Raw genomic sequence first — 136,414 nt, 5'->3', positions numbered from 1 at the left:
TTATATATCAAACTCTGATGTTAAAAGCACCAGGGTTGTTCCAGCGGACGACGACTTCTATCCTCTTCATGTTTGTTTTTGACTTTATTGCTCGCGTCGCCCCCTGGTGGTTCAAAAAATAGTGCAACAGCGAGCGCATCAACTATAAACGCCTCGTCCGTTTGGTGAGACGCGTGCGCGATCCGCGGAGGCTTGCGTTGCGGACCAAAGCGCGAGTATAAACAAAGCTTTAGATACATTAAATGTAAAAAAAATGTAAATGTTAACAAAAAGGTTAAATAATTTCTATTTTTTCAATAAACAGAGCCAGATGTGATCAAGGATCTCACAGTATCTGAAATCACATCATCATCTGTGTTACTGGAATGGAATAAACCTTTTGGATACAGATCTTTCTTTAAAGTTCAATGGATTGGTGATAAAACAGGGGAAGATGAAACCAATAACACATCCTATTACGTCATTGGACTAACTCCAGGAGTCAACTACACGTTTATCATCACAGCTGTTGCAGAATGTAACCTGACAAAAGGAGATCCAGTTTTTATCTCAAACTGTACCAGTACGTTTTGCAATGTTTTTTTAGATACATCAAATGTAAAAAAATTTTTTTAAATGTTTAAAAAAAGGTTATATAATTTCAATTTTTTCAATAAACAGAGCCAGATGTGATCAAGGATCTCACAGTATCTGAAATCACAACATCATCTGTGTTACTGGAATGGATTAAACCTTTTGGATACAGATCTTTCTTTAAAGTTCAATGGATTGGTGATAAAACAGGGGAAGATGAAACCAATAACACATCCTATAACGTCATTGGACTAACTCCTGGAGTCAACTACAAGTTTATCATCACAGCTGTTGCAGAATGTAACCTGACAAAAGGAGATCCAGTTGTTATCTCAAACTGTACCAGTACGTTTTGCAATGTTTTTTTAGATACATCAAATGTAAAAAAAAATTTAAAATGTTTAAAAAAGGTTATATAATTTCTATTTTTTCAATAAACAGAGCCAGATGTGATCATGGATCTCACAGTATCTGAAATCACAACATCATCTGTGTTACTGGAATGGATTAAACCTTTTGGATACAGATCTTTCTTTAAAGTTCAATGGATTGGTGATAAAACAGGGGAAGATGAAACCAATAACACATCCTATAACGTCATTGGACTAACTCCTGGAGTCAACTACAAGTTTATCATCACAGCTGTTGCAGAATGTAACCTGACAAAAGGAGATCCAGTTGTTATCTCAAACTGTACCAGTACGTTTTGCAATGTTTTTTTAGATACATCAAATGTAAAAAAAATTTAAAATGTTTAAAAAAGGTTATATAATTTCTATTTTTTCAATAAACAGAGCCAGATGTGATCAAGGATCTCACAGTATCTGAAATCACAACATCATCTGTGTTACTGGAATGGATTAAACCTTTTGGATACAGATCTTTCTTTAAAGTTCAATGGATTGGTGATAAAACAGGGGAAGATGAAACCAATAACACATCCTATAACGTCATTGGACTAACTCCTGGAGTCAACTACACGTTTATCATCACAGCTGTTGCAGAATGTAACCTGACAAAAGGAGATCCAGTTGTTATCTCAAACTGTACCAGTATGTTTTGTAATGTTTTTTTATATACATCAAATAGGGGTGTAACGGTACGTGTGCACCAATGGACAAATGCAATCTTTTGTGTGCGGAACATAGGTCAATTTTCGTGTTTCCACACGAACATATTAAGTGGCGGAAGTCTCCGCGTTCAGCAAAAGTCTTCTGTCAAATATTTAACATAATTCCGCCCGCAGAAAGTTTTTTATTTACTTAGTTGTATATTTGTTTGATTATTGAAGTAAACGTTTACGTGTCGCGTTTAAAAGCGCGTGTAAAACGCGTGTCAACGCCCTGTTTTGTTCTTTCAAAAGTGCGTGAGAGGTTGCCCGTCTTCCGTTGCTACGCAATCATGAGACGCGCTTTCTGTGACACGCGAGAATGACGGAATGCGTGATCAGATTTTTCATCTGCACCTCACGTCAATCATATCATTGTCACAATGCGATCAGCTGGTCGGGACAGAGAAAAGCTGTAACCCGGGCTTACTCAGCTGTTACTCGACTGTGGAGGGGTTCGTTAGTTTAAGTCAGAGCTTACATTGGCGACACAATAGCCTGACGTTGTCATACTCAATTCTAGTCAGAATTTGAGTCTAATACCGCTCCATTGAGCTATAATTATGAGGCGTGTCTCAACCGAAAAATGCCTCTGCACTCAATTGGATAGACCTACGACCAATCAGAGCAACGGGGTTTGAGACGTATGTTGAAATGACGTATTTGCAGCTTGACCGAACTGCTAGTTATTTCGTTACAATGACACACACTACAAGTCTGAGTTAGCGAACGTACATCAACACCTACTATGTTTACAACATTTCATTTATATCACATTAAGTCATACAGTAAGACTATCTCTTACCATTTGTACATTAGTTGAACTTCATCCACGACGATACCCATTACGTTTGCTTGAAAAATATCCGAGCCTAGCATGTCCCTCCACGATTCCGGGCTTCCGAAAAGAAGCTGGCAACGACCGCTAATTATATCCATCTCGTCGTGCACACCGAGTTGCATCGCCGTGATACCCATTACAGTTGCTTCTTTAACTTGATCCTTCATAAGTGCGACAACTTTTGCCGAATCCCGTAGGAAGGACGGCAAAAACATCAACAAATGCCTTGCTCGCGTTTCTCTGTTCTTCTTTTAAAATCAATGCTCTGTCGATATCTTTTAGAACAGACTCAATGTCAGAATCTACACATCTGATTTATACCGCGGCAGCCATTTCGTTGTAAACAGATTGAACACACGCGCTCTTTGGTGACGTGGTTGATACGTTACTGTTGATCATCTGTCCATCATAGTATAAAGCCCGCCCTCACAATTTGATTCGTCGGCCAGTTTTGGAACTCGCATAGTAGCTCCTCAACGGTGAAACCCCAGACCAATCTTCCCGTTTCTCAAAATGTTGTGGGCGGGGCTAAGATCGGCTGGCACCCAGGCTAGCGACACAAGCAAAGATTAGGAGAAACGCGCAAAAGATTAAAGAAGGCTATGTACTGTATGCAACTCACTAATTCTCAATATGAGTGTATAATAAGTATACCATCATGTTGCTTGCTATGCAGTTACACATAGAGCAGTAATATTATTTTTATACAGAGATGGTACATAGCCAGTTCAATACTGTGAGTTAAACAACCCAAAATAAATCAAAACAGAAAAAATTTTTGGTGGAAAAATGTAGGTTAATAGTTCATAAATGTATTCAGGAATTGAATTTGTTAGTTTAGTGCAAGGTTTTAGTAGAAGAAGTTTAAGAGAAGGTTAATAAAAGATTAACCTACTGTTATTAAAATAATGTAAAAAGTATTTTATTAAGTGGAGAACTTTGCAGCAGTATTTCATTTATTATTCTTTTTTATTTTATATATATTTTTTATTGATTATATTTTATGAAAAGAGTTTTAAAAAAGTGTAAACAAATTGTTAAAAAAAGTTTATAGTAATAAACAACCTGCAGTTTAATGTTTGCATTTTTCCTTTACTGAACCGAAAATGAACCGAACCGTGGTCTCAAAACCGAGGTACGCACCGAACCGTGATTTTTGCGTACCGTTACACCCCTAACATCAAATGTTTAAAAATGTTTAAATGTTAATTTTTTTATCATTTCCCTTTTTCCAATAACCAGAGCCAGATGTGATCATGGATCTCACAGTATCTGAAATCACAACATCATCTGTGTTTCTGGAATGGAATAAACCTTTTGGATACAGATCTTTCTTTAAAGTTCAATGGATTGGTGATAAAACAGGGGAAGATGAAACCAATAACACATCCTATAACGTCATTGGACTAACTCCTGGTGTCAACTACATGTTTATCATCACAGCTGTTGCAGAATGTAACCTGACAAAAGGAGATCCAGTTGTTATCTCAAACTGTACCAGTACGTTTTCTAATGTTTTTCTGATATAGATCAAATTTTAAACTAAATACTGATTCATGTCCTTTTGTTGTAGTTTCAAAAAACAAAGTTGTCTGCCATTAAAATTAACACATTTCAGAAATCTTAGATTTAAGGTTCACATTTATAATTTCTCTTTTTCCGATATACAGAGCCAGATGTGATCAATTATCTCACAGTATCTGAAATCACAACATCATCTGTGTTTCTGGAATGGAATAAACCTTTTGGATACAGATCTTTCTTTAAAGTTCAATGGATTGGTGATGAAACAGGGGAAGATGAAACCAATAACACATCCTATAACGTCATTGGACTAACTCCTGGTGTCAACTACACGTTTATCATCACAGCTGTTGCAGAATGTAACCTGACAAAAGGAGATCCAGTTGTTATCTCAAACTGTACCAGTGCGTTTTCTAATGTTTTTTTTATATACATCAAATGTTTAAATGTAAAAAAATTTTTTATAATTTCCCTTTTTCCAATAAACAGAGCCAGATGTGATCAAGGATCTCACAGTATCTGAAATCACAACATCATCTGTGTTTCTGGAATGGAATAAACCTTTAGGATACAGATCTTTCTTTAAAGTTCAATGGATTGGTGATAAAACTGGGGAAGATGAAACCAATAACACATCCTATAACGTCATTGGACTAACTCCTGGAGTCAACTACATGTTTATCATCACAGCTGTTGCAGAATGTAACCTGACAAAAGGAGATCCAGTTGTTATCTCAAACTGTACCAGTACGTTTTCTAATGTTTTTCTGATATAGATCAAATTTTAAACTAAATACTGATTCATGTCCTTTTCTTGTAGTTTCATAAAGCGTAGTTGTCTGCCATTAAAATTAACACATTTCAGAAATGTTAGATTTAAGGTTAACATTTATCATTTCTCTTTTTCCGATATACAGAGCCAGATGTGATCATGGATCTCACAGTATCTGAAATCACAACATCATCTGTGTTTCTGGAATGGAATAAACCTTTTGGATACAGATCTTTCTTTAAAGTTCAATGGATTGGTGATAAAACAGGGGAAGATGAAACCAATAACACATCCTATAACTTCATTGGATTAACTCCTGGAGTCAACTACACGTTTATCATCACAGCTGTTGCAGAATGTAACCTGACAAAAGGAGAACCAGTTGTTATCTCAAATTGTACCAGTACGTTTTCTAATGTTTTTCTGATATACATCAAATGTTTAAAGATTTTTAAATGTTAATTCTCTATAATTTCCCCTTTTCCGATAAACAGAGCCAGATGTGATCAAGGATCTCACAGTATCTGAAATCACAACATCATCTGTGTTACTGGAATGGAAAGAACCTTTTGGATACAGATCTTTCTTTAAAGTTCAATGGATTGGTGATGAAACAGGGGAAGATGAAACCAATAACACATCCTATAACGTCATTGGACTAACTCCTGGTGTCAACTACACGTTTATCATCACAGCTGTTGCAGAATGTAACCTGACAAAAGGAGATCCAGTTGTTATCTCAAACTGTACCAGTACGTTTTCTAATGTTTTTTTTTATATACATTAAATGTTTAAATATGTTTAAATGTTAATTTTTCTTTATAATTTCCCTTTTTCCAATAAACAGAGCCAGATGTGATCAAGGATCTCACAGTATCTGAAATCACAACATCATCTGTGTTTCTGGAATGGAATAAACCTTTTGGATACAGATCTTTCTTTAAAGTTCAATGGATTGGTGATACAACAGTGGAAGATGAAACCAATAACACATCCTATAACGTCATTGGACTAACTCCTGGTGTCAACTACACGTTTATCATCACAGCTGTTGCAGAATGTAACCTGACAAAAGGAGATCCAGTTTTTATCTCAAACTGTACCAGTACGTTTTGTAATGTTTTTTTTTATAAACATCAAATGTTTAAAAATGTTTAAATGTTAAAAAAATGTTTTATAATTTCTCTTTTTCAATAAACAGAGCCAGATGTGATCATGGATCTCACAGTATCTGAAATCACATCATCATCTGTGTTCCTGGAATGGAATAAACCTTTTGGATACAGATCTTTCTTTAAAGTTCAATGGATTGGTGATGAAACAGGGGAAGATGAAACCAATAACACATCCTATAATGTCATTGGACTAACTCCTGGAGTCAACTACACGTTTATCATCACAGCTGTTGCAGAATGTAACCTGACAAAAGGAGATCCAGTTGTTATCTCAAACTGTACCAGTACGTTTTCTAATGTTTTTCTGATATAGATCAAATTTTAAACCAAATACTGATTCATGTCCTGTTGTTGTAGTTTTTATAAAACGTAGTTGTCTGCTATTAAAATTAACACATTTCAGAAATGTTACACTGTAAAAAATACTTTGCTGCCTTAAAAAATTTTGTTGAATCAACTCAGATTTACAAGTCATTTCAACTTTCTATTATTTATCTTGACTAACAAATAAATACAGAGCACCGTTTACCTCGTCTCGTACAAATCTTATTAACATAAAATTAAAACACAATACATTAGCAGATGAAACTCAAATGTTAAAATTCAGCCTTCTTAACATTAGATCGCTTACCAATAAAGAACCTATTATCAATGAAATAATTACTGACCAAAACTTAGATGCACTCTGTTTAACAGAGACCTGGCTTAAAGCAGACGATTACATCAGTTTAAACGAATCCACCCCAGAAGACTATTATTATAAACACGTTCCTCGTCTAAAAGGGAGAGGGGGTGGTGTAGCTACAATATATAACAAAATGTTCAAAGTAAACCATAAATCAGAACTAAAATTTAATTCTTTTGAAATAATACTGTTAAACATGGAAATAACTGATTGTAACAACAAACAGCTTTCGTTCATTTTAGCTACCATATATAGGCCTCCGGGCCACCACACAGATTTTCTTAAAGAAATAGCAGACTTCCTATCTGAGCTTACAGTCACTGTAGATAAAGCTCTTATCGTTGGTGATTTTAATATCCATGTGGATAACTCAAAAGATGCTTTAGGACGTGCGTTTTTGGATGTTCTAAATTCTCTCGGTATTAAACAAAACGTGTCAGGGCCCACGCATACTCGTAAGCACACATTAGACTTAATTCTGTCACTCTGACTCAATATTAATGACATCGAAATATCACCCCAGAGCGATGCCGTTTCAGACCATTGCCTTGTGTCATACACAATACTTCTAGATAGGACCGCCCAGTCTACAACATGCTACAGATTAGCCAGAACAATAATTTCCACCACTAAAGATAGCTTTATTAGCACTCTTCCAGACCTGTCTCAAATGAAACATGTAGCAGATAACCGTGAAGATCTGGATATTATATTAGACAACCTGAACAACGTTTGCTCTAGCACGATGGATGCCGTTGCTCCCATTCGAAAAAAGATAATCAAAGAAAAAACGCCAGCTCCATGGTATGACCATCATACTGCAGCCCTTAAAAAAGTAGCTAGAAAAATGGAAAGAAACTACCGAAACACAAAGTTAGAGGTATGGCGTTCAGCATGGAAAGAGAGTGTTCAACACTACAGACAGGCTATTAAAACCGCCAGATCTACCTATCTCAGTACGCTTATTAAAGAAAATCATAACAACCCTCGTTTCCTCTTTAGCACAGTTGCGAAACTGACTAGAAACAAAGAACAAACAGAAACCAATAGTAAACTCCAACACAATAGTAAAGACTTCATGAACTTCTTTACTAACAAAATTATGTTTATTAGGGAAAACATAGAAACTACGCAAGCAGCCACCACTATACCCAATAGTACATTTACCACTAGTTTACCATACGAACATCTTGAGTCATTTAAACCTACTACAATAGAAGAGCTCTCTAAATTAGTAACATCATCTAAATCATCTTCCTGTATATTAGACCCCGTTCCCACAAAATTACTAAAAGAGGTATTTCATGTAGTGTCCGACACGGTACTTAATATCTTTAACTCATCGCTAGAATTAGGATACGTTCCAACAGCTTTCAAACTAGCAGTTATTAGACCGCTCATTAAAAACCAAACCTTGACCGGGGAGATCTTAATAACTTTAGACCAATCTCAAATCTACCATTTCTTTCTAAAATATTAGAAAAAGTAGTGGCAAGCCAGCTACGCACATTCATAGCGAATAATAATACGTATGAAAAGTTCCAATCAGGATTCAGGTCCCACCATAGCACAGAAACAGCGCTGCTTAGAGTTACAAATGACCTCCTATTAACATCCGATCGTGGTGAAATCTCAATCCTTATATTACTAGACCTTAGTGCAGCCTTCGACACAATAGATCACAGAATCCTACTCAATAGACTAGAAAACTATGTTGGCATCAGTGGTCAGGCGCTAGCCTGGTTTAGATCGTATCTAACCAATCGATATCACTTTGTTTATGTAAATGAGGAAGAGTCCTATCACTCCCCCGTTAAATGCGGCGTACCTCAGGGATCAGTTTTAGGTCCTATCCTGTTCTCGTTATACATGTTACCCCTAGGAGACATTATCAGGAAACATAACATAAGTTTTCACTGCTATGCGGATGATACCCAGCTTTACATCTCGTCACATCCGAGCGAAACACACCAGTTTGCTAAACTAACAGACTGCATTAGTGATATTAGGGACTGGATGGCACATAACTTTCTTATGCTAAACTCCAATAAGACAGAGATACTTATTATTGAACCAAATCGCTCCAAACATAATATGTCAGATTACAAGTTGCCCATAGATGGCTGCACGGTGGTGCCATCTTCCACGGTTAAGAATTTAGGCGTAATGTTTGACAGCAATCTATCTTTCGATAGTCATATCTCCAACGTCTGCCTCACAGCATTCTTCCATCTTAGAAATATCTCAAAAATACGCCATATGCTGTCTGCATCAGATGCAGAAAAGCTTATCCATGCTTTTATGACCTCTAGAATAGACTATTGTAACTCGTTACTCGGGGGATGCAATGCAAATCAGGTAAACAAGCTACAGCTGGTTCAAAACGCCGCCGCAAGAGTGCTTACTCGATCTAAAAAGTATGATCACATTAGTCCAATTCTGGCATCTTTACACTGGCTACCAGTTAAATATCGCATAAAATTTAAAATATTACTAATCACCTACAAAGCATTAAATGGCCGAGCGCCCTCGTATATTACAGAATTACTGTCAGAATACAATCCACCACGTAAACTGCGATCACAAAATTCTGGTTACTTAATTATCCCTAGAATATCAAAAGTGTCTAAAGGTGGTAGATCCTTTTCCTACTTGGCCCCTAAGCTCTGGAATGATTTACCAAAAAATGTTCGAGCATCAGACACAGTCGAGCAATTTAAATCTAAACTTAAGACATTCTTCTTTAACAAAGCATTCACATAGAATGTCCAATAAATGTACTTTTTCCCGCAGTAGTTATTTTGTCTAGAAAAAAGCACTCACATACCTCATATGGGTAATTTACTCTTGCCGCAATAGTTAGCCTGTCTGGAACCGAGCTGAATTAAACCACTATAATGTATGACACTTGCATTACATGCGAACGGCCCCTATGCTAATAGAATTCTGTTTTTGTCTCCCTGTCTCGTCCTCGACCCTGAGGACATTGAGACAAACAGACCCAGTTCCTGTTGCTGTGAAGGTCATCGCACCACTGATCTGTCCTTCAACGTGATGCCCAGCCGATGCGCGACCAACGACCACCGGCTGAACCAGTTTAATCCGCTTACCCGCTTCCTATCCCTACCGTGTCTATATATATATATATATATATATATATATATATATATATATATATATATATATATATATATATATATATATAAATATAAATCTCTCCCTAGGGTTTTTTGTCCTTCTAGGAGTTTTTCCCACCGGGTTTTCTCCTAAGGGGGTTTTTTAGTCCCAGGGAGAGTCAGCCAACTTTGGCTTAACTTAGCACTTTACTGTATACGTGACATCATTAATACGCTCGCTTACACGGTTTATCCATAGCCGCTTTATTCTACTTCTTACACTATGTATTGATTTTCAGTGTTCTCCTCTACATCTACTCATGTAAAGCTGCTTTGCAACAATTGACAATTGTGAAAAGCGCTATATAAATAAAATTGAATTGAATTGAACTAGAGATACGTTTTTATAACTGCAGGTAAGTTGTTATAACTTATAAAATTAAGTTGACTTTTCTCAACTATATTTTATAAGTTGTGACAACTCATCTCTGTTGACATGACTTGTAAATCTCAGTTGATTTAACAAAAAAATTTAAGGCAGCAAAGTATTTTTTACAGTCTAGATTTGAGGTTCACATTTATAATTTCTCTTTTTCCGTTATACAGAGCCAGATGTGATCAAGGATCTCACAGTATCTGAAATCACAACATCATCTGTGTTTCTGGAATGGAATAAACCTTTAGGATACAGATCTTTCTTTAAAGTTCAATGGATTGGTGATAAAACAGGGGAAGATGAAACCAATAACACATCCTATAATGTCATTGGACTAACTCCTGGTGTCAACTACACGTTTATCATCACAGCTGTTGCAGAATGTAACCTGACAAAAGGAGATCCAGTTGTTATCTCAAACTGTACCAGTACGTTTTCGAATGTTTTTCTGATATAGATCAAATTTTAAACTAAATACTGATTCATGTCCTTTTGTTGTAGTTTCATAAAGTGTAGTTGTCTGCCATTAAAATTAACACATTTCAGAAATGTTAGATTTAAGGTTAACATTTATAATTTCTCTTTTTCCGATATACAGAGCCAGATGTGATCAAGGATCTCACAGTATCTGAAATCACAACATCATCTGTGTTACTGGAATGGAATAAACCTTTTGGATACAGATCTTTCTTTAAAGTTCAATGGATTGGTGATGAAACAGGGGAAGATGAAACCAATAACACATCCTATAACGTCATTGGACTAACTCCTGGTGTCAACTACACGTTTATCATCACAGCTGTTGCAGAATGTAACCTGACAAAAGGAGATCCAGTTGTTATCTCAAACTGTACCAGTACGTTTTCTAATTTTTTTTATATACATCAAAAGTGTAAAAATGTTTAAATGTTAATTTTTTTTAATAATTTCTCTTTTTCAATAAACAGAGCCAGATGTGATCATGGATCTCACAGTATCTGAAATCACAACATCATCTGTGTTACTGGAATGGAATAAACCTTTTGGATACAGATCTTTCTTTAAAGTTCAATGGATTGGTGATGAAACAGGGGAAGATGAAACCAATAACACATCCTATAACGTCATTGGACTAACTCCTGGTGTCAACTACATGTTTATCATCACAGCTGTTGCAGAATGTAACCTGACAAAAGGAGATCCAGTTGTTATCTCAAACTGTACCAGTACGCTTTCTAATTTTTTTATATACATCAAAAGTGTAAAAATGTTTAAATGTTAATTTTTTTTAATAATTTCTCTTTTTCAATAAACAGAGCCAGATGTGATCATGGATCTCACAGTATCTGAAATCACAACATCATCTGTGTTACTGGAATGGAATAAACCTTTTGGATACAGATCTTTCTTTAAAGTTCAATGGATTGGTGATACAACAGGGGAAGATGAAACCAATAACACATCCTATAACGTCATTGGACTAACTCCTGGTGTCAACTACACGTTTATCATCACAGCTGTTGCAGAATGTAACTTGACAGAAGGAGATCCAGTTGTTATCTCAAACTGTACCAGTACGTTTTCTACTTTTAGGTTTCCTGATATAGGTCTGATTTTAAACAGATAATTAAATGATGACATTTTCTTTTAAAACCTTAATAAAGCATAATAGTCTAAACTCCTGAAATAACACATTTTAGAGATTTTGAGGTTTCTTATTTTTTTCCTGGTTGAAATTAGATACATTAACAACTTGTTAATAATCTCACTAAACTCTGATTTACCATATAATAAAATGAAACAATTATTATTGTATAATTTCCACACTTTTCTCCCATCTCACTTCGGATAATTCAACAATTGCTTTTCTTTTTCCAATATACAGAGCCAGATGTGATCAAGGACCTCATAATATCTGAAATCACAACATCATCTGTGTTTCTGGAATGGAAAGAACCTTCTGGAAACAGATCTTACTTTAAAGTTCAATGGATTGGTGATAAAACAGAGAGAAATATAACCACACATAACCTATCCCTAAACATCACTGAACTAACTCCTGGTGTCAACTACACGTTAATCATCACAGCTCTTGCAGGAGATAACTCAACAAAAGGCCATTCAGTTGTTATCTCAATCTATACCAGTATGTTTACTACATCTAGGTTTTCTGATAAAGATCTGGTTTTGAACACATTATTAAATGATGACATTTTGTTTTGTAATCTTAATAAGCATAGTACTCTGAACCCTATATTAACACACTTTAAAGATTTTAGTTTTGAGGTTCACTCAAAAAATGCCTCATCAGTTAAAAATATTATAATTACGAGGGAAATTACTAATGTAAAAAGAGTTTAGTTGCACCCAATACACCAATATCAATGTAATAATATTACGTGGAGCTGATGAGGCATTTTTTTCCTGGTTGAATTTAGATAAAGTTTCTTATCTAAAATATCAAACAGTTTCTCCAATATCACCACCGATCATTCAACAATTCCTTGTCTTTTTCCAATATACAGAGCCAGATGTGATCAAGGATCTCGCAGTATCTAACATCACAACATCATCTGTGTTTCTGCAATGGAAAGAACCTTCTGGATACAGATCTTTCTTTAAAGTTCAATGGATTGGTGATATAACAGGAGGAATCAAAACAAATTCCATATCCTATAACATCACTGGACTAACACCTGGTGTCATATACAAGTTTAACATCATAGCTGTTGCAGGAGATAACTCGACAGGATATCCAGTTGTTAACTCAACCTGTACAAGTATGTTTACTGCTTTTATATTTCCTGATATAGATCTGATATTTAACCAATTACTGATTGATGCCTTTTAGTCGTATGATGTTTTTAAATTTGTGGATTTACATTCAGCCTTCATCTAGATAGACGCAAATGGGCAAAACTCTCATTACAGTACAGTGTATCCAGCACTGTTTAAAATTTTTGTGGGGCAGAGTGCTAAAGCACCCTTGGAATCCCAGTTATATGCCAGCTAATTCAAAAGCCTGGTAAATGAAATTATAGAACGACTATACTGTAAAGACTAAATTAGGGCTGCACGATTCGGAGAAAAAATCTAATTGCGATTTTTCTGATCAAAATTGCGATTCGCGATTTAAAGTGCGATTCATTGGTATATAATAAAAAAGCTACATCCAGGTTTGTTGTGGTGGTTTTAATAGCACCAAAGAAAGATGCTGTGCTACTGTTTATTTAAGACCTCTTAAACATTGTACCAAGGTGTCTGCAGGACTTTGCTCTTCTGCAGACACACTTTTTTTTAATCTAAGAACATTAAGAAAATACAGTTTAACAAAAATTTATTGAAAGTTTTATTTCAAATAACATATAGGCCAATGTATTTTGGCTGTCACTACAACAATGCTTCTGACAAGCAAATGTTTAGTTTTTTCTTTTAATCATAAGACTATACTCATCTTGTTTAACTTTTCAGGCATCTGTAATAAATGTAAATATATTAGCTATTAGAATCTATGATTTAACATAAGCAAAAATACAAATAAAACACTGCACAGTCCTCACTGTACGATTTTAAATGTGGAGCTGCAGAAGCTTGTTCAGTTAAGAGTAAGGAGTGATTTTAATTTTTGGTGTGTAATAAACATTTCTGACACAGAAAGCACCAGGTTACTGTCTGTCACTTTAAGACACAAGGCAGCTTTAAAACTGCTTTGCTTTAATGTACTGATAAACATCCAGCTGTTTATGTTCAATTAGACAAGAAAGAAACTTAAGTTTAGTGATGACGCGTGTGCTGACTGCTCTCTGTGTGCGCGCTTCATGAACCCTCGTGCTTGTAAATATACTTTCAAAGCGGTGCGGATGTGCGCGTGCAAGAAAGTATACTGTACCTCTTTCGTCTGCTGTGTCCCGGGCTTTAATGAAACCTGCTTATAGTCTGATGAGGCGCTTGTCATTGATTGCGATGCATGACGAGAAACGGACGTATATACACCCAACATTACACAAAAGGGAAATGTTTTCTCGCATTTCTGTCCTTTCATTTGCCCGTTAATGAGTTATAATGGGTTTTAAAAATGACTGAATCCAAAATCTGCCAACTTCCATGACATTCCGCGTTGTGCAGTTAATTCCATTTGTATGCATTTCGTGATTCTGTCCGTGTTTTCCGCATCGCGGAAATCATATGGCCGTACACTTTGTTGGGGAGTTGAACTGCTGCTCGCACAATGGCGTTATCTGACGTTCAGTCAGCGCCTCAGTGTTAATGCCCTCTATTGGTTTAAACTGCATCAAACATAAAATGCGCATGAAGCGAACTGTCAAAAACTGCGTAATAGATGATTGTTATATTTGATAGTTCTGAATCGAAATAATCGCAGTTTTTGCGATTCGAAAATCGCACCCATCCGAATCGCGATTTCGGTTTAAAAACGATTAATCGTGCAGCCCTAGACTAAATGGACGTCGAACAAAACAACAAATATACCAGAATGCTCAAACAACAAGAAAGATGTTGGAATGGTGAAGTTTACAACCTCTGATATTAAAATGCATTCACATATTTTAGTTAAGCCGACCAGCCGTGTGCGGGCCCGACGTGTTGTTGTTTCAAAGAATGCAAAGTGGTATTACAATGACCAAGAACAGTATTACACGTCATACTACATATCATTACAAAGGTCAAAGGGTTTAGATTTATAAAATAAATGCTTAAGGAACATTAATACTATTTTTTTGTGGGATGAATGCATATCTCAACTTGTATATTTAAGCACTTTATATTTTTATTATGAAACTGCACATTAGGGATGCTCCGATCGATCGGCCGCCGATCGGTATCGGCCGATAATGGCATTAAATGACTCGATCGGTGCTCGCTAAATCTGCCGATCTCATAAACCGATCTTTCTGTTTACTTTTGTCATCAAAAGAATCCTGAATGCGGGTGCAATTAAAGACATTTTACTTAGCGCGAGCATTTTTACAACCCGTTGCTCACGTGCGACGTGGAGATTTGTATGTCTCTCTTTGCCTTTACAGAGATATGCGTATTTTCTATGAGGATCGCGCTCCGGTAAACAGCGCGAGGCGTCTTCACATCCCCATCAAACAGCGTATACAACACATATCTATCACGGACAATTGCATCCTCATGCCAAAAGTTTCTTATTTGCATGCGTCTTAAAGTTTTGAGCGTTTAAACTTTTATTTTCCTCACAGCTGCTTCTCTGTGTTCAGCCACCGCCCACACACACAGCAGCCTGTCATCAGTGCACGTGAACAGAGCGATCTCTCTCTCACGTCTTAAAGCTGCAGTAACATAATTCATCTCTCAATAAAATCACTCTCTGCTCTTGACTTAAGAATTTTTATACTTCATACGAATGCGTGTATATTTAATTAATACAGTAAAGTCTGTGAAGTGTTTTATTTTCAGTACTTTTAGGAGACATAAGCCTTTTTAAAGCCATATTACATTTCTCTTTGCAGAATAAATATTTGTTGTGCTTATTTATTTGAGTCTCTATTAAAACAATAATATACCTAATTACTGCAAGTAATATAACAAAGGCAACATCAGTGGTATTATTTTATTTAGAAAGATTGTAACAGTTTCAGTCAGCAAAGAGCTTGCATATCAGCTTTAAAAAAAAAATCGGTATCGGAATTGGTATCGGCCGATCACGAAGATTACAAATCGGTGATCGGTATCGGCTGCAAAAATCCTGATCGGAGCATCCCTACTGCACATCCATCATAACTCCAAACGAGCTGCTATGAAAATATCGACACTTTTTTGTATGAACTTGGATTTGAAACCCAACAATTAATCAGTTTTTTCTCGCTTTCCTATTTACAGAGCCGGAAGTGATCAGGAATCTTACAACATCTGATATCACAACATCATCTGTGTCTCTGCATTGGGAAGAACCTTCTGGATACAGATCTTTCTTTAAAGTTCAATTTCTTTCTGCAACCGATAATAAATACATTAATGAAACATCTTATATCATAAAAACTCTAAATGCTGGAGAAACATACAACGTTTGCATCACTGCTTTTGCAAGAGACAAATCGACAGAAGGCAATGCCATATGCCATTCAGTAACTACTAGTACGTCATCTAGGTTTTTGTGATATGATTAATATAATAGCTATAAACTGCTAAATTATTATTTTTTTAAGTTTTAGAGATGTTTTGGTAACACTTTACAATAAGGTTCATTAGCTAACATTAGTTTACTACATAAGTTAAAATAAACTAATAATGAACTGCATGTATACAGCATTTATTTATCTTTGTTAATGTTCATTTTTAACAATTACTTGTACTTTATTAAAATCTTGTTAACGTTAGTTAATGCACTGGGAACTAACATAAAACAATAAAAAGCTTTATTTCAAATATCTAACATTAACAAAGACTAATAAATACTGTAACAAATGTATTGCTAATGGTTAGTTCATGTTAGTTAATACATTAACTAATGTTAACTAATGAACCTCATTGTAAAGTGTTACCAATGTGTTTCCTTCAACCCAGCACTTGGTCAAATACTGTTGGGTTATAAATAAACCGCTGGGTAAATTCAACACCAATTTAGCATAGTCCACTTATAACCTAACAGTTGGGCTTGTACGTATTTGACCAAACATTTTTTTATGGATAATAATTGTACCATATTTTTATCACAAAGACAGTCTAATTCTGCTGATTGTTGGCATATCCCTGGGAGTGTTGTGTTTTATCATCTTCATTCTCATTTTATTCATCTTTTTAAGGAGGTGAGTTGTTAAACTAACTTCACAATTCTGATGCTTGTAGAAAACTTTAAGGGCCATCAAAGTTGATTTTGCCAAAATGTTTGTGTTGTTTTGCCCTTCAGACAAACAAAACACAGTCAAAAACCTGGAGACATCCCAATACATAAAATTAGGTAAGTTTACAATTTTGTTTTAATAAGTATAATTTGATTATATTTGGCATTGGCAATACTTAAAACTTATTTTCTTTTTCCTTCCAGAAGCAAAAAGTAAGTAACACTATACAACATAGTATATTGTTTCCAATCTTTTATATAAAACACATTACAAGACTGAAGGTTTTCACTGGTTTGTGACTAGTCTGCGACAAAAAGCTCCAGACAGTAGAACATTTTCAACGTGTGCCTGGCTGTTTCATAGTTTCTGAAGTTGTAACTAGTCGCATTTTAAGTCTATTAAGTCTTTTGCCAAGTTGCCATGTTGTCAGGGTGCATTTGCTGTATTTTTAGCATAGACGAGCAATTTTTAAAAGCTGACGATTCTAGTGGTGTAAATTAGGGAAGCACCGAATATTCGGCCACCGAAAGACTTTTATCACCGAAACAATACGGCCGAAATGTTGTGATGACGCAAACAGAAACCGCGACCTGCACGTGCTTGTCTGAAGCAACATGTACATGTATGCGGCGTGGATGTATTTAACCGCAAAAAGGCGCTAAAGTACGCACAGAGGCACATGCGGTTGTGTCCGGTCCAGACGTGATCATCACAGTGAGTACGCCCTTCAAAGATCAGAACTCTTGATGTGTAAACTTTAGAGAGAGTCGCGCAAATGTGTCTCATACTGTATAGTCCATTAACATACATGTGCCGAATAAAGCAATGAAAAACAACGTAACGTTTTTATGCTGCGCTGTTTGGGATTCGCCTTCGTTCTCTGTGTGCGCGCGCGTTTAAGTGCCCTCAATAGTGCACACACGAGTGAGACGCAAACAAGCGAACGTAAAATCTTTCTGTTATTGACAGGGCACATATAAACAAAATTATCTCCAAAGTATTCTTTTTCTAATAAAAACATTTGTTTATGTCTTAAGTGTATGTATAGATTACAGTCATAAACCAGTCTCTGCTTATTTGAAGAGACAGTAACCTCAATTAACCTACTTAAGTCTAACAAAGAGACAAATAGCTCTAAAAATAATAATATATTTAATTTATACAATAAAGACAGTGTTATAACTCATTTAATTCGATTTCTGTACCTAATGCTAATGTTAGCCCTTATTAATGAGCAGCTTTTTTCTTTTTTATAAATGTTTGTAATTTCTTTATTTGTTATTAGATTTTCCCCACCCCCTTTTTTCTGATCTGAAAAATAATCTGATCCGTGCCTCAAAAACTGTAATGTGATCTGAACTGTGAGTTTTGTGATCTGTCACACACCCCTAGTAAAGTTAGTACACAGTATTAGTCATAAATGGATTTGTACTAATAATTGGCATAATAATTTATTTCGGTGTTTCGGTTTCGGTTTTTCGGCCTTGGTTTCCTCATTTTCGGTTTTCGGTTTCGACCAAGAATTTTCATTTCGGTGCATCCCTAGTGTAAATCTTGTCACGATACAGTTTTGGCTATCAAAAAAATGTGGATACAATTTTAGTTTAGATTTTTTTTTATTAATATTTAGTCAGCAGACAGTTTTCTGCCTGTCTTTTCGCTACTAAACCCACTTTGTTGCACCGCAATCTGACGCATAGGTTGTTTTGGGTGGAAATGCCTAGATGGGCGTGCCGTGAACATGTGGATAGTGTAAAATAAAGTCCACAACGTATTGTTACACCATTATTTACGTCCTACCTTCCAAGATAGCTATGCTGTTGAGAGCTTAGAGCAAACTCTACAGCTTTTAGTGAATGTCTCTTTTTCGATCAAGCATTTTAGTGTACAAGTGCTCACCAAAATACCGAGATGGTCCTCACTGCGGAACACAACATCCAGGGGGCGGGGTTGGATCTAGATCCAACTCCTCCCACTTTATGTACTTTCCGCCAAATGAACCAGTATATTTGCGTTGTTGCAGCCCGCAATTAGTTGCAACCTGTGGTCGCCAACGTTTGCTCTTATCAATTTAAGTGTACGTTTGATTAATAATATAGTTGAGAAAGATTCATAATTTAGAAAGTATTACAGTTAGGTGTAAGGAGAGGTACGGACACGTTCCCGACAGTTTGATATCACTGAAGGGATTTATTTGTACATTATCCCACTTATAACACAGCTATTCCTATACGAGTAAATATAAAAACTAATTTATTTGATATCTTTTATTAGCAAATAAAAAAGTAAACCATCTACAAGGGAAACCTGTTTCCTGGCTGTAAGAAAAGACGCGTTAAAACAAGTTCAAAGTCCATACAAGATAAACATTTAATTTATTAATTTCTAAATAACATGCCATAGCCTATATATTTTTATAATTATGCATATTTAATTTATACTGTATCCATTAATAGGTCTTAAACTGCATGTGGTAAGATTACTCATAGTAGGCTTACCCGAAATGTTTTACTCCAAAACATTATAGCAAAAAACTTATATTTCACCCTAAAGGCACTACTTTTATTGTAGTCATAAGTAAAGTTAGTTTTTATGTCAAAATAATAACTTAATTTAATTACGACTTAATGCGGAACTGGTAACGCAGCAACACATGTATGACGTGTCTTGTGGTAAAACTGCCGACCAATGGGATCTCTGGATCGGGATCCAGCTCCGCCCCTGGATCTAAATCCAACCCCGCCCCCTGGATGTCGCGTTCTGCAGTGAGGCGCTACTGAAAATACCAGAAAACAAGTCTTTAAATTTGTTCAGAGCAAAACCTTCAATCTTGTAGTGTGCACTTAACTTCAGACTTATTTTTATTTTCTGTATTTTTCCGGCTAGAAGTAGCACTGCTCTGAAAATTGAAGCTTATGAAGAGTATTTTAAGAAGCAGCATGCAGACTCCAACTGTGGTTTCGCTGAAGAGTATGAGGTACGGTGTTCCAGTGGCTCAACTGGTATGGCATTATATGAGCATTGCAAAGGTCACAGAATCGATTCTGTTGAACAACACACATACTGGTCAAATGTATACTGTTCGTTACATTAGATAAAAGCGAGAAATTAATGTAAATGTACAGGTATTGTGAGAATCAGGGTTCCCACACCTTAGTTAACTTCAAATTTAAGGACCTTTCAAGGGCTTTCCAGGTCCAATGCCCTCAAATTCAAGGACTAAATGTGGGGACACATTTCAAGTAAGAGCAAGGTTACATCGTGTTATGTTTTAAGATACATTGTTACACCTCCCTTTCGAGGGAACTCGCGCTGTGTCACAGGGGTAAGTGCGTCTGAATGTGTATATCAAATTAAACCAATGGTGAGGCTTAACGACAAAGACAGGGTGACGCGGGAGTCAGCAAGTATCTCGCTATCTGAAATATTCCCAAAGACGGCGTTACAGGGACGCAGTAAGTATGGCAAGGGAGACGCAGCGTCTTGTTCCTTTCTCAGGGAACAACAGTTACATACGTAACCTGAGACGTTTTCATGTATTAAAGCATTTTGGTATGAATCAACATTTGCATAGAGAAGATATAAGCATTTAAAGCGAACAGTTTAGCACATGTGCTTAAAAAGTCTAGAATTTTTATGATATTATCCTACACTACACAGGAAATAATATGGATTTTTTTTTACAAAAACGTCTTGCATAAAATAAATTCTAGCACTTTCAATTTACCTGTATCTATGTATGTATATTTTCAAAAACTTCCCAGGCCTTAAATTTTTTCCCCAGATTCGCAAACTTTAAAGGATTTCAAGGACCCGTGGGAAACCTGTTGAATATTTTTATGCCATTTTTATCTGTAGTAAATAATGGTCAGCATACACCAAAAATACGAGTAGCAACTTTTTAATCATGCCGATATCTTTTTTTATTCAATCAATAAATTTAACTGGATTAAAACAATTTATCTAACGTAAGTTAAATTACAACCCAGCAGGTTTGGTTTGTCCCTTTCACACCGGGGAGTTTTTAAAGCGTATACTATTATGTGTTTGTCTTGTTGCAGGAGTTGAAAAATGTTGGAACTTCACAGTCCAAAGAAATTGCACTTTCTGCTGAAAACAAGCCAAAGAACCGTTACAGTAATGTGTTACCTTGTAAGTAGCCTCCCCCAGAATACTTGCCCAGAATAATCTACAACCTAGACCAGATTTTGTGCTGAATTAGATGTCATTATTACAGAATAAGTAACTAATTGCATTGTGTTAAATTTTAAGACGATGCTTCAAGAGTGAAATTATCAATATGTGGCAGCGCCTCTGATGACTACATCAATGCAAACTACATCCCAGTGAGTATAAAAACACCTAATTGGTGAAATTCTAACACGTCAGTACATTACCATTTTAAAGGTGAATTGTGCATAACTATTTATTCCTTTTCCACATTATTTTTTGCGACTAGGGCTACAATTCAAGAAAAGAGTTTATAGCCGCCCAGGGTCCGTTACCCATCACTGTGAATGATTTCTGGAGAATGATTTGGGAAAAGAACGTCTACACTGTAGTGATGCTGACCAAATGCAATGAGCAGGGACGAGTAAGTAAAAAAAATACAATTTTCGTCAGTCATACTGACTAGTGCTGGAAATTTAATTTAAAGGACAAGTTCGGTATTTTAGACTTAAAGCCCTGTTTTCAGATTGTTTATGGTGAAATAGAATGGTTTTGACTGAAATTTCGACATTTTCGACTGCCCTGAGAATTTTCGCGTGTTTGTGTTTCAGCTCAGACCTCTACAATGGGTTTAATGGTGCACTGGAACAATCCTTCCTAAAATGCATTAAACTTTCGTTTACAAAGACGTGAAACTCACCGAGTGGTCAGGGGTGTTCACTGGTATGCTCACACAAAAATCGCTCCAAAAGACGCATTCCAACAGGTTTTATCGTAGTTTTTACCAACTCCATTGACTTGTATTAGTTGTGCTGTGAGGTACGGTATTACTCCGCGCCGGGAACTTTGTTTCTATTCTTGCAATTGGCAAAGGCGGATTAGCGCCACCACCTGGGCTGGAGTGTTTATTATTCAAGCTCTAAGCGGAAGAATGTACGGGTGTGAGGCGTTTGGGAAAATAGGTCCCCAAGTTAACAACGAATGCTAAAACAGCTGTTGGAAAGCATCTTTTGCAGCGATTTTTGTGTGAGCATATCAGTGAACACCCCTGACCACTCGGTGAGTTTCACGTCTTTGTAAACGAAAGTTTAATGCATTTTAGGAAGGATTGTTCCAGTGCACCATTAAACCCATTGTAGAGGTCTGAGCTGAAACACAAACACGCGAAAATTCTCAGGACAGCCGCAAATGTCGAAATTTCAGTCAAAATCATTCTATTTCACCATAAACAATCTGAAAACAGGGCTTTAAGTCTAAAATACCGAACTTGTCCTTTAAGTGAAAATGTGTATAACATGAAAAGTAAAGCTAACTAGCAGTTTCTGTCATTTTCCGTATAGGTGAAGTGTGAGAAGTACTGGCCATCTGGGACAACTCACTACCATAACATCTCTGTGACAATCACTGCAGAAATAACAATGGAGAGCTGGACCATAAGAGACCTCAGCATCAAAAATGTAAGGCAGGATTTTTCTTGCACCTCATAAATAAATACATATATTGTACTTAATACGCATTACATTGAAGTTAATCGGGTCACACAGACCAGGTACTACTGGACTCCATCCTCTGGAGTTTGTACTCCTGAGTCTAGCTTGACATTTCCGAACTAAGTTTAAACTTTGTGTCGTTTGAAGGGCTTTGTATTTTATTGTTGATAATGTGATTAATAACAGGTGAAAACAGCGGAGACTCGCAATGTAAGGCAATTCCACTTCACGGCGTGGCCAGATCATGGAGTTCCAAAAAGCACTGAACTCCTCATTGACTTCAGACATCTAGTAAGAGAGCACATAGACCAATACTCACGCCACTCACCAAACGTGGTGCACTGCAGGTAGGCTCAACAGACATGTATTTGTGATTAATATTATACTAAAAACATTGTACAAGCTTTCTTAAATTTGGCCTTTTACCTTTAACAGTGCTGGCGTGGGCAGAACAGGGACCTTCATCGCCATCGATCGCCTGATCTTCCAGATTGAAAGAGAAAGTATGGTGGACGTCTATGGAATTGTTAATGATATGCGAATGCACAGGGCTTTAATGGTGCAGACTGAGGTAATGGACATTTACCTAACATACGAATCAAAAATGCAATGCAGCAAAGCTGAAATCACAGTACCAACATTGAATTTTAATGATGTTTTAATTTGTTTCAGGATCAATATGTTTATCTCCACCAGTGTGCCTATGATATTATTCGCTCAAGAACTGGAACCAACGTAGACTTAATTTACCAGAACACAGAAGCACTTCATACTTACATGAATTATCCAATTAAAAACTCGAAATAAGAATGGTTACAAGATCCTTACTATCTAATCTCATTGATTTAATATTTGATTTCAAAATCCTGCAGTGCACAATGCTTAAAACTTTTAAGGTAACATTTCTTATTTGGCACTGGCAATGCTGTTCTTTATTTTTTTATATTTAAACTTTAAAGATGCAACAGCAAAAATTTAAAAAGTATAATGTATAAATCAAGGGATTTTTATTTTTTTACCAAGACATTTTCAAAAGTATATTTGTATAATTTATTATGATTTTCAATAAAATGTGAAACCCCTGCAGATATATGTAATATATGTATAGTTTATTTAGAAAGAAATATCTGTTATAAACCTACCATCCTAGTGTAATTTTGCCATTTTCCTTCAACTGGCAATATCTGTATTTGTTTTGTTTTTGCCATATCAATGGAAATGAAAATTCATAAATACAGTGGACTAGTGTTGGGCAATATACCCCATTTTGAGATCGTCCTATCGTCAGCCTGTGAGATCGCCGATACACGATAGTATCAGGGGGCGGCACAATAAATTATTCATTTATTTATTTGTTCATTTTTTACAAACGTATGACAAGTCACTTGATTGCTGGACAAAAAAAAGCTGATTTACTCTAAGGGCAACACTGTCATGACCGCAACCTTCTTAAAACTGATGCCATTAATGCCGAACGCTTCATTAACTCTTTCTCCGCCATTGACGAGTTATATTTAAGAGTTTTCTAGCAGAAAAAAAATATAGATAGGATGAAATGTTTTTTCTCCGTTTTGTTTGTTTGTTTGAAAGCAGAGGGTCTGTTGTTTCATTTGTTATATTTGTACATTTATATATTTTTAGATGAAAATTTTTCTGTAATGCATTTTGTGAAACTTTTGTGAAAATTACAAAATGTCAGGATGTCAAGGAAATGTCAAAGTCGCGGCATTACGAGCTCATATGCGAGGAAGAGTCAGAGTTCAGGTGCTAGAAGGAGTCTAGGCTGTGCGCATTCAGGTCCGAGCAAGAGTTCAAGACATGCACATTAAGTCAAGGTGTGTGCGAGAAGGAATTTGCACGCGTTACAAGCTCTCTCGCGCAATGGAAGCCCACAAACGAGGAAAAGCACGCAATGTGCATGTTAATGTGAAACTATGATGATAATAATAGTAACTAGGGGTGGAACGGTACATGTATTCGTTTCGAACCGAATCGGTACGGGGGATACGGTTCGGTGCATGAATTTAAACTGAGAATACACGGTATGAAAATTAAAAAAAACTTGCGTGCAAAATAATTAATGTAATGCCGAACTACTGTTAGATACGCGGGTTCTTTATGGACAGCTAATCTGTAGCCCCGCTTTAGCTCTGAAGCTCTGATTGGCGCCGATGCAGCCGAGCTCCGCCTATGTATGCGCTCTATCAGAGCCTGTCTACACTCTCTGGCACTCTGCAGTTTTTTGTCAGGTCGACGCCAGTCCAGTTTTTTTTATTTGTGCTCAACTTTACGCAGTGCCATCAGCGACAGAGAACCGCGAGAAATCTTGCGGAGAAGGCTGATTTCAAATCGCTCTCGCGTTACTCTGATGTCATCCACTTGTCGTTTCTTGCAGCGCCTCGTGAAGTCGTACATACCTGTTAATTCATCCTACATGTTCTTTAGTACATTAATATGAAATAAGGCCAAAATGTAATTTTAAAATGTATTTAGGTAACACTTGTAATACATTTGAACCCATATTTGTATGAAAGATGAGTACAAGATTACTTAAAGTGGTATACATTTTTGTAATACGAGATAGTATGTTAAATGCATTTCAGTTCATATTCATGACATCTCAAAATAGCACCGATAAGGACACCTATGTTTTTAAGATTATCTTAAGTACTAAAAAATTTGCCTTCTGCATTTTTGTTTTGCTTTTCCCTCCATTGTACCGAAATTGAATCTAACGTGACGCCTGAACCGAGGTACGAACCGAACCGGGACTTCTGTGTACCGTTCCACCCCTAATAGTAACCATGGTCATGAAAGCCCGTTATCGGCAATATGTCTGACGATCGACGATACATGATACTATCGGCACAACCCTACAATGGACGTATAAAAATAGCCTCTTTGACACAGTAATTTCTGTAAACTACAATAAATTTACCAGACTGACTTTACCAGTAAATACAAAAATGTGCTATTCACATACGCAATGATTTATGTCGTAAACTCTCTCAGTGCGGAGGTTTCCTTAAAAGCGGCAATTATAAAGCTCAAAGTTTAATGCCAAGCAATATATTATCTTGAACAGAATTCGCTTTTCAAGAACTACAGAGAAAGACCAGTTTGGACATAAGAGTTTTTGCTTAACCTCCATCCACACGAATACTTCAGTCGCCAGCTAAGCTCAAACGGCTCTGGCTAAGCTAAGTAGCTAAGCGCTATAGAGATAAGATACTGCGTTTTTTTTACACAGGAAACATGAACATGTTATATTGTGCACCGTATCACAATCAAAGCTTCGAAAATACAGGAAACACCGGACCATTAAACCGCCACGCCGCGTGGTCAGTGTTGTGTTCTAAACGATGGTGGGTTATGACTGTATATCTGCGTTGTACGTATTTTGTTGTTTCTACTTCTGTGGCAAACGCTGACAGTCTTTCAAAGTTGTTCTTGACCAAACAAAGTTGTTTTATATGACTTCAAACTGAACTATAGAGGAAAAGAGTCGCAACCTGCGACTAAAATATTATACAGTTATGTTTAAACATAAAGTTTCACAGAGATTGTGCGAAGGACGTGGACAATTCAGCAAAGAGATAGTAAACTGTTTTAAACAATTTTGGTAAAGAGATACGGCCGATTTAGCACTTTACGTGTGTCTGCAGCATCTAGAGAGAAACTTCTGTAAACACCGTGGAAATACACGTCATCTGTGGCGGAGTGTTGTGATTGGCCTAAAGCTGTCCGCATGTTCTGGTGTCGTCCATACTCATACCGGTAAACCTATTTTCTGTTCACACATACCACATACCAGAAAGTTACTGCCAACTTCTCTCACACTGTAAAAATTCCATGTTGCACTTAAATTTTTAAGTTTAATCAACTTAAATTTACAATTAATTTTAACTTTATTGAGGAGTGAGGAGCTGCTATAAATTATAAAAATAAAGTTAGCTTAAGTTATTTATATATGTTGTAAATTCAAGTTAATTTAACTTAAAAAAAAAATTTTTACAGTAAAATTAATTTTTTCTGACAAATTGCCAGAACCGATTTAACAGGATAAAAAAAAGGTTTACACATGATCTCTTAACTGCAATTTACCAGTAATTATTTTATAGTGATTAATGCTCTGAAGTGATATCCAGACTACTGTATGACATTGCCATGTTCAAAGTGTATTTTAAGTGTTCTGTATATTTGTGTGTAAACATGGGAAATATAACTGTATGGTACATATGTGCACTTTGTTTCTTTAAAGGGTTTGTTATGTGCATTATTGCTAGTTTTATAATAGTTTATATAACTATGAACAGATTAAAGTAATTCTACTCTGCTCCTGTGTTTTTAAAACGTGTCTGTGTGTGTGTTGGTCTAAACAGATTAAAGTTAATAATTCTTTAACTTTTAACTTTTGTTTTATCTACAAAATGAGTTAGGGTGCGCTGGACTTGTTACATCCTTAATATGTGTGTCTATGTCTATCTATTGATGGTGGTGTTTACAGAAATTTTATTTGTGGGTTAAACTCAGGTATTATGAATGACACTGCCAAATTTCACAAGGGAACAACTGAAAACATTATATTCGGTAACACTTTATTACAATGTTCAGTTGTAAAACATTTATAAGTTATTAGTTAATAATTAACTAATAATTCACAAATCATTAATATACCTTCATAAATGATTAGTTAGTGATATGCTAACATTTTATTAATGTTTTGTTGAAGTTGTAAGTCATTTATAGATTAATAGCTAATAATGAACTAATCATTTACAAATCATAAGTACTTGTTCATAAATGGTTAATAAATTATATGCTAATATTTTATTTTGTTAATGCAGTTGAAAGTAACTTATAAGTTATTAGTTAATGATAAACTAATGACGTAAAATTTATAAATAATAATTAGTATAGTATAAATAGCATAATATATAATATATTAGTATAAATCAATTCATGGGTTTACACTTTAGATTAGGATATGCAGAAATCTTTGTTTATGATTTGTACATATACACATGATTAGTGACAAGTAACAGACATCATGTGTAACATTTATGAATGATGAATGGTTTGCAGTTGCACTTTATGTTAGCCAGGGTATGCAGAAAGCTTTGTTTATGATTTATTCATGCGTTTTTCCATTATCTATACACATCTATAAGAGGTGTTGAATACTTCATAGCATGTAAGGTTGTAATGCATCCAAGTCTGTTTTGGTGAGTCAAAGGACATAACATAACCCACTGGAATTATAATTTTTTTCACTCGAAATGAATGTTTTAATAACGTTGCAACACATGAATTGTTAGCACATCATTCATAAACGTTAGTCATTTTGCAAATTATTAGTTCATCATTAATTAATAACTTATGAATGACTTAAAACTGCATTAAAAAAACATTAATAAAATGTTAGCATATCATTTATTAACCATTTATGAACAAGTACTCATGATTTGTAAATTATTAATTTGTTTCTAGCTATTGATCTATAAATGACTTACAACTGCATTAACAAAGCATTAATAAAGTGTTAGCATATCATTTATTAACCATTTATGAACAAGTACTCATGATTTGTAAATGATTACTTCGTTATTAACTATTAAGGACTTACATTAACTTTATTAACAAAACATTAATAAAATAATTTAATATTTTAAGTAAAAACATACGTCTAAACTATATTTTGGGGGAAGCCTAGTGTTTAAGAGTCAGGCTTGTAACACAAAGGTTGTAGTTTTATTAAGAGTTGAACCTAAAAACGTTTCAATTGCCATTAAAAAATTATAGAATATTATATTAAATATAAACAAACTTTCAGAAATCTATTGTCATCCTTCAACAGCAATCATGAGTTGTGTTCATTGTGATGTGATGCAAGGTAACAATTTACAGGTACCCCTTATTACTGTGTGGATTATTACAGCTAGCTTACATCAAGAATAAAACATTCTGTAAAATATTCCCGTTCAAACATAATTAGCCAATTCAAACTACTGTATTTTACTTTAATGTAGCAATATGGTTTTGTACTGTAGGTTTTTACAACTAAACCTACATAAACATCCAACAGCGTAGTTGTATACTTTCTCAAATTATTACATCAACACAACAAAGAATGCTATAGGTTACGCGCCGCACAGAACACACTCATTTAAAGTTTTAGCATGCAAATTTTACAATCATAGCATTTAAACTGTCACTGTCTTCAGTGGCAACCTCAGCAAAAATATCACTTGCATATTAATATTTTGGTGGCAAATGCGACTATTTTAGGCGTAGGCTAAAAACCTGATTGTATAAATCTTTACACAGTTGATGGGAGGTTTAACGGTTGGTATGGTTGATGTGCTGGTTTAAAGGGATAGTTCCCCCAAAAATGAAAATCATGTCCTTATTTACTCACCCTCATGTTGTTTTAAACCTGTATGAGTTTCTATATTCTGTTGAACACAAAAGAAGATATTTTGATAAATGATGGTAAGCACACAGATGATGTGTACGTACTGAAGGTCTGGAAACCATGGTCGCTCTGAGACCGCCCAAGAGGCCATATGACCAATCATGTTTCCCTTAATGCTGTGTCATATTAAGGGCATAAAGATTTAATCACAATAGCAGACCAGTGAGCAACCATCATTTACAAATGTCTCTAAAGGATCTAACAACAATATAAGACACTTTAAAATATATTGCATACAAAAATGCAGTATTTATTAGATTTTGATTAAACATAGTCCCCAATGTTTAAGTAACTCCTCGTCTGCGAAACTTACTTCAAGTCAGAATTTTTTTCCATTTAAATGGACAATCTTCAAAACCTTTCAACCACCACTTATCATTGCTTCTCTCTCAATGCAGATGTGATCGAGAATCTTTTCGCATCTGACATCACAATATCAACTGTGCTTCTGAAATGGGATGAACCTTTGGGAAACAGATTTTTTTTTAAAGTTCAATGGATTGGTGACAAAGCTGGTGAAAAAGAAACCAATGACACATCCTATAACATCACTGGACTAACTCCTGGTGTCAAATACATATTTAACATCATACCGGTTGCAGCAGATTCCTTGACAGAAGGACATTCAGCTTCTATCCCAATTTATACCAGTATGTTTTATAATTTTAGGTTTCCTGATTATTGTTTGATGCCTTTTAAATAGATTTTCATAAAGTTTGTGGCATCACATTTCAGTCCCATAATGTCCCATATCTTTTACTCTTAGAACCTGATGTCACAACAAACCTCAGCACTAGTAATATTACATCATCATCGGTCTTACTACACTGGACTAAACCAAAAGGGCAAAACTCCCATTATCGTGTAGAATATGAAAATAACAGTATGACTATAAATGAAACTACGAAGAACACCTTCATCAAAATAAATCATCTGATGTCTGGATTACAGTACTTATTCAAAGTGTATGCAGTTGCAGCTGATAATGTGACAGAGGGGAGTTGCAATCAGATTTTTCTTTATATCGGTAAGAACCTTTTAACCAGGAAGCTATCTTACATTTGGTCTTATATAGCTTACACTTTGAAGCTATATTACATAAAGTCAGATTCACATTGATCCAACAAACGTCTTGCTTACTTGCGTAACATCAAGGACCGTCAAATTGACGAAATTCCCAAAATGTGAAGTCAAAGTGACCGACTGAATGGGAACGTCTCCGTTATTTGCGTAACCCTCGCTCCCTCAAGAATGGAACAGAGAAGTCACATCAAGGACCGACAAATTGACAAGATTCCCAAAAAGTGCTGTCAAAGTGACTGACTGAATGGGAACATCTCAGTTACCTGCATAACCCTCATTCCCTGAAAAAGGGAATGGAGACGTCACATCAAGCGCCGACAAATTGACAAGATTCCCAAAAAGTGCTGTCAAAGTGACCGACTAAAAGGGAATGTCTCAGTTACTTGCGTAACCATTCTTCCCTGAAGAAGGGAACAAAGATGTCACATAAAGGACAGGCGAATTGACAAGATTCCCAAAAAGTTTTTTGCCATCAAAATGACCGACTGAAAGGGAATGTCTCAGTTACTTGCATAACCCTTGTTCCCTGAAGAAGGGAACAGAGACATCACATAAAGGAAAGACGAATTGACAAGATTCCCAAAGAATGCAGTCAAAGTGACTGACTGAAAGGGAACATCTCAGTTACTTGCGTAACCCTTGTTCCCTGGAAAAGGGAACAAAGACATCACATAAAGGAAAGACTAATTGACAAGATTCCCAAAAAGTGCTGTCAAAGTGACTGACTGAAAGGTAACATCTCAGTTACTTGCATAACCTTTGTTCCCTGGAGAAGGGAACAGAGACGTCATGTCAAGGACTGACGAATTAGCGAGGTTTCCAAAAAGTGACGTCAAAGTGACTGACTGAATGGGAACATCTCAGTTACCTGCATAACCCTCATTCCCTGAAGAAGGGAATGGAGACGTCACATCAAGCGCCGACAAATTGACAAGATTCCCAAAAAGTGCTGTCAAAGTGACAGACTAAAAGGGAACATCTCAGTTATCTACATAACCCTCATTCCCTGAAGAAGGAAACAAAGATGTCACATAAAGGACAGACGAATTGACAAGATTCCCAAAAAGTGCCGTCAAAGTGACTGACTGATAGGGAACATCTCAGTTACTTGCGTAACCCTTGTTCCCTGGAAAAGGGAACAGAGATGTCATGTCAAGGACTGACGAATTGGCAAGGTTTTCAACAAGTGCCGTCAAACTGACCGACTAAGGGTAATGTCTCAGTTGCGTAACCCTTGTTCCCTGAAGAAGGGAACAGAGACGTTATGTCAAGGACTGACAAATAGACAAGATTCCCAAAAAGTGACGTCAAAGTAACCAACTGAAAGGGAATGTCTCAGTTACTTTCCTAACCCTTGTTCCCTGAAGAAGGGAATGGAGACGCAATTTCAAGGACCGATAAAATGACAAGATTCCCAAAACGTGACGTAAAAGAGAACAACTGAATGGGAACGTCTCAGCTACTTTTGTAACCCTTGTTCCCTGAAGAAGGTGTTGGTTAGAAATCTTTTTAAGGAATCTCGACAATTAATCAAAATTGGGAATTCCGACAATTTGTCGGTCCTCCACATGACATTAAAGTGAACGACTGAAAGAGAATTTTAACCAACACTCGAACGAGTTTGAAATTGAAAAGTGATATAATGACCAATGTATTGTAGCGAGCACCCGGTCGAACTGGCCCAGCTACCTTATCCAAGGGTTTTCAAACTTTTTCATCAGCCGGATCCCCTTGATCTAAATTATTTTCTTTTTAATTTACCCCTTGAGATTTAAGTAAATATTTCATCATTTTATGATTCAATAGTAATTGATTCTTTTTTTTTTCACCAATTTATGAACCCCCTGCTAGAAACCAAGTTTGGGAAACCCTACTTTAACCAGTAGGCCAAAACTGCGAATTTGTTGGATCATTGTGTATTAGCCTTTTGATGAACATTTTATGATCCCAGACACCAATTTTCATTTGTTCCTCTCTCCCCAACAAAGATCCAGATGTGATCAGGAATCTTGCAGTGACTGAGATCACAACATCATCTGCGTTTCTGACATGGAATGAACCAGTCGGAATAAGACATTTCTTTAGAGTTCACTGGATTGGTAATAAATTATCTAGAAATGCAACAACCAACCTCACATCCTACAACATCAATGATCTGAATGCTGGAGTCAGTTACAGGTTTTGTGTCACTGTTGTGGTTGTTGATAACTCAAGAGAAGGCCAAGCTGTCTGTATGTCAAAATATACACGCTCCTTTGTGGACAATATTGGGATGGCAGTCGGTATAGGCCTGGGAGTGTTCTGTTTTATCCTCACCATCACTGTCATCTATTGGAGAATGTGAGTTGTCAAGTATTCAAAAATATTCGAGAACATTTCAGACACACATCCCCAAAACAGTTTACTAACGTTGTTGTTTTTCAGATATAAAAAGAAAACAAATTCAGACACCCCCATGCATGCCATGAGGTGAGATTGTTATTTTATGTTCATAGTTATTACAAATTGTAATAGGGTTCATACTGTAGTTTAGATTCATATGTATTTGCCAAAGATGTATCTTGTGTCATACCATGCAGAAGCCTTCCTTTGACACAAAAGGTTTATGAAGAATATTTCAAGGAACATGCAGACTTCTTTCGATTTGAGGAAGAGTATGAGGTACAAATAAGACAGCAAATACCATATTATTATATAAAATAAATGAATGTTCATGACCTGAAACAATCTGTCATTCATTAATTCTACTGCTGCTATTATTGTGTTGGTGTCAAGAGGTTGTGTTGTTTGTATTATTGTTGCAGGTTTTGAAAGCTGTTGGAACTGCACAGTCAAGGATTGCTGCCCTCATTATTGAAAACGAAGCAAAGAACCGTTATGTTAATGTGTTACCTTGTGAGTTTAACACTATAAAACACTATACAACACAATTATTTTAGATATTTAAAGAAACAGCATGTCTCAAATTAATATCAAAATGTTTGCACTGAAATTTCTGTCTCTAAAGTTCTAAGAACGGCCCTTAGTGGCCAAAGCCAAAACTATTGTTTAACGCATTCCATTTTCTAAAAACAACAGAAGACTATCCACCTTATTTTCGAACACGGAAGTAAGAGGCGTGACATATTTCCCTTCTTTGTGCGACGTCCGTTTGAATAGCCAGCCGATAGAAAACATGATTTAAATGGTTATGGTAAAGATTTACTACACCTGCCATGTATTAACCAGTGTAATTAGGAAAAATTAGGAAAAAAATAGGAAGTGTGATATATCATATGAAGATACTGTATATTCAATAATTTCATGTTGTTACTATGGGGTGACGGGTCTTCAATGCGCAAATATAAAAGCACAGAGACATACTAGCATCTTTACAATGGGAAAGTCAGTCGAGTGTTTGTACATGGAAAAGACCAAAACTTCGTGTTTTGAACCTTTTTTGGCGATAGTTTAAAATGCCACAACTGTCCCTCTGATGTGTGTTTTTTAAACAGCAATTTTTAACTTAGTTTTTATGTTGACACATCAAGCTTCATGCGGTCCGACAGTCAGCAGCATCTTTATCATTCAACATATTGTAATAAACATATTAAACTATTATATTTATTCAGTATTGTTTTCATTTTATGAAAATATTATTACATCACTTCTTACACACTACATGGAGACATGAGCTTATGAAATTATTTGCTTATTTTAAAATTATTAGCTTTTTCATAAAAGTGCGCAAACACATTACGAACTATTATAAACATTAACTAATACGTTTATGGTGCATATATTCTGTACTGTAATCACATTTTTGTAATAATATATAGTAGCAGAATAAATAAACCAGCTTATTTTTATCAACATAATATTAGTTGTTTTTAAACAATTTATGTATTAATTGTTTACTGGCAGTTTCTATGAAAGGTTTTTCTGGATGGATGTGTGGATACAGATTATGGGTGCACGTGCGCCACATACATGTTCAGCTCTTGTGCGTGTATTATGGTTAAAGCGGAAGTCCACCCTAAAACTACATTATGCTCCAACACTATATTTCATGCCATATATGTAGTTGATTGTGCTGCCATCAAATGTACTAACTCCATATAAAAAATTAAAGCTTTTAACTGCTACAGTAACGGTGATTTGACGCGTCATCAAATCACCGGAAGAAAAATGCACGACTACATTAATTCTGAATGTTCTAAATGGAGGCGGGTCTTGAGGCGAGATGATTGACAGTAGATGATAACGTTTTTGATTGACAGCTGCACAGGAGCTAACGTTAGCTTGCTTTGCTCGTGTTTATAATAACAACAACATGATAATAACTTTCTACGTAGTATGTTTACCGTAGTTACACAAAACAAGCAACAACTAAGTCAAATGATGTTTTAGATATTTTAACAATTTTACATTACCTGAGTCCGCGGAAAAACTGGGCTGAAAACAGTACTCAAAATCTTCCTGACGAAAGTGCTGGCTGCATATTCAAAGTAGTGTAGTGGTGGGTCAGCTGAGGGTCGCGTTGATGTCAACAATAAAAACTCCCGGTGGCCTGAATTTGTTGTCCTTACATCCACATACTGCACAGGTTCTAGTCATCTTTTATCGAGGGCTTTGGTGATTTCCCCCTCAGAGACGGTTAAAGCGGAGTTACTCTTTGGATGGGTTCGTCTGCCGGCTAACTTCAAGTTGACTTGAGTTGATTTGAGAGCTAGTTGAGCGGTAAAAGAAGTTATTAGGCTTGTTCAACTTCATGTGGCGTTGCAAGAATCGACAGCGGGATGACGTCAAAGTACCGCGAGAGCGATTCGCGAAATCATACGGAGGAGTTTGCTTTTAAATCCCTTTCGCGGAACCTTGACGTCATCCAGCTGTCGGTTCCTGCGGCGCCGCATGAAGTCAAACAAACCTGACGACTGCATCGAACAGTGGTTAGTGGGTGGAGCTAATGAATCAGTTTCGCGCAGTGCATTCTGGTTAATTGTGTCCATTAAAGACCGTTACGAAAATTCCGCTTCAACACACTATCAATCTAATAATCGAAATCGTGCAAATTTATTTATTTTTCCTCATGTATAATGCAAAGTGGACATAAATTACCCGTGATAAACAGGCTAAAATGTCTAGATTGGACTTCCCCTTTAAAAAAAATGTTTTGTAGAGATTTATTGCATTTTAATTAGCTATTATGGCAACCCATAACTGCACGAATTATGCCGGTCTTCATAGATTTCATAATAAACACTAAAAAGCCAGTCAAAACTGCAAACTCATGTCCCTTACAATATGACTACTATTAGCTTTAGAGGCTCACCGGAAGTCTTACACAAAGTAGCTCAAACATGGCGGTGCCCACATTTACGTAAAATATAAGGTGTATAGTCATTACATTAATGACATTTATCATTAGAAATCATTAGAAACTTCCTATTATCTTTTAATGTACCATCAAGCTATAACTTTCAAACGTCAAGCATTTTAACCTGTCTATGTCTATATTTTTATGCTTATGTTTAATGTCTGCTGTTTAATACTAATTGTATTATGTTTCCGATTTAAAGATGATGCTTCAAGAGTGAAATTATCAATATGTTGCAGCCCCTTCGACGATTACATCAATGCCAACTACATCCCAGTGAGTATAAATGACTTTCCCAGCTGCAGCTAATTTTGCATATAGTAATATATAAAAGCAGGAAGGAGTGTTATGAGACAAGCAGAGTGTTAATGATTAGAGAAAAAATAATGTAATAATACATTATTATTCGTATAAATTGAGAACTTTCACATCAACACAGAATGTATATTGTTTAAAAATAGGATGTCATCTTTTTTTGATTTCTGACCAGGGTTACAATTTTAGAAAAGAGTTTATAGCTGCCCAGGGACCATTGCCTAATACGGTAAATGAATTCTGGAGAATGATCTGGGAGCAGGACGTCTACACCTTAGTGATGCTGACCAAATGCAATGAGCAGGGACAAGTGAGTTCAAGAAACATTAAAATGTACTTGCCATCGATAAGGGTTTTGAACAGTGGTAGTACTGTACAGTCATTTAAAAACAAAAGATCGCTTACAGAGATAGTAAAATTAACTAGCCATGTCTTATTTTTTGTAGGTGAAATGTGAGAAGTACTGGCCATGTGGGACTAATCATTATGACAACATCTCAGTTACAACCATAGTTGAAACCGTACAGGAAAACTGGACCACAAGAGACTTTACCATCAAAAATGTGAGCCAACACCACCTTGAATCTCTACCTTCTGATATTACCTCCACTTGCTATCGAACTGACTCAACAACACAAAACATTTACATGTAGTTTATGTGATTCTTAACAGGTTAAAACAGCAGAGACTCGCAATGTACGGCAATTCCAGTTAACAACCTGGCCACATCATAGAGTCCCACAGAGCACTGAACTTCTCATTGACTTCAGACACTTGGTGAGAGAGCACATCGACCAACAGTCAAGCTACTCGCCAACTGTGGTGCATTGCAGGTATGCTACGGGTATTTAAAATTGGTATTTAGATATTAATATGTATAAGTCTAATTTAAGTCTTTCATTTTAACAGTGCTGGTGTGGGCAGAACAGGGACATTCATTGCCATCGACTGCCTGATCTTGAAGATTGAAAAAGAAAGCATGGTGGACGTCTATGGAATCGTTCATGATATGCACTTGCACAGACCTTTCATGGTGCAGAGTAAGGTAAACCGACCAAGTTATCAAGTTAAATTTAATGAGACAGCAAAGTGTCCATCAAATCATACTTCGGGATCTTGCTGGAGGTCATCCGGGTACTTTCCGCCTTATGTTTTTGGAATACTATGAATTTGGACATACTACTCGCCTCGCATACTGCTTTTCACCTACTATATAGGCGTTTCGGACGCAGCCCCAGTTTTCACAAATGACCCAAGTTTAAATGTGATTCGTCATTCATCCATGCACTTAGACGACTGAAAAATCAACATGGCATTTAGCAGATTCTGTCAACAAACCGTTGACAGAGATTACATTTAGCGGCTTTTGGATCAACTCATATGGTACTCTACAAATCTCCTAATCTATAATTTTTTTCTGTTTTCGTCTACAGGACCAATATGTTTACCTCCACCAATGTGCCTATGATATTATCAGGTCAAGAGCTGGACCCTCTGAGGACATCACAATTTATCAGAATATGTACAGTAGGTTTTAAATCTGTACTCAAAAAAAAAAAATTCTTATTAAGTTTTATATTAAAAAGTAAATTTTATCATGTCCTTTTTTGGAATACTAAATTCAGATATTTTTCCTTTATTCTCGTCTCTAACTAGAAAAAACTTATTGTAATGTAAATGTAATTATGAAAATGTGAAAAAGTTTGATTATTTGTAAACCGCTTGTTATATGTAACTTGCACTGTACTATTTTAAATGTTTAATTATTAATGCCATTTTTTTTTTTAAATATATAGGGCACACACCTGCAGGATTTTATAGGCACTTTAGTATTAAAGTATTTTAATTCTGTTTATCTTTGAAATCAATGTAAATGCTTAAAAATAATTGTCTTTGAATTAGCAATAGTGTGAAATGAAACAATTATTCTATATTTCTGTATTTTGCTTTACACTATAAATGGCTTCTATTAATTTTATTAAATTTTTAACTTTATTTGATGTTGCTGTTTAAGCATAAAAAAATCTGCCAGGTTACAAAACTTAAAATCAATTCCAAATGCAGATACTGAAAAACAAAAAAATATTTAAAACCTATTCTAGCAGGTGTACAAAAACTTATAAAGGGGCATAATAGAACCCATTTAACTTTAATGTGTATCTTTATAGATAATTATATTGCCTTTCCTCTCTCTCTTTTTTTAGTGAAAAGTAAACTATAATGTCTACCATAAATAAATTTTCTAAGTAAAATACCCATGATTCTTTATTGATTACTATGGAAGACTGGACCATTATGATGTTTTGGATCAACATATGGGTGAATGTATAATGTCATGAGTTTTATTTTAGGGTTAATTATTCTGTTAAAGGATGTTTTAAAAAACTGCCATATTTAAACACTGAATGGTTTTAAGAAATGGAAACTATAAACACATTTTCTGGAATATTACTGAATTGTGGGCACTGGGCCATTAGGCAATGTGTGTCATTGGTGAGAAGAACAAAAAAAATATTCATGTTAGTCTTCATCATCTCTTACTTACTCTGACCAACCTCCTGTGACACTTTCTTCGCCTGTTTGCTTTCTCTGTCCTTCAGCATTTAAGAAAAGCGTTGTATATCCATCTACAGTATATAAAGCAAACATGTATTTAAATGTTGTTTGTGGTCTACCTGATTTAACGTACAAAATTTGTGTGAGCGACTGCCAGAAATGTAATTTGTGTGTGTATTTATATATATATAACTCATCATAGTCATATATTATTGCCCATCTTAAGTTTGTGAAGCCAAATTTCAAAATGGCATCCATCATATCATATTAGCCGCCAGTATCACTGTTAGCTAGATAACGTTACAGACAAAAAATTTGACTTTGTAACGTTATTCAAGGAATGTGTCATTTATGGCGGACAACTAAAACTTAATTACGTTACTTCAGTTGTTGCAGGTTAGTACACAAGTTAAAAAAACACAAAAATACCTCAAGCTTCGACGCGGGACGTCGAACTGATTTTGAGATTCCCGCCGCCTAATATGAAGGACTACTACGCATGCGCAAAATATCAAGAAAATCTTTTTTTCTCCTGTATTTTATATTTTATTTATAATAGATTTTTGTAGCCTGAGACGACAGACAAGGAATTATTTGGTATTTACTTAACAGTATTTAATTGTTTTTATAAATCTGTTGACTCATTTCACATTTTAGTAAACATAAAATTCACATTAAACTGATAATTCGTCGAGATAAAATGAAGTGATTTGTCAGCGTACTGACAGAGGAATTTTAGACATTTTTCAAAAGAGTGTGGACTGATAAATTAGTCGAGTCGGTGCACATATGGTTTGGAGCTAATTCCAAACTATTTGCCCTTATTTCCACTAGAGGGCAGCCCGAGCTCATAATGGACTCATAATGTTCTTTAATATTTACATTGTCACAGATTACCATTAATATTCACTTTCAGCATGTGCAATGTAAGGTTACAGCCAAAAAGTAAACATGCAAAGATTACTGGCATTCAGCAGTTATTGTTAGCGGTCTAGAGGTTTACTGCATTTGTCCAGACAGACAGACAACCAAACCATACACTACAGATACAAAAATAAATACGTTTAATAAAATTAATAATGACTTTAAAATGTACAAAACACGCAAAATATACACAATGATAAAATATTAGTATGTACAAATTTTATTTAAAAAAATGTACACTATAAATATTATTAAGTATTAAATGAATGGGCCTGAGCCAAAAAGTTCAATAGCCTAAACGTAAATGATGACATCATGTAGGCTTCATGACCGCAACACGAGGGTTAAATCCAGCTCCCGCGTTCTGCCCCGCTTAGTTAAGCGCCTCCTTTCAGCTCCAAAGGCATTTCCTGTCGTCCAGACTCCCATAATAAACAGCTGCACGGCAGCGGTTATGGCACGCTTTGGACCGCTATTTTCTCTCTCCACCACCTCTATCATCATCCACCATCTCTTAAAGATGAAAGTGTGCCCGGTCAACTTCAAACTTACAGCAGCATTGCGTTCGGAAAGCAGTGCTTCGTGCGCCCTTTACTAACATCAGTCCGAGAGACGTCATAAGGAGTGAACGGTACTTTGTTTCGGGACGTACGCGAGCTGCGGCGCGTTGCTTTCCGTTTTTTGATTGACGGTTGCCACGGTGATCATAACCCATCGTGCCCGAACAGATCTGTTATTATTTGTACTCGTGATTTGAGGATATGAAGTCGTAGGGATATATCCACAAAGCCTGCCACGTTTCTGTCTTCGAGGGGCGAAGTTGCGACTGCAACACAGAGGTGAGTCCAATCCGGATTATTGCGAGATGAGGGAACCGTTTATCGATGTAAACATCATTACTACATCATTTGGATGCGTGATTTTAAATTTCCTGTTTTGAATACGTCCATCATCCATTTCTACTATGAATCTTCCTTAGCTTTCGTCTTGACAGCATTAAAGGGCATCAATCGTTTGGCAGTTGATGTGAATCAGTAACACATGCAGTAGTTGTGGTCCGTGTTGCGCATATTGTCGTTTTTTTTTTGTCTTTAACATTGAATCCTGCTTGTAAAAGATTTATCAGCCTTTAAAATACAGAAAGCGAATATCTGATACCGATATGTTCTGTTTTGTTACTGTAATTTGATACATAAGGGATGCAACGCTGGGATTTTTCTGGACTATAGGTCGATTTTAACAACAACCATTTATTGTCCTATAATTTACTTGTCACTTGCTCACCTTTTAAAACTTTTATCATTAAAACAGATACCTGTTTTGATCATATTTTAAGCACAAAACCACTTGCATTTAGTTGCTAGTTTATTACTGCATCATCAACTCATTTTCATTGATTATTGATTGGATCCATTCAACAGGCCAACATTAATTGAAGATATGCACCGATATTAATTTTCCCACCGATAGCCAATTATTTAGACTGATATCTACCGATAGTTTTGTAGTTATATTAACTAACGTTAACTAATTTCTGAAGATTACATTTTATTAATGTTATTCATATATATATAATGACCATTAAAGGGGACATTTCACAAGAGTTTTTTTTTTAAGATTTCAAATAAATCTTTGGTGTCCCCAGAGTACAGTTTTAGCTCAAAATACCCCACATCTATTGTTGCATGTTAAAATTGCCACTTTCTAGGTGAGAGCAAAAATGTGCCATTCTGGGTGTGTCATTTTAAATGCAAACGAGCTGATTTCTGCACTAAATGGCAGTGCTGTGGTTGGATAGTGCAGATTAAGGGGCGTATTATCCCCTTCTGACATCACAAGGGGAGCCGAATTTCAATGAGCTATTTTTTCACATGCTTGCAGAGAATGGTTTACCAAAACTAAGTTAATGGGTTGATCTTTTTCACATTTTCTAGGTCGATAGAAGCATTTGGGACCCAATTAAAGTCAGATTTTCATGATGTGTCCCCTTTAAAGACAGGGTGCACGATCTTTGAAAGCCAATGTTGACATTTAAAAACACCTAAACAAACACATCCCTACCCTAATAGCATCTAGACCTTCTTTTGATAGACCCGCCCCACACATACGCAACCCAGGCTACGAAGTTGGTTAGTAGACATGCCCCTTACTGCTGATTGGCTACAAGTGTGTTTTGGTACTCTGCCCCGACACCCTTTTCAAAGCATTTTTCAGAAATCATGCACCCCACCTTTAAGATTGAACATTAACTTGTGATGTTTCTTTACATTAAACTATACACAGAGCTCAAATTCATTGCATTTTCCTGATCTCTTTTAATTGACATGATATATCGTCCATAAATCGGTTGTTGTTGTGTTTTTTTTTTAACGATACAGATTATTGGCTGATATATCGATGCCTCTCTAGTTAATTGACAAACATTTGTACACTTTTCATATTTTTTACCCAGAGATAAATGCTGGATTAAGTAACAGACATTATACAACTCAGTGTCTTCAACCAGAAAATTAATTAATTTGTTATATCAGTCTTTTCATGCTATAACCAATTATAATTTGATTAAAAATCAACATCAGTGCATAAATATTATTTTAAGATATGAATAATAAATATGAGAAGTAATTTTCATCAACTGAAATGTATTACAATGCATACAATACAACAAAAATATTCTAATTTTTTTTTTTTTTTTGTACTTCACGTGTATGTAAACCTGCACAGAATATTCAACCAAAGTTATTGCAATTGCATTCCAAGCAGCAGTAAAAATTAAGCAATATCCTAAACTGCATAGATACGTTTATCATGTGTTTTACTCTCTTTATGATAAAATGAATTTAACTAGAGATATGCAAGAATTTAACACATTATAGATAAACCACGTATTTGGCTACTGACAGCGGGTTATCTGTTTGTTAGAGAGATAATTCTTTAATGTAAACTAAACCCTTATCAACACAGGCTATTGGTGAAAATCACATTCAGATAACTTAAAGAGAACCGGCTGCTGGTGACATTTTGTTAGAGGCAAACCCAGTGTTTGTTGTTTAACTTATTCATACCCTCCTGTTACTGCTGACTCGGTTTTCTCTCTGATGGCTCTTTGTGAGATCTCCAGACAGCTGAATTCTTTTTTAAAGGGTCGCTGGCTGGTCAGTCTGCCCTTTCTGTACTCACAGCTACGCTCTTTTGGGGTTTTGATAACCAGCACTACCTAATATAGTACAGAAATGATAGAAGCTTGAGTCTGAACTGTTTTTTAATATAAAGGTTGAAGAACAGGAGGCTTTTTAAATAATACCTAGTAAATTATTATTTTTACCCCTAATTTAAAATGAAATAACTTCATAAAAAAAAACGTAAATGCTGCAGTTCAGTGGTACTATTGACATCGCTGACATGCCTATCTTGGGTCAACCAATGGTGTGAATTTGGGACGGAGCTTTCTGTTTGTATTGTGAAGAACAGCACACGTGTGTTTTTGATTTTGGTGACACAAAACCTACACACATCACCTTTAATTCTAGTAAACTTAATAAAATCAAGACTTTGATCCTGGGATACGTTTACACGACATCAATGTACGAAAAACATTTTAAAAGTTTGCATTTTTTATGTACGGATGACAGCATTATTAAATTGAACCCTGTTCACATGGATCCACAATGCTGTATTATTGTCTGGATGAGTAATATGTATGCAGATGACGTCAGTACTTTCACGAATTTTAGGGGTGGGACGGTTGTCATGACCACCGCACCACCGCGGTGGTGCAATGCCACCGCAGTGGTGAAGTGCCACCGGCGGTTGTGTGACGTCACATATCAGGTGAATGATTAAACAAAATAATAAGTAAAAATTGCAGTTTTTTTTACACGTGAAATAATAATAACAAAAGTTGTACAGTAATTTTAAGCCTAAGATACAAATTTATAACATTGTTTTATGTTAATACACAAATCTCCGCTACATTACCATGTATGGCGTTTCCACTAAACTGGTGGATTTTAGCATAACTCAGCAGGTTGGAGTTTAGCCATGTCACTGTGTTGTGCGTCTGCTTTAGTTTCTTTTGGTCTCCAGTGACAGTGATACATACACATCACGTTTGTCTTTTGTTGTGAAATAAAAATTTTACCAGGTTAAAGTCGCGCGCATCAGGAAGCGCATTTAGTGAAACTTTATTTTCTTTCACCATTTAAACCACCCTAACCCCCCCATGGACCCCACCACCGCAACACCGGCGGTTGTTGTTGATGGTTCCACCGCGGTGGTAAAAATTTGCCACCATCACAGCCCTAACGAATTTGCATATTTGTAGTTTACAATAATGGTGTAATCATGTGCGTTGAAATCTGTTTTGCATTTTCAGGCCCCCAAAATGTTGTGGTTAAAAATAAATGGCAAAAAAGAATAGTTTTCTGTAATTAGTTTAAAATGTTGTTGTGTAAACAGCCCCTTAGTAAGGTAGCATTGCGGTGGTGATGGTTTAAGTTGTGTTATGTTACGTTTTTTGGATTCTCTACTTTCCCATAGTCAAAGTGTCATATTTAACCTCTTAATAACCGCGGTCCAATAGCACATGCTGATTACCCATGGGCAATTCCATGCAAATGTCAACCTTATTATGTGAATTTTTTTTCACCCAAAGTTTTAACCATACTGATATCTTAGATGTCCAAAAGAGACATGAGTCTGGATAACTGAAAGAGTTGCAAATAGGTTGTAAATAAGGTTATGTAAATGCCTTAAACTACGTTCTTTATTGAGGACATAGGTCGTGAATGGGTTAAGCAAATCCAAACAACAAACTTAGTTTGTTGCCAGTTACCCTAATTTGCTTGCATGTAAATACATGTATTCTCTAAGCATATTTACTGTTCAAAAGCATAATGTGTGTTTAGATTCTAGGTCCTGTTTACAATGCCCTCAAGTTCTTGACAGGTCCTGAGCTGCTTCAGAGACGCTGTGGTATTCAATAAAGATTATTTAAATAAAAATAACCATTGATGATACATAATCCAGGATGGAAAGACCTTGCATAATGCATGGGAGTGGAGAATGATGAATGTTTTTGTTTAAATATAGAGAGTCTCTTTTAGTTTATGCCATAAATAATTATAAAGACTCACTCAATATTTACAGACCGCTGCCTGGCATCTAAGCACTGAGGAACCAAGGGCTGCACTTCAAATTTATATTTATATAATGAATTCATACATGTTTATAGTGTAACTGTAGATTAGGCTAACACGGATTTGAATTTCACTTCATTGATAGGTCACAATGACAAGCCATTATTTAAAATAGGAATATATACAAATCCTTGGGAACTTTTGGGATAACGTAAGTACACAGCACACTGTGCAAGTGGTTTTTGGATATTTTATTACAAAAATCTTACATAAGCATATCAGTACTATATCATGGTATATTCAAATAATATGAAAGTTATTTGTGAGCTTTTACTCTGAATCTGGATGAAAGTGAAATCACAACAATGCATATTGGCTGGCGATTCAAAACCATCATGTAATACAAGGGAAATACTGACACTGGCAAAATATATATGCTATAATATATTTACAAATTGAGTTTGGCATGCCATGTGCAATCATAACTTTATCAAAATATGCCTGGTTTTAAAACTGTTAAAGGGATAGTTCACCCAAAAGGAAAATTCGGTTACAATTATATAAACAACCCTCACCCGACTAACGTTTTCAATTAACCTGCCCGCAACTCGGACCGCAAAAAAATAATAGTGTACCCGACGTGCTTCCTGGCACGCATTTTTTAAAGTAGTAATTGTTTAAAATAGTTAACTGGCATCTTTATTTCAAAGACCCGACCGACTGCGACCCGAATATCATTAAAAATATTTATGGATGGCTTGTAACCGCGGGTGACCGCAGGCACCCGCTCATTTCGGATCAACCCGTGCATCACTGGTTGTTACAACAAACTTGCATACATTTTATTGTTTTGATGAACACATAGATATTTTGAGGAATGTTTGTAACTAAACCAATCATGAGCCACATTCACTCCCACAGTAGGACAAAATAATAATATTGAAGTAAATGGGGCTCATGAGCGGTTGTTTTGATGTCACTTTCATCCAGTTTCAGAGTGAATGCTCACAAATAACATTCTTATTATGGCATTTTTGGGTGAATTATCCCTTTAATGCAGATTTATTTAGTAAGCAGTAACCCTGACCTGTGCAGAGCATCTTGTTATGGTTACCATCTAATATTTTTGCCGTACCGCAGTATCCACCACATACTTTTTTTTTAAATATAAAAAAGGAAAGATTATAGTGAGAGGTTTCCAATAACTTGCCTATATAATTTTGTGATCACTTGATTTATCCTTATTCTGCGTCTTCTGATGTAGAAAGCCACATTTACTACAGTCTGCAATTTGCCATCTAGAATCTGTATTACTCTGTATTCATAGAGCTTTACTTAAAGGGAAAGTTCACCCAAAAATGAAAATTCTGCCATTTACTCCCCCTCATGTTGTTTTAAAGTTTCTTTATTCTGTTGAACACAAAATAAGATATTTTTATTATTGATGGTAAGCACACAGTTGACAGTACTTATTGACTAGTATTTATTTATCCGACCTACTATGGAAGTCAATGTGTATTGTCATCTCTCTGTTTACCATCATTCATCAAAATATCATCTTTCAAATAACTCAAGGGTGAGTAAACGTTAACAGAATTTACATTTTTGGATGAACTATCCCTTTAAGTCTATATGGCATCAGTTGCTTTACGACGTTGTTAAAGTTTTCCTGGACTTGACGTTCAGTGCATCACGCAGCAGAAAACGTCCTGCCCTAGTTTTTCTTTTCTAAGGCTGAAGTATGACTATGAGATGTTTGCACACAGTCACAGGAGACTTTCGGCACAGAATGACACAGAACAAGGGGAGAAATATATGGGACATTACCAAACTGTATAGTGGGACAACTAATCACTTTTTGTATCATAAAAAATTAGATTGGGTGAATGAGAAAATAAAATCAGAAAATGCTGCATTAAAGGGACATTCCACTTTTTTTTTAAATATGCTTATTTTCCAGTTAAATATTTGATTCTTACCATTTTGGAATCCATTCAGCTGATTATTGATTAACACAATCTATTGAATCTGATTAGACCATTAGCATTCGCTAAAAAATAACCAAAGACAATTGTAGTTACATTGCAGGGTTTCCCATGGCACTTTTCAGTTCAGGTGGCCCGCCTAAGCTGGGAAACCCTACCGCCTTGACTAGGTCATCCAAAAAAAAAATTGCAGCGCAAAAGGCCGTCAAGTGCATCTCTGCGAAAAGCACAGACGCGCTTTACACCGCGATCGTGGTCCAAACCGTCACTGTCTGGAGGATAACTAGCCAGTTGATAAAATATCTTGGAGAATAGCGCGGACGCGCTTCACACCACGAGCGTGCCGGCGCGCCACACGCCGAAATGAGATAAAGAAATGGGCCGTCATGTCTGGAGGATAGCCAGTTGATAAAACACGTGTCCATGAGAACTGTAAGTGGACTTGTGTTTTGGGTTCATTTAAGCCTTTTATTGGATTAGTCTATAGTTCTTGCAAATTTAAAGTAAGTTAGCGGGTGATTTTTGTTGTTTGAGCAACCTGCTAGCTAGGTTTCACTTGCTTGTTGAGAGCTCTTGCTATGTGCATTATTTACATGCTACAGTAGTTACACTCCTTTTAAGATAATGTAATTACTAGTGGGAAATAATCAGTTTTTACAATTTTTGCGCTATCTTGCAGTGTGAAGAGCGTTAGGCGGTAGGATTTCCCAGCTTAGGCGGGCCGCCCGAACTGAAAAGTGCTGCGGGGAACCCTGAATAGGCCACAGCATCAACACTTATATTTATGTGCAAAAATGTGTGTTTATTTCTCATCTGTGATGTGACATAATTCAGTTTACTTCAACTTAGGTGTTAAGTATTTTCTTCTGTGTTCTTCTCATTTTGACAAATTTGCACATACTAAATGTACTTATGGTGATAAGAGAGCTGTTACGAGAGAGCTGCGCTTCCACCTGTTGTTGTTGGCATTTTATATTTGAGGACAGTGTGTGAATGAGGAGCGTTTTATGCAAGACTAGCTAGTCCTATGTCTCTCTGTACAAACAAGTGGTAAAGATTTCCATGTAATTAACTGTAGCAGGTGAAATTGAGCATACACTGGATCTAAAATTAGCCACCGATTCGGAGAATCCAAAATGATCACACTGTTCCCTTCATGTTGTGCAATCTGGAAAAAGAGATCTTTCCTGCAAATGAAGGAGAAGGCTGGGTTGTCCCGGGCTGTAATTGGCCCCAATAGATGTCCAGAGGTACATAAACACTCCGATCTGTGCTGCTTAATGCCTGATTGTGTTTTATAAAAGGGTAAACAGATCTTTCTGTGTCTCTCAAATAAATAGATGTCTGCATAAGTGGGTAGAAAATATTGCATATAAGAAATGAATTGGGATGATGATGTAAAGGGTCAGATTCACACAAACTAATGGCTTCACTTCAGCTTTCTACAGCAATAATGCTAAAACTGTCAAATGGATCAGATTTTTCCTTTTTGTATTTAATGGAAACAAATAAGAGGTTTGGACCAACATGAGGGTGAATAAGTAAGGGATAATGTATAGGCAGCAGGTTGTTATCGCAGAAATAAACCCCAACAGTGTGATCAGGACCCAACAAGAAGCATATCACACTGAGTGTTATTTTTGTGTAATATTTTGCACTGTATCTGGCGAAATGATGTGCAGCATCTGGGTTTACCTTGTGTTAAGTTTTAAGCATTTTCATGGACGACTGCCGGCCACAAACAAAACATCAAACACATTAACAAAACACAGTAAAACAATGTCCAGGCCTGGTCCTCTCTCGTCCTCCACCGTCGTCGATCCTCTATTTATACTTCCGGATCTCCTCGCACCGCTCCCAGAGCTCTCACCCATCCTGCTTGCCATAATATTAAACATAGTTTTTGCCATATTTAACATCGGCACGATAAATTTTTTGCTAATCTACACAGAACTGCTAAATAAAAGATATATATTTTTACTTTTAAATAATAACATATGGTTACAAATAGTGATGCATTACATGCGAACGGCCCCTACGCTAATAGAATTCTGTTTTTGTCTCCCTGTCTCGTCCTCGACCCTGAGGACAAACAGACCCAGTTCCTGTTGCTGTGAAGGTCATCGCACCACTGATCTGTCCTTCAACGTGATGCCCAGCCGATGCGCGACCAACGACCACCGGCTGAACCAGTTTAATCCGCTTACCCGCTTCCTATCCCTACCGTGTCTATATACAGTATATATATATATATATATATATATTAATCTCTCCCTAGGGTTTTTTGTCCTTCTAGGAGTTTTTCCCACTGGGTTTTCTCCTAGGGGGGTTTTTTTAGTCCCAGGGAGAGTCAGCCAACTTTGGCTTAACTTAGCACTTTACTGTATACGTGACATTATTAATACGCTCGCTTACACGGTTTATCCATAGCCGCTTTATTCTACTTCTTATACTATGTATTGATTTTCAGTGTTCTCCTCTACATCTACTCATGTAAAGCTTCTTTGCAACAATTGACCATTGTGAAAAGCGCTATATAAATAAAATTGAATTGAATGGACCGATATATTGCAGATGCCGATATATCGGCCGATATTTTGATTTTTTTTTTTCTCCCAACATCGGCCGATAAATATTTTCAATCGGTCAGTAAATTTCTCTATTACTTAAATTTGGCTGTTTGTAATGAAAAGACACTCCGTGTCACTCAATGCAAAACCAGTAAAATGACTAATCATTATTATTCACGTTATGTTGTCTTCCATACAACAACACACTGGTTCAACACACTTCTTCGAACAGTGCCGTAAGATGTCAGATTCACATTAATTATGTCTTGTAAATATGTTTTAAGTAATTTAAAAGGGAATATTTATGTTATATCATGTTATGTTGCGGCCGGCCGCGGACCCTCCTGATGACGAAAATGACGTCATGCGGACAGCGCGCATACGCGGACGTCCCTAGTAAACTTTCGGCTTTACTCCTTCTTAAAGCGATTGGGTGCTCCAGAGCGTCTGCAGTTGCTAAGTAAGCACCCATTATGACAAGCACCAACGCAAATTTGCCATCACCAGGAAATGAACAAGCATGTTTGTTAAGAAACGTATATCTGATCCTCGTTTATCTTTTAATATTTCAAAATATATGTATGGATTATAAATAAGCCTATATGCATCTATGTGCGCGTGCACACACATTCTATAACCACCGCACCACCGCAGTGAATTGGTGCATTACCATCACAGTGGTAAAATACTACCTGTTCAAACCACTTTGAGGACATTGTGGGTTTTCCTCAAACATACAGTATCAGTTTGTTTGCTTGTTCATAGTATACTGTTTTAAAACATGTGTTTGAGATTTAGGTGTGTATATTGACAGACGGATACATTCTGTTGTGAAGTGAAGTTTCTTTCACTTAGCACTCGAAGATTAAATCATGTTTGACGTTCAAATGCCATGATTTAATATTATTAAGTCTTGACTATTGTAATGCATTTTATATATAAACTTACTAGCCAAACATTTATTTTTCATTTGCAAGTCCAAAACTCTAATGCAAGACTTTTAATGGCTATTAAAAAATGTGAACATCCTACCCTGGTTGCATTGGCTTTCAGTCTACTATAGGATACAAATCCTTGCATGGACTGGCACCGGCTTGTCTTTCGGATCTTTTAATTGATATTTTAATCAGACTGGACAAACGTTGACATCAGCGAATTAGAAGTTACTTAAAATTTCAAGGACACATTGGAGTCAAAAAGGTGTTTTAAATATAGTTGCCTTTGCATTTGCTTTCGGAGTTTGTATATTTAGACTGTCTTATCCAAATTGCAGTGTTGACAATAGATTTCCTGTTTTAATTTTAGTGTCACATCGATTACAGTCATCACCCAGAGCAGCAATGCTGTGTTGACACAATCACCCACAACAGGCACATAGTATTTAATCTGCAACAAATTACATTTGCAAATAACTATGTCTCTTTATTAAGAATTGTATTTGTTTTTGCATTAAACAACGTATAATAATTTAACTTTATACTCTTTCTCTGACCCTTAGAATTAAACAGGCTATTTTTCTAACCTGTACTGTCTGTACTGAGTGGGTTGAGATGCTGAATGGTCATGTTTATATAAAAGTCCAAATTGTTATTATACCAATAGGTATGACATCAGCACCATGACACAATAATGTTTTTGTCATTGGCTTTAAACGGCTTATAAAGATTTGTTTCCGAATGGACCAAAAAAGACATGGTACCATATTATTTTTAACACTAACACGAGGGTGGTATTCCTAGCTGTATGCATTAGAGGTAAGAGACAGATTTCACACACCCCTGTGCTGTCTATTTTTACATTGGAAACTGCAGCACTGTATAAACAAACACTGACAGTGTGTGTGTGTGGGGTTGAGCATCATTCATGATGTCCACAAAGAGATGATGAGAGGTCAGCTAACATTGAGCAGTCTGTGTCAAAATTGTCATTTCTGTGACTTTAGTTTTTCATCTATAGCGGATGTAGGAAGTGTTAGATTAGCTATACCTTATACAATACCTGTTTTGATAACTAAGAGGGTTCCCACGGGTCCTTAAAATTCTGGAAAGTTTGTGAATCTGGGAAGAAAAATTCAAGGCCCTGGGAAGTTGTTGAAATATATACATACATAAATACAGGTCATTGAAAGTGCTTGAATCTATTTTTTGCAGATTTTTTCTGGAAAAAAAAATGCGTGCTAAACTGTTCGCTTTAAATGCTTATATCTTCTGTATGCGAATGTTGATTCATACCAAAATGTTTTTTTGCATAGTTGTGTTTGACACACAAAAACGTCTCTGGTTACGTATGTAACTGTTGTTCCCTGAGAAGGGAACGAGACGCTGCGTCTCCCTTGCCATACTTCCTGCGTCCCTGTAACGCCGTCTTTGGCAGTATTTCAGATAGCGATATACTTCCTGACTCCCGCGTCACCCTGTCTAATCCTCACCATTGGTTGAATTTGATATACACATTCAGACGCACTTACCCCTGGAGGCGTCCCCAAAGTGTCACCGGAGTGACGCAGCGCGAGTTCCCTCGAAAGGGAACTGTAACAATGTATCTTAAAAGGTAGCACGATGTAACCTTGCTCTTACTTGAAATGTGTCCCACATTAATTCCTTGAATTTGAGGGTATTGGACCTGGAAAGTCCTTGAAAGGTCCTTGAATTTGAAGTTAACTAAGGTTTGGGTACCCTGAAATATCACTCTTACAAATGCAGGTTTCCCAATAGCAGCACTGTATGTTATTTTTAATGGTTCTGGCTGTAATAAAGGAGAACCAGCAGATCCCTATAGGTTTTTTCAAGCCCTCGCAGAAACTGAAAATACGAAGTACTTTGTCATAGTTCTCCTTTGACATCAGGCTGTAAAATCCTTTTTAAACCTTCATGATGAAATGAGTAGTAACAATTGCATTTATGCAAACTCATAACCAAGCAGGCAAGATAAAGCGCCAAAGGGAATGACAGTGAATTCTGTTCTTATTTAAGATGCATGCAGCTGGGAGCTATTTCTTTAAGGCGTGGAGTGACACGAGGTCAATTCTGCTGTTAAACTCACTGCATGAGAAAATATCACCAGACTTCAGTCAACCTATCAGAACAATAAGAGGGCGGCAGCTGCGTTAACATTCTAGTTTTTTGCATATTACTACTGTCAGGACTTGAGAAATGCTTTGGGTGCAGCTTCTTTTATAAGTTACAAATTAAACTTCTGTTCTTTGCCCTTTTAAGCATGTTTTTAAAAGATTTAGAAATACATTTCAGGATTTGGTCAATGTGTTACTTGCATGCAAGTTGGAAACTAGCACAGCCAGTCTAGGTTCCACTAGAGTCCATTACATGTTTTATAGGGACAGTTTGTTTTGGTTTGTTGTAGATGTGTGTAAATGGGCCATCTAATCATTGACTGGGAACACTTGTGTGAATAGTGTTATGTTTACAACGTTTTTATAGCACTCGGTCAAGGTTGCAGCAATCTGACCTTGCTAGGCCTGGATCAAGTGTGCCATAGGTTAGTGGACGGTGCTGTTGTCGGCTAGGGACATTTTAGGGTCTCGTTCACCAAACATGCGTACGCACGAATAAAATATATTTTCATCAATGTATATTATTTAACATCTTGGAAGCAGACATTTACTTGGGTAAAACACAACGAAAGAAACAATGCAATATTTTGCACAATTTGCTGTCAGTTTACAGGTAAACCAGAAAAGTTGGGAGCCATTTTTCATTGGAGCATGTCTGTTGTGTGTAAATATATATACAATTATATTTGACTTATATATGTGACACTGACATTTTCCCAATCAGGCCAGTATAAAACTTTTTTTGCGTAGAGCCCTGTTATATAATAATGTTCATTATTATATTTGATATTATATTTTTGTATTCTATATATTATTACACATATTATCTAAATTATTAATATTGTATACAGTATTGTATACATTATTATTATATAGGCTGTATTTTTAACACCTACAGTATAAAGAAAATGCATGTAATGACAAATCCTTTGCTTTCTCACATTTTAAAATCTCAGAGAAAATGTCTGCTTCATGCATAAAGTAAACGTAATGTAAATGTAGTAAGAAATCCAAAATTGATGTTTTATACACTTTTGATACGCATCTCTGATAAAGTCATATTAAAGGTCTTTGTTATTGTATCTCAAACGCCTTTTTTTACTATACCTATTACTCTGGTGGATGAGACCCACTGTCTCTGAGTTTGTAATGGGGGGGCCCTTAGTAACTCTATGGCAGGGGTCTACCACAACGGATAAAACAATCTGGAGGGCTACTTTTTGATATTTATCCACTCAAACCATTTTTGTTTTACTTGTTGATTCTATTTTATTTTACTTGTTTTGTCATTGTTTAAAAGTTTAACATACATAAAAGAAGCCAAGCTAATATAAAAATGTGCAATAAGTAAATATTACAATTAAGACTATTAATAGAATGTGCTTTGGCGGGCACCATGTTGGAGACCACTGCTCTATAGTATAGCTTTGGCAAAATAAGTTTGTCTCAAGTCAATGAACTAGCCAGATTAGTGAGTTGTTATATTTTAGTTAAATAAATAAAACTTTAAAGTTTTTTTAACAAATTATATTGGTTTTTGTTGTATTGTAAGAGTGTGAAACGGAATCATTTTAGCCAAAAGTAGTTTTCTAAAAATATTTTTCTTTTAAGGTGACTTGCTGGGTTAATGATAATATACTGGTGAGCTAGTAAAATATATAATTTTTGGAAACTGTTACTTTGGATCGCTTTAATAACAGCATGCGGGAGTTTTTTTTTTTTTAAATAGGAAATAAGGAAAACACCCATATCATTATCAAGTTCTTTCTAGATGTTCATTCAAAGAAAAGACGTATGATCTTTTATTTAGATCATTACACTGCTTTACACTGACTGTCTGTTTGACCTTCTCATTTAAAGGAATAGTTAAAAAAGTTTTAAAAAATCATTGCTGATTTTAAAGTCATTCCAGAGAATTGTTTCTAAACACATTATAAATGTTTTTCTGGAACATTGCAAAGACCGTAAACTACATAGTACTGAATTGTGGAGTTACACAGTTAAAGAGTTTTTCCACATTTCTGTGTTTAGGATTATTTGGGCGGGGCTAAAACGATGGCTCGATGACACACCGGAGTCATGGAACATGGCCCCACCCCTAACACAATCGCGAGCATTCATTCAGGTTGTAGCGGTATATGAAATTAAAGAGCGATAGCGTGTTTTCCGCGCAGACAGCGGATAAGCCCTCGGCGTTTAAGAGCAAAGATTTTGATAACTTATTCTATTTATATAATCATTCAAATTTGGCTGGGTGGTTAATATCATATTTTTCTATGGTGTAACAAACTGATAACACATTTAATATCAGACTTTATATGGACTCACAGTGGAGAATCGAATTTGAGTCAGACCACTAAGCAATGACTAAAGTAGGTTATCATGCATAGTTTTTAGTCACACTATGGGTGGTTTCCCAGACAGGGCTTATCCTAGTCCCAGACTAAAATGCATGTTTGAGCTACTTCAATTTCAAAACACCTTGCATTGTTTTACCTCAAGATGCACACCAGTAAAGTTTTTTGTAAGATTTGTTTGTAAAAACTACTTAAATGTCCTAAAATAACTAGGGCCTAGTCCTGGATTAATCTAAACCCTGTCCAAGAAACCGCCCCCATATGTGTTCTCTTATCTTAGCTTTAAGTGAGATTCGTAAGCATACTCCTAAACCAGGTTTTTCAAGTTTAATTTCTGCAGTGTTGAGCTGGTCTCTATTGATCATTATTCAGTCAATAACCCCAGAGGACATCAGGACAGAAATAGCCATGTGCAGCTCTGACAGTAAAGGTCAAAACCATAATAGTTTTCCCCTCACATTGAACATAGCAATCATCACTCCCATCCATTATCATTTTTCCTCTTTGAGATCAGATTATGAACCATTACATTTTACGTAATCCACCCATGCTTTGATGGCCTAACTGCTATATGCAGGATTGGCAGATTATATGTAAGACACTCCTATTAAACTAATGCTGTAAAATATTGTTCTTTTTCAAATATATATTTTAAAGTCAGTAGTATGTGTACATATTTACATTTATGCATTTGGCAGACACTTTTATCTAAAGTGCATTACATTTAGGTTTACATTTATATCAGTATCCTTGTTTTGTGGGCTTGAACCCATGACCTTTGCATTGCTGATGCAATACTCTACCACCGAGCTATACGGAAACAATACAGGAATGTGTCATTTAAAATGAAGTTTTGTGCCTTACAGAACTTCTTAGTATCACCAAAATGTTTAGAAACACGAAGCCTGCAAAGAATGTGTCAGGGTCACATTTCTTCGAAAACAAAATAAAGCAATAATAATTATATTTTACTTAAAAATGTTTAAGGATATGTTTAAAACCATTTAGGAAATTTTTTTTCAATTTAAGATGAATGAATTCTGCAAACAAACTGGTATTTCTAAATAGCCTGAGGATGGGATTTAGCACATTTTATACGAAAGTATTTGATGAATGTAATACGTGCTGAGAGTAGGGCTGGACGATATGACCACAATTTCTATTGCTGATATACATTTAAATTTAGGCCGATACGGTAAATCCAATAACGGATATGTTAAACAAAAGCTTTGGGATAAACTGCAAAGAATGCCCACAACAAATGTCTTGAACAAATTAATTTGCCAAGTCTATGAAACCCCCTCCTATAAAACTATCTAATATAAAAAATTGTATAAATAAATTGATGTTCACCTTTAGTCAGTCAGTTTAATAGTTTTTATAGTAATGTGGAAAATATTAATAAATAGCCTAAGTGAAAGTGACCCTAAAACTTTTAACCTCTCGACTCGCACTAGCTCGCGGAAGGAAAGATGTCAGTTTTTTTTTAATGCTGCTAACAATATATATATAGCCTACTGTGTACAAACAACAATAATAATAACACTACTATACATCGTTTAAAAGGTCTAAGGGTTTAGCATCAGTGTATGGTGTCCGTTTTGAGATTAAATTGCTCTAGTATCATAAATATAGTATTTTATTACAGAAGTCCAGATAACAACATGCATAATATAAACTGACTCCTTACCTTTGTGCTGGTATAAGGAACGCGAATCGAATCCAGTCTGTTTCAGATGTGTAAATAACCCATAAAAACTCTCCAACAAAGTACATCCAATGACCATTTTTGGCCACAAATGCGTATAATCCGTGAAATATGGATATATTTTCCATTGTTTACATCAGATTTCAGATGCACGTCTTGTAATAGATTATAATATACAATCTGAGGACTATTTACATCGTAACACTTGTATATGAGAGCACACTCGCGTTCAAAACCAGCGCTCAAACGTGATTGTACAAGTAGGCGGGAGTATAATACATAATATCCAAACAGCGCTGTCAAATATCGTGACGTCATCTGACTCGCGCGTTCCTCCAATGACTTCATGGAAAATATTGATAGACAGAACGTGTAGCCAATTAGAACACGAATTCAACGATCTTTGTGTGAAGCTTTATTTCCTGGTGTGGATACGGCATTTTATACGCTTGTATAAGGATAAACAATAAAAAGAACAAACGTGTATGCATGTAAACAAAAGACTTTTATTTTGTGGCTGACTGGCACTTAGAAAAGGCACTAGTCTTACAAAAACTCTTGCAAGAACCTCATTTTTGGGTCTATTGACTTCAAACGTGAAATATAACTTCTTTAGACTTGTGGGTTTGGCCTCATTGCATTTCTAGGTTTCACACATATATTTATCATTAAGATTTTTAGTGTTAAAAAAGATGTTATGCAAAAAAAATTTTATTACAATGTACTTCAGCCTCTCTAACTTTTTAAATTTTTATCTTAAAATAATTTTGAAACATGGAAAACGAAGCTCTAAGTGTCTTCTATCTAATGATACCACAGTTATGCTTATACTATAAATGGTTTAGTAAAAACAGCCCTTTTAGTGAAAGTAGGTATTTTCATGGTTTCGGGCCAGAATGGGGGTGCTTTTCAAGAGGTTAAATGATACTAATGTTCCATATGATAGTCGGTAAGAGAAATTAAAATTAAAGATATTTCTCGTACTTGTGACAGCTTTTCTTTGGGCAAACACTCCAAAGTCCCAAATGATTTTATTTGACGCGAGGTACAGATAAGGTATTTAAATCAGATCAGGCATTCTGTTTTCCTTGCTGTCTCTGAGAACGTGGCTCACGGTTGCTTAGCTAGGAAAAGACGTCACGGAAGCGTGGTTTGAAAGGAAGAAGCGCCTTGACCCGCGTTTAACACACATTTTTAGATGTGCCGTGAACGGCCACGGGACACTGTAATTTATATCGAAATATTGGAAATGGGTGATTCTCATAGAATCCAGATTTAGAAGGTGTCCATCATCAGAAATTTTTTAAAGTCCTTGAAGCCATTTTTTTGAATATATAAAATTAAGGTCTGAACTTACAATAACAATTATTTTTTTAAAGGATTTATTTTAAAGGAAAATATTTTTTACATTCTTTAGATTCTCATTATCAAAAGTTATCATTACCGCAACATGATATTACATTAATAATATGCATTTACAAAGTCATGTTTCGGTAATGAGAACTAAAAAGTTGTCTAGGTACTTTGACAAACAAAATTTCAACTTTTATCTGGAGAGAAAAAATAAGAACTGCTTACCTGGTAGCCATCTTGAGTGTCACAGTCAATTATTTGAAAATGTTAGTTCCTTGAGGGCTTAAACAATGATTGAAAATTGTTGCGGAGGATGAGAAAATTGGTCTTGGAGACATTTATATTCCTTATTATTGTCTCTACATTTACCAATGATCACCAAATACCACATGTTTCTTTACTGTAAATGTTTGTAGTTTAACATACACTGAAGCTTTTTATTTTTTTAAATTTTTTAATTAAATTAAATCCAGTCAAGGACAAGTTGCGGTAATGAAAAATTTCCCTTAAATGTGGAAAAAACAACAAAATTGGTTTGTATGATGTCATTTGAAATCATGTGCAAAATAATAATGAAGAGATGTAGGCTTCTTATTTTGATACTCTTATTTTGCATTTACTTTTTTTACGTGAACGGCCGGGGGACAAATTAATCTATATCGAAATATCATAAATGTGTTTATAAACCATATAAAAAGATACAATGAAATGCACTGATAGCTTCGTCCGGAAACATCAGTGTCTTAACAGCGGTCAACAAGGTTGAATATGGGGAAAAAAGGAAAGAATTGTACTGGATATTTGCAATGGCTTTCAGATTTATTACGCATATGTTTGTACCCAGACGTTAATGTTAAGTGCTGGCCTTGATTGCAAGTAATTCTGCTGGGAATGCTGAAATCAGCCATAATCTTGGAAAAAAACTAGAAACTTAAGTCCTTTAAAGTAAACTATGTTAAGTGGGGCGGTGGAAGGGAGGGAGGTCTTTTGCGGAAGTCTTTAAATTCCTGTTCGTTTGCTTTGACCTACATAAGACACATTCAAATCTGTGTTAAATAGATGTTAGGTTATGATTGAAAGACACTGTGACCTGCTCAAAATAGAAGTGAATTACAAACACACCATCATTAGATGACTTTTTAAATGAATCACACGCCAGTGAATAAATAAAACCTCTGGGCCAAATCACACATATGGCCACAATAGCATTGTTTTAATGTGCATCCAGTTTTCCAATCTTGACTTTAGAGTTGGGTTGGAAAGGATGACATTACAGTATGTACTGTAGTACCTAGGGTGCGACTATTGAAATCTGAAAGCTAATGATGTTTTTGCATGTAGGTGTATTTGCATGGCTATCAGTTATTTTTTTCCAAGATATATTTTTGTATGGAAAGGGTTACACAAGCCTTCAGAAACAGTATTTGCACCGTTCTTTTAGTGGCTATGTCCCTAAATAGCACATCATCAAGTCTCTTGAGGAACTGTAATTGCCTCTTCTCTAACAAGAAAGCAAGACCGTGCACTGCTCAGATGCCGGATGTGGGTACGAGCCAAACCTGGGTGACCTTGTTATTGGTCATAGAGGCAGAACACATCATTAGTGGAGCTGAGATGGTAAGGGCCATGATGTCAGTCAGTCTATTTAAAGAGACTGCTTAGTGGGAAGCAAGTCTTTCCCCATGTGAGAGGCCCAAAATACCACCCTGCCCTCCATTCAGGCTTTTAAAAACTTGAGTCAGCTATAGATTTAAACTTCAACCTCACACATCTACCACTAATATGAAGGTATTGCCTTTATTTTGCCTTGCCAAATTGTCAACAACGTCAGGTGTACAGTATGTCATAGCCAGTTTAACCAGTTTAAAAGTTACAAGTTAGATACTATTATTTTTATGAAACTCAGCTAGTTTTGACTACTGTCGCTCAGTCGAAAGAGCATTAATTTGATGACATGGGTTTGATCCCAGGAAATATGCAAAGCTATACGTAGTGATAAGATGTATAGCTTAAATGCTCTGCAAGTTGCTTTGGATGATAGCGTCTGTCAGATGCATGAATGTAAATGTATTTTTGTACATTATTACAGAACAAAAAATTATTTTTTTAATTGTAAAAGCCTCTGAAATATGAATTTTGTGAGTGAAAAATATTTTATTTATCAGATTTACTGGCTTAAGAAAAAAGGCATGTCATACCAGAATTTTGCCATGTGGTTGGATGGGAGGCTTATAGGATTAGTCCATTTTCTTAAAAAAAAATCTGATAATTTACTCACCACCATGTCATCCAAAATGTTGATGTCTTTCTTTGTTAGTCGAGAAGAAATTATGTTTTTTGAGGAAAACATTCCAGGATTTTTCTCATTTTAATGGACTTTAATGGACCCCAATACTTAACAGTTTTAATGCAGTTTAAAATTGCAGTTTCAAAGGACTCTAAACGATCTCAAACGAGGCATAAGGGTCTTATCTAGCGAAATTATTGTCATGTTTGGCAAGAAAAATTAAAAATATGTACTTTTAAACCACAACTTCTCTTCTTCCTCCGGTCCTGTGACGCGTCAGCGCGACCTCACTTAATTACGTAATGACTTCGAAAGGTCACGTGTTACATATATGAAACGCACATTTGCAGACCATTTTAAACAATAAACTGACACAAAGACATTAATTAGTATCATTCCACATACAAAAACGTCGGAACGGTCCTCTTTCTCCACACTTGTAAACACTGGGGCGTAGTTTCGATACGTCATCCATGACCTCTTGATGTGATGACGTATTATGTAAGGTCGCGCTGGCTCTTCACATAGCCAGAGGAAGAAGAGAAGTTGTGGTTTAAAAGTGCATATTTTTTATTTTACTTGCCAAAAATGACAATCGTTTTGCTAGATAAGACCCTTATGCCTCGTTTGGGATCGTTTAGAGTCCTTTAAAACTGCAATTTTAAACTGCATTAAAACTGTTAAGTGTTGGGGTCCAGTAAAGTCCATTAAAATTAGAAAATCCTGGAATGTTTTTCTCAAAAAACATAATTTCTTCTCGACTGAACAAAGAAAAACATCAACATTTTGGATGACATGGTGGTGAGTAAATTATCTGGATTTTTTTAAAGAAAATTGACTAATCCTTTTAAGGGATTGATGACAAACAAAAAGGTTGTTTTAGATGCATGTTAACTGTAGTAAATTGAGTTTGATTCTTCTCGACTTTAATGTTTATGTTTCCCAACCTGCAAAGTCACATGCAGTTCTTCTGCTTGAGTTAAAGCTTTGGGACGAAAACAAGGTCACCACATAATGTGTGTCAGAGAAACCTTTTCTCGTGAGAGTCCTTGATCGTGTCTGCTGCTGTGCGTTCAACATTAGTAAATGGGTCATTTGGCGAGGCCTTAAATCCATTGCTAGGAGTTAAGGATTAAAACCCCAACAAGAGTGGAGATTAGCTGCACCCAGCAGGCGTGAAGTCCGTCGGGCCACCGGGCAGTCCAGTGGTTTAACACTAACATTCTTTGAGTTGTCAAACAGGATCATGTCACAAAGCTAATGGATATTGGATGAGATTTAATGGGTTTGCTCAAGGCTACATTGAAACAGCTAGCTGTGTGTCAAGTTATCTACTGTTGCTTTTGTTGCTGTCACTTTAACAGCTTATTTATTTGAGCCATAAACTTTGAGTATTCTGTGTATATTCTGTACAGTAAGGGGACAAGTATTAGCAAAGATTTTTTTAAACTGGTTGTACAAAAACTTTCCAGAGACATTTTTGAATGGGCCACAGTTAGTCTACAATTTAAAATAAAATCATCCCATGCAAGGACTTTTTACAGTTGCCTTTGTATATACTTGATACAAGAACGTACAAAATCATTGAGCACATTACACAGCTTATCTTCAATTTTGTATTTAGTGTAAATGGGTGTTTACATTGTGTACGTTGTAACCCCTGAATACTGAATGCATGTATTTGCTTGATAGCCATTTAAAAAACTATTAACTCTTTCACCGCCATTGACGAGATATCTTGTCAATCAAGAGAAAACGCTTTCCCGCCAATGACGAGTATTTCCGTCTTTCCGCAACTTTTTAAACCCGGAAGTATTGCCCTATGGCAAGCGGCTGCATGTCCGTGTCTGTTTTAAAGATCGCTCTGAATGGGATCTCTATGAAAAGTCTGTCACAAAAATTGAATTATCTCTGCTTTTTGCTCAAAATGTGGTGTTTTTGCAGAAACCTACCCATATTCAAAAGCTGATTACAAAAGAACCACTGAAGGTAGGATGAAACTTTTTTTTTTTGAAAGCAGAGGGTCTGTTCTTTGATTTGGTATATTGTATGTTTATTTATTTGAAGAAGAACATTTTCTGGAAGGCATTAAACTTTGGTGAAAATCATGAAAAACGTTGGCGCTGGCTGGCAACTTTTTTTTTAAACGCTGGCGGGGAAAGAGTTAAAGGGGATAGAGAATGAAAAACCATTTTTTTCCTTGTCTTTGTTGAATAATGGTAGTCTACCCGCATTCACGAACATACACAAAGTGCTAGACATGCTAAACATCTCAGTCTTATAGAAATTCCTCTTTTAGAAATGTCAGCCAGAAAACAGCCCAATCTGAAAAACTGATGCTTATGACATCACAGGCATCTCACTGCCCCTCCACTTTAAAATAATTGGCTACATTTTTTGAGTGGCAGCGAAGTCAGCCAATCAGTAATGAGATTGCAAGTTAAGCCAGTAGGGGGAGCCAAATAGGTGCAAAACCACTTGTTTAAAATCCCCCACCCTAATAGAGCTATCTGAGAGAGGTTTTTAGGAAGCTTCTAAGGCATTACAGACCCAAACAAAAAATTTTTTGTCTACATGTCACATCACAGAAAAAGGGTAAATATCCCGTTCAATCATTCTATGTCACCTTTAATAAAGATTTTAAGTGTATATTTTTGCACATATTAACTCTTTCCCTTACATTCACAAGTTATCAGGTCAATTAAGAGAATATACGTTTGCATAAAATAATGTGTTCCTGATTAAATTTTTATTTAAATCTGCAATACCGAACTAAAGCCAAAACGTTATTTACAATTTTTTTTAACTCTTGGTATGTTTTGATACTCATTCTGAATCTGGTCTCTAACAAAATTCCTTCACAAAAATGCAATTATTTCAGCTTGTTGCTAAAAATATATTTTTAAAGAAAAATACCCATACTTAAAGGTAGGGTAACACATTTTGAAAAATGCTAACGGTAGCCGCCTAGCAATGAAATCCCGATCCCACCCTCAAGTCAAATCGCCATCCAAAGTCACGCCTCTTTCCAAACACATGAACACACACAGATCAGACGGTCACGTCTCATGTCTCATTCACCAGTGAGAAAACTTTGCAGTACAAAGTGAATAACACTTCCAAAATAACCAACATAAACAACTGGTTTACATCAGAATTAGGGATGTTAACAATTAATCGATCTTCGATTAATTGTCGATAAGAATTTACTCGATAAAACTTAACGATTGTTGAAAAACAAGATCATGCACGTGTGTGCGGCGCATGCGCAAAACACATACAGTCGGAGAAAAAAAAATTAAGCGAGCGCGCAAAAGTTAAACTACTAGCTATGATCACAACGATGCTTGATGCCAAGCACACGCATGTGCTTTTTAACGTCATGCTAGACGAGGCTGGCTGGCTGCCAACGCAACGAAATGACATCCGCAGTGGATCTGAGAAGGTCCGATGCAGAAAATGCAAATACGTTTAGGATACTGAAAGCAAAGACCCTATTCAGGGAAGCCTGCAAGATTAGCATAGCAACGCTGCTATATACAGAGAAGGAGACCAGAAGCCGCTTTTAATGAACAGATTAAAATGTAATCTTAAATTATGGCAAGAAACTGTCAAATGTAAACTGTAACTGACTGTCGTTACACCCTGAATGCCCGCAACATATATCACTGATCATCATTATTGACTGGCTGAGGCGCTGCGTGTTTTCTAATGGAAGGTTGCCATCTCCGTAATATATGCATCTTTGCTGAAAGTACGTCTAAGCTGAGGTGACGACGAGAAAAGTGCCCTTCGTGTGCTTCTTGGATATAATTACAAACAGTGTATCAACGACTCGGAAAGCGAGGTAAACAACTTGATAAATAACACTTGATGATAATAAAACTGTTATTTTGACATGGACTTTCAATGCGTCTGTTGCAGAGTGCCCATGTGAGGCGGAGTTATACACTGTGTCTATTAGTAATTAGGGGTGGGCGATAAACCGGTAGACAAAATTAACCGGTAGAAATTTGTCAACCGGTAGAGATTTTGGACTATCGTTTCTATCGAGGTTACGTGCCCACGTCACGCTCCTGTGCGTGTGGTCGCGAAAACGTAACGTTTGTACACGTATTTAAGCACTGCAGTTTTAAAACAAGTTATTTTAAGCCATTGAAACACAGACAACAGATCTGTATGCGTGCGTTCTTTCTGTGTGTCAGGAGCGGACAAGTCGCGCAACCGCTGCTCTTTCTGTCTGTGAGGAGCGCGCAAGTCGCGCGACCTCTGCTTATTAAGCTCGTGAGCATTTTTCCCGCTTTATTGGCCTTAAATACACATATGCGTCAAAATTCCCGTCTTTGCAAGCATCATCATAAACACGACCAGTAAGGTCTTAAGAGAAAGTAAACAGCTAAAAGAGAAAGCGCATGTGTAACAGTGTATTGGATCCGGACTTTGGTCTTAAAGGGGAAGTTACCTAATTTTGCTCCTGTCTGTCACTCGTGTTAATCAAACAGCATTGAGAAAAAAATCTCTCACTGCTCCTGATTAAATCACTTTTCTACCTTAAATAAAAATATATATAGGCCTATACATACATGCATGCATAATTATTTATTATCATTCTTATTGACTGTGTATCTTCAGAGAGCTTGAGTTTTGTTTGTTTTTATCTTCTTTCTATGCTTGTATATGTTTTTTGTGAGAATTATGAACATTTCTATGGTATTAAAGATTTAAACCTTATTAAAACATAAAAAACTCTACCGTGATACATATCGTTATCATGATATAAAATTAATCCTATCGTGATAGAAGATTTTGGTCATATCGCCCACCCCTATTAGTAATTATATTTCATTACGAGATAAGTTTAAATTGATGATTTTATCAAAACAACAACTACATTGACTCATTTTACAATCCCACTAGCATGTTATTTAGACAAAATAAAATCTTTTAATTCGCGTGAGGAAGCTGTCGTTTTTATGCACACTTTTATGTCATTGGCTATATGCCACTGCAGTTAAGGCTTATTGCACTATTACTGTTAACGATTATTCGATTGATTGATCGTTAATTTAAATGATCATCGAATATGGGAAATTGCATAAATTGACATCCCTAATCAGAATTAGTTTAAGCACACGTTCGATTGTGTAGACGTAGTAACTATATCGTTATGCTAATCCGGAAAACGAACACAAATTTCATAAGCAACACAACGTTTCATCAAAGTAGAATATCTGAATCCATCTCAATACAAACATATCGCGTACCTACCTTACCAAAATAAACAGTGCAACGACCCTTTCAGACCCTTTGCCTCCTGTAGCTGTTTGCATCTCGCGGTAAAGCAGTAAAGTTACCGATGTTAATTTGGGTTTTTGCTCTTGCTGATCCAGGCAGTTTTTGCTGTTGTTGTTATAAAAGATGTCTTTAGTTTTGTTGCTCCTGTGTAGCTTGTCAATTCAGCAGAAAAGTTTGCTGTTCTCGCTGTTTATAGCCAGAGCGCACGTGAACGCGCCGATGACGTATGGTATCTGCGTGGACTCGCTGCGCGGTGGGAATTCAAATTACGCTTACGTATGAGGGACATAAAAGGAAACGTCCGTTCGGACCGAAATCTATGATTTGTTGAACATTTTTTGGTCCTACGCCTTTCACAGATGACATCAATTTTTACAAATACATTTAAACAACTTAACACAGTGATTGCTATCAGAATGTGAGGAGACTTTTAACCAGCATAACTAAAAATGTTTCGGGATCAAATCTGTTACCCTACCTTTAAGAGTTTATAAGCAAAGAAAAATATATAGATAGGATGAAACTTTTTTCCCGTTTTTTTTTTTTTTTTGTAAGCAGAGGGTCTGTTCTTTCATATAATATTTTGAATGTTTATATATTTTAATAAGAAAATTTTTCTGGCAGGCATTTTGTGAAACTTTTGTGAAAATCACAAAAAATGCTGGCGGGCAACTTTGCAAAAAATGACTGGCGGGGAAAGAGTTAAATTACATTCTTGCGCTTCACAAGTGGATAAATTCATAATATATGCATGCATTTGCCCCACATGTACGCAATCCAGGCAGCAATGTCAGTTAGTAGACACGCCCCTTACTGCTGATTGGTTACAAGTGTGTTTTGGTACTCGGCCCAATTCCCTTTTTCCAAAGTGTTTTTCAAAAATCATGCACCCCGCCTTTAAACATCATCTGGTTGAATAAATAATAAGCTTTCCATTGATTTATGGTGTGTTAGGATTAGATAATATTTGGGTCGAGATTCAACTATTTAAAAATCTGGAATTTGAAGGTTCAAAAAAGTTATCCGAATGAAGTCCTTAGCAACACATACGTATTACTAATAATAAATACATTTTTATATATATTTACGGTCGGTTCTTCATGAAACATGATATTTACTTAATATCCTAGCGATTTTTGGCATATAACAAAATAAATTTACGCATACAATGTATTGTTGTCTATTGCTACAAATATACCTGTGCGACTTATGAATGGTTTTGTGGTCCAGGGTCACATATCACAATACATTCTTAATCTTCATAAAGAAATAATTTTGCATGTAAGGTATGTATGCATTTGCATGATATCGGTATAAAATCATCGTTCAACCGTTAATAATGTCAGTGTCATGTATTAAAGTAAACTTTTTTGTGCATAAACAGATAATATTGTTTGAATCCGCAACATTTTCAAAACGTTTTAGCTACTACGCTAACTTATAAAAACAGATTGCACAAAACTTAAAAGTACATTTATTAGGACAATTTCATTGTCTCTTCAATTGAGGTTCTTGTAGCTGTCATATGCCATCAGATCCTCTCTGGATGTGGTCTCTTTGCTTGCTTTGCTTAAAAATGGCAGCTGCCAGGCTTGTTTTCTTGTGAGTCTCCTATGGGAGTGTTGTGAAGCTGCCATGGAGAGCTAAAGTTTAATACGGAGTTGCCGGGGTCACGGTAGGACACTTGGGAGGCTCTGCACAATTGTGGCTTGGCATCGCTCGGACAAGTTTCTGCCATTTATTTGCTCGGCTCTGTTTGAAGATCACCAGAGTGGATCATAGTACAGGCATGCGGGGTCAGAAACCCTCATCAACATTACTATGGCTGGCAGTTATGAGTGGAAACATCTAACAATGGACGTATGCTGTTTGCTTGAATTGGGCGTATATAGTACAAGGCTTTTTATTGTTGGCCAGATATGCAAGAGATGATATTAGCATACAATGTTTCAGAACTTCAGTTTTTTATTTAATTTCCAGGTGTTTTATTTGTTTATTTGTTTAGTATGCACGGGATGTTTTTTCACCTCTGCTCTGCATTGGTTCGTAAACAACGAGAGCAAACTGAGCAGCAACCAGACGTGCAGCCAATCAAATGCATTGTTTCATCCTCCAGCTGTGCCTCTGAGCTGTGATTTGCTCATTTGGCTGCCGGCCAGATCAGGGGTGGGACTTCTTAATCCTGCAGCGCTCTAGAAAGGGAATGGGAGGTGGAGGGGAGTTTTTGTTACACTGCATCTCACAGAAAGCAATTCCCACATCCCCGTCAGACCCACACTGCAGCAGAAAGACTATTTTTAGCTCGGTTTCATGAGAAGGAATGACACTGAAAACTTGATTCAGACGTTAACACCTCTTGTTGCTTAGATTTCTGAATTTTATTCATTTGTGTCATTGTGTGTAAGCTCAGACCTTTTGATTTAAAACTATAATTTAAAAAATAGCATTTAACTTTATTTATTTATAAAGGGAATATTTAAAGGTAATGCGTGTCATTCCTTGGGCACCTCAGTCGCTTGAGACTTGAACCAATGACCTTCGGGTTACAAGCTCAGCTCTCCAACCACTAGGCCACTACTGGTGTAGAGTTAATTCAGCAAAAAACTGCCAACATTGTGCGTCTGTGTTCCCATCAAACATTGCTGATACGTTGTGCTTTCGAATCGCTCTCGCTGTACTTTGATGCCGTACGCCGTGCTTTCGAATCGCGTTGCTGTCTTTGATGTCATACGTTGTGCTTTCGAATCGCTCTCGCTGTACTTTGATGTCATACGCTGTGCTTTCGAATCGCTCTCGCTGTTTTTGAAGTCATACTTTGTGCTTTCGAATCGCTCTTGTGGTACTTTGATGTCATACGTTGTGCTTTCGAATCGCTCTCGCGGTACTTTGATGTCATACGCTGTGCTTTCGAATCGCTCTTGCTGTTTTTGATGTCATACGTTGTGCTTTCGAATCGCTCTTGTGGTACTTTGATATCATACGCTGTGCTTTCGAATCGTTCTCGCTGTTTTTGACGTCATACGTTGTGCTTTCGAATCGCTCTTGTGGTACTTTGATGTCATACGTTGTGCTTTCAAATCGCTCTCGCGGTACTTTGATGTCATACGCTGTGCTTTCGAATCGCTCTCACTGTTTTTGATGTCATACGTTGTGCTTTCGAATCGCTCTTGTGGTACTTTGATGTCATACGCTGTGCTTTCGATTCGTTCTCGCTGTTTTTGACGTCATACGTTGTGCTTTCGAATCGCTCTCGCGGTACTTTGATGTCATACGCTGTGCTTTCGAATTGCTCTCGCTGTTTTTGATGTCATACGTTGTGCTTTAGAATCGCTCTTGCGGTACTTTGATGTCATATGCTGTGCTTTCGAATCGCTCTAGCTGTTTTTGATGTCATACGTTGTGCTTTCGAATCGCTCTTGCGGTACTTTGATGTCATACGCTGTGCTTTCGAATCGCTCTAGCTGTATTTGATGTCATACGTTGTGCTTTCGAATCGCTCTTGCGGTACTTTGATGTCATACGTTGTGCTTTCGAATCGCTCTCGCTGTTTTTGACGTCATACGTTGTGCTTTCAAAACGCTGTCGCGGTACTTCAATGTCATACGTTGTGCTTTCGAATCGCTCTCGCGGTACTTTGATGTCATACGCTGTGCTTTCGAATCGCATTTGCTGTTTTTGATGTCTCACGTTGTGCTTTCGAATCGCTCTTGTGGTACTTTGATATCATACGTTGTGCTTTCAATTCGCTCTAGCGGTACTTTGATGTCATACGTTGTGCTTTCAATTCGCTCTAGCGGTACTTTGATGTCATACGTTGTGCTTTCTAACTGCTCTCGCTGTTGTTGATGTCATACGTTGTGCTTTCGAATCGCTCTTACTTCACTTTGATGTCATACGTTGTGCTTTCGAAATCGCTCTCTCTGTACTTTGATGTCATATGTTGTTCTTTCGAATCACTCTCGCGGTACTTTGACGTCATACTTTGTGCATTCGAATCGCTCTCGCTGTACTTTGATATCATACGTTGTGCTTTCAAAGTGCTCTCGCTGTCTTTGATGTCATACGTTGTGCTTTCGAACTGCTCTCGCTGTTTTTGATGTCATACGCTGTGCTTTCGAAATCGCTCTTGCGGGACTTTGATGTCATATGTGGTGCTTTCGAATCACTCTCGCGGTACTTTGACGTCATACGTTGTGCTTTCGAATCGCTCTCGCTTTACTTCGATGTCATACGTTGTGCTTTCGAATCGCTCTCGCTGTACTTTGATGTCATACGTTGTGCTTTCGAAATCGCTCTTGCGGGACTTTGATGTCATATGTTGTGCTTTCGAATCGCTCTTGCTTTACTTCGATGTCATACGTTGTGTTTTCGAATCGCTCTCACTGTACTTTGATGTAATACGTTGCACTTTCGAATCGCTCTTGCTTTACTTCGATGTCATACGTTGTGTTTTCGAATCGCTCTCGCTTTCTTTGATGTCATACGTTGTGCTTTCGAATCGCTCTCAGTGTACTTTGATGTCATATGTTGTGCTTTCAGTTCGCTCTTGCTGTACTTTAATGTCATATGTTGTGCTTTCGAATCGCTCTCGCTGTACTTTGATGTCATACGTTGCGCTTTCGAATCGCTCTTGCTTTACTTCGATGTCATACGTTGTGTTTTCGAATCGCTCTCGCTGTACTTTGATGTCATACGTTGCGCTTTCGAATCGCTCTCGCTGTACTTTGATGTCATACGTTGTGCTTTTGAATCGCTCTCGCGGTACTTTGATGTCATACGCTGTGCTTTCGAATCGCTCTCGCTGTACTTTGATGTCATACGTTGCGCTTTCGAATCGCTCTTGCTTTACTTCGATGTCATACGTTGTGTTTTCGAATCGCTCTCGCTGTACTTTGATGTCATACCTTGTGCTTTCGAATCGCTCTCGCGGTACTTTGACATCATACGTTGTCATTTCGAATCACTCTCGCTTTCTTTGATGTCATATGTTGTGCTTTCGAATCGCTCTCGCTGTACTTTGATGTCATAGGTTGTGCTTTCTAAATGCTCTCGCGGTACTTTGACTTTATACGTTGTGCTTTCAATTCGCTCTTGCTGTACTTTGATGTCATACGTTGTGCTTTCAAAACGCTGTCGCGGTACTTTGATGTCATACTTTGTGCTTTCGAATCGCTCTAGCGGTACTTTGATGTCATACATTGTGCTTTCAAAACGCTCTCGTGGTACTTTGATGTCATACGTTGTGCTTTCAAAACGCTCTCGCTGTATTTGATGTCATACGTTGTTCTTTCAAATCATTTTTACAGTACTTTTGATGTCATACATGGTGCTTTCGAATCGCTCTTGCTGATCTTGTTGATGTCATATGCCAGTTGGTCAGTGCAATGCCAGTTTTTTGCCGTATTTCCGAGTTAAACAGAATATCACGTGAGAAATAGTGGGCATGGCTCGTGTTTTCCACCGTGCTTTGATTCGATATAGAAAAGTAGTCATTTCATTCAGAAATAAAACTGGCAGCAGACTGGCAGTTGGAGGGGGCGGAGTTACCGGATGCTCCCTTCCAAGCCATCTTACCGACATCCTCAGAGAATGTATGCCACAAGAAGGCGGAAGTACATTTACAGACTTTGAAGTTTATGAGGGCACATGAATAAAAAAATTATGACATGATAAATTGTTTATAATAAACACTGCAATGTTACATAAAAATACAATTTTTATTCTATTGGAAGTTTAAATATTTTAGAGAACTCGTTGCTTTGTTGATTTTCTTGGCTGCTTTTTCATTTGAGTCAATGTTTATGTTGCATAAGAATCCTGGAAACAGTTTATATCAAGGTTGGCGCAGACACACACAGTACATGACTTTCACTTAGACACACACACACACACAGTTTTTCCATTGCTGATTATGTGCTATTGCGTAACACTGCAGCCATGACATTATGTTAGATTGTTTGATGTTGCATTAGTATCTCTGTGCATTATGCTGCCACCAACCATACTTATATCGCTTCTGTCTCTTGCAGGTGGGCAGACTGGCTGACGCAATGAAAGAGGAGAACTTGTTCCGCAGACGGTTCTCACTATGTCCCACAGCAACGTCCCCTCCCAAGATCGACCCGCGCGCGCTGTCCCGCAACCTGTCCTACGGTGGAGACAATGAGCTGTACCCGCTGAGCCCAGGTATCCATTCTATTCAGACATCTGCCAAACTACTGCATCCTTAAAGGAAAACACATTTCTCAATATTTTACTATGTTTTTACCTCAACTTAGATGAATTAATACATACCTATCTTTTTTCAATGGTGCGCTTCATCTTTGCACAGCACGTCGTGAATGTGTTAGCATTTAGCTTAGCCCCATTCATTCCTTAGGATCCAAACAGGGATGAATTTAGAAGTCACCAAACACTTCCATGTTTTTCCAATTTAAAGACTGTTACATGAGTAGTTACACTAGAAGGTATGGTGGCACAAAATAAAACGTGGCGATTTTTTAAAGGGGATAAAAAATGAAAACTATATTGTATGGCGGAAGAGACTATATATAGTCCGAGGTGGTGCAAAAGATTGGAGGCAGGGACTAATTTGCATATTCATAGATCTGCGTATAATAAATGAGACAAGGGTGGAGAGTTACATTCAAGCTATTTTAAATACAAAGAAATTACTGTCCCTGAAAAAACTTCACTGATGGATCAATCCATCAATTAAATATATGAGGTACCGTTATTTTTACACTCTCCGTGTCTTCTTTAATTGACTTAATTGCCTCGAATTGTAATCGAATCGTAATTGTGTCGAAGAAAAGTTAAATGTATCAGCAAATATTGTAGGCAGAGATAATAAATACGGTGTCGTATCGCAACAAACGGTCTGTTTTACATCCCTTAAAATTATTAACTACAGGGTTTAACTAAAAAGTTACATATTGCAGTTTTGACCTGTGGTATGTCTTTGTATAATCACATTTAATCGTAATTGCTTTGAAGAAAAGTTTGATGTATCAGCAAATTTTGCATCGCTGGCGGAGATAACCGATACTTTATCGTATCGCAATGAGTGGTCCGATTTACATCCCTAAAAATTATTGACTACAGGGGGACTTTAACTAAAAAAGTTACATATAGCAGTTTTTAACTGTTGTATGTCGTTATATAATTGTATCGAAACATAATTACTTTGAAGAAAAGTTTGATGTATCGGCAAATTTTGCAACGTTGGCGGAGATAACCAAAACTTTATTGTATCGCAATGAACGGCCCGATTTACATCCCTAAAAATTATTAACTACAAGGGGAATTTAACTAAAAAAGTTACATATAACAGTTTTGACGGTTGTATGTCTTTATTTAATCATATGGAATCGTAATTGCTTGATGAAAAGTTTGATGTATTGGCAAATTTTGAATTGTTGGCAGAGATAACCGCTACTTTATTGTATCACAATGAACGGTCCGATTTACATCCCTGAAAATTATTAACTACAGGGGGACTTTAACTAAAAAAGTTACATATTGCAGTTTTGACGGTTGTATGTCCTTATATTATTGTATCGAATCGTTATTGCTTTGAAGAAAAGTTTGATGTATCGGCAAATTTTGCATCGCTGGCGGAGATAACCGATACTTTATTATATCGCAATGAACGGTCCGATTTACATCCCTTAAAAATAATTAACCACAGGGGGACTTTAACTAAAAAAGTTACATATTGCAGTTTTGACGGTTGTATGTCCTTATATTATTGTATCGAATCGTTATTGCTTTGAAGAAAAGTTTGATGTATCGGCAAATTTTGCATCGCTGGCGGAGATAACCGATACTTTATTATATCGCAATGAACGGTCCGATTTACATCCCTTAAAAATAATTAACCACAGGGGGACTTTAACTAAAAAAGTTATATATTGCAGTTTTGATGGTTGTATGTCTTTTATAAAATCATATCGAATCGTTATTGCTTTGAAGAAAAGTTTGATTAATCGGCAAATTTTGTATCGTTGGCGGAGATGACCGATACTTTATTGGATCGCAATGAACGGTACGATTTACATCCCTAAAAATTATTAACTACAGGGGGACTTTAACTTAAAAAGTTACAAATAGCAGTTTTGATGGTTGCATGTCTTTATTTAATCGTATCGAATCGCTATTGCTTTGAAGAAAAGTTTGATGTATCGGCAAATTTTGAATCGTTGGCGGAGATAACCGATACTTTTTTGTATCACAATGAACGGTCTGATTTACATCCCTAAAAATTATTAACTACAGGGGGATTTTAACTAAAAAAGTTATATATTGCAGTTTTGACCTGTTGTAAGTCTTTATATAATCATATCGAATTGTAATTGCTTTGAAGAAAATTTTAATGTATCAGCAAAGTTTGCATAGCTGGCGGAGATAACCGATACTGTATTGTATCGCAATGATCGGTCCAATTTTTATCCCTAACTACAGGGGGACTTTAACTAAAAAAGTTACATATTGCAGTTTTGACCTGTTGTATGTCTTTATATACTGCTAAAATGATCTTTTTTCCAAATAGATGTGTTATTGTATTGTAAAATCTATGCATTTTTCAATTCTCAGATCATTATTTCCCATGATATTCATTTCCTTAACATATTTCCCTTGGTATTAATGACTTGTTTGTGTGCCGATGTGGGTGTGTGCGCGCGTGCTTGTGTTTGTGTGTGTTCTTCAGGTAATGAAACGGAGAGGAACGGTTTGGCCATAATGAAGGATGAGGTCAGCCCCGCCCGATCGCCCAGTAGTGTGGTGCGTAGATCTTATTGCATGCATGAAATATGATTGGATATGACCCAAAAAACTGCTGGATCGAAAAAAACATATTTTCATGGCTTTACATTCATGCATTCAACAGATGCTTTTATCTAAAACAATTTACAGTGCATTACAATGTGCATTATCAGTATATGCGTTCCTTGGGAGTGAACCCCCAACCTCTTGCGCTACTACTGACGCAATGCTCTACCACTGAATTACAGGAATACTGTAACTCAAAGGATTTATAAGCCCTTTGAAAAATCACATGATCTGCAATTATGCCTCAACCAATTACAGTCTCCCATATCCACTTTGCTGTCTTATTTCCGTTGCACTGAAAGCTTTATTAAATCAAATCTCATGTTTCAAGTCTACATAAAATGCAGCTGTCTGTATCATGTGTTTTTAATGAACGAAATGTGCCAGCGAGACAAAAGTTTCATCTGGAAAGATCTTATATAAGCAAGTCTGCAAAAGAGTCATCTTTAAAACATTAGTACGGGTCACAGCAGTCAAATAATCTAGTAGTCGTCCAAATGCAACCAGTTAGTTAGTGAAATCAACCACTGCTGATTTTTTCCTCTATCTTTTTTTAGCTGCGATGCTTAAATTAGTTTGCTGTGCTTTGTTTGCTAGACAGTTTGCATGGAAAACCCCTCTAGGACAAATTTCACCTTTAAAACACTTTTGCTCCAGCTAGTCTAGTTCAGGCCAGTGAACTTGAAACCAAACTAACTATACTGGATTTTTATGGCACGTTAATTGATCACTTCAGGCAACCTACTAACTACTCATACTGTATTCAGGGTTCCCACAGGTCCTTGAAATCCTTGAAAGTTTGTGAATCTGGGGAAAATAATATAAGGCCATGGGAAGTTTTTGAAAATATGCATGCATAGATACAGGTCATTGAAAGTGCTTAAATCTGTTTTATACAAGAGTTATTCCCTGTGTAGTGTGGGATAATATCATAAAAAATCTAGACTTTTTAAACACACATGCTAAACTGTGTGCTTTAGTTTAAATGCTTATATTTTCTGTATGCGTGTAGGTTGATTCATACTGTACAAAAATGCTTTTTTGCATAGTTGTGTTTGACACATGAAAACGTTTCGGGTTACGTATGTAACTGTTGTTCCCTGAGAAGGGAACGAGACGCTGCGTCTCCCTTGCCATACTTCCTACATTCCTTTTAATGCCGTCTTTGGCAATATTTCAGATAGCGATCTTTCTGGCTCCTGCGTCACCCTGTCTTTGTGGTTAAGCCTCACCATTGGTTAAATTTGATATACACATTCAGACGCACTTACCCTTGGAGGCGTCCCCAAAGTGTCACCGCAGTGACGCAGCGCGAGTTCCCTTGAAAGGGAACTGCAACAATGTATCTAAAAAGTTAACTCGATGTAACCTTGCTCTTACTTGAAATGTGTCCCCACATTTAGTCCTTGAATTTGAGGGTATTGGACCTGGAAAGTCCTTGAAAGGTTCTTGATATGAAGTTTACTAAGGTGTGGGAACCCTGTGGGTTTATAAAACACGTACTGTATATTTGCATATGGCATTTACTACAGTGTTACTGCAGTCCCCGTCTGCATTCACGGGTTTGTAGGTTAATTTGGGTGTAAGAGGAGAACAGAGCCGTTTCCTTTTCCTCTGATCTTCAGCTGACAACCACAGCTGACCAAACACACCTGCTACATTTAACCCGCTGCCTTTTACAGTTTCTGTAGTGTTAAAAAGAGTCATAGCTGGTTGCATCTTCATTCAGGGAATAACGCTGAATGATTATTAATTTAAAATCAACAGATTGCAACGATTGGTAACTATTTTACCTCAGATTCGTCACATATTTAGCTGCGAAAACAGATTTTTTGTGAGATTAACTTGATTTTATACAGTACATCAGAAACTGAATGGATGCTGTAAACATGGTTTTATTTATTTATTTATTTATTAAGAAATTTTGTTTTGCTTTGATGTTGATTTTAAATGAAGTAAAAACACAAAGTTGATGATGTTTTTGTTATTTTTTATAATCATTTTTGATTTCTCTCTACAGTCGGACTCCAAAGTGTTTATTGGTTTGGAGAAAGAGTCTTCCTCGCCCACAGAGAAGCTGGCAAGAAAAGAATCGCTAAAGGTAAGATCTGCTTCCCACTAGTGTTCCAGTTTCTTACTTATAGGCGTTCCTTTTAGCCAAAAAGTGGACAAGAAAAATCATTTAGTCATTTGAGAAGATAGCCTGCAGTGTTTTTTGTTTTATAGTAGCCCTTTTGTTGTAGATGGTGCCCTCTAGTGTTTGACAAAGGTTTTGTTTGAAATGTCATTTATGATGAATAAGTAAGGAATAATTGATGACAGGCCATTAAATTATTCGAAAATAATGCACACCCAAGGTGGTAATGCAGCATAACCGGTGGTTATTTTAAGACATTTGTCAGGTTAGTTGTGGGTAAATAAAAAATAATGCATACCCATGAAACATTAACCAAAGCATTCAACAATCCCGTGGTATAATCCATAATATCTTCACTTTTATATCCCAGGTTCAGAAAATGAATTATCGTCAGGAAAAGAAGAGGGTTGCAAAAGATATATTCAGTGCTCTTAAGGACCCGAGTGTGGTTATCATGTCCAACTGGCTAAAGGTAAAACAAACACAATTGTTAATCTGGTGACCGTGATCGGTCATTTGGCAATAGCTCAACCGTATCTAAGACGTCCGTCTGGGAATCTGTCTCAGATCCGCGGGTCGTTGAAGAGCTGGACCAAACTGTGGTGCATACTGAGGCCAGGCATCCTTCTCATATATAAAACTCCCGATTCGGAGCACTGGGTGGGAACGATCCTTCTGAACGCCTGCAAACTTATCGAAAGACCCTCAAAGAAAGACGGCTTCTGCTTTAAAGTCTACCACCCTATGGAGAAGTCCATCTGGGCCATGAAGGCAAGTACAGAAACACTTGACAGCTGCTCAAAAAGATGATACACTGATCCCTAACTGTCTCTGGGGCAGTACCCATCTGTTAAAAAGGTCTTTTTACAACATGATCTCACAAAGTTCCGTGGGATAGTCACGGAATTTTGTGCTCATTTTTCCGTGGCATTCTCACGGATCTCCGCATTTTTCCGTGGCCCTGCTACGGACTGTCTTTTTCCGTGGCATTCTCACGGATTGGTTACTCAACTGCTTTTTCCTATTTTCAAACCATTTTTGCTTCGGTTTAGGGTTAGATTTGGTGTTTGCATTAGTATGTCACTTTAACTATTGGTTTATATAATTTTTTCTGATTTATTCTTTTATATTTTCTAAACTTTAAACAATTGTCGCCTGGCGTTGGGGTTAGAGTTGGGTTTGGGTAGGGATGTCATTTCATGTAAATCTAACCCTAAACCGAAGCGAAAATGGTAAGAAAATAGGACAAAACAGTTGAGTAACCAATCCGTGAGAATGCCACGGAAAAAGACAGTCCGTAGCAGGGCCACGGAAAAATGCGGAGATCCGTGAGAATGCCACGGAAAAATGAGCACAAAATTCCGTGACTATGCCACGGAAATTCGTGAGATCAGGTTGTCTTTTTATGTACCATTTAGTATAACATTTGGTAGCAATAAGTACCTCTTTAGTAGGGACGCGCAGATATTATTTTGGGGAGGGGGGGTGATACCTGTTTAAACAGACAACTATTGGCCGATACAAATATTAAACACTTGTATACAATACTATACAGTTGTCCTATTAGCTAATTTATTTCTGCATCAAATTATTTTTACTGAACATGAATTGGATAAATTTAACATTTAACTGACCAACATAATAAGAGAGGCACAAAGTAAGACAAAATGTTGGCAAATTTTTGAAAAAGCCCAGACCGCAGACATTTTCCCGAAATACTCTTATTTTGACAGCATGATTCACGTTATTAACTACGAAATTTTAAAAAAATTCCCCATCGCACGTCTGACAAACTATAATTTGTACAGATTTTATTTTGTTTTGGGAAGTATTTAATTATTTAAAAAAAAAAATTAAATTATGCAACATGCAACTTATTGCCTTCACGCAGTTAGTTAATTAATAAATAATAAATTATCGTATTGGCCTTTGACGGGCTTTTGCAATGGTTTCAAAATCATCAAAATCGTCCGATACATATCGACGGCCGATACATCGGTGCATCACTACTGTTTAGGTACAAAGATGTACTATTTGAAAGGGTACCGCCCATTAACCTGCCATTTTTTGTGATTTTCACAAAAGTTTAACAAAATGCCTTCCAGGAAAATTTTCTTCTAAAAATATATAAACATACAAATATATCAAATGAAAGAACAGACTCTCTGCTTTCAAACAAACAAACAAACAAAACGGGAAAAAAAACGTTTCATGCTATCTATATTTTTTTGTCCTGCTTATAAACTCTTAAATATGGGTATTTTTCTTTAAAAATAATTTTTTTGCTAAAAGCTGAAATAATTGCATTTTTGTGAAGGAATTTTGTTAGAGATCAGATTCAGAACGATTACCTAAACATACACAGAATTTAAAATTAGTAAATAACGTTTAAGCTTCAGTTTTTTATATAAAATGGGTAAGTGCCATCTAGTGGATAATCGTGGCATTGCAAATTAACATAAAAATTCATCAGGAACACGTTTTTTGTTGTTTTGCAAATCTTTTCTCTTAATTGATAAGATAACTCATGAATGGTGTGGAAAGAGTTAACAATGGATTAAGAGAATGATTATTATTTGTTTTGTTATTTAGGGTCCTAAAGGAGAGAACGTGGGATCCATCACACAACCCCTGCCTAGTAGTTACCTTATCTTCAGGGCAGCATCTGAGTCTGATGGTGAGCATTTACTGATGGGGAGCTTGGCTATTTTTCTTAACAGTACAGCTTTCCCAGAAACAGACAGATTTTTTCCAACAGGCAGTGAAATAGGATGACAAACACTAATGTCACGTTGCTTTACACACCAAACCTTAAAACCGAGCAAGATGAGGCTATATTTAAAGTAAAAATGTTTATCTTTCTCGACTAATATAAGAAAATCTGATTATTTCAGTTTATTTTTAAAGTTTATCTTTTCAATTCATGTAAATCTATAAATAATTATGCAAGATATAAAGTGTTTGTCATGAGTTTTCTGGTGCACTCATACTTTTTAGCATCAGGTCTCCTATAAAGAGGAAAAAATGGATAGAGGTTTCAGGCGGTGCCGTACGTTTGTCCGGCCCTGCACCTCATGCATACAGAAATACTTTTGCCGACAGTGAAAAGAAGAGGTTTGCATGTAGATGTATCATGTGTAGTCTTCACACAAACTCGTGAGGGTTGCGGTGAATAGCTTTGATTGTTTATTTGCTTCAGGGCGCTGTTGGATGGACGCTCTTGAATTGGCCCTCAGTTGCTCCAGCCTGTCCAAGAAGACGGCAAAGAGCTGCAGGGAAGATCTCAGCAGCTCCTCCGAGTCTTCACATATACTACATCTGCTACAGTCCACCGCTCTCACAGACCAGGATCTGTTACAGTAAGTATACAGTAAAAAACCTTTCTGATCTCTATTTATATCAATAAGCAGCAGATGCAATTTAAAGGTTTGCTCACACAAGCAAGTACATTACATGAAAGAGTGACATTTTGTGAAGCTGTTGGACATAACTGAATGACAAAAGTATATACTATTTGCTATATTATATTTAAGGAATATTACACCGAAATATGCCAAATCTGTCATAATTTCTCACCCTCGTGCCATTTTAGATGTATATGCTTGCTTTGATGTTTTCCTCGCTTTTGTAAGATACTTTGGATAAAAGCGTTTGCTAAATGCTCAACTATAAATGTAAATATACACTCACCTAAAGGATTATTAGGAACACCATACTAATACTGTGTTTGACCCCCTTTCGCCTTCAAAACTGCTTTAATTCTCTGTGGCATTGATTAAATAAGGTGCTGAAAGCATTCTTTAAAAATGTTGGCCCATATTGATAGGATAGCATCTTGCAGTTGATGGAGATTTGTGGGAAGCACATCCAGGGCATGAAGCTCCCGTTCCACCACATTCCAAAGATGCTCTATTGGGTTGAGATCTGGTGACTGTGGGGGTCATTTTAGTACAGTGAACTCATTGTCATGTTTAAGAAACCAATTTAAAATGATTCAAGCTTTGTGACATGGTGCATTATCCTGCTGGAAGTAGCCATCATCATGTTCATAAAGGGATGGACATGGTCAGAAACAATGCTCAGGTAGGCCGTGGCATTTAAACGATGCCCAATTGGCACTAAGGGACCTAAAGTGTGACAAGAAAACATCCCCCACACCATTACACCACCACCACCAGCCTGCACAGTGGTAACAAGGCATGATGGATCCATGTTCTCATTCTGTTTATGCCAAATTCTGACTCTACCATCTGAATGTCTCAACAGAAATTGAGACTCATCAGACCAGGCAACATTTTGATGAGCTCGTGCAAATTGTAGCCTCTTTTTCCTATTTGTAGTGGAGATGAGTGGTACCTGGTGGGGTCTTCTGCTGTTGTAGCCCATCCGCCTGAAGGTTGTGCGTGTTGTGGCTTCACAAATGCTTTGCTGCATACCTCGGTTGTAACGAGTGGTTATTTCAGTCAAAGTTGCTCTTCTATCAGCTTGAATCAGTCGGCCCATTCTCCTCTGACCTCTAGCATCAACAAGGCATTTTCGCCCACAGGACTGCCAAATACTGGCTGTTTTTCCCTTTTCACACCATTCTTTGTAAACCCTTTGAATCGTGGTGTGTGAAAATCCCAGTAACTTAGCAAATACTCAGACCGGCCCGTCTGGCACCAACAACCATGCCACGCTCAAAATTGCTTAAATCACCTTTCTTTCCCATTCCTCACACATAACTAGTTGTTTGTCACATTTATAGTAGATCATTTTTTGTCGGTGGGTAACGTTTTCCTTTTTCACCGGCTACCACACAAGTACATTTCATGTGGGAAACACTGTTTATATAGGATAAATTTGCTAGTTTTATCATTTGCCTATTAAAAAATATTATTTTGGTTAAAATGTGTTTTCCTGTTAAAGCATTGTGTAAGCTTTGCTTAGGTCATGGGTTTGATCTTAAAAAACAAACATACTGATAAAATGTTTTCCTTGTAATGCTTTGGATGAAAGCGTCTGCCAAATGCATGTAAATGTAACATGTAAATACTAAATAATTTTAAAAACTATTTAGTAAATACTAAATATTAAGTATAAACAATACTAATAATGATTCATTTCCATTTCATTTTACTAATACTTTCTTGTTTTGTGTTTTAAATAAAAGGCTATTGATTTAACAGAGATTCAAAATACTGTATGTAAAATAATATAAAGGGTAATGTTATGTAAGCTCCCATAACTCAAAACTAGTGTTATAATAATCAGTTTATTATCACAATTGAATTAAATCAGATTTAAAAAAACAACAACAATGCAGAGACCCTTTTAAATGTCATGCTCTTGTATGTGAGGGAAAGAGAGAGAGAGCAGATGATGTTCACCAGTGATATCATCCAAGCTGGCAATCATTGCTTTCCCAAACCCCGCCTTTTTTCCAACCCTCCACAAATAACCTTTAATAATTCAGTCTCCCGGCCAATCAGCACAGCCCTTAAGGTTGACACGATAGGCAGAGGAGCAGGAAGAGAAAGTGGACCCAACAGCTCATCCAGCAGACCGTGCATGCGCACACATGCATCTGAAAGGTTGCCGAGCAGGAAAAACTGCTTTGGGAAAAGGATCTTTCCTGTGCAAATAGCAGTCCGACCAGGAACTGTGGAGGCAAGCTCATGTTTTACCGTAAGATATTGTTGCAGTGTTTAATCATTTTTACTGGAGTTGCAGGATTATATTTTTTTCTGTGAAGGTAAGGATACATTTTTTTTTGCTTGACAGCCAACAAACAGGACCTTGTTTCCATATTATCTATGTATTTGTGTCATGTGTGAGCAGGATAATAAACCTCTGACCTTGATGTCTGTAGTATTTGAGGGCATAGAGGATTTTTTTGTAATTTTATTTGGAGATGTGTTGCTTAAAGCTTTCCACTAAGTGTGCGAATACACAAGGGTATGCCAGACGAATAACGCTCATGCTCAATTATTGAACCGCTGTGACCATGGTGACGGTGGTGTCATTCAAATTGCTCATGAATCTGAGTAAATCATGCGGACAGTTGCTTTGGCAACTGATCTCAGCTTGCTTTTATTGTGAATGTGATAACAGATCTCACAAGGAACAGCAACAAGGTTTGCACAATCAATAAGTCCTTTATTAAGAAAACGAATAGTGCCATATACTGATATTTTCAATACTGGTTAGGGCTGCCCTTTGCTCTCAAAACAGCCTCAGTTTTTATAGCAAGGATTTCACAAGATTCTGGTCTATGCTGACATGATTGCATCACGCATTTTTTTGGCTGCACGTGCTGTTTATCTTCTAGTGTATTCAGATCTGGTTACAGGGAAGGCACATAACATTGCATTGTCAGTAGTCATTTCAGCCATATATAGTTTGAAAGCAACATTCCTTGGATCCAGGGTGCTACATAATACGATAGAAGACACATACTTAACTGTACATAATTACATTCTTGATACTTCCTCTGTAGAATTTTGTGAGGAGATGGGCTTTCCTTCGCAGAAAGTAGAGACGCTGCTGGGCTTACTTTGATATGGAGCTGGTGATAAGGGACCAGGTGAAGTTCTCCACCAGGTCTTAACGATTTTAACGATCGTCCCGGAGGAGCCGTGTTCAGTGGAGAATGGCCGTGCTGAAGTCAATAGCCATCTCTTTTGTTTTGTCCATGTTCTGCGATAGGTTGCTTACTCTTGTACAAGTACATTAGCCAACACACCTCTCTGTAAGCTGACTCATCGTCTTTGCTGATGAGACTCACCACCGCAGCTGTGTCATCAGCAAATTTAATAATGTGTTTTGAGCTGTGCTTTGCTGCACGAGTGAGAACAGCAGTGGACTGAGCACTGAGCCGTGAGGGACCCCCATGCACAATGTCATGCGGGAAGTAGCATAGTTATTGGATTGAAGATGGCTTAATTGTGGCTATGACAGGATAACATAAGCAGCAGCAATAAGCAGAATGAGGCTGCTATCAGGTGGTATTCAACTGATGATTGATTACTATTTCTGGGACAAAGTGTTGCTTGCAAGAATATCACCATTGCCTTTAGCCTGGATTGTTGACGCACTGATTCATGGTTTTCAGAATGCATCAAATTTATATTCTGTTAAGCTTTTTACTGCCCAATTTAGGTAAGTACTGTACAGTATATGCCTACTGCAGTCTCAAATGTCTGTTTTTGCTGACAGAAGCTTTTTTCTGCCGTTGTAGCCTGTTTGGTTTAGGTTAGATTTTTATATTCTGCTCACCTCTGTTCTACTGCCATGCAATTTGACTAATATGATAATGACATAAGTGGGTGAACAGGTGTTCCTAATAGCATAATATGAAGGCAGGAAGAATTCTAAAAATGCAAATAATAAACAAAATTTCACAATAACGATTTTGTCAATCTGTTGGGGCTGTTATAAACAAAACTCATCTGGTTATTGGTGCGTTTGTGTTTTAAAGATTGAATGACTCCTTGTTGGACAACAACCACATGGAGAACGACGCGAACTCCGACAAATCAGAAAGGGAGGCGCACGAAGATTCTGACAATCCAGCCAATGAGAACGGAGGCAGACTGACAGAGGAGAGTGATGCGGACCAATCAGATGATGTGTTTGTTGAGGCAACCGCTTTTGTTGAAGAACCTCTTGAGGAGATGGGAGAGGTGAGACTGTAGCTTGATTCGCTTTATCATAATAAACTTTATCATAATGAATGAATTAAAGTGTTCTTCTCTCCGTGTTAGCATGGGTTTACTCTGGGTACTCCGGTTTCCTCCCACAGGCCAATAAAATGCAAGTTAGGCAAATTGGAGATTCCAAATTGTCCCTCCCCAACCTGTGTATGGATCAACTTGTCTGAATAAAACTTGTGGATGGATTAAATGGTTCTCTGCATGAATATAGCTGTAGATGCTGGAATGGTATTAAGAAATAAAGGAAAAGGAATAAAAGTGTTCCCTTTGCTCTTACTGTATAATTAGGCTGGTGAAGCATCACAGGTCGAGACCGTGTCAGAGGAGAATAAGGGCTTGATCTGGATGCTACTGAAGCAGCTGAGGCCGGGGATGGACCTTTCTAAAGTGGTCCTGCCAACTTTTATCTTAGAGCCGCGTTCCTTTCTGGACAAGCTGTCGGATTACTACTATCATGCTGACATTTTATCACAGTAAGAACCTCATTAGCAGCACCGTCACCACTGTTTTGTTGGTGTAAATAAAGACCATTATTTTATTCTTCTCTTTTGTTTCAGGGCGGTTTTGGAGGATAACCCATACTGTAGGATGAAGCAGGTCTTGTGCTGGTATTTATCAGGCTTCTACAAGAAACCAAAGGCAAGTTCTCATATGTGACCCCCGGACCACAAAACCATAAGTCGCATGGGTATATTGGTAACAATAGCAAACATTGTATAGGTCAAAATTATCGATTTTTTTAATGCCAAAAATCTTTAGGATATTAAGTAAATATCATGTTCCATGAAGATATTTAGCAAATTTCCTACCATAAATATATCAAAAATGTAAATAATGTGTTTACTGACTTCATTTGGACAACTATAAAGGCGATTTTCTCAATATTTTGATTTTTGGCACCCTCAGATTCCAGATTTTTAAATAGTTGCATCTCAGCCAAATATTGTCTATCCTAACAAACCATAAATCAATGGAAAACTTATTCATTCAGCTCTCAGCGCTCATAATGTATAGATCTCAATTGAAAGAAATTGACCCTTATGAGTGGTTACAGTGGTGGCCGGTGATTTTTTTTTTTTCGAGGGCGCTTGATGCAAAGTTTGTCACAACATATTGTGTGTGGTTCGTAATTTCAAAATATGTGTTCTGCGCGTCGAGAGATCCTGTGTTCATCACGTGTCTTGTCAAAATAAGTGCCTGCTGCAGACGTGTTTAAAGTGTTAATGATAAAAGAGACGCTTGCATTTGCCAGATACTCCCATAATCTCATGCATAATCAGAGTTTAGTGTTAAGGGAGTGTCTTGTGTGTATTTTGTGAACGTGAGCGTCTCTTTTATCATAAACGGTTTTGATGCGTGTGCAGCAGGCACATGGCACTCCGAACACATATTTTGAATTTGCACCCCTCGGATAAGCAGTCACGAGCCACCACTGACTGGTTTTGTGTTCCATGGTCACATATTTGCAAATTCTTATTTAAAGCTTATAGATCTGCTTTTTACCAAGCAATAGTTTTACAGAGAAAGAGTTTAAAATTATATTATTTGCAAGAAAAACAGTTGATGAAAGAGTTAAATTATTACTTATTAGGGTTAGTAATACGAACTGTATACTGGATTATATAATTATTGCAGTTGATATAATAAAACTGTTTAAGGGATTACCAGGGGTGTCAAACTCAAGGCCCATGGTCCAAATCCGGCCCGCCCCCTTATTTCATCTGGCCCACGAGAGCTTATAAATTATGTTAATTATGTGGCCCGCGAGAGTTTACAGATTATTTTATTGTTATTATAAGTTTTATTTTTTGCAGGTTATTTCCTACATTGATTTTTTTAGCAGCCACCAAAACTCATTTTTGTCCCGCCAAAGTCTTTTTGTAATGTAATTATAGTGATAATGTTGATGATTGCATGAGAGAGAACGAGCAGTGCCCCGCATGCGCGCACTACTAGAGTGGCCGTGTCTTAATGCGAAGGCTGCAGCGTCCGGAGGTCGCATTTCCAGGCTGCATACGTCATCAAGACTGTCTTGTTTCAGAATATTAACAATTATAAAGTTAAATATTATCCTTCGTTTATAGTAAATAGTTGTAATATGCGCATGACTTGTGAATGTAATGGTCAGTTAACTTAAATAAACCAGGCTTGATGACGCTGCATATGCGACCTCCGCAGGCTGCAGCATTTGGAAACGGACAGTATATCTGCTCGTTCTTTCTCTCCCTCTCTCGCGCACGCTCACGCGCATCCAGCGAGAAAATGTTTTCCGTCTCGTTTACAGAAATGTTTCGCGATGTCCAGCTGGGATTAGTTTACAACGCGTCTATTCCCGCTAAATACGCGAACTAATGAGTCATCTGAACCGATTAATTTTAATAAAGATTGAAACTATTGATCTGTAGCCTACAACACTGAACTCATGAGACGTCAGTCAATCAGACACTCAAAGCCAGGTAAAAAAATCACAGCTTTTTTATAAAGAGGGCAAGAAATGGTGGAGATTGTAAAACTCTTTATTAGTATCTGAAAATGCCTTTATATAAAAAGTATAACAGAATATTTTGAGCGTACTCACATACAACATGTGTTTTTGGCAACACAATTATTTTTAAAATAATCTGTAGAATATGTATGTACCCTATACACTTTGTCATTATTTGCCTGGGCTTCTACTTTCAAAGCTAGGTATTCATTGAGTTATTAACAAAACCAATAGTAATCAAATGCACAGAAAATTATGCAATGTACAGTAATAAATTCATACAGTCGTTTAAATACAACCGGCCCTTTGAGAGCCACCATAATGCTGATGTGGCCCGGGATGAAATTGAGTTTGACACTCCTGGATTAGTCTATTATTTCAGTTGAACAATACTACTTTATGTCAATGCTACAGTTTGACCATAACTAGCTTATAAATAACTTTAAATAACAGAAATTTCTGTTTAACATAAGACTAAAAGTTTGATCACCTGTGTGTTTCAGGGTCTGAAGAAACCATACAACCCCATTCTCGGAGAGATGTTTCGATGTTCTTGGCTACATCCACAAACAAACAGCTGTACTTTTTACATTGCGGAGCAGGTGAGATTTACAGTAAACACCACCCAAGATGTGTCTGGACACAAATAAAAATGCAGAAAATTATACATTCATTGCAATCAATTTGCAAGTTTACAAAACATCAAGCCAAGCACCAGTTATTAAGAAGACAGCATGAGCACAATTTACCACATAAAATGACGTAAAGATATTTACCTATACAAAGTATGTGGTCGCTTTTGTGGTTGTCAAACAGGTTCACACTGTAGTTAATGTGATGTGAACTACCTGTGCTTGTACACATTGGTGACCTTGTGAGAAACTTTTTTGATTTACGTATTTACATTTACATGTTCTTTATCTGTACACGGCAGACCGTGTAAAAGCATGGTAAAAACCTCAGTGTTGATAAGCAGCTTGTTTTTGCACTTTCAGGTTTCTCATCATCCACCTGTTTCAGCTTTCTACATTAGCAATAAGAAGGACGGATTCTGCATCAGCGGAAGCATTCTGGCCAAATCCAAATTTTACGGTGAATAACCGCTTTTATTTTTACATTAGCACGTCAGTTATATGCTTTCAATGTGTGATACTGATCATTTTGCCAATTTTTTTAAAAGGTAACTCGTTGTCTGCCATTCTGGATGGAAAAGCAAGACTGATGTTTCTGACCCGTGATGAAGAATATATTATAACAATGCCGTACGCTCACTGTAAAGGTGAATTGTATTTTAAAGGGACATTCCACTTTTTTTAAATTAGGCTCATTTTCCAGCTCCCCTAGAGTTAAACATTTGATTTTTACCATTTTGGAATCCATTCAGCTGAACTCCTATACTTTTAGCATAGCTTAGCATAATCCATTGAATCTGATTAGACCATTAGCATCGCGCTCAAAAATGACCAAAGAGTTTCGATATTTTTCCTATTTAAAACTTGATGATATTACGCAGCGCCCCAAAATAGTCCCCTGCTATTAAAAGTAACCAAGGGGACTATTTTTGGGCACTGCGTAATATCATTCCGCCTGCTGCAGCCATGTTACGGCAGCAAAGTCCTTGATTATTACGCCAGGATGAGAGTATAGTTCCTAGACACATCTGCCTAGAAAATCACAACTTTTGTTTTTTGCCGGTCTTAGTACATGATGTAACGACAGAAGAGTCAAGTTTAAATAGGAAAAATATCCAAACTCTTAGGTTATTTTTAGGCGCGACGCACGCAAATGGTCTAATCAGATTCAATGGATTATGCTAAGCTATGCTAAAAGTGCTAGCGTCAGACCCGGAGTTCGGCTGATTGAATAAAAAAACTGGGGAGCTGGAAAATGTGTGTCCCTTTAATATTTTATAGAAACATTAATAGATTATTAAATATTTGTCTCTCAGGTATCCTTTATGGAACAATGACGCTGGAGCTCGGTGGAAAAATCACCATTGAGTGTGAAAAAACGCAATATTATACAGAGCTTGAATTTAAACTGAAGGTATTTTCCGTCTTTTATCTGTAGCTCATCGAAATATATTTTACCAGAACTTAAAGATTACAGTTTGTCTTTTTCTCCATCTCTTTCTCAGCCTTTTCTTGGCGGCTCTTGCAACGTCAACCAGATTTCTGGAAAGATTTGTCTGGGGGAAGATGTTCTGGCTATGGTGGATGGGCACTGGGTAACTCATTCCTTAGATGTGGATGTATCGTATTGCTCATAGCTACCTAAGGTTTAAATTAATAGTTTAACCAAATATGAAAATTCTTGTATAATTGGATAAGAATAGTACTAACCCACTGGAGTCATTTGGATTTTTTTTTTTAATAAATCTATGTAATTTTTGGAGACTGATCATGTTGAGCCTCAAATAAGTAGTGCACACCGAAATAAGTAAAATGTGTAAGACCTTTGTTAATCTTCAGAAGATATTTTAAAACATTTTTGAGATGCATGTTGTAAACTCTGACTTCTTGCGTCAGCACTACACATTCATCGTGAACGCCGGCCCCTGTGTCAAACATTACGTACACATAGACATAATTAATGCCTAGAGGGGATGTTGAGTGCTTTGGCCCATTGCGGCAATACATTATTGTGCTTTTTTGTGTTTATGGGGGGCTCATGCCCGGACCAATGTGGTGGCACCATTAACGTTAGATACAATGTCCCGTCTACACCACCCATATGTGTTATTGGGAAACGCAGCTATTGACCAATCAGCATCCAGGGCCAAACCTGTCCATTTTGTAATGAAGGATAAGACAAGAGCTGATAGTCCAAATCTGTTTGCAGGATGGTAAAGTGCACATGACTGAGAAAAAGACTGGCCAGCAGGAGGTGCTGTGGAACCCCAGTCTAGATGTGAGGAAGCATCGGCTCAAGAGACAAGTAGTTCGAATGGACCAGCAGGAGGCGTTTGAGTCTGAGAGGTATACAAGTTCATAACCAAAATAACCCGGAGTCCCAGAGTTAACACGGGGGGTGCGGGATCCCATATGTTTCAAGGTCAAATAAAGATGCTAATATTTTTTTTTATTCAAGCTTTTGACATTGACAGGGTTTAAACACAGTAGGCACATCTAAGCTAATACAAAATGCCCAGGTGGCTATACATTTGAATTCTCTAAATTCAAATTAAATTAAAGTACATTATAAAAATAATAATAATAAATAAATAAAAAATAATAGTAAAATAAGCAGACCAATATATTACATGACCATTGGGGCAACTAATAATTTAAAATAAAATATATTTTCAAAAGATTTTTTTTTTAAATCATATGCTAACATTGCCAAGATAAGGTAAGATAAGTTTGTCTTATGTAAAATAATTATTTCAATTTTGCTCGCTCCATCTCAACGAGCTTGTTAACGCACATGCCAAATGAATAGGCTTTATGCCCAGCTGCACTACTTCCTGAACTTCAGCCAGCTCCTTGTTTCCTGTCTGCCATTATTGGACAAACTGATTAATCCAGGTGTGCATGACCTCAGTAGTCACAACAACAATAATCAGACACACCTGGATTAATCAGTTTGTCCAATAATGGCAGACAGGAAACAAGGAGCTGGCTGAAGTTCAGGTAGTAGTGCAGCTGGGCATAAAGCCTATAGGAAAGATGGATGTAGATGTTTAGAGGGGCTCATATTGTCATATATGTACCCCAAGGAAAAAGTTTGACAACCACTGAAATATATGATAATAGTATTAATTTTGGCAATTTTATTTTGTTTATCATTTTATACTATTTTAGTTACATTTAATATATGTTTTTATATATTTATTATATTTATTGTTATTTTTATTTAAATGTATTAACTATTGTTTAAAACTTTCTCAAAGTGTTCATAAGGCCTGATAATATTGTAAAGCAAATAAAAATATGCATTTTATACTATACTATTCATAATAATTATTTTATATCCAAAAACCTTGCAGGTGCATCATTAAAAATAAAACTGTGAATAAACAACAATTGCTTTTAATTAAATAGATTAAAATCTTATCGGTGTATTATTCCTGCAGGCTTTGGCGTCACGTGACCAAAGCGATTAATGATAAAGACCAAAACAAAGCCACCCAGGAGAAATTTGTGCTGGAAGAAGCCCAGCGGCAGGAAGTGAGAGAGCGTGGCGAGCGACCCTGGTGCCCACGACTTTTCACACTCAACACTGACACCAATGAATGGCACTACAAATATGCTGAGTACGTTTACAATGTCTGTAATAAGATACTGTCAGTTTTGCTGAATTGGATATTATAGTAAGTTAAATAATTTGATAATTTAAAAATTTGGTAGATGCTACACCTTCCACCTGCTTGTAATTCAGTGTCTTGATGGTTTGGTTCAGATGGCTTGCAGCTATATTAGATGCTTGTATATAAACACCAAAATGTAATCTCCTCTCACCATTTACTTTCTCAGCTCTAAGCCGTGGGATCCGGACCTCTGTCTTGTTCAGTTTGAAAAGGATGGCATCATCCAGACAAAAGAGAAATCACAACGCCAACGAAATGGTTTCTCATACAGCCAGAACTGGCCTGGCCAGCAGAAGGTGAGACACACGGGAGGTTGCAAACAGAAAATTTCTTTGATATGTTACCCGGTGTAAACAAGCATATTTATTTTGGTTATTTTTGAGCACGATGCTAATGGTCTAATCAGATTCAATGGATTATGCTAAGCTATGCTAATAGTGGTACCGCCAGACCCAGAGATCGGCTGAATGGATTCCAAAATGGTAAAAATCAAATGTTTAACTATTTATTGACTAATGTGTGTCTGTTTTTTAGGTGCGGGTGAATGGAAAACACCGGAAGTCAAGCAGCCAGCCGTCCAGCTGTAGTCAGAACACAGAGAGCAGCAGTACAACACCAGAACCCAGCCATGAGTCATCGGACAATGAAGGCAAGCCAGTATAAAAACAAATGGAGTACCGCAGGGATGACACATTTTTGTAGGCAAAACCCAGAAGTTAGTTAGCATTTTAGCACTTCCGTTACCAAAGTCGATGGATTTTTTTGAATGGGATTTTGGATAAACGCCTTAAAAAGACCTTGGGTTTGCACAAAGCAACTTTGTGAGGTGGCCCTGTAAGCACGTGCATTAAAACCCATTCACTGTCTCTGCTTAAATGTAGCTATGAACAAAATTTTAACTAAAAATACGTATTATGTTATATAACATTTTTGCCATATATGGGCATAACTGTGACACACATCAGAATACTTCCTAATTATTACATTCACACGTGTTTTCTAAAAACCCTTAATCTGTTACATTGGTACTTACAAGGTTTATTGCCAAATATATTCTTTAAAGGCATGATCTCTGAAAGCCAATGTTGACATTTAAAATCACCTAAACAAACACGCCCCTACCCCAATAGAATCTGGACTTTCTTTTGATAGACCCGCCCCACACATATGCAACCCATGCAACGATGTTGGTTAGTAGACACGCCCCTTACTGCTGATTGGATACAAGTGTGTTTTGGTAGTCGGCCCGACTCCCTTTTCTAAAGTGTTTTTCAAAAATCATGCACCCCGCCTTTAAGAGTTGTAGAACATCAAGGAAACAAAATTACAATTATGAATAAAATAAAACCAAAATAGCTGTCAGAAAAACTATAACAAACAACTCAAAAACTAGGGCATGATCCATATATTTTACTCTAGTGGTTAACATACAAATACAATAATTACATAATAAATAAAAAAAAAAATTATTATTTAAACTTTAGATGTAATATGCATTGTTTTAAAATGCTAACAGAAGTCACATAATAGCTTGCATGAATGCGTTTATTTTTTTAGCACATATGCAAGATTTTGAATATTGATGCATACAAGCATTTCTAACAAAACACACTGGACTAATATTCAATCTGGAGATTTGGACTGAAGTGTTTGCAATAAATCCATTGCGTGGTTAGTCAAGACTAAATAGGACATTAATATGTTCTTAATCTTAAACTTCACCTTAATGGTGCTTTTTGTCCATCCTGCTCCAGACGGATAGCTCTAAATAATATCCATATATTAAGACGCATGTCGATAAGCACTGCGTGCAGGCTGCACAGACCGACTGACAACTTAAAGGAACAGTATGTAGGATTGTGGCCAAAACTGGTATTGCAATAACAAAACTTGTGGCTAAAACTGGTACTGCAATCACCCAACTGGTGGCCAATACACAAAATGACAACATAAACATTAGTTGAGGGCTGCAACTCCACTTTATAAATGACAATATCCTGGCCAGACCACTGTTGTCAGTGATATAAGTATTTGAAATGAAAATGATTTCTTAATGTCTAGTGACATATCAGGGCCATTTTATGATTAATTGATATACATTTCTTACATACTGTTCCTTTAATTTACTGACTGAAAATTAAATTTTTGTGAAATCATAATGCTTTTCAATGGCTTTTGGCACAATGATGTCACTCACCAATTGGTCTTTGCAGCGCCCCCATGAAATTATGAGCAAGAGTGGTTCGGGGCCCTACGCAGCTTGCGTATCATGCGTATAGGTAGGATCGGCTCTGGGTTTGCATTAGCCTGACGTTGTCATACTCAATTCTAGTCAGAATTTGAGTCTGATACCACTCCTTTGGGCTATGATTATGAACCGAAAAATGCCTCTGCACTCAATTGGATAGACTTATGATCAATCAGAGCAAAGGAGTGTGTGACGTATGTTGAAATGACGTCTTTTGCAGCCTGACTGAACTGCTAGTTATTTAGCTACAATGACACTAACATTGTGTTTATACTAAGTCTGAGAAAGCGAACGTACATCAACACCTCCTATGTTTACAACATTTAATTTATATCACAACATTAAGTATTTACTAAGTCATGCAGTAAGACTTTCTCTTACCATTTGTACATTAGGTGAACTTCATCCACGACGATACCCATTACGTTTGCTTGAAAAATATCAGAGCCAAGCATGTCCCTCCACTTATTCAGCAGCCACGATTCCGGGGTTCTGAAAGAAGCTGGCAACGACCGCTAATTATATCCATCTCGTCGTGCACGCCGAGTTGCATCGCCGTGATACCCCATTTCAGTTGCTTCTTTAACTTTGTCCTCCATAAGTGCAACCAACGTTTGCCGAGTCCCGTAGGAAGGACGGCAAAAACATCTTTACGATCAACAAATGCCTTGATCGCGTTTCTTTGTTCCTCTTTTAAAATCAATGCTCTGTCGATATCTTTTAGAACAGACTCAATGTCAGAATCCACACATCTGAATTCTACAGCGGCAGCCATTGCGTTGTAAATAGATTCAAGACAAACGCTCTTTGGTGACGTGGTTGATTACGTTACTGTTGATCATCTGTCCATCATCGTATAAAGCCCGCCCTCACAATTTGATTGGTCGACCAGCTTTGGGTCTCGCATAGTAGCTCCTCAACGGAGAAACCCCAGACCGATCTTCCCGTCCTCAAAATGTTGTGGGCGGGGCTAAGATCGGCTGGCACCCAGGCTAGGTTTGCATAACCTCAAAATATTTTCATGTTTAATTCCACGACATAAAACACACCAGTTATATACTCGTGAATTTAAAAGCTTTAACATGTAATTTCAAAGGGGGTTGCTAACAAGTTCCTATATGGGACTACAGACTGGGACATGATTAAAAAAAAACGGAACATGGGCACAATTCCCAACAAAGATTCATCCACAGAGTTTTTTTTTAATCAAGAAACATGTTTTTAAATGTGTTTAACTCTTCTGCCAGATCTTTCAAACTGTATTAATGTCGAGAGACCGTGGTGTAGTTCGCTTGGAGCCTAAGGTTAGCTTTTATACTTTAAAATTCATGAAAGTTGGCTTCTATGAAGATTATCTTGTATAAGTGTCGTAAACCTTTTTTAAACACAAAGCTTTTTTGCGATAATGCAAAAGTTTGTGAAAACAAGAATGGCCTTTTTGGCGAGGACACGCTTCCTGCTAACTTCCGGGTTGGCGTACAAAAATACATCATCCCTGCGGCACTCCATTGTCTCATCCTGTATCATCCTGTATATGGTATAATAGATACTTAAATCTATTAAAAATAGTGATCAGTAGTGTGTACAGTGTATTGGCTACTTTAAAGCAACTTTGAACATAGCCATTTCAATCAGATATAATAGCCAGCGTACACAATAATAACAACATTTTAATTAGCTAGATATTAATAGCTTAAAGATAATACACTTATATATTGAAATAGCTGTTGTATAGAAATGTGTGCATTAGGATATTCAAACAGCAATCATATTTAAATGCCGGTGATTCATGGATGAACAACAAAGAAATAATGCGGCGAGGTGATTCAGACCACACATTCATAGCTTATATGAATAAATCGCATTAACCGGTCTCTGCCTGTTAGCTGACTGTATAGCGTAGGGTATAAAAAACAACCCACAGCTTACCTAATCTCTAATTTAAAGCTTTGCACATTATCAAGTCTCATTTTTTCATTTTGATTCAATCAGGATTTATGAACCAATGCACCAGATGCACTAAAGAAGTGAAGGATATCGCCCTTATCGAAGCCTCTGTGGCAGCTATACAGAAAACACAGCAGGACATACAGAGGCAAGTACACATTTACATACTATTATTATTATTTTTTTAAGATAAATCCGTTTCCTTTAACTTTGCACATTTTTTTCTGTAGAAACCTGAGCGCGTTGGGCCGTCAGATAGCGCGGCACAAGACGGCGGACGAGAGCAAGGCTCTGAACGCTCGCCACTGTCTCATCATCTGCATGCTGTTGCTCTTCCAGCTACTCATCAACTACGTCTTCACTTGAGATGCTGTCACCTAGCGACCATTGCCTAGCAATAAGCAGCCAAATGATTGCATCACACAACCACCGAATGCCCCACCATGATGTCACACCATCGAGCACTAAAGCACTTCAATAAAGGAGAAAGAGACTCTTGTTTTAACGCATATTGAAAACGGATAATCATTTCGGAGTGTCGCCACTCTTGTTCACGTCACTGTCCCACACAATTCACTTCCACGATATCATTTCTACCATAGTTAAATAATGCGCGTGTTTGTGTGTTTGTTATTCTCGAACCTCTTCCATTAGGATACCGGCCTTAATACTAACGCCAAAAAGTGGAAAAAGTAAATCGATGTCCGCCAGTGCAATTCTTTACGCTTTTTCGCCACGACATTCGTTCGTTATTATTTTACACAACAGTGTTCCTGCGTAGTTCTTTACGAAGAAGAGTAAATGTTTACAAACGTGATCGTACACTACACAATGAATAAAAACACAGAGGATGCGTAGTGTAAACGTAGATTATCGCCTGTTTGTAGTGCAACGATATTAGAAAGAGCATCTTTCGTCTTCATAGCATCGGATGAGAAAGTCTTCGTAGAGACATTTGAGGCCTTCTGAGATTGGATGAAGTTGAAATGAAGTTTGATAATGAAGGCGTGACTGAATGATCAAAAGTGTGTATATATTTGGAGCGAGAACTGAGAATGTATTTATTGGATCATGTTTGTTGATTTATATACGTATATATACAATCACAATGTTTTTAAATGTACCTTTTCTGGGAGCAAGTACAGCCAAGCATCAAACTGATTTCTTTTATGGTTTGTGTCGCGTTTAAAGTTACACAACACCTTATTGTGCACTAGAGTAAGTACAATAACAATTCCAGTGCAGGATTCATATAGGACATTTGTGCTTGAACAATGCCTGCATTTTTTAATCGTGGAATGAAAACCGAGACATTGGTACATTTCATTTTACATTACATTTTTGTTTTTTAATACCACTCGTCAAGTAAATCAAATGAATGAGATGTCAACGGCTCACTGTGTCAATGATTGTTGCAAGGCACCACAGTAAAGTTTTACATTTCCACTTTGTCATGGTGTCTTCTTTGAAACACTGATCAACGACATCAGCACATTCGACTCCATATCACCACTATATATATTAATACTTTTTTAAATAATTATTAGCATTTGCCAAACCAAGTTTAGGCGCAATTTACATGACGTTTAATTTTTTTTTACCAAAAACAGATCACTTTTATGCATTTTGCCTGTTCAATGGCATTATCGTTAACTCCCTGCCAGCGTTTTAATTTTTTATGATTTTCACAAAAGTTTTTCTTCTTTAAATATATAACATACAATATATCAAATAAAAGAACAAATCTTCTGCTTTTAAAAAAACAAAATATCCTACCCTTCATTTGTTTTCGTTTTAATACCTCTTGAATATCTCTAGGTTTCTTCAAAAATACACAATTTTGAGCAAAAAGCTGAGATATTTGCATTTTTGTTAAGGACTTTTGTTACCATTTGGGTTCACACCAGCCGCGTATGAGTCGCCAAAATTGCGTCTACAGCGTCTAGTTTGCCGCTTGAACATTTAGAGTTTACTCGCTTCATTCATGCGTGAAATTCTAGTCGCTTCATGGGAGGGGCTTCTGCGACTCCGCTTATTTCTGAAATCACATCACTATTAGAGCAAGCTCCTGATTGGTTAACGCGGCGCATTTTAACGCCAAAGTTCACATTTTTCAACTTGTGCATTTTTCTTGTGAATCACGTCTACCGCGTCACACTAAACAACTTATTCGCGGCGCGAGACCTCCAGACGCGCATCAACGCATCTTCACATTGACTTAACATTGAAATCACTCGCGATTGACGCCTCTACCGCGGCTGGTGTGAACGCAGCATTAGAGATCAGATTCAGAACAATGATCAAACATACACAGAGTTTTTACTGTTTTGGAAACAATAGATGCTTAAGTGTTTTATAAGTTGGGTAAGAGCACCACCTAGTGGATAATAGCGGAAATATAGATTGCCATAAAAACTCGTCATGGAAACAATTTCTTTTAATGATGACGTAATTCGTAAATGGCGGTAAAAGAGTTAATGACAAAACTGCAAATCTGTGAATACAGTGATGTCATGCAAATGCCGTAACAACAATGGCAGGGTTTATTAACTCTTTCCCCGCCATTGACGAGTTATCTCATCAATTAAGAGAAAACGCTTCCCTGCCAATGAAGAGTTTTACGGCAACCCATATTTCCGCTATTGTCCACCAGGTGGCGCTCTTACCCAACTTATAAAACACTGAAGCATCCACTAAGCTCATATTCAGTAAAAACTCTTTCTACGTTTTGATCATCGCTCTGAATCTGATCGCTAACAAAAGTACATTACAAAAATGCAATTAACTCAAACTTAAATGCAATTTTTTTCCCTTAAAATTTTGTATTTTTAAGAAACCTACCCATATTTGAGAGATGATAAAAAGAGAACAAATAGAGGTAGGATGAAAGGTTTTTTTAAGTAGATGGTCTGTTCTTTCATTTATTGTATGTTTATATATTTAAAGAAGATACATTTTCTGGAAGGTATTACACTTTTGTGATAATCATAAAAATTCCTGGCGGTGGCTGGCAACTTTTTTAACGTTTTATAAAATTTAGCTGCCTTACTGTGCATTCACACCAGATGCGGAAGAGGCGGCAAAAACACGCTATTCGCGTGTAGTTGGACGCTTGAACATTTTGAGTTCACTCTCTTCATGAAATTCTAGTCTTTTGAGACATTTACATGTAAATTCGCATCATGGGAGGGGCTTATATAGCTCAAATTTAGCAAACTTACCAGATTGTTCGACTTCCTCACTCGCTTTCTTCCAAACAAGATCTTTTTAATTCCTGTAAAAGTACAAAGATGTCTCGTGTAGAGATGATGATTGTCCTCCATTGTTGTTTTTTTTTCTGCCTCTGCTCGCCTCCTGTAATCACAATCATGTAGCAAGCTCCTTTTTTTTATGTGGCGCGAAAATCCGCCAAAGTTTGGATTTTTTTACTCGCGCAGCTCACGCGGCAACGCTCAATTCGCGCGGAACACGTCATCCGTGCCACACCTTTCGCACCACGCTATTCACGCTTACCGTGCCACAGGACGCCTATTCGCATCTTTGCGTTTACTTAACATGTAAATCACTCGCGCTTGCTCTTAGCGAACGCACCATTATAGTCCAGGGTCACTAGTAGTAATACATTTTGTTTTCCATCTAAACAAAATTGCTCTATGGTTTCACCGTCTTGATTGTTTGTATTTATTGCTCTATAGAAGAACGCATATGTGCGCATGCATGTCATCCATAATACAGTGTTTTATACTGCGTACACACTAAATACGAAGCATTGCGTTATTCGCTCTAGATTACTCGTGGGATTTAACTTGGCGTCATGCGAATTTAAGCCTTAGTTAAATATTTTTATTCACATCACTCTGTGCATATTTGCATCTATTTCAACACTATCTCACGAGAATTCGTACATAGTTTACGAGTTGGCTAATTCATATTAATTCATACGACCACAATCATAAGTTTCGATATGATTTGCTGACCCCTGTGACATTGGTTAGGGGTTCGGTTTCGTTGTTGTTTTTTGATGAGAATCGTACGATTTTGCATGATTAACTTCGTATGAATTGATACGAATTAGCCAACTTGTAAAATATGTACGATTTCTCATGAGATCAGGCTTAAATTCGCTTCTGGTGTGTACGCAGCATGAGTCATCAGGGATAATTTTGGACAACATTGTGATATTTACGCAAAAAATTTTAAAGACACAAAATAAAATATTTTCATTTTCAGTACACTTGTTGTCATTTAAACATGCTCTTAGTTTTCATCTGTTGTATAGCTGCGAGGTCTTACAGCTCTGTCTCAGATTTTGATGTTACACCACCCAAAACACCCTCGAAACAGTATTGCAATGCCCTAGCATCCACCCACAACACCCTTTGAGTTTTCTTTATAATATCTAACAGTCCAATATGAATGAAATATTTTGTAACACTCCATAAGAGGCATTAAGAGCACTTCAAATCCATTTCTTTTTTCAAAGGCCTCCGCTGTTGGACTTTTCCTTTTGTTGTTACAGCAGATCGTCCCGGGACATGTTGAGACTTGCTAAAAAGTGTGTATTCACAGAAAATCCCCTTCCTTCCTCTGCTGTGCCGAATAAATGCAGACCTTTGCAATTGAAGCACATTATTTGCGGTCTGGTCAAAGGAAGCCGAAATAAAAGCCATCCCGCCTCAGCCCACCTGTGGGGCCGAAGGTAAAATTTTAATGGAAACTATGAATGTACAAAAAGCCTCCGGGTCATGGTTGGGTGTGGTTTTTTTGGGCGCATATGACTCATAGATCCAATTCAAGCAATAAAATGTCAAATATACCCCTGGGATAAGAGATGTGCTCTATTTTACTTCTATTGTGTGATTTCTCGGTTTCATATGATAACCGAGTGTTTTATTGGACTGTATTGAATTATGTCCATAGAGATTCGCACAGATGAGTCATTGTTCTAGTATCGAATCCGTCTTGTTCATTGTTTGTTTATTGTATTCATGGTGATCCTGAATTACCCAAAGTCAAGCCATGGTTTGCATAACGCCCACTGTTTGGTGCACTTATCCATGCATTGACCCGTCATACTGGCAGATGAGTCCAGGAAGGAGTACGCTAGCCGATCCGGCGCCCCCGGGCCCACAGGCCACATATCTGAGAGTCGGTGCACACACTGGACCTTTGTGTTTGAATGTTAGCGGGGGCAGACGGAAGCGCTTGGAAAACGCAGGGTTTAACTTGGTCACATGTGTGCCGGACTTTGCACAAAGGAATTCCTCCATCCCACAGATGTGTAATGTGCTTTACGGGACATCTAAACATGAGAATAAATGTTTATGTCTTCGGTGTAATGCGCCGTCTATCAAATGTCCAAACCTTTTTATGTGGAATCCTTAAATGGTTGACACTAGTTTGGGTGGGGTTGTTTGAACAATCCGAGCATTTCAAAGCAAGGTAAGACCTTCTGGTGGGATGACGGTTCTTGAAGGGTTCTTGCCGTCACTCCTTTCTTTGGACACTCCTCGAATTCCATCAGTCTCAAGGCCTGCAAAGAACTTCTGTTTAACTGTAATGACCTCCGTGTAGTCGTACATTTGGAAATCTGCTGTTTGTAATGCGACTCTCCACAAGATCGTCTGTGTTGTCTCTACGTTGCTATGCATGTAGACATTAGGTACACACTGGCCCATTCAATGGTTGTTGGTGGAAGTATCCTCTACTACTGTTAGTGGATGTTGTTGGGTAAAGAATGGGTTTGAACAATACACAATAAAAATGCTGGGTGGTTTCAAGCCATGGTGGATAAAATACAGACAAACACAACTGTTGATTGAAATTAACCTAAGCAATATCCATATTTGACCCAACCCTGTGGTGAAACAACCTAGGTTACAGGAATATTCCACTTTCATAATAGAAATCTGATCATTTACTCACCCCAATGTCATCCAATATGTTTATGTATTTCTTTGTTTCAGTCGAGAAGAAATTAAGTTTTTTGAGGAAAACATTCCAGGATTGTTCTTCATATAGAGGACTTTATTGGACCTCAATGGTTTACAGTTTCAAAGAGCTCTAAACGATCCCAACCGAGGCATAAGGGTGTTATATAGCGAAAATATGTTCTACTTCATGTCTTGCACTAGCCATTTGACGCGCCAGCGTGACCTTATGTATTACGTAATCACATCGAAACTATCGCTCCAGCGTTAACAAGTGTGGAGAAAGAGTACCGTTCTGATGTTGTTGAATGTGGAATGATCCTAATTTAATGTCTTTGTGTCAGTTTATTGTTTAAAATGGTCCACAAATGTGCGTTTCACAAATGTAACGGTACCGTTCGACATGATTACGTAATACGTAAGGTCACACTGGCGCATCACACAGCTACTGCAAGACAAGAAGTTGTGGTTTAAAAGTACTTTTAAATTTTTTTAGCAAAAAATTACGATTATTTCGCTAGATAATACCCTTATGCCTTGGTTAGGATCGTTTAGAGCAGGGGTGTCAAACATGCGGCCCGCGGGCCGGATACGGCCCGCAAAGGTGTCCAATCCGGCCCGCGTGATGATTTACACAGTATTATTAAATATTAAATACATATTTTAAAAACCCTTTTAGGCGGGTGTCTAGTTCGTTTTTAATATGAGAGACTTGCGGAAAGCAGCAAAACGCGGAACATAGACTAAACACGGTGCCCAAAAAACTTGCCGTTTTATTGTTACCACTCCGCTTAAGATCCACTGATTCCGGTGATCCACTTCGTGTTTTCTCGCCCGCTCCGCAGCATCTCTGTGTCCACTCTCTGCCTGGAGAGCGAAGACGACAGTTTCCGAAGTTCGTTGCATTAATAGGTAGATTCATTACATTATATCAGTTGTTAAACCGCAGAATTAGTAATTTGTAAGTATGTTTATGTATTTCTTTATGTTTATGTTTCTATGTATTTGCTGTCAGTGTTCTAAAAGTGCTAACAACTTAGCAAGCTAACAAAACCAAAATATCCACATTCTTATTTACGTTACAATGCTTGTCTAATCGATTTAATGTTCCCGATCAGATCTAAGTTAATATAAACACTAAATTTGCTGTTGTTGGCACACTTTGTAGACAAAAAATACAAAAAACACCAATGCCTTCACAAAATAACGACAGAGAACGGAAAGAGGGGCTTTTAGCAGCAGTTCAACATTGCAAATATGGATTCAAAGCTCCATCAAGCCAGCAGGTAAATCATATTGAATATTTAGCAGATTGTCACATTTTAATTCTTATTATATTTCCCATTATAATCACTTGTCTAAGTTAATGCTAGTAATATAACACATACTATTTATAATACTTTATTAAAACCATAATAATAGTACCACCCCCCATAGTCCCATTTTTGTTTTGGGCCACTGCCCCATCTAGCATTTTCTAAATGACTGTTCTCATTACAAATATATTCCAAAGAAAAGTGAATGGTTCATAAATAATTTTGGCATTAAGGCAAAAGAAGTTAAATTAAAGCTTTTCAACCTATAAGGCCAGTGGGTTTTGTTCAGATGTAAATTTTTGTGTATAATATGTACAGTATGAGTGTGACCTTATGAAATGTAGTTTTCACAGAGCTGTGTGTTTCTCTGGTTTTCTTGCTAAACAAACTAATTAATTGGTTTGTTAAGTTAATTTTAACACAATTATCAGCACACTAAGGTTTAAAAAAATTATCCGGCCCGCACTTCATGGCGTTATTTACCATCCGGCCCACAGCCTAAAATGAGTTTGACACCCCTGGTTTAGAGACCTTTGAAGATGCATTGAAACTAAAAACCTAAAGTCGCAATGCTATTTCATGGCAATTCGTACGTATTTTACGAGGTGGCTAATTTGTATTAGTTCATACGACCACATTCGTAGATTTTTGTACGATTTGCCTTAACCCCTGTGAAGTTAGGGGTTGGTTGTTGTTATTGTTTTTTTTATGATAATCATACGTTTTTGCACGATTAACTTCGTATTAATTCATACAAATTAGCCAACTTGTAAAATATATACTAATTCTCATGAGATCAGGCTGAAAGTCCACTATATGGAAAAAAATCCTGGAATGTTTTCCTTAAAAAACTTAATTTGGTTAGGATCGTTTAGAGACCTTTGAAGCTGCATTGAAACTGTAAACCGTTGAGGATCACTAATGTCCCAAACGCTATCTCATGGCAATTCGTACATATTTTACGAGGTGGCTATTTCGTATTAATTCATACGACCACATTCGTAGATTTTTGTATGATTTCCCTTGACCCCTCTGACGTTGGGGTTTAGGTTTCGTTATTGTTTTTTTATGAAAATCGTAAACTTTTGCGCAATTAACTTCGTATTAATTCATACAAATTAGCCAACTCGTAAAATATACAAATTCTCATGAGATCAGGCTGAAAGTCCACTATATTGAGATGTTGTCCATAAAAAACTTAATTTCTTCTTGACTAAACAAGGAAAGACATAAATGTCTTGGATGACATGGGGGCAAGTAAATTATCAGGATATTTTTACGAAAGTGGAACATTGCTTTAATTTAAATCCAATGTCTCTCTGTATTTTACCCAATTCTAGGTTAAAACAACCCAGCGTTTTTGGAGTATAATTTTTTTATTGACCAAGTAGTGGGTTTTCTTAGAGAACTAGTCAGTTTTAAGCATGCATGTAAATGTGTTGGTTTAGGGTTTTGGCCACAACTGCTCAAACACCTTTACATTCAAATATATGCATGCATGGCTAAACTGAACACTTCAATGTGCATTTCATTATTTTCAACATAACAAAGAAAACTGGATTTGGAAAAAAGTTTGTTACGGAGTAAACCGCAACATGTCCAAAAAACTTGACATTTAAAACAAATATAAAGGCTAAACGATAAATTCACTAGTCAACCTCACTGAACAACTAGTCAGTTGTTGGCCATTCTGTAACCAGTGTTGGGGAAAGTTACTTTTAAAAGTAATGCATTACAATATAAAGTTACTTCCCAAAAAAGTAACTAATTACGTTATTTAGTTATTTTTCATGGCAAGTAAGACTTGCGTACCTTTTAAGTTTTTTTTCGTGTTACTTTTTCTTACTTGGCTGAGGCTTGATCTCTTTCAGGCTTTGCAAGTCAGTCCTTCCAGAAAAACGCTGAGTTTTTTTGGAGATTGTTGCGGGCAAAAATCCTTGTTCTTGTGGCACATTTACTTAAAAAATGTGATGGAATATGCAGGATATTTATGCAATTTTATGCGTTGAAACGATGTTCATGTCAAATATTCAAATAAACATGGCAACAGGGGACATGGCTGGGCTTGTGTGAGGTAAATGCAACATTTTTCAACTTTCTGCTAAGATATATGTGATTTTTGCTACGAAAATGCGGGGAAATCTTGCAAGCCCCATATATTTTGCGCACTTAAATCTGCAATTTATGCTGCGAAAGTGCGGCGTATAAATATGCGGACTTTGGCTGATTATGCGTTAAATCATGCGATCGTATAATCGCGTTTTTCTGGAGGGTCTGGCAAGTGTATTTTATGACTGAGTTCTGCATTCCGAAATAGCATATTTCCATTGCAAAAATGTCAAACTTTGGCCTACCATCCCCGTTCCTGACTCAAACTGTTCCCGCTCTATGTGACTATGTTCAGTTTAATTCAGTGCATAATTTTTTTTTATTAAACTGAAAAGTAACTCAAATATTAATGTGTACATTTATAAAGTAATGTGTTACTTTAATCGTTACTTCAGAAAAGTAACATTATGTACTGTAATGCACGTTACTTGTAATGCATTACCCCAACACTGACTGTAAGTAAGCCTAAAATTGTCTTTTAATTAAACTTTGAGTTGTGGGCTAGCCTTGCTCTGACATGTTAAGCCGTGGTGATCGTGGGTTTGAATCTGATTTCTCATCTTTTGTTTTCTGACATATCCCAAAGCCAAATGGCTCATTGCTTATAATTTCATAGCATTGAGTGATAAAACAAATTGCAAAACGCATGGAAATCATTCAAACTCGAATTACACTTGAAACAGAAGGATACAGACATCAAACACACAGATTGACATTTCAAAACACCAAAATGAAGATAAGAGATATCAGGGGGCGTAATGACAGACCTAGGTGTGTCGAGGAGAAAAGGTGCTGACTAGTTTGGGTTGTGCTTGCGGATGTTTGCCCAGTAATTACTCCTCCTGAGTTTCCCTCGAGCCTTCTCAGATTACAGAGCACATGGAGGCGTTCGACGGTCCTGCCTTGACATGTTCACTGGAGGAAGAGTGCACACGCTCACTTCTGTTATGAATCATGATTTCAGACATATTCATTGTCTACAGAGATGCAATTTAAAGCAGGTTGTGGGCACATTTGGGACCTTGGACCATAATTCATTAGTTGCATACGGGTATAACCAATAATAGCCATTAATGCATTGTATAGGTCAAATTATGCATTTTGTTTTATGCCAAAAATCATTATGATATGAAGTACTGTAAATATCATGATCCATGAAGATATTATGTACATTCTCTACCACAAATAACAACCCCTTCCTGTGATATTTATACGTTCATTGTATTACTATTATTGTATTTTCAAGTTGCATTTCTATTAGATTTTCTAATCTATTTTCATTGCACGGCTGCAAGGTCAAACTTTTAAGATTTTAGTTTAAATGGCATTTAATGTCCATGCCAAAACATGGACTTTACCGTGCATGATTGAGTTATTTTTAGCACATTTTCAGAAAAAAAGATGTATGATTGATGGTTAAAATGGCTTTCATAAGTCATATAAAAGAACCCGCGTGACAGAGTGGAAATGATTCATTAGCAGCTTACAGTTTGAACTTTTCTGTCTGCAGGTGTGGCTGTATTGTTGTATTTATCCTCTTTATCTAGTCTGTTGACGTACGGGTAGATTGGTGATGTTTTTAAAGGTCCCATTTTTCCTAATCCCATTTTTCAAACTTTAGTTAGTGTGTAATGTTGCTGTTATATGCATAAATAATACTTGCAAAATTATAAAGCTCGAAGTTCAATGACAAGTGATATGTTTTCTATAATAGAATTCCCTTTTCAAAGCCTACAGAAAATGGCCCGTTTGCACACCTTAAACGCAATCATAACTTCAAAAACACAGGAAAAACGGGACCTTTAAGCTGGATTGAGGAGGTCTAGTATAACACATGAAATTTGCAGATTTTAAAACACAAACATTTTTCGAAAACACAAAATCCTTGTGAAGAGCTGGATTCCAACTCTGTCAGCATCCCATTGTAAAAAAATCCTTCTTGCACTTAAATTTTTAAGTTTAATCAATTTGAAAATTACAATTAATTCTTGACTAGTGAGGAATTGCTATCAATTCAAGTTGATTCAACTTAAAAATTTAAGTGCAACAAGGAATTTTTACAGTGTATATTTTAACGCACTGCAAGATGAGTTACAGCAACGTCGGAGCTGATGGTGACAGTGCTCCGACATATGGTGCAGGCGCACTTTCGGCAACATGAGTTTGAATCCTGGCTTGAGGTCCTTTGTCCGCTCCATACCTCTCACTCTACCCTATACTTTTCCGTTCTCTCCTGTCATACTGTCCATAAAAAAAGGCAAAATTGCATATTTTGGGCTACATTTGTGCTTCACGGCCGTGATGCTCTGCATTTCTGTTTCTGACAGACAGCTCTCGAATGAAATATTAAGCAAGAAAAGTCATGGCTGAAGTGAACCTGTCAGATCTTGTTGCAGAACACACGCCTTCAACTGGTGCAATGCTTGCAGTAAAAGATTTAAACTTTGATATGACACCAAAAATCATAAAAGACAATAAAAGATTTTATATTGGCAAATTAACTGTGTAAAGTTCGGAGAAAAGCTGTTGAGGCCTTATCTAGATCTGAAAATAAATGACTCATTAATATGAAATTAATAACAATCATTGTAATAATACAGAAATATTACAGTGGCCCATTTTGGTTTTTAAACCTACATCGGGAAAAATAAGTATTTGACACATTAGCATTTAATCAGTAAGGGGATTTCTAAGTGGGCTATTGACACAACATTTCCACCAGATCAAGCCAAATATTGAATTCATACAAAGAAATCAGAATATTTAAGTATACAAGTTGAGTCATAATAAATAAAGTGAAATGACACAGGAAATAAGTATTGAACACATGAAGAGAACAAGGTGCAAAATGGCATAAAAAGCCAGGAGATCACCTGAAATCTGTCAGTATTGAGAAAGAACCCCCCCCCCCCCCCCCCCGATCAGTACAAATTGAAATGAGCTGCTTTCGTCCTAATTGATGGCCTATAAAGGAACTCTGTACAGAGCCAACCTGTGTGCATGTGCAATAGCTAAACAACCTCTTAAATAAATTTAAAGTGTAATTTAAGCTTTAGAAGTAAAAGTTATGGTACAGTTGATGTCAGGTTTCATTGTTGGTTAGAAATATGTTGTTTAATTGTGATTTTAAAGATATCTGTCCTTTCCCATTCAAGTAGATAGGACATTAGTCTTGCATAACTGTATTAAACTGCCTGCAGGAGCTACAAACATGGCTGCCTTGTGGCAAGACTTAAATTGAAAAATTATTTTTTTTCTGTTCATAATGTCACACCTGTAAAAATTCCCACCATTTAATTGTTTATCTTCCTAAAGTTGGTTTCTAGGAGATTTATTGTTGACCGACAAACAACTGCAAAGCTATAGTCGGATATTGGAGACTGTCCCACATCTGACAAAGGGATAATATGAGTCAGGTGTTCACATCAATCTAGGTGCAGGTTTGACTTGCCCTGTCATATACAAATAGCATGCAATTTTAATCACTTATTAATCACGACAGGTGCCTATTTATCAGCCCGACTTGCTCAGAAGAAGGTGTGGAGAACTTGAAAGGGCTTCTTATCACTTGGCTCTTCATAAGTCATCAGATGATTTACAAATGAACGAAACCCAATACTGTTACTACACTCTGTAAAGATCTGTGTGAAGACAACCTTCAAAGAAGTGACCAAATTAAAAGGGTGACATCTAAAGGTCTGCGGGCCTCCTTTGCACTTGATAATTTTCATGTTCTTGGGGGGAAACACTAACCAAGATCATTGTTCACAGAAGGTCATGACCGTAAACTACTGAAATATATATATAATTTGTTCTTTAAAGAGCTGTGCCTTTTCCATATGTATGGTTTGTGGAATTTAATTAGCAGAATTCTACAAAGTATGTTGTCTCTTAAAACCATGTGATTATATTTTTCCGATGTCTGGATCATTAGAGGTTTAGGAAAAAATAAACAGATGGTTCAGTATATTAGTAATAAATACATTCTCTGAAAAACTACATTTTAATTTGACTGAAAATGTCACATCCATAATGCTGGCAAGATGAGAAATTCTAAAATATTTTTAAAACAACTTGTTTTAAAAGCATGCATCAGGTTTAATGCACATAGTGTATTTATGTTAATTTTATGCAATAAAAAAACATTTGCACAATTTTTATGAAAGTTAAGCCTGAATGGACCTGAAAATGTCAAATGCTGTAACGGCCAATTGTGCCAAATAATGAGAAATATTAAATATTTGATCAACCTTGATGGCATGTAAGCATATTCATCAATAAAAATCATTTTATTAGTTATTTCTAAATGTAAATTTTAATGTGTTATTGTAATATTTGTCCATATGCTGAAAACAGCTCTTTTTTTCTAAATAATCTTTGACAAATGAGGTAAAAATGTATGTAAAAAATATCACACTAAACTAGATAATTATATTTTATTCCACATTTTTTATGAATATATTTATATTTTCTAGTGCTGGGCATAGATTAATCTAAATTAATCTGATACAAAATAAAAGTAATTTTTTGCATAATATACGAGTGTGTGCTGTGTGTAAATATTATGTATATTTAAACACATACACATACACATATATACATTTAAGAAATGTTTTATTTATATATCATATATATATATATAATATAAAATATATAAAAATATAAATAAATATATATACACATGTAAAGGTTTCTTAAATACATACATGAATGTGTGTGTATTTATAAATACATAATAATTACACACAGCACAAACTCATATATTATGCAAAAAGACTTTTATTTTGTATTAGATTAATCTAGATTAATCTATGCCCAGCACTAATATTTTCATTTTAAAAAATACTGGTTACACCAACTGACACAACCGGTTGACATTTTTGCAATTATCCCCCAAATATTCTTTCAAAATAAAATAAAAACTGAAATTTTAGACTTGGTCCTCAAAAAAGAGAATGTATGCAAGTAATCTGCAAATTTATTTTAAAATTTTAACTCTTTTACATTTAATTGAACCATGGGGACACAAAATAATTAGCGTCACGTCATTGACCCAAATACAAAAATGTGCTGTTCACACAATTCAGTGACGTTCACGTTCCGTCTTTTTACCAAAATAACGGTAAACTCCATAAAAGAACAGAAGTTTCCTCTAAACTCTTGTGTGGCGAGCTCAGTGTTGTATTTGTAAACAATGGCGAGTTGTGACTTCATCTTAGCGGTTTGTATTTTGTTGTTTTCACTTCTGTGGCAAACGCTGACAGTCGCGCAGTTGCTTGTGACCAAACAATGTCTAGCATAAGTTGCTAGCTGGTTTAATGTGGAAGTAGCTGGTTTAAGATGGTCCTCCCAGCCTGGTCAAGCTGGTGAGCCATCTGGTCTTCCAACTAGACCAGTTTAAAAATGTATAAAACACAGCTAGACCAGATTGCAAAACCAGCTAAAACCAGCTCTTCAGCTTATGGTGGTTTTAGCTGTTTTTTTCAGTAGGGCAGAAAGGTTCGGTTCAACTCATGGTTCAGGAACTGGTAACCTTATGGGGACTAGCCCAGATCTTTACCCACCAAACCACAACAGGAAATAAAAAGATGTGGGACTATTACATTGAAGTACCAATGATTTCCAGGGTGTTTTCAGAGATTGTATGGTAGCATGTCAGAACAGGTCTGTGAAGCGAACAGTTAAATAAAATTGGGTTACGCAACAAACACACGCGAGAAATAATAACATGGTGGTGACCCAAACAAGAACTACATGACCTTAAAACATGATGATAACTAGATCAGCCTGTTTGGGCTATGTGCAAAATATATATAAATGAAGAGTTTTGTTGCAAAATGACATAAATCCGTTTTTTACATTTTTGTCAAAACATGTTTATTATTATGTTATCATGTTATTATTTAGTTTTATGGTGCTACTTAGCTGTATTTTTTAAGTTATGAAGGTTTAAATCAAAACAAACCAACTGCAGTTGAATTGATATTAATTGGAATGCACAACCAAAAAACAAGATTTCTGAAAAATAAAAAAAGAGTCTCGTTCTGCAACGAAACTCTTCAAATGCATTATGCACAAATTAAACTTTTGTGGATAGAGAAAAATGGTACAGAAGTTGTTACTGGGGCAGTACCCTTTAAAAAGATCCTAATATGTACCATTTAGGTACAGAGTACCTTTGACATGCCTTTAAGGTACTAATATGAACTCTTTAGGTACTTTTTGAAAGAGTAAGCTTTTGACCAATTTCTGTTTTTCACTTCTAAGTATTCATGCCGCTTCGGCCACGTTTCCTCTTCCTGTCCACGTCTTGTCTCCTGTTTTATCCGCCGCTCACAGTTGCCCTGGTGGACAGCTGCAGTGGACATTATAAACAAGACCCTGCTGTCTTGGCCACAGCTGTGAGGGTGTAGTATGTACAAAGACGTATGCACCGGAGGTCGGGATACTTGACTGAGCTTGTATGTGTATGTAATATAATCTCACACTTTTTTCAAGACCCGAGACATGAGCGATAGCAACAGAGGAGTGAGAGGAAAGAATGACCCTGAACCTCGCCGTGATCTCCAACCGTCTCCAGGAGCCTCATGAGCGTCTCCTGCCTCATTAGCACCATGTGCTGAAAAGATTTGACTTGATTGTCTTACGTCCACGTGCCATTAAGTAGATACAAACCCGGGAATTACGAATGCCACTGTAATAACACAGGCTCCATATGGAGCAGATGCATCTAAAACTGCCATTAACTGACTGTCAACATGTCTGAGGATGACGCAAGGAAGCGTGCCATATTACACGGATGTCCAATCCGGATACTTGAGGGTCACTGTGACAAAAATTAGGCAAACAGACTTGAGATTTTTATGATTATTTAAACATTAAAAATTATCGTTTTCGATCAGGATCGAATATTTGCCCTCTGGTAGCAATATATCATAACATTTGGGGAATATAGAAAATTATAACATGTATAGACGGTTTTAGCAGTAACAACTTAAACAAGCGGCTTTCGTGGAATACACGTAACTTCCGGTAAATTACGCTAAGAATAAATAACAACAAAGTCCTTTTAGAGTAGTTTATTTATATAACAAACAAAATAAACAACATGTAGATTACCTAGAAAACCAAAACATTTGTTATTTTCGACGAGGTATTTGTTCCAGAGTTCAGTTTAGCAACTAGTATTAAAACAAACTAAAACCGGAAGTAAAGTTACGACAAGACGCTTAATCATGTCACCGCACGTGCGTCCGATGAAACCGTCTATACCTTGTAATGCACTGTAAAGGATGAAGATCATTTTATCGGGTACACGGGGTCCTCATACAGTGCACGTGACAAAATTATTTTCATTGGAAGAGTGCATGCATACTGTACGCACACCACCTGTAATTTTGAAACCCATTGTACATTGTACGTGTAGGTCGCACATGGGTGATTCTCACGAAATTAGACTTATGAGGTGTCATGAAACATTTTGATAACAGAAGTAAATGCAAAGTAAGAGTATTAAAATAAGAAGCATACATCTCTTCATGTACTATTTTGCACATGATTTCAAATGACATCATACAAACCAAATTTGTTGTTTTTTTCCACATTTAAGGGGAAATTTTCATTACCGCAACGTGTCCATGACTGGATTTGGGTTCTTTGACATGGAAATATTTATCATTAAAAATTCTAAAAAATAAAAAGCTTCAGTGCATGTTATACTATAAACATTTACAGTAAAGAAACATGTGGTATTTGGTGATCATTGGTAAATGTAGAGACAATAATAAGGAATATAAATGTGTCCAAGACCAATTTTCTCATCTTCCGCATCAATTTTCTTTCATTGTTTAAGCTCTCAAGAAACTAACATTTTCAAATAATTGACTGTGACACTCAAGAAAAAAGTTGAAATTTGGTTTGTCATAGTACTTTTTAGTTCTCATTACCGAAACATGAGTTTGTAAATGCATATATTTAATGTAATATCATGTTGCGGTAATGATAATTTTTGATAATGATAATCTAAAAAATGTAAATAAACATTATAGGAAATATGTTTTAAATCCTCTAAAATAATGGTTATAAAAAGTTCAGACCTTAATCTTATATGTGCAAAAAAAATTGGCTTTAAGTTTTTTTTTTATTCTGAGAATGGACACTGGATTTCTGCTTACATGTACGAGTCAAATAAGCTATACTTTGCAAGCTTCTACATTTTTAACTAGACTCTGGGATCTTTACTTTTTCCCATGCAGACACTTATATCAAATAAAAGTTTGTTATCCCAAAAGCGATATGAATTGCCTGAATAAAATGGTGATATATTGGCTGTACCAAAGTCCCATTACAATCACTTTGGAAAGTTTCGCATCCTACATCTGCAAAATTCACCAAGCTGTAGTTTATAGATCTTCAGATCATGCGTACCAAACTACAGCCAAAGAAAAAGATCTACCATAAGGTTTGACCTTTCAAATCAACAATAACCCAACTCTTCATTCATACTGAGACACAATAGAGATAGACTACATAGACGGGCTATTGTAACAAGCTACAATGGAGGATATCCTCTGCGGCTGGACCTCTAATGAGCAAATACCTCCTACGCATTGGTTGATAAGGGACGGCCGAGCCCAAGTTAAACAGTAACAACATAAATCACAGATTCACAGGAAAAGGCCCAGCTGCAGGTGTGCGACATTCCCAACCAATGAACAGGATGAGGGTGTCGGAAAAGGAAAGGGGGCGGGTTGCCTTTTGATTGTGCGTGGTTGCCTCCACTCGCGTGTGAAGAAATAGACAATAATCCTTCAATGATTGAATAATCCATCACCAAAATTTATACCTGACTGACCTCTTTATCACATCACTCTATTACTTTCTGGGAAACATGCAGACGTTTAATAAATCATAAGTTATCAAAAGCATCATTTGATGTCTAATTGTGTTTTGCCAACGAGCTGTATGAATTTGGCCAAAGTAACAAGCAATTGATGTGAGTTGCAGAAGTTTTTCAGGGCAACACCCACAGATGCCCACAGATCGAAGGTTTGCTTCTTTATGGGAGGTGGATTCATTGGATTGCTGGGAATGGTATACTGTACATATTGAATATGAGATAATAAAACAATCTTGTGCCAGGGACTTTCCACCTGGAGTTGTAATGCATTTCCCCATGAACTTGAGCCAAGCCAAGTGTTAATGTATGTAACCACAAAGAGTTGGTGCACAGGACCTTCAGGTTTTGTTTTACTTTCTTTTATTCTCTCTCTCCTTGTCTTTCTCACATTGGCTTTTCTCAACAGCTGCAAAATGTGATACTGTAAATTTTGTAACAGATGGAGAAATTAGCACATTTGCTGACACAGGATATTGTGGCCTTTAAAATATTTGGACACTTAAACCACACATAAAAATGTACGAATGGTGTTCATCAGCATGGAAGATGATGCTTAAATTTGCAGTAATCAATAAAAAAATATTTACGTTGAACTTTATTTATATACCACTTTTTTACAGGGTCACATGTTTTATGTGTCCCAAATACATTTTTTGGCCACTTTAGCATGTACACTGTAAAAAGTGAAAGTTGGTTCTACTTCAAAAAGTGTGTAAAATTACATTTTTTGCTTTAGGTGAAAATTTTAAGGTAATTTTTGAAAAAAAAAATATTGCTTCAATTGGTAATAGTAAAAAAAAATCTTTTTTAACTTTTATTTTCTCACTTTAAGTGAAAATTTTAAGGTAAAAAACTTTTTTAAAAATTGCTTCAATTGGTAATAACTAAGAAAAAACTTTTTTTAACTTTTATTTTCTCGCTTTAAGTGAAAATTTTAAGGTAAAAACTTTTTTTTAAAAGCTTCAATTGTAAATAACTAAAAAACTTTTTTAAAACTTTTTTTCTCGCTTTAACTGAAAATTTTAAGGTAAAAAACTTTTTTAAATTGCTTCAATTGGTAATAACTAAAAAAACTTAATTTTTTTACTTTTATTTTCTTACTTTAAGTGAAACTTTTAGGTAAAAAAACTTTTTAAAACTTGCTTCAATTGGTAATAACTAAAAAAACGTATTTTTTTTTACTTTTATTTTCTCGCTTTCAGTGAAAATTTTAAGGTAAATTTTTTTTTTAAATTGCTTCAATTGGTAATAACTAAAAAAAAACTTTCTTTTTTTATTTTACTTTCTCGCTTTCAGTGAAAATTTTAAGGTAAAAAACTTTTAAAAAATTGCTTTGATGGGTAACTAAGGAGCCCATAAGGGGACATGGAGCAAAAATTAAATAAAGTTTAGTTTCGCGTGTGCAAGTGAAACTATCGTGTGCTCATGTGAAACTTTTGTGTGCTCACGTTAAAGTTTCATGTGTGCACGAGAAATTTTTGCTTTCTTACTTGCACGCGAAACTACACTTAACCAAAAAATTATGCACATGAAAGTTTCACGTGAGTACATGAAACTAAACTTTAGATTGTTTTTACTCCAATGTCAGGGGCTAAATTGTAAGCTTTTTCAACTTCATTTCTTACCTAAAATTAGAAAATTTAAGTTGAAAATCATTTTTTACGTGTTACCAATTGAAGTCCTTTTTTAAGAAATCAAACATTCACTTTTTACGGTGTAGACTTAAATCTAATAAATTGATTAGTCTAAACAGCAAAAAACTGATGACAAAAAACTCATCCAAACAATATTTATGTGGTGTAAATTCTGATATTTAGTAGAAAATATGTCTATATTGACATTTCCTTTAAATCTCATCTTACAGGAAAGACCTTGTCAAGCCTTTGTCAAATCACATCAATTATCAGCCGGCATTCAGAGAATGACTAAAGATGTTTTAAATGCCAAAAGCCAAATATTTAAGTTATTTACAATGACATTTACAGACCGCAGGACATTCATATCTCTATAAATACAAGCATTTCATATTTAAACACTTAAATTATTTTACAGGCCCTTTTTATTTATTAAGGGATCATAAATGTCACATTGGGAGTCACATTCTTTCCACTATCTTCCGATTGGCTCTTTTTATATTTTATGAGGTCATAGGTAAAGAATGAACGGTATGACTCAGGTGTGGGCTCACCTGACTATGTGGGCAAATTCCAAAGCGTACACTTTTACCATAAATGAAAGCATTTTTGTCAGATTATATGACAGGAAATTAGACTGCTTTTCTGTCACACAAAATCATATGATTCATTAATATTTAACCGTGAAGTTCTGCTTAGTTAAACATTTTTAGATGTAACATTTAAAACTCTTATATAACTAAAATTGATTGAATTAAGAGTTGGTTTTAGATTTGAGTTATGAGGATATACAGAAATATAAATGATAATTTCATACATTCCCTATCATTTCACGTGATTAAAATATTTAATCTTACACAAGGCAGAAATGATTCATAAGGGCAAGTTAATGTGTGACTTTAAGGAGGATCAAACAGGTGACCTTGGTGCGCCTAATCTGTTAGATATGAGACACTTCCGCTCCCGACTAAGTATACATGCGCTTCTGGTCCACCTAGGATGACTCTGAGTGCCTGAACAGAAGTGTTTGTTACAGGCACAAAAAGTAAATACAGTCAATCCCATTGTGTCTCTGTTTATATTGTTCAGGTTCAGTTGAGAGTAGAGGCTGAATTACACTCTTATAACTACTGAGTTATTTTTAACCCAACGCCGAGTCAAAAAGGGACAAACCCGACCCGTTTGAAATTGTAAATTAGGCTTCTTTGTTGTTTCAACCCAATTGTTGGGTATAATATATTATCTGGACCCATTGGTTGGATTTGTCCTGTTTTGACCCAATGCTGGGTTGAAAATGTGTATGCTACAGCATTTACCTCGTGTAATCAATTTGCTTAATAAAATACTGTGAGAATTTGTGTCCTATATACTTTTTTGGCTCTCCTGACTTTGCCAAGTGTTGATGTCCGCAGGGCAACATTTAAATTAAACAATCATATTTCAGAAACAAGTTTAAGCTTACAACCAGGATTAGCTGGTTCTCTTATTGTTTTTCACTTGTCATTTCCCTCTGATTATAGAGTTTGGTTATGGTTAGGGTTGGGGTAGGTTTTGTTTTCAAAAATGTTGTGCTTGGGTCAACATAATATTTGTGGACATCTCCCACTTGGCCAAATCAGTTCGAGCATAGTTTTATTCAATAATCATTGTATAAACGTTTTAAGGTGCAGTAATGGTGAATGCAGTGTGAGTGTTGTGCCTAACTATGGGATAATATTTATATCTTATTGTGTTATTCATAGTTTGATTTGTAGTTACAATAATAATCATTTTTATAAGTATAAAAATCACTTTTATAAAGGTACACTTATTTATTTAATTTGTGTCTTTTAAGTGCACTTGTTTCATTTAAAAAAAATGTTCTTTTGTGTATTTGGAATAATACAATGTGTTTGAGTGGTTTTTGGCTCAAAAAACACATTATTTTCCCCATATCGTACATTTTTGTAGCTCCAGATTTCACCTTCTGAAACACACGAATTTGAAAAGCGCTGTGTTCCTGATTGGCCAGCTAATCTGTACTGTACTGAGGTCTTCTCGGGTCCAAAGAAATGTACCCGACCCGAAATGACCCGAATGACTTCATACCCGAACCCGACGTGCATACATAAAAATTATTTAAAGAAAGACCCGACCCGAGACAAACCCGAGAAAATTAGACCCTAGTCCGACCCGAACTAGAACATTTTTTTTTAACCCGACTGGAACCGAATGTAAACGGAACAGACGTGTGTGCATTCTGCAGACCCATGCGCAGCAGTCAGACAGAAAGAAACTAAGGTGGCCTTGCAACCAATTTGGCGAGCTGCTCCATTCGTTTTACTTTGTTATCTGACGACGACACCAACGTTACCGCTAAAATGTACATTTATAATTGACTGACATGTTTGTCTCAACGAAAATGAACCTTCCGACAACCACACAATGTCGCAAGCGCTCTTGGCAAACAGATGAGAGGTTTGAAAAGGACATTGACGCACACAGCCGAGAGAGTTCGGGTCTTCTCAGGTCCGTTCAGAAAAAACACATTCATTTTTAAATTACCCGAGACCCGATGCCGCTATTATTGTACCCGACCCGTGTCCGAGGCACATGTGAAACTTCTAGACCCGAACCCGATCGGGTCTCGGGTCGGACCTCGGGTTTTCTGATCTAAGTGGACCCGTGAAGACCTCTAATCTGTACTTCTGATTGGCCTGAATACCTCTGATGTCAGCAGGAAATGTGACGCTCCTTACCATGTTTGAAAGATTTGCTAACAATGCAATGCTAACAGGAGTTAAATTACAGGCTGTGAGTCAAAGCGGGAGGAGTTATGATAATGTCGGTCTTTACTACATCACCAATCTCAGGAAGTAAACTGTTGCCTACAATCCATGTGTTTGTTGTAGTCCAAGAAAAAGGATTTACGTTGGAGATGATCGTTTACTTTGGGGTTTGTACCTTTTGCATATTGTTAACATGTACTACTTACACACCAAAGGATATGAAAAAATTGTGAATTGGACAATACTGTAGGTACCCTTTAAATGTTGTGTATGTACATAAGATAAAATTCATTCATTCATTGTATTATTGTGCACATCAGTACCCTGGACCCGAGCTGTCACTGGGGCAATACCCAGATTTAGAAACAATATGTATACGTTTGGTACATGTACCTTTGAGCTATAATAATATGAACTCTATATGTGCTAAGGGGTATTTTTGAAAGGGCACTACTCCAGTGACAGTTTAGTGTCAGGGTTTGGTTTAAAGTTTAGGGGTTGGTTTTGGATTAGGGGTTGATTCAGGGTTAGGGAAAGGGTCAAGTGAGTAATTACAAGCAGATGCTTTAAATTAAAGTACAATTTAGGTGCACAATGTATACATTTTTGTAAGTGCATATTTGTTAAGGACACTGAACTTAAAGTGGGACCACAAAAAAGTGTTTTAAAAAACAATAATTTCAAGTCCTGCTTATATGTAAATATCATATTTATTATATTTATAAACCATTGCAACAATGTCAACATTTAAACTACACTAGTCAACATTTAAAGTGGATTAAAATCTTTCATAAAAGTTGTCTTAAAATTTTGAACAATACTTGTTCTTGACAACTTTGATGAACTTTTTTGATCCACTTTAAATGTTGAGCACTCATGCCATAGGAAACACATTTGATATGCCTTAATTTAAAGGGGCCCTGGCACAAGACTTTTTTTAAGATGTCAAATAAATCTTTGATGTCCCCAGAGCACATATATGAAGTTTTAGCTCAACATACCATATAAATAATTGATTATAGCATGTTAAAATTGCCACTTTGTAGGTGTGTGCAAAAATGTGCTATTTTGGGTGTGTCCTTTAAAATGCAAATGAGCTGATGAAATTCAAACACTGGTCGCAATGATGGTGGTTTGTTGCAATTAAAACTCAATTGTGCTTTTCTCTGCACTAAATGGCAGTGCTGTGGTTGGATAGTGCAGATTTAGGGGCGGTATTATTATAATAAGAGCTCCTTATGACATCATAAGGAGAGCCAAATTTCAACAACCTATTTTTTCATGTGCTTGCAGAGAATGGTTTACCAAAACTAAGTTACTGGGTTGAACTTTTTCACATTTTCTAGATTGATAGAAGCACTGGGGACCCAATCATAGCACTTAAACATGAAAAAAGTCAGATTTTAAAAACATTTTGTACTGATATATCTTAACATTTCAGTGCCATTGTTTGGTCTCAAGATGCACACCAATATTGTTTTTTATAATGTTTGTTTATAAAAGCTACTTAAATGTCCTAATACAACTAAGGCATTGTCCAGGATTAATCTAAACTCAATTAATAAACAGGATTAAGGCGAAACTGACCCATAATGAAGAAAAGCTATGAGACTTTTAATGCATAAATCTCCATTATGACGGTTAAATCTGTAACCAGTAATACAGCAAACCGTTTCCAAACTTTCAAGCATGACTCATAACCAATAAATGTCAATCAGATATGGGAACTGTAAATAGCTACAGTATGACATGTGCTGGTCTATATGGTTCAGCCCTACGAACGTCTGTCTATACATCCATCCGGATTCCTCCTGATCTTCAGGTCACAAGAGAATACAAACTGAAACTGATCCAGCAAGTCTGTCAGGAGCTCATATCTGACGGCGGTGAATTAGTGAGACATATTTCTTGTCTGGAAGGGCTCTGGTGGTCCTCCTTAGATCACGGTGTCTCTTTGATCCGTATTGTAGCCGGATACAGCTTCAAAGGATGACTGCTCAATAATGTAAAGCTATATAATAACAACAGAGAGCGATTGACTTTCTTACTTGCACTTTGACAAAAGATCACATGCTAATCCATAATAAAGGAAACTTTTAAAGACATCAGTGTGAACTTTATAGCAGCCGTGATGCAGATTTATAGCATGTGGTGATTATTTGCTTCCTGTAATCCTGTCTTATCACTGCTAGTGTTTGTTGTATTTTGGGTGGATCACACATTGTATAATCTCATGTACGCCTATGCCCGTTCACAAGGGCAAATGTAAAGATTAGACTTTGTAATAAAAGCCGAACAAAAGGAGCCGAAGAAACATTATCCCACTTCCACCAGGTTTTAAAATAATAAATGATAAAGTATAATAAACTTCTTTAGGCGCTGGGTGTGGCATTCACACAACACAGCCGTACAACAGCTCTATTCAGCTTTTCATCTAATGTCACAATGACGCCACATTTTTGAATGAAGTCACTTCCACGAGCGGGGACTTTCCACTCCCTTTAAGAAATGCCGGGCGTTGCTTCGGAAGTATGTTACTGAAACTATCCTAAATATTTCCAAGCACATTTTGTCATAGCAACCAACCTGAATACAAATTTTAAGGGAAGCAATGAATGACCCCTGTATGATTTTTCTAAACATTTCAAATGAAGACATCCACGTACAAATTCAGTATGTTTCGTGAAAATTTATTTAAATAAATACATAAATGAAATAACTTAATACAACATTGGTATTCGCAGCGATCCTCTGGAAAAATAAATAATTTACACGTATATCCAAAGCCTCATCGACTCTGCGGTTAATAAAGTTCAAGAGTTCAGTCTTTTCGAGGGTTTTCATGTTGAAATCGTGTCAGGTTTCCAAAAACCTTCAGCGGAGCGTTTTTGGGGACGTCCTTGCCCCAAGCACATGGGCTGTTTCCAGACATGCCGACATTGTCCATGCTTTGGTCCAAGCTTATCAAGATTCAGTCTGACGTATCTCTAAACAGTTCAAAAGAGAAAACCAAATATAAGTGACTAAGTCCATATAATACCAAATTAACCAGTTATCTAGCTTATGTAAATTCCATTGATATGACCAAATATTCATACTTAGTTGACTCTTCGAAAGGCATTTACTTATTTAGTATATAGTTTATATTATAATTAAAGATTTAACATCCTTTATGTTGCATTAATTTAGTTCTTGAGCTAAAAGTTCTTTGAGGAACCAAACATGGTTCATGGCAGAACTCTTATTTTTAAGAAAGTATGCTAATTTCCATTAGGCTCAATAATTTAGTATGCTTCGCAACTTAAGCAGTATATGTGTTATTTCTCACCATGTATGGCTTGGATGAACATCTCATGGTGCTCTGGCTTTGCATTTCTCTTGTCGTCCCAGAGACGTGTCGTCTATCTCCTGTCTTGTTTTAAAGTCCTGAATGGCTTTTCTGTTTTGGAAGTCGATGAGAGCCATTGTGATGACAGCATTCCAGCAGTTTTCCTCACCCGAGCACCTGAAGTCAATCTCTTTATTATCCGTGGTCACGATGGTAAAGTAAACGAACCTTCCGGTTCGCTCCACGCAATCCACCTTCTTGATGGACTGCAGCTTGAGCTCTTTGCTCTTGGTTTTCTTCTGGTTATCCGCGTAGATGTTCAGGCTGTCCGAGGTGAGGACGCAGGTCTTTCTCTTCCAGAACTGGAGGAGATTGTCGCTTCTCTTCTCCAGCTCTCCTTCTTTCAGGATCTGGGAGATGTCAGAGCCCGTCATGGTGGCGTTTGAAGGCTTGTGTGGGAATAAGCAGGTATACGAATGACCGAGAGCTTCGTATAATCGCGTTTGAAGTCTCCGTGTGACGCCGCGCTGCTTCATGCGTGCATTAAAATCCAGACCGATCTGAGCGCCGCGAGGCGAGGGGCTGCGTTTTATAAAACTCGACGCGCCCCACCCACTTGACATCTGATCGCGTCAGTGTCTCTCGAGTGATGAATGGACGAGTGGGTGGAAGTCTGGCACGGGAACACGTGGAGGATGATAAGTTAAGTGTTACTAACCATTCTCAGTGGGAAAGTAGAAAGAGCCTGTGTGGAGAGTCGCTAAATGTCGCGTTGATTTTGTACTGTACGTCGCGCTCGTGAGGCAGTACTGTCGACACTCGTCTCTAGATTTGTCTAGGCGTTTTTAAAGTTACTAAAAGTGACTTAAGTCGCTAAATTGGGGACACTTTAGAGATTTAAAATGCCAGAACTAACAACACGAACAAATACTATAATAGGCCTACTGTAAACCTAATATTTCTTGTCACTTGAATAATAATGTATATGTAATCTTTATGTATTTTTGTATTTGTGTATGTATTTTAAACTAGTGTGAATTAATATAGGCCATTGGATACTGTAATATACTTAGAAAACTAAATACTAAAATAGACTATACAACAGTTTTTTTTATATGTGTGTGTGTATATATATATATATATATAATATGTCCCTTACGAAAGTAACCAAATTATACTACAGTAACCACAGTTTATCTAGGGAATTTGTTGTAAAACCTCAGTAGTATATATATATATATATATATATATATATATATATATATATATATATATATATATATATATATATATATATATATATATATATATATATATATATATAATTTTGGGTTTCTTTTATGCAATTTTTGATATAACTTTACATGTAGCGTGTAAATGACTTCAAGTTTTACAACAGCTTAATTTCTTTTATAATATAACAATATTATTTACATATTAAATTAGGGCTGTCAAAAGATTAACCACGATTAATCGCATCCAAAATAAAAGTTTGTGTTTACATAACATATGTGTGTGTACTGTGTGTAAATATAATGTGTATATATAAATACACACATTCATGTATATATATAAGAAATATTTGCATTAATATACTGTATATACATTTATATAATTTATATTATATAGAAATTAAATATTTTATATAGAAATATAAAAAAAATTCTCAAATATATACATGATTGTGTGTGTTTTTATATATAAATAATAATTATACACACATATGTTGTACATAAACTTTTATTTTGGATGCTATTAATTGCGATTAATCTTTTGACAGCCATAATATTAATATATAATATAATATGTCCCTTACGAAAGTAACCAAATTATACTACAGTAACCACAGTTTATCTTGGGAATTTGTTGTAAAACCTCAGTAGTAACCACAAATTGATCATAGTCTAAGTAAAAATAACCAACGGTTAAATAAATGAAGTTTATTTAAAGGAATACTCCACTTTCATAAAAAAGAAATCCCGATTATTTACTCATGCCCATCTTATCCGAAATGTTGATGTCTTTCTTTGTTCAGTCGAGAAGAAATTAGATTTTTGAGGAAAACATTTCAGTATTTTTCTCAGTTTAATAGACTTTATTGGACCCTTAACAGTTTACAGTTTTAATGCAGCTTCAAATTGCTCTTAATGATCCCAAAGAGGCATAAGGATCTTATCTAGCGAAACCATCGTCATTTTAAGCAAGAAAAAATAACAAATATGCACTTTTAAACCACAACTTCTCGGCTTGCAGTAGCCGTGTGATGCGTCAGCGCGACCTTACATATTACGTAATCACTTTAAAAGGTCATGCATTGCGTATGCGAAACTACCACCCCAGTGTTTACAAGTGTGGAGAAAAGGACCGTTTCACCGTTGTTGTATGTGGAATGATACTAATTAATTTCAGTTACTCTTTTAAAATGGTCCCCAAGTGTGCGTTTTACATATGTGACGCGTGACCTTTCGACGTGCTTACGCAAATACATAAGGTCACACAGCTAGTGCAAGACGAGAAGTTGTGTACTTATTTTTAATTTTTCTGTATCACTTTGTTAGATAAGATCCCTCGTTTGGGATCGTTTAGGGCCCTTTGAAGCTGCATTAAAACTGCATTGAAACTGTAAACTGTTGGGGTCCAATAAAGTCTATTAAATTAAAGGATTAGTCCATTTTCTTAAAGTTTTTTAGATAATTTACTCACCACCATGTCATCCAAAATGTTGATGTCTTTCTTTGTTCAGTCGAGAAGAAATTATGTTTTTTGAGGAAAACATTCCAGGATGTTCTAATTTTAATGGACTTTAATGGACCCCAACACTTAACAGTTTTAATGCAGTTTAAAATTTGCAGTTTCAACGCAGCTTCAAAAGACTCTAAATGATCCCAAACGAGGCATAAGGGTCTTATCTAGCGAAAGGATTGTCATTTTTGACAAGAAAAATTAAAAATATGCACTTTTAAACCACTACTTCTTGTCTCCCTCCGGTCCTGTAAACGCACATTTGTGGACCATTTTAAACAATAAACTCACACAAAGACATTAATTAGCATCATTCCACATACAACAACGTCAGAACGGTCCTCTTTCTCCACACTTGTAAACTCTGGGGTGTAGTTTCGCATTCGTCCTCCGTGACCTCTTGACGTGATGACCTATTACGTGAGCTCACGCTGTCGCGTCACAGGACCGGAGGAAGACAAGAAGTTGTGGTTTTAAAGTGCAAATTTTTTATTTTCTTGTCAAAAATGACAATCGTTTCACTAGAAATGACCCTTATGCCTCGTTTGGGATCGTTTAGAGTCCTTTGAAACTGCAATTTTAAACTGCATTAAAACTGTTAAGTGTTGGGGTCCATTAAAGTCCATTAAAATGAGAAAAATCCTGGAATGTTTTCCTCAAAAAACATAATTTTTTCTTACTTGAACAAAGAAACACATCAACATTTCGAATGACATGGTGGTGAGTAAATGATCAGGATTTTATTTTTATAAAAGTGGAGTATTCCTTTAACTAAGTTCGGGAGGAGCATGGTCATGTAATTAAACCAATCAGCACGAAGAGGTGTTTATATATAGCCGTCCCTCACCTCTGTCCCTTGACAGCGTTTGCAGCATCCCTCCTTCACCCCATCGCATCACTCTCAGCTACTACATCTATCCCAGTTAAAGAGGGGGTAGTACTTTATCATATTAATCATAAATCATAGATTAATTATTATAATTGACAGAATGACCTGATTTAATAATGATGAGATTTAGAGCGAGATAAATGGATGAAGGGATTAAAAATTAGTCAAAAGATTTGCTCTCTGTGGTATATCTGTGTAATTACTGTAATATTTACATTTATGCATTTGGGAGATGCTTTAATCCAAAACCATTTACAGTGCATTACACATACATAACAATAATATTAAATACTACTGTATGTCTGTTGACTGTAATGTACTCTAAAATATTTATTTTAAAATCTAACGGACTTTGGCCCGTGGCAATAAGCATAATAAAAGGGCTATCAAATGTCATTTTATGAATCATGTCGGCTTTTCTTTTCGTTTCCACTGCTTTCTTAGATTAAGTGATAGTGTTTTATGGTAACCAGGGTGTGTTTGTGTATATGCAGTGTCATCAAGGGGAAAAGAGCAAAGAAGCAGGGTTATGTCTGCCTTATGACTCACTGTTGATTATGGAGGGAGGAGTCTTGCCAAACAACTCCTACTGTAAGCCATACCAACAGGATTCATCTTCTGGGCGGCAAAACTGATTTTAGATCAGAAGGAAAACGTATTCCTCATATTCCGTATATCTGATGTTAAGTTTTGCGAGGGCTTCTTTGTCCTCCAAAACCTTACATAGTTGTTGGTGGGCAGATCTGGCATTGAGCGTGTTATCTGTGGGAAGTCAAAACAAAATTCTCTCGTGCTGATGAGTACACACGTGGGCCGATGGTTGGGTTCTGGGGACGGAAGTTTAGACTGGTTTAGACGAAATGAGTTGTAGCATGTTGGATTCTGAGTCAGTTTCCAAACAAACGAAAGAGGCATTTTTCCAGCATTTCTTGCAGACTCGGATTTTACAGCCAAATGCCTTGGACTTCAGGCTGAATATGGTTTAACCAATCAAGTCTGTTCAAGTCCATTTCACAATGCATTCACAATGAAAAGTGATTCATAGTGTAATCTTAACTTTGTGAGATCACTTCACAGTTGGGTTGTTAATCTGATTTTATTTAAAAGATCAAGTTGCATAACCATGTAACTGCAGTGTAAATATTCCTTGCTGCACTTATGTTTAAGTTGAAACAACTTGAATTAATAAGTCATTTAAACTTTTTTGACTAGTTAGAAGTTGCTATAAATTATAAAAATAAAGTTGTAAGCACTTAAGCCCATTCAACTATTTTTTTTATTCATACCAACTCCTAACTAGTCAGAAATGTTTAAATGACTTTTTGGCCGCATTTACTGTACACTGCCTACTTGAAGTGACTCAATTCCGATTTTTTCCCTTTCAAGTAACACAGTTGGGAAATGACCCACGGACATGTTAGCAGGAAAAAATGCATAAAATCTGATATTTTCAGATCAGTATCTAATGTGGAAATAAATTGTATATGAATTGGATACATGCATTCGCGTCCGCAATGTAAGGGGACAGATCGGATATTCCCATCTCAAGACGTGTCGTGGCCGGGTCATTAAAGGGACACTCCACTTTTTTGACAATAGGCTTATTTTCCAGAGTTAAACATTTGATTTTTACCATTTTGGAATCCATTCAGCCGATCTCTGGGTCTGGCGCTACCACTTTTAGCATAGCTTAGCACAATCCATTGAATCTAATTAGACCATTAGCATCGCGCTCAAAAATAACCAGAGTTTTTTATTTAAAACTTGACTCTTCTTTAGTTACATCGTGTACTAAGACCGACAGGAAATTAAAAGTTGTGATTTTCTAGGCTGATATGGCTAGGACTTATACTCTCATTTTGGCGTAATAATCAAGGACTCTGCTGCTGTACCATCGCAGCAGGAGGAGCAATGATAATGCGCAGCACCCAAAAATAGTCCCCTGCTATTGAAAGTTACCAATGGGCCTATTTTCAGTTTCTGCGTAATATCGTGCGCCTGCTGCACACGATTAGTACACACTGTAACTAGTCAAATGAAGAGTCAAGTTTTAAAAAATATTGAAACTTTTTGGTCATTTCTTAGCGCAATGCTAATGGTCTAATCAGATTCGATGGATTATGCTAAGCTATGCTAAAAGTGGTACTGCTAGACCCGGAGATCAGCTGAATGGATTTCAAAACTGTAAAAATCGAATGTTTAACTCTAGGGGAGCTAGAAAATTAGCATATTTTCAAAAAAGTGGAGTGTCTCTTTAAAAATGCGACGCTGGCAATTGACGTCAACTCAGGTGGACACTACCCGCAACCATAGTTTATTAAAAAAAAATCCAGCATAAAAACTCAGAAATATGTTGGTAAATACACACCTCGATGCATTTTCACTATGCTTTTTACACTGCAAATATTCTATTTATTTATTTATTTATGTTTATTTTAAGGGCCATTTCCATGTAAGATGAAAAGGCAAAACTCTATTTGGGTACCACAGTACCATATTGTTCTTTTGGCGAAAAACAATGTTTACTAAGACACAAGGCTATAATAAAAGGTCTGAGCACAACATGGCAGCTGTCACCTGACAGTTTTCCTGCAGGAATCCATGCCTGTCAAAAGCCCTATCTAACAGAAGAGCTGTCTCCTCCAATTGTCTGCCAGACCTATTTTTAGCACCTTGATCTCCAAGTATGATCTCCCCACAAACCCCTTACTGCACACTCGTGAACGTAAGCTGTCCTCTGGATGAGAAAGATCGGCGATGAGTCCACACAGTTATTCGAAGCATTGTTCAGATAAGCCAAGAGCAAGTGTAACCATATCGTGGGAAAAAGAACAAATGGCGTTAAGGTCCGAGACCGGCATGAGAAACCACCGGGAAACAATGCGGAGGGGATGTGAGGTGCTGACACATAGGCCAACTACTATAATGCCTGGGGCCACTTCATATAAACATGATTTAAGGTACAAACCAATGGGTGGTCTTGAAAGTTCATAACTAATTTTAAAACGCGGTTTACTCAGTGTTGTGGGAACTTATTTAAGACCTTCAGGATTCTTTATGCATCATTATATGATAATGATGTTGCTCAAGTATGACAGCTGCATTGTTTTCAAAACAAATAATAATAAAAAAGATTTAGACAAAGTAAAGATGCAGTAATTGTTAACTGGAAATGAGCCGAAGGATAATTAGCTTGAAGTAATTAAATACATTTTTACAATGCCCATCACTATAAATATACTGCCTGTCTGACAAGTTTTCCATAATTCTGACGTGTTAAAAATCATAATTACATTATACTTTAATTATGAAATTACATTTCTGACTCTGAATTCTGATTGGACGAGCCACATTGGAAGTTGTTAACAAAATAAGCAAATATCTATCAAAAATCTGTTTATTATCGAAATTGTTTTCGTATGTTTACATGCAAACATTGGCGGCCGGTAACTTCTTTTTTTGCTGGCGCACGATGCGAAGCTCATCAAAACATGTATTTAGGCCATCATTTGTGTGGCTCGTCATGCCAAAATATGTTTATGTTTTGTGAACAACATTTTTGGAGATTTGCACATTGTATTGTTTTTGTTATATTGTACTTTGTTTATTTATTATGTGTAAGTATTTGTTGTCTTTACTTGGCACTTTATCTTGGCCCGGTCGCCGTTTTAAATAAGAAATTGTCCTCAGTGTGCCTACCTGGTTAAAAAAAAATGTGCATCATGCGTCATGTCAAAATACGTGCCTGCTGCAGATGCTTTGAAGGGGTTTATGAGTTTAGTGTATAGTTAAAAGCATATTACACTTCAAAAATATGCTAATTTTTCAGCTCCCCTAGAGTTAAACATTTTATTTTAACCATTTGGAATCCATTCAGCTGATCTCCGGGTCTGGCGCTATTACTTTTAGCATAGCTTAGCATAATCCATTGAATCTGATTAGACTATTTGCACCGCACAAAATTTTTTTTCAATATTTTTCCCATTTAAAACTTGACTCTTCTGTAGTTTACATTGTGTACTAGGACAGACGGAAAATTAAAAGAAAATTAAAAACTTAAAAAAAAAATGTTTTATAGTCCACGATGTAACTACAGAAGAGTCAAGTTTTAAATAGGAAAAATATCTAAACTCTTTGGTTATTTTTAGCGCGATGCTAATGGTCTAATCAGATTCAATGGATTGTGCTAAGCTATGCTAAAGTGGTACCGCCAGACCCGGAGATGAGCTGAATGGATTCCAAAACGTAAAAATCTAAGGTATATCTCTGGGAGCGCTGGAAAATTACCCTTTTTTTGAAAAAGTTGAGCCCTTTAAGGGGATCGCACAGCGGCGTCTGATGACGGCTGTCGGCTATGACTCTAGACGCTGCTCAAAGAGCGCCACTCATATAGTTTAACATAACATCATATTTGTCCCAAATCGTTAACAATTAACATAGGCTGGCTGCTAACCCATATTTTGCATCTTTAAGTATACTCTAACTAAGCTTGCGCTATTTAATGTGCACGTCCAGTGTGCAACCACCTTTAGTAACTTGCAAGTGTTTCATGAATGTGAGCGTCTCTTTTATCATAAACCCTTTCGACGCTTGTGCAGCAGGCACGTATTGTGACATGACGCATGATGCGAATATTTTGCCACCAGTGCATGCAAATCAATCAACTGTTAGGGATTTGTCAGGTTTCTCGCAGGCAGGGACGTCATTGTCTATTGCAAGGCGTTCGGTTCAGATAAACAGCATGCATAACCCTCACGGCCCATAGTAAACCATTCAATGCGTTCTCATGCGATTCCAGATGACTTCCTTTCTTTTTTTTTGAATACCAATAAATAGTTGTCATATGCATGTTTCGTCACGCGAACAAATTATATTTTTATGTTATCGATGTACTGGTGCCGCCATATTTAAATTATATTAAACAAATAAAATAAGATCAATATATATGAACTGTTTTCTCCTACATTCATATCCTTTCACTTAAGAAGATATTCATTAACCCCGTTCGTTTTATGTTTGGGTGAATAATTCGTTTCATGCTAAATGATATGCTTTGCTTTGTGAACCCAAATTTTGTGTTGACAGCAGAGATCCTTGCACAACCTGAGGTTGCATGCAATGGCTGAAAAGCAAAACAAGTTTTTGGATACCAACGTCACTGTAGAAATAACACTATTCACCTTTACTGTAAATCAAACCGGCGACCTTCTCTTGCCGGGTCAGATCATCCCTATCTTAACACCACCCTGTACTTCTGTCTGCACGCATGTTATTGAATTACATAAGCACTCTTTCCTCAGTATGCAGAATCAAAAGACAAGCACATTCTACGTTTGCAACCAAGCATTTCTCAAGCCTGCATATCTGCTACACCCTTAATACAAAAAATCTCATTCGTATTTTCGTGCACACTCACTGTAACGTTCGTAAAAAATTACGCGGGTGTGTCTTCCCTCCCAAAATAAAAAAATTCCCATGTGCACCTAAATCAGATGATTGGCATTACGCAAGTATATATACTCAAGCAATTATGCATAGCAAGTATGCCGTATGAATTGCTTTAAAGCAACGCTAAACATAAAAACACTGCAAAAAAGAAAAAAGTAAACAAACTCGTTCAATTCGTGACTACAAGATGCAGACTGGTGAGGTTTTTATTTTGTTCCCAGGTAAGAGTGACTTAAGAACCAGACAGTTAATGAGGTCATCATCACCTTTGTTAGCCTATGAAAAACACTTAATGCCTAGTTAAGCATCTGGAAGGACTGACCCGAGTCATTGTATTGTGCGTTGCTTTGTTGACATGCAAGCAGCTAATCCCCGAGCATTATTTCAGCATGGGAATTTGTTAAATGGCAAATCACTTATAATGAACTCCGACGTTTGTGTGAACAAAATCAGAAATCAAATTAATGTTTGTGCAGTTTTTCTTCATGCTGTGCAGTTTTCCTATTTGTGACCCTGTCTGTGAAATCCAGGCCAGAGTTTTATAATCTGAAGATGAGGAGCATCTTTGACATGATCTTACTCAGTCAATATTAAATATATCAAGGTTATATCTTTACAGAATTTATTAATCTTTACATTTCATAAGATTATTAAATATTTTTCTGACAGTGTAGAGCATTGTGCTATCAACTGCAATGTCATGCAGGGTTTCCCGCAGCACTTTTCAGTTCGGGCGGCCCACCTAAGCTGGGATACCCTACCACCTTAACAAGGTCGTCCAAAAAAAAAAAATTGCTGCACAAAAGGCCATCAAGTGCATCTCGGAGAATAGCGTGGACGCGCTTCACACTGCGAGCGGGCACGCGCCACATGGAAACATGCGAATTGAAAAATCTGAACTTTGGCCGATATTCGCACCCCATTAACCAATCAGGAGCTTGCTCTAGTAGTGACGTGATTACAGAAAGCAAGCAGAGGCAGAAGAAGCCTCTCCCATGACGCAAATTTCCATGTGAATGTCTCAACTGACTAGAATTTCACGCATGGCTTTCAAGCGTGAATGAAGCGAGTAAACTCTAAATGTTCAAGCGTCCAATTACACGCGAATTGCACATTTTTCCTACTTCTTCCGAGTCTGGTGTGAACGCACAGAGTCCATACTTTGATGACATCATGTAGTGCAGACCTTACTGTGAGTTCACAACAAACGCGTTTGAGGTGTCAAATTTGTGTCTACCGCGCATAGTTGGATACTCAAACATTTTGAGTGATTCCGCTGGCTTCCTGTAATCACGTCACTGCTGATTGGTTAACGCAAAGCATTTTTCCACCAAAGTTCAGATTTTTCAACACTCAATTCTCACCATTTGCGCATACTAGACATACAAAATGAGGCAAAATCGCGTCTACCACGCCGCGAGACCTCCAGATGCACATCAACATGACTTTACGTTGACTTCACAGTGTAGTCACTCGTGCTTGACGCCTCTACCGCGGCTGGTGTGAATGCATCATTAGGGACCCTTGATGCGAGTACACGAGGGTGCACCTGAGTCGTATTTTGGGACAGACTTCGAATAGTGAACTCCTCCCATCCGTTGTCAGATGGCTTTTTCGCAAGGACTTAAAGTGTGTGGAGCCTGCAGCAGTGCGACCGCTTTAAGGGTGCAAAGGGGGCGCTGATGGGCACAAAAATTGATGAGCATAGAAATGACAGATGGGACACCCTACGGACTTGTAGACTAAGCGAGTATTTGCAATTTAAGGCCACAAGACCAAAAGTCCACATGACGTGCACCATTTGGGACATATCTTTGAAAATTCAGAGAGTTTGACAGCTTTACCGTGAGTGGGAAATGGTTTCAGGGCCATTATTTTATTTCCTGGGCATTTTCATCATTAAAGCGTAACTAAACCCCTGGTCAGAGCCTGACTCCACCCACTGGCAATATTTGAAAAATGCAAGAAAAGTGGACAGATCCCAAGGAGATAGAGGGGACGAACTAAGTGTGTGGTGAGATCGTAATAAGGGCGTGGTGATCTTGAACCTGCTTACGTCACGAGTCATTTTTTGGACCCACCATCCAATAGGAAAATTCAACTGCAGTAGCCACCGTTCAACCTGAAGAGGGCAGCACTCAGACGTTTTTACACCATATATTGTAGTATTGAAACACTTTACATCCAAATGTCAAAAAACTTACTAAAATCAATGAACAGCACTAATAAAGCCCCATGCTTACAGATCATTAACTAAAAAAAAATGGTTTAGGGTTTAGTTACTCTTTAATAACAAATTTGTCTGTGGTGTGCCAAACTCAGAAGACAAATATTACACACAATGTGTTGTGATTAAAGTTGTGGTAACAAACTAAACACAGTAATAACGTATTGTCATGCGAAATAAAACCTACCGCATAAAGAAATCTATGTAACTGGTCAACATTTTCCTATTACTTCAGTAAATAATCCAGTTTTAAAATATGACGCCTCCATGCATTATCAGACATCTACACACTACAATACAGCTCTTATTGTAGCACTGCCTATCCCAGACAGAACAAAGCTTTCTGTGTTGAGCTCTTGGAGACGGCTTTGCAACATGTCCACTGTGAAACATTAAAGGACCTCACACAGGGGTTTTACTGAAGGGTGGTCGGGCACAGGCAGACGATGAACACGGGCAGCTGGATAAGACTGCCAGTCAAGTGTGAGGATTTAGGACTCGAGAAATGAATCGTTTGAATTTGTGTTGTAAAGTGGTGTTAATCCACTGGGGACAAACGCATGATGCTAGAAGACTAACAAACGCATGCAAAGGGTATTTAAAATCAAAGGCTCGGCACTTTCAAAGAACAGGGTACAAATCCAATGTAGTTTACAGAACCTCCTTAAAATGGCAATTTTGGCGAAGTTGTATTGTCACAAATCTTTTTTCTCATTTGGCAGATGCTGTTATCAAATTCGTACAATTATATGCATATGGGTGTTGAACCAACCCGTTCTCACCAAGATGCGTACAAATGACACGCAGTGTGATTATCGTGCAATAGATACGCCAAATTCCGATTTTGCGTGCATATGATACGCCAGTCCTTCCCATTCACTTATATGGCGAATCATTTCGTGACGTTTTATTTATTGTTTTCTCATTTGTTTTCTGTTTTTTAAACCATTTTCGCTTGGGTTTAGGGTTAGATTTCACATTTGTTTAAGCAGGTTATTTAATATACAGGTTTCTCTAAGTTTTTATCTATATTTAAGCCATGGTCGCTTGGAGTTGGGGTTAGAGTTGGGGTTTGGGTTAGGATGTCATTTTTATATAACAAAAAGTTGTTCTAACCCTAAACCCAAGCGAAAATGGTAAAAAAACAGAAAACAAATGAGAAAACAATAAATAAAACGTCACGAAACGATTCGCCATATAAGTGAATGGGAAGGACTGGCGTATCATATGCACGCAAAATCGGAATTTGGCGTATCTATTGCACGATAATCACACTGCGTGTCATTTGTACGCATCTTGGTGAGAACGATAAAACAAAAAATATAACAGTATTACAACCCTGTTATTATTATTTTCCCACATGGTATAATTTTGATCATTTCCACAGCACGTCAAGAGTGATAATAATTCTCATTTGATTTATCAATTATTATACATATCGCTACGATAACTGCATTTAACAATTCAACCATGCACTGTATAAAGTAAAAGTTGGATCAATTGAAGTAATTTTTTAAAGTTTTTTTGAACTTAAAATATTTTCTTACTTTAAAGGTGTAGCGGAGGATTTTCTCGAATTTTAGAAAAGAACCGCCTTCTCCACTTAAAAAAAAAGGAAATTGCGCAACTTTCCTGATTGACAACTAGGAGGAACAATAGTCTTGATGATCCACCCGGAAAAAGAAAATCCTCCGCAATATCTTTAAGTAAAAAAATTTAGTTGAAAATGTTTAAATATTAATTCTTTAAATTTTTTCATTTTAAAATTTTCACTTAAAGCGAGAAAATTTAAGTTTATAAAACTATTTATAAGTGTGTTACCAATTGAAGCAAACAGCTTTCACTTTTTACAGCGTGTGTTACCATACGACTTCCCAATACTTAAACTATATTTTTTCGAATTTTCACAACATGGCAAAAATACAAAAAAAATAAATAAATAAATCTCATTCCATTTTATTAATTATTATAAATATTGTAACGGCAACTGCATTCAACAATTACACCCTGTTACAAAGGTTATTGTTCGATAATTGACCAAGCCAATTTTTTGCTCTAATGTAAAGATATCATTACTTTTATATAAGTTTACAAATTAATATTTAGTCCAAATTAGCTGGTATATAACGTGACTGTTTCATTTAGGTAATTAATTTTTTTATTTTATTTAATGTTTTTTTTTTGCTAGAAATTAAATAAATAATGCAAATTATAGGTTTAACTGTATTCAAAGCCATTGACTACAGTGTCGAATTACTTGTGACCCTGTCTGTAAAATCGAGTAAATTCACAAAATGATCTTATGTAGGATGATTTTATCAAAAAAAAAAAAGAGTAAATCATTAAAAAATGACTTTAGCTGTGATAAGCCCTGGGTTACTCGCTGGACTAGTGCCAATACAGTAACAATGACATTTACAAAACAGTTGTAAATAAGTGTGAGGATGTTGGCGAAGCAGAACTTATACAGTATAACTGTGTGAAAACTGCTATGGTAAAAATTTTAAGTTTAATCAACTTAAATTTACAATTCTTTAAACTTTCCTGACTAGTAAGGAGTTGCTACAAATTATTAAGTTGAATTACCTAAAGTTATGTCAACTTCATTTTTATAATTCATAGCAACTCCTCACTAGTCAAGAAAGTTGAAATTTAATTGCAATTTGAAATTGATTAAACTTAAACATTTCAGTGCAGCAAGGATTTTTACATGCAGTAACATGCAGACAAGATCGTATTAGACATGCCATTTGAAACAATGGGGCTGTAAGAACTTTGCCAATGACCACAGAATGCATGGGATGACAGAGTCTTTGTTCAGCTATTGTATGAAGTTGTTTATTATGGGCCAATATGTTCATGGCTATAATAAGGCAGAAAATAAATCTCGGGTGGGACACAGTACAACACAACTAACAAATATAAGTTTTGTGTACAATATATTTGTGTCCTCCACAGAACCTTTGAACATAATTATGCAGAGTTCGAGATAAAGTCAGAGGTCGTATTTCCGACCTCCAATGTGTTCCAGTCCATCACACGCCACGGTGTTTAAAGAGTGCCAAAATGTTATTTGTTGCTTGAATTTAGTAACAAAACATAGAGACTTTGTTTCATATCATTTTGTGCTGTAAAAATACAAATTTATTTTTAAAAGTAGCCTAACGCTAATACTACTCGAAGCATCCTGGGTAGTAAAGTTTTTGTTTGGGATGTTTTCTAGTAGTCCTTCATACCGACACCTATTGGTGTGGAAGCAGCATGGTGCTAAAAAAAATTTTCAGTTACCAGCATCATCGTAAAAATAACTTTTAACAGTCGTTTTGTCAACCATGAGAAATTTGTCACCCATTTACAAAGTCGAAAAAGGTTCCTCCAACCCTATATAAGATAATTATAATCTGTTTTACTGATTATGAGATCCCAACATGAGTAGAGACATAAACATCAGCCTTCATTTCACATAAAGGCAAATCATATTAAACATAAGTTTAGTTATTATTCATATAAACCCACGTGTTTGCTTGTCACACCGTGGGAAATTTTTGGATCTGCTTTTATTATTGCCAAGTAGCAGCGAGCCAAAATGACAATAATGCCATTCCATCCATGCCATAATGATAAAAAGCAACAGTCCACCATTGAGACGAATTGTGCTCATACCATTGTGAAGTACAGACAGATTTTGAGATATTGCAACACCCCAGATCTGCGTAAAGAAACCAGAAGGAGAGGTGTGAAAGTGGGAGTGATGTCCCACAGATCCGATCCCACCCCAACCATCAAATTACAAACTCCAGAGAGTGCAAACAGTATGCCGGGAAACATTTCACACAAAGCGTGTCTCCATTCGCTCCGATCGACCACAGGAGCCGGTGTTCATGACTGCCCAACTACAGCCGTCAGTGTTTAGATTCCACACATAGCTGGGAGTTTCAGGAATCTGGTTTGGTGGGAGATCAGTTTTCCTCTGAAATTGTTATCTAATTACGGTCACTGAGTAATTATAGCATTTATAATGTGTTTCTCTTCAATTTTGTGAAATCGGCTTAATGAGGTGTGGAACGTACAGAATTACATATATTCAAACATTCATAAAGGAAACATGATTGGCGTTACCCATGCAAATGCTGGATTTACAACTTTCTTAAGAAGAAAACTGCCATTTATTTTCTTTTATAAGCTATTTTTGGGCCATTTTTGTCTTGGGTTTGAACCCACAACCTTTTGTGCTGCTATTGCAATGCTCTACCACTAAAGTATATATACGCAAGATCTTTCTTTTTAATTTTATTCTTAGGGAAAAA

At 36.6% G+C, this 136,414-nt stretch overlaps 3 protein-coding genes and 1 long non-coding RNA gene across 4 annotated transcripts; 3 read left to right on the top strand and 1 right to left on the bottom strand.

Moving 5' to 3' along the window:
- The first annotated feature begins 16,554 nt into the window (after positions 1–16,554).
- LOC135781622 (uncharacterized) lies at positions 16,555–17,149 on the top strand. Its single transcript, XR_010545184.2, has 2 exons — positions 16,555–16,997; positions 17,099–17,149. It is a non-coding gene; the product is annotated as an uncharacterized lncRNA (long non-coding RNA).
- Positions 17,150–29,538: 12,389 nt separating this feature from the next.
- Positions 29,539–37,474, top strand: ptprjb.2 (protein tyrosine phosphatase receptor type Jb, tandem duplicate 2). Its single transcript, XM_065292227.2, has 12 exons — positions 29,539–29,818; positions 29,935–30,195; positions 32,240–32,591; positions 32,676–32,720; positions 32,831–32,912; positions 33,056–33,146; positions 35,810–35,883; positions 36,098–36,232; positions 36,369–36,485; positions 36,595–36,755; positions 36,832–36,967; positions 37,356–37,474. The coding sequence occupies exons 2-12, from the start codon at positions 30,054–30,056 to the stop codon at positions 37,458–37,460; spliced, it is 1,440 nt and encodes a 479-aa protein (XP_065148299.2). The 5' UTR covers positions 29,539–29,818; positions 29,935–30,053; the 3' UTR covers positions 37,461–37,474.
- A 2,273-nt stretch (positions 37,475–39,747) lies between these two features.
- osbpl5 (oxysterol binding protein-like 5) lies at positions 39,748–96,261 on the top strand. The gene is made up of 22 exons (XM_065292229.2): positions 39,748–40,241; positions 71,195–71,351; positions 73,876–73,949; positions 76,018–76,098; positions 76,505–76,606; positions 76,702–76,905; positions 78,727–78,811; positions 79,334–79,493; positions 83,594–83,798; positions 84,117–84,301; positions 84,386–84,467; positions 86,817–86,915; positions 87,309–87,405; positions 87,494–87,592; positions 88,262–88,359; positions 88,451–88,540; positions 89,155–89,291; positions 90,389–90,568; positions 90,789–90,918; positions 91,157–91,271; positions 94,863–94,965; positions 95,048–96,261. Exons 2-22 carry the CDS (start codon positions 71,216–71,218, stop codon positions 95,181–95,183), a joined length of 2,598 nt encoding a protein of 865 aa, XP_065148301.1. The 5' UTR covers positions 39,748–40,241; positions 71,195–71,215; the 3' UTR covers positions 95,184–96,261.
- A 23,886-nt stretch (positions 96,262–120,147) lies between these two features.
- Positions 120,148–121,372, bottom strand: phlda2 (pleckstrin homology-like domain, family A, member 2). The gene is made up of 2 exons (XM_065292230.1): positions 120,802–121,372; positions 120,148–120,460 (listed from the first exon to the last, which is right to left on the bottom strand). The coding sequence occupies exon 1, from the start codon at positions 121,335–121,337 to the stop codon at positions 120,825–120,827; it is 513 nt and encodes a 170-aa protein (XP_065148302.1). The 5' UTR covers positions 121,338–121,372; the 3' UTR covers positions 120,148–120,460; positions 120,802–120,824.
- Positions 121,373–136,414: the final 15,042 nt, after the last annotated feature.

Source organism: Paramisgurnus dabryanus, chromosome 23, assembly GCF_030506205.2.
Source record: "Paramisgurnus dabryanus chromosome 23, PD_genome_1.1, whole genome shotgun sequence".
Lineage (NCBI taxonomy): Eukaryota > Metazoa > Chordata > Actinopteri > Cypriniformes > Cobitidae > Paramisgurnus > Paramisgurnus dabryanus.
This window is presented reverse-complemented; position numbering and strand designations above follow the sequence as displayed.

Coding starts and splice junctions, on each gene's coding strand:
- osbpl5 (XM_065292229.2), top strand. CDS start 71,216: ATGAAAGAGGAGAACTTGTTCCGCAGACGGTTCTCACTATGTCCCACA. Junction 83,799..84,116: donor CTCTTGAGGAGATGGGAGAG/GTGAGACTGTAG, acceptor CTGTATAATTAG/GCTGGTGAAGCATCACAGGT. Junction 87,593..88,261: donor GCCGTACGCTCACTGTAAAG/GTGAATTGTATT, acceptor TTTGTCTCTCAG/GTATCCTTTATGGAACAATG.
- phlda2 (XM_065292230.1), bottom strand. CDS start 121,337: ATGAAGCAGCGCGGCGTCACACGGAGACTTCAAACGCGATTATACGAA.
- ptprjb.2 (XM_065292227.2), top strand. CDS start 30,054: ATGACTATAAATGAAACTACGAAGAACACCTTCATCAAAATAAATCAT. Junction 32,721..32,830: donor ACCCCCATGCATGCCATGAG/GTGAGATTGTTA, acceptor CATACCATGCAG/AAGCCTTCCTTTGACACAAA. Junction 32,913..33,055: donor GATTTGAGGAAGAGTATGAG/GTACAAATAAGA, acceptor TTATTGTTGCAG/GTTTTGAAAGCTGTTGGAAC.